The sequence below is a fragment of the Eublepharis macularius genome, chromosome 4 (genome assembly GCF_028583425.1).
Source record: "Eublepharis macularius isolate TG4126 chromosome 4, MPM_Emac_v1.0, whole genome shotgun sequence".
NCBI classification, from domain to species: Eukaryota; Metazoa; Chordata; class Lepidosauria; order Squamata; family Eublepharidae; genus Eublepharis; species Eublepharis macularius.
In genome coordinates, this window is record NC_072793.1 from 154,922,212 (window position 1) to 155,040,329 (window position 118,118).

Here is a 118,118-nt window from a genome sequence, read left to right on the forward strand (position 1 = left end):
GGACTATGGCCATCACTGGGGCTCAAGAGAAAAATGAGCCCCTGAAGGTGTCCCCACCCCCACCCCAAACTCCTGATTAAGCAGCTGGGGCTGACCAAATACTTTTGTTTGGGGTTGGACATAAGGTTCAGACTCAGGGAACAGGAAGTTTGGCACTGATGGAATTAGCACCTTGTTTGAAAACATGCAATCGTTTGGGACCGCACTTGTTGCAATAAATTAGAGGTGATCATAGCAAAATTAAATTGATCCCTGATACTATGTCCATGCTCATTCTATCTAAGTAGAATTGCTGTTCTTGGAAGTGGAAGTAACCTGCCAAATTTACTTGAAAGGAAGACAGAGGGAGAGAGTGTGTGTACTGTGTTTGAGTGGACAACCCCCCACTCTTCCCTCCCCGCTTGGCTATACTTCCTTGGTTCTGTCACCACCAAACTGATTTGTCAGGTTTTCCTTTCACGATCAGTTTGGACCTGGTGAGCCTCTGAGCACATGCAGAATACCAGCATGAATGTCTGGGCACCTGGGGGCAAACATTTGACACAGCCTCTTCTTTAATCAAAGAAGATTTTTATTGTATTAAACTAGAGTATATAATGCAGAGCACAAAAAATGCAAGGGAGGAAATATGACATAAAGGCTAGGCAGCTAATACAAAAGAGGGGAAAAGGAAAATATTGTAGCTAAATTAATTTGAGAGTCACTGATTTGTTTATTTCTTTTATTTGTCATTTATAGTCTGCCTCTCAGTACAATCAGTATCAAGGACATTTCCATACAGTATCTACAATATTTCTATACAGTATCAAGGACATTTTCATAAACAATGTCATCAGATTTTATAAAGACATAGCATTAGCAAAAATCCAATACAGAGTTGAAGAATGGCTGAAACAGAACATAATCAATTCTAGGACTGACAAGAGAACATGAATCACAGTTAGTATATAGGAGTACATATTCAAAGCAACAGATGATATGCAAGGCAACATGCCCATCTCTAGCTGTGACTCACAAAAGCTCATACCCTACCACTAATTTTGTTGGTCTTATAGATACTATTGGACTCTTGCTCTTTTCTACTGCTACAGACAAACACAGTTGCCCATCTTGATCTATCAAAATACAGAAGATTTGACTTCTCAATTAAAAATCCCTTAACACATACAGTTATGGTCACTATCTGAGAGCTGGAAAAATGCAGAAGAGAGTAATCAAGGTGATGAAAGGTTTGGAGCACCTTTCTTACAAGAAAGGGCTGAAGTAGTTGGGAGCTTTTTAGTTTAGAAAAAAGTTGGCTAAGTGGGGACATGTATAAGTTTACAAACTTATACATGTTTACAAACTTATACATGGGGTAGAGAAAGGGGATAATGAGAATTTTTCTTCCTCTCCCAAAGTACTAGAACTTGGGGGAATCCAATGAGGTTGATGAGCAACAGGTTCAGATTGGACAAAAAAAATTTCTGTATTTGATGAGTCATTAAATTGGCAGTTCATTGTCAGTGATGATGATGATGATGATGATGATGATGATGATGACTAGTCTGCCTTTCTCACAGTGATCCAAGGCAGATTACACAGCACAAGTGAAAATACAGTATAATCAACATCTAGGACATTCACTGAGCAAAGTGCAATAATGAACAACTGTTAGGACATGAAAGAGAGACAGTAGGGTAGGGTAGCAGACATTTTGAAAACAAGCTTAAAACCAAGCACAGAGATAAAATCTTTCTGAAAACAAAGCATAACTAATTTACACAGCATGTTTTGCAATATGGAAACTCCCTAGAAGTCTCATGTCTACATCAGCAGACTACCCAACAGAGTAGCGAATAGTCTCTTCCCTACCAAGGCATCCCTCTGAGCTTTCTTATAACACAGCCCTATGATCTGGGTAGAACGCCTCCTGAATAATTCAGTTTTGCATAGTTTGCAGAAAGCCAAGAGAGTGGGGGCTTTCCTGGCCTCCTCAGGCAGGCCATTCGTAAGGTGGTGGCTACCACAGAGAAAGCACACGTTTGAGCAGCTATTGATTTTGCCCAACTGCAGGACAGTATCTGCAGAAGGCCTTGTCCGAATGAGTGAAGCAGCCATGACAAAACATAGGGGAAGAGGTGGTCGCACAGATATGAAAGGTCAAGGCAATGAAGGGCTTTGAATGTGATAGTCATGCCCTTGAATTGAGCTCAGTTACTGATGGGAAGCCAATGGAGTGACTGCAGAACAGGGGTGATAGGGATGTCTGTCTAGCTTCTGAGAGTAAACGAGCTGCAGCATTCTGCACCAGCTGGAGTCTCCAAGTCAACTTTGAGGGGAGACCTATGTAGAGAGTCTAGTCTAGTCTTGATGTTACTGTGTCATGAGTCCAGGTGGCCAGATCAACTGTGTCAAGGTACAGGGCCATCTACCAGACTAATCTGAGTTGTGAGAAGGCTTTTTTTGCAGCTGCATTTTCTTTCTTCTCTAGCAGGTGTACTGGGTCTAGTATGGCTCTTAACTGAGTCAGCCAGGGTCAACAAACCATCAAAGGTCAGAAGCACAACATCCTTCAAGATCCCTTTTAGATAGGTCTACCTATAGTTACTAACCACGGAGCCTAAAGAGACACATGCAGAGCCAGTAAATCTCTAACACCCTATGCTAGGAGGCAATATCATGGGAAGACCTCGGCCTCTATGCCCCGTTTTCTTGGCCCTCTAAGGCAACTGGGTGCCCACTATGTTAAACAAGATGCTGGACTAGACAGACAGCTTGTATCATACAAGGGAACACTACTTACGTTCATGTGAGTGTACTGAGTTTATGCATGCAAGATCATCTTATATACTAAGTGGCCCTGTTCTGAAGATTGGAATCATGAATGGACAAGACAGATCTTCTAACACACCTAAAAAATGTCTCAGGTTTGCAGAAAAATATGAAATCTTAAAAAAAAACCATTGGCAGGTTAAAAAACCCAAATGATAAAAAGAGCACCTGTAACCAGATGATATTACTGGCTATTGCTGGCAACCATACCACTTCAGCCAATATTCCAGGTTTGGTTTCTGTCAGGAAAAGGCAAGGGGAGGGAGCAGAGGGCAAGGCCCTTTCCACAGTTGTTTGGGTCTTTGAGGGGGCTAGGCCAAGAAGCAACCACTGGATGACCTGACACTATATGACTTCCATGACTCAATTAGGCCTGGCTGCTTGCTACTGTTCAAAAGTGCCCCCCACACTACATCCAGAGGCCATTAAATGCTATAACATTATGAGTTATACAAAATTCAATCAATCTATTGCTAGTTCTATTAATTAAAGTATCCTTGGATAAGTGGGGTAAACATAACTGGAGGGGGAGAGATTCTTCATCTTCAAAGCCAAATGACGAGATCCACTTCTGGTTGTTGACTCCAATCCGAGCATTAAGGTCCCCAAAAATCATAAGCTGGGCTGTTTGGAACTGCCTTGTTAGAATGTACACATAGTCTGAAAGTTCCTTACAAAAAGCAAGTTGTTTAGTAACATCGATGCTTGGGGGTAAAGTACACATTGATCACAATTAGGATCAAAGCAGAAGCGGTTATCAACAGGGCCTGGGCTATTGAAGAACAGGCGTCCAAGGGTTGTATCTTTAATGGGAGATCGGCTTTCATCAAAATTGCTAGACCCGCCCTACAACGGCCTTTAGAATGAAGTTTAAAAGCTGACAAATTATACACTTTAAACATGTTTCGCTCTAGCCTATCTTCTATCCTATCTTCCAACCATGTTTCCTTAAGGAGAGCACGATCAAAAAGATTTAAAAATTTAATAAAATCTGGATCATACATTTTGCTCTTCCATCCAGCAATATTCCAAGAGATGAAGTGAATCATTCTCCTCTCCTCACTGGGCAATAGTCAGTCAATACTTAATATCATTTCCAGCATCTGACAGTCATCATTGAATACGCATCCATTCTGGCGCCTCAGGTTTGGGACAGATTCCTGTAGAGTTTTACCTGACTCCAACACCAACCCATCTTTATCTATTAAATACTCCAAATCAAAAGTTGTTGTTTTCTCAGAAAGCTGGCACCCACAGAAATGGTTGATTGGTAACTTTCCAGTTGAGCAAACCAAAAGTTTTAAATATTTGGGCATTACATTTAATTACAATCTTAGTTGGGTGTTACATCGTGAGAGGTCAATAAAGTTGGCTAAGTGCACAGCTTCCCAAATTGAACAATTTTATTTTTCTACAGCTTCCCAAATTGAACAATTTTATTTTTCTAGGGGTAACCAATGTGTCCCAGCAGCCATGAAAGTTTTCAAAGCAAAAATCTTAGCTCAAATGCTCTATGGTATACCAATATAGATTTTCACTTTTAACAGAAAGGTAGGGGATATTCAAGCAATATTTTTTAGGCAAATTTTGAGTGTCCCAAGTTGTGTTTATTTAGCTTTGTGTGCTGAATTGAGTCAATCTTTGATTGAGACAAGGGCATGGATTACTACCTTTAAATTTTGGCTCAAAATTTATTTTAGAGCTGAGCCTTCTAGCCTATTAACCTATTTGAAAAGGGACTGATATTCTTGGGCATGGCCAGTGGGCATACTGAGTAAACTTAAGCATATGAGACTGGCAGTGGATGACTTATTTATGTCTGATGAGGCCTATATCCTTAAGTGTGTTAAGCAGCTTTTACTAGATTGGGAGCAACAGAAGTTATTTCCAGCCCAACCTTTTGTTTGCTCCTCATCAGCTGCGTTAGGATTGACTATGTACATAGACAGAATTCCGCAGTACTTTTATGATCTTGAGATAGGGATGCCAAACCCCCAGTGGGGGCGGGGGATCCCCACTCCACCCCCACTTACCTGGCCAGTGGGGGGGGGGCACGCACCTTCCGTGCGTGGTCCCCTGCGGTGCTGTGCGTTCCTGCACGCAGCAGTCACCAGGATCGGGCCCGTTTTGGCCCGGATTGGGGCCACTGCGGAGCACAGGAGCACTCCTGCTCAAAACGGCCCAAACGGGTGTGGATTGGGCCCATTTTGGGCCACTGCAGAGCACAGCAGCGCTCCCGCACTCCACAGTGGCTCAAAATGGGCCCGATCCGCGCCAAAACGGGCCCGTTTCAGGTGCTGCGGAGTGCAGGAGCGCTCGTGCGCTCCGCAGCACCTCAAAATGAGCCTGATCTGTGGGTGCATTTTGGGCTGCTGTGGATGTCAGGAGCATTCTGCGTTCCACAGCGGCCCCCAACCCAAGCCCCTGCAGAGCATGGGTGCGCTCCCAGGGCTGCATGATGATGTCACTTCCTGGAAGTGATGTCATCACGCTTGCGAGAGCGCGCTTTGTGCGCGCATGCTCCACCCCTGCTCAAAGGTAAGAGCCAGGCCACAATCCCCCGCTGGGAGATTGAGGGGGCCTGGCAACCCTATCTTGAGACCCTGGGCTGTCGTAGGGCCTTTATGTTGGCCAGACTAAATGCCTTTCCCTCCAGTATCCTTCAGGGGAGATACCAGAGAGTCCCCTTTCCAGAAAGACACTGTTTGTGTGGAGCCAACCACCCAGATAACCATCCAGCATATAACGTTGGAATGCTGTTTATATGATAAGCTATGAAGAGTGTTGTTTGAGAGGTTGCCAATACATATTGAACACCAGAACAATTTATCCTTTTGTTGTTTTCTGTTGAAGGATAATGATACAGTGATTTCTAGAGTGGTTGCGGAGTTTTTAGTGGATGTGCTTAAGATTAATACAAGCTTTGTATAAATATATTGTCTTCTGATATTTTATGTAATTTTATAGTGTCTTGCTTGCTGTCTTAGATCTTTGTATGTCATTAAAGGTATTTGCTTGCTTGCTTGCTTGCTTGAAGTGCCCCCCAAGCCAGTGTAGTATAGTGGTTAGAGTTTCAGAATAGGATCTGGGAGACCCAGGTTTGAATCACCACTCTGCTGTGGAAGTGCACTGGGTGACTTTGGACCAGTCACAAACTCTCAGCATAACCTAACTCTCAGGGTTCTTGTGAGGATAATATGGACGCATGGAGAATGACAGATAAAGGTAGGTTAGCTAGTGGGTGGAAAGAAGGAAGCAGGAAGGCTGTGAGGGGAAAAAAGGGGGAAGATAAGAAAGACTGTGGATGCTTTAGGGAAGGAATAAGGAAATGGAGGGGAATGCCCCCAGCAAGTCTTTGCAGGTCCCCTCTGATCTTTCCTTATAAAAGGCAAGCAGTATTGGCAATGACTCAATTTTTATCCTGGTGCTCCTGTGCAGGAACACCAGGATAAAAACTGAGTCGTTACCAATACGGCCTCCGGAGGTCGCTGCCGTGGCAGGAAGGCCAGGCAAGTCAGCCCGTCCCTCCAAAGGGTGCGGCCACGGGAAGGCCAGGCAAGGCATCACGTCCCTCTGGAGGGCGACGCTGCCGCGGGAAGGCCAGCATTCCTGCGCTCCATTTTCTAGGCCCCTTTTTTAACCAACAGGCTCTGTTGCTAGTCTGGAATAATCCCCTTGTCACAAGGTGAACATATATTTTTATTTGGATTCTGCCAAGTGTTTCACAGAGCCAGTTTGGTGTAGCGGTTAAAAGCGCGGGACTCTAATCTGGAGGACTGGGTTTGATTCCCCACTCCTCCACTTGAAGCCACCTGGGTGACCTTGGGTCAGTCACAACTTCTAGGAGCTCTCTCAGCCCCACCCACCTCACATGGTGATTATTATTGTGGGGATAATCCTCTAACATAATTCAGTAAGCGGGTTTCTGATGACTCACATAGATTCCACAGTGCAGGCCGCTCTTGTGCGCCCCTAGAGGGGATGAGAGGTGAGTCTTGGCAACAGGACTTGCCGAGGAGGCAGGAGCAGGAGCGTGCCCCGCTGCCTGCTCCCCTCCCTCCCCGCACCTCCAGCCGAATGGCAAAGCGCCCGCCCACCTGTCAAGCCCCAGCCAGGCTGCAGGAAGGGCATGGTGCTTCTCGGCCGTTGCCCATTGGGATCGGCGGTAGTGAAGCGCCCTCCCACCTGTCAAGCCCTGGTCAGGCTGCAGGAAGGGCCGGGTACACTTCTCGGCCATTCCCCGCCAGGATCAGCAGCAGTGAAGCGCCCTCCCGCTTTGTCTCCTTGCCTGATTTTTTCCTTCTTCCACCTCCATTGCAAGCCTGGCACTTGCCAGCCTGCTCCTGCCTTAGTCTCCCTGCCTTATTTCTCCCTTCTCCCACCCCCTCCCCCATTTCCAGCCCAGTGCTTGCCAGCCTGCTCCTGACTCCTTGCCTGTCTTCTTCCCTCTCCCAGCCCCGCCAGGACCCCGCATCTGCCAGGCACCTGGTTCTGCCCCCAGAGGGTCTGAATCCAACAGCTAAAAGCCGCATCTGGCTCCAGCTTAGGGTTGCCAGCTTCCTGGTGGTGGCTGGAGATCTCCAGCAATTGGAAGAGATCTCCAGGCCACAGAGATTAGTTGCTCTGGAGAAAATGGCTATTCGGAAAGGTGGACTTTATGGCATTATAGCATGTTGAGGGGCCTACTCTCCCCAAACCCTGACTTCTCCAGACTCCACTCCCCCAAATCTCCAGGAATTTCACAACCTGGAATGGGCAATCCTATTCCAGCCGCCTGGTTCAACCCGAACGGGGCCAAACCGGGTAGCTGCCAGCTGCACGAGCACGCTAGGCTGCTCGCCTCCCCTCCCCCCCTCTCAGCAGTGCTTCTGTAGCTCCAGCCACCCAGTTTGGCCCCAATAGAGCTGAACCAGGTGGCTGCCAGAAGCAGGAGCACTCCAGGGCTCCTGTCCAGGGCACTGGGGAAGGGCAATGCCAGACCTGGCCGCCCTGCCCTCCCCCCGTCTCAGTTGGGGCGTTGAGGAGGGGGCAATGCCAGGCCTGGTTGCCCTGCCCTCCTCCATCTCAATTGGAGCATTGGAAAGGGGGCAATGCCTGGCCCGGCTGCCCTGCTATCCCCCCGCCCAATGGGGCAGAGCAGAGTCAGAAATGCCTGGCCCACCTGCCCTGCCCTTTCTGGAGCCCGTTGTATTGTTTCCCGACAACGGGCTTTGTTACTAGTAATAACATACTTTGTAAACCGCTCTAAGTGGGTGTTAAGTTGTCCCGAAGGGTGATATACAAATCAAATGTTGTTGTTGTTGTTGTTATCCAGATGGCCTCTCATGGCTCCCTGAAGCATTATGCATGCTCCATAATCCTATAACATTATGTCTTCCTTATTGCAGAGATCCACAGGGCCACAAGATGACATTTGGCAAGTCTTGCTGTTTTTGCCACAATGAGGTATCCAGCAATAATGACTAGGCAATATTTTAAATTCAAAAATAAATGTGTAGATTCAGAGGAATGAATGTGTCCATTCTTATACGTACCACTATAAAAATTTTAAAACTCCTTCCACACACAAAAAACATGACCAAAAGTAAATGGCACCTCCTTGAGGCTTGCCTTCAGAAATGCAGGAACAGCTAAGCCAAAAGCCTGCACATTACACCTTCAGTTGCAAAGGTGGTAGGTTGGTACTGTAAAGGTGTATGTGAGGACTCACCTCTATGAAAACAGGAAGGCAGAGAGGACATAGGCACAAAGGGGAAGGCAGAAATGACCGCTTGTCTATATAGTCATATGGTCCAGTTAGAGATACCCAAACATAAATCTGTGGGCAATGTCTCATCCAGTTTGGCCCTTAGATTGTTGCAAGAACATCACAGACAGACACTTCTGTGCTTAATGAGGAGCTATTTGTTTACAAACATGCCCCCCAATTCCTCTCTCTGGAAGATGCAGGCAAACCTTGCATAGAAAATAACAAATCTATCGGTAACAGGTACAGAACCTACCACCTTCCATCCTGCAAGCATCATCCTAACCCCAGCCAGCTGTGCCATGCAGGATGACACATTACACACCCAGCTAAGGAGTGCCACCATCCTCCATATGTTCCCTCAAACAACTTTCCAGAGGCTGAGCATGGGCATGAATGGCTAGATGACAGAGGTTTTCAGGAATCACACTGAGGCATATCAGCCAGCCAACAGAGTGGTGCAGTGGAAGCGTGCTGGGCCCATAACCCAGAGGTTGATGGATTGAAACCATCCTCTGCTTTTACATTTCTGCCCTTGGAATTTTCCCTCCCTGCCTTACCATCCCACACTCTTCCTAAGGCATGCAGGCATGCCAATAGATGAGTCACAGAGAACTGAAAAATGGTCATTTTTTCCTCACTGTCAATTATTTCTCCTGCCCACAACAGGACCAAACTCCACAGCCTGCTATGCTGTCCCAGTAGAAGCCAGTGTGCCATGCAAGACCCACCCCTGCATTCTGCTGGCAGAGAGGAATTTCCTGGACTCCTTCTCTCTGCTGCCTCCCTGGAGTAATATTTCCAAGGCTCATTCCAGAAAAAAAGGTATGTCAGTGTATGAAACCTTCGGTACCTGTGCCATGGGAGTAGAGGCATCATGACAGATTGCCAATCTTGCAACCTGGGTTCCAGTCCTGCTTTGCCTCTTTTGGTGCCTTTGCCAACTCAGGAGGTGTCAGTGAGACAAAGCCTCCTCCCTGGCCTATGGTAAAAAGGGCCAACAAGGGTGGGATTCAAACCCACATGAGCAGAGCACAATGGATTAGCAGGCCATCACCTTCACCACTCAGCCACCTCATCAAGGGTTTGGCCACTCCACAGATGTCCCTGGGTGGGCTTGAACCACCATCCTTCCAGTTAACAGCCAGATGCACTGACCGATTGTGCCATGAAGACCTGCCTGCTGGGATGGTGCAGCTGGGCTTTGCCAGGTTCCCAGGAGGCTGAGCATGGCTGAGAAACAAAGGAACACAGATGCTGTTCCAAAGTCTTTCTATTTCCAACCAGCAACAAATTACCCTGAAGGACGTGTGCTGGGCCAATCATGCAGAGGTCAATGGATTCTGTTTCCCTGTCTTAGGCTCAGACTTGTAGTAAGAGAACCACCAGCAAACTCTAGAAGACAGTGTCTATTAAGAGCAACCCACAGGCAAACCATAAAGACTGGGGGAAATGGCCATTCTCTCCTGCCAGCAATTTTTTTTAAAAAAATTGTACAGATCTTCTTTCTTTGCCTACAAGAAGATCAAAACCAACAGCCTCCTGTAAATCATAGCCCAGGTCAGGCCAGCTGTGCTACATAGGATAACAAACTACATAACCAGCTGAAGCTCTCCATGCTGTGTTCCCTTGCAGACAGAGACCTGTCTAGGAACTAGGCTATCCTCCTTTTCTCTATCTGCTGGCTTCCTGAAGACTGAAGTCATTTTCCAAGGCCCATTCCAGGAAGGAGGTGTTTTGGAATACGTAGAGAAATACCTTGCACCCTACAGGTCACATTTATATTTCAACTAGCAACAAAGCCCGTTGTGTTTTAAAATACAATGGGCCGTAGTAAGGCCTTGTGAGGGCATGTGCTGCCCCAGCAGCGGGCCAAAAGTGCAGAGTGCAGGAGCACTCCAGGGCCCATCGTGCCACCCTGGCAGCATTCCTAATCTCCGCACCGGACTGATTCAGTCTCAAATGGGTGGAAATCGTGCCAGTGCAGAGGGCAGGAGCGCTCTAGGGCCTGTTGCGTTGTCTCGGCAGAGTTCCTGTGCTCTGCACTATCCGGATTCAGCCTCAAGCGGGCAGAAATCGGGTCTTTGTGGAGCATAGCAGCACTCCACAGCCCGTTGTGACACCCTGGCCTGCTCGGGGCGTGCTGAGGGCCAGGCTGGTGTGGCAGGCCTCTCTGGCGCCTCAGCAGCTGCGATGGCACAACCTTCCAGAGACCCTGAGGAGGCTGCTGCAGTGGCATGCTGGACAGTAGCACTGGGTTGTGCCGGGTCTTCCTGTGGCCACTGCAGAGCCTTGGGAGGGGCGCGCCGGTTCTCCCTGGCCCTTCCTAAGCAAGCCATATTGGCAACGACTCTTTAACTTTGCACAAGCCAGAGTGCATCAACACGGGGATAAAAAGTGAGTCGTCACCAATACGGCTTGCCTTTTATATAGTAGGATAACTGGGTTTACACTGTATCCATGTTATGAGAGCCTTGATGCAAGCCAGCAGCTGGGGAAAGGGAAAGGTGCCCTGGGATGAGTAATCAGCTCCCAAACACAGAACACTTCAGTACTCAGAAATATAAATGGCTGTGGCCGAAATAAGACCAGTAAGACCATCTGACTCTTCAGCTAGATTCTCACACCTAAGGGACAGAGGCCTTGACCTGAATGGCCCAGGTTTCCCAAATCTTGTCAGAAGCTGGGCACGGTTGGCCCTGATTAGTACTTGGATGGGAGACTGAGAGGCAGGCAATGGCAAACCAGCTCTGTTTGTCTCTTGCCTTGAAAACCCCAGCAGAGGTTGCCATAAGTTGGCTGCGACTTGACAACAGTTTACATGCACAAGGAACAGAGAATGCAAAGCCAGAGGACTAGACTGTTTTTCTTCCTTTTGGGACAAAAAGATCAGGAATAACCCTAAAGGGTATGGAAGATTATAAATTTTCTAAACATAAGGAAGTTCTTATCTCTTACCTATGAGCTGTTGTCACAAACCATGAGGAAAAAAGTTTTCACAAGGGAACTCCATCCTGACCATGTGTTGAAGAACAATGGGGTGGAGTTCCAAACCTTGAGAACCAAGATAATGGAAGAGATTCTAGCCTATCCAAATTCATCATTGGTTAGGATAAGTATAGATTTAGCATGAAGAAGATTGCATGTTTTCAATGTTTCTTTTTATTGTTGTTCAGCCTGATGCTTATACAGACTGTGTGTATGATTTTTGTTCTTTTATTGACGTTTTTTGTGATTTGGATGCCAGGGCCTGATCTCTTTGTCCATGCTACACATAAACCATCTCACCTTCTGGAGAGCAGAGGAGAGGAGGGGCAGCAGTTCAGCTTGCTGTCCCTGAGGTGTGAAAGGGCAAAGGCGAGAACGTGTGCTAAAGCCTCCCAGCATTGGCTAGTATGAGCGAAGGAGACACAGCAGCTAGGCAGAGCCTTTAAATGGCAACTCAGTAAAGAGCTAGAGGTACAAATCCTTTTTAGCAGTAGATATTCTTCCAGATTGGTTGGTGGCAGCAGTTACTACCCAGAAATAAAATAAAACTCCAAGGAGTAAAAGAAAAGGGTGCCGTATAGGGTGGAGTCCTTGAATATCAATGGGACTATTTCAAGCTCCTAGATGCAGATGACTAGAGCTTTCAAGACACTTTTCTAACGGGAGGAAAATCCTCAGTACCATCAGTGCAAAGGCCCTTTCTGGGAAAATGGCACTTCAGGAGAAATAGCCTCTGGTAATAGGGGAAATTCAGACCCACATGCACGCCTTAGCAGTCCATCATCTTCACCCCTCGGCTGCCTTGTTGAGGGTGTGGCCAGCTTGCAGGTGTCTCCAGAAGGGCTCGGATGTCATCCTTCCAATTTACTGCAGATGACCACAATGGATGTGAGCTGGGCCCATAACACCAAAATCAATAGATTCAAATCATTCTCTGCTATTCAGCTGACCCTTTTCTTAGAATGTTTCCATCCTGTCTCCTAAAGGTCATGCAGGGAGTTGCAATTTAGAGCAGCTGTTATGTGAATAACAGATACAGGGAAAATTGACGTTTTTTTTTCTCACTAACTAGGGTAGAGAGTGATAGTCCTTCTGTGCTGCCTCCGTGAAGTTGTGTTTCTGAGGCCCTTTCTGGGAAAGAGAGGTGACAAGTACAGGATGACACGGGAAGCCAAATATGCTATGTACCAAGCACGTTCTGTCTGGGGCTGTAGAAAACACATTGCTTGTATGTTGACCAACCCCAGGCTTTTTTCAATTGTGGCTTTTTTCAGTATGTCTTCTGCGTGTGTTATGTGCTGTCAAGTTGCCTCTGCCCTATGGTAATCCTATGAAAGAAAGACCTCCAAAACATTCTGATATTAACATCCTTGCTCAGATCTTGCAAACTGGAAGATGTGGCTTCTTTTATTGAGTCCAGCCATCTCGTTTTAGGTCTTCCTCTTTTCCTACTTCCTCTATGTCATCTGCAGGTACTTAATATTTGATATGTGGCAGTGGACCCAAAATTAGCTTAAGAATATCTTGTGCAAGGGCTAGAATCAGGCCCAGACATCATAAGAGAACAGAGAGATCCCACAAGGGGCCCCCACAGAGGATGAACTGCAGTCCAGAGAAAGGACTGTGGGATGTAGGGCCATCAAAGCATGGGCAAGAAGAGAGATGTACAAATATCCCTTTTGGATTTGCGTTTATATTTTCAAAGATTGGCTGCCATTCTTTTCTTCTTCATCCCTGAAGGCCTAGGTATAGCTCAGTACCAGCTCCACCCAGCATCACATAGTATAATCAAATCTGCAGCACATTTTGCAGGACGTGAAAATAATTGGCCTTAACAGAAAGGCCTGAAACACCATTTTGCTTCCAAACTTATTATTGATTTGGAAAATACTGATGTTACCTGTCCAGAGGTAAACTCAAGGAAGCTCACAGAGTGAAATCCAAAGCCCAGCACCTCAAATGCACACCCAGCTATGACTCCAGTGCAGAATATTCTGATTAAAAGAGAGGCCAGAGGTAATCCAGGAAGCAACTGATTTTCTTTAGAGGAGTCTCACTCTCTTTTTGCTTCTGCTGCTTAGCAAGCGGAAAGCCAATGGTAGGGCATACGTCAGTGGGTCAATTTCATATGTACAAATGGGCCATAAAGAACAGCTGCCTTGGCTAGATACTGCTTTTCCATATAATATATGCTATAAAGATTTGTTTCCTAAATATTTCCACAATGTGTAATGCCCACATGCCTTCTTCCTATCCCGCCCTCAAAGAATTTGGTACATGAGTTATGCAACTTTCATATCACCATATTGATCATGTTTCATGTTTATCACCATATTGATCAGTAAGGTAGATACTTGGAGGTTAAGATCCAAGCCAGCAGTGGAATATAATGGTACATCTGTAGCCCTTGGGTAAGGAAAGAGACATCCTTACCCTGAAACTATCATCCCCTCTGTGATTTGGCAGCATCAGTGCATGCGTGACAGTCAATGACTGTATATTTTCCCAACATTGTTCCAAGATCAAGACAACCTTTCAATAAGGACAATCCTTCACAATGAGTGGCCTAGCCCTCAAAGATTCTGAAAATTCAACCTTGAGTCTCAGTGAGAAAGTGGGCTATAAATAATGTACGGTGTGAGAGGTGGAATGTTTCGTGTGTTCAGAATACAATGGGAGCCACTGTATTCCTCCTCCCCAAAGGTTCTTGCCAGATGATCTCTTCTTCCACACTCACAGTCCATGATTTTGCTGATAGGCAAGTAACTTGAGAAAGCCCCACTACAGGTTGGGTGAGAGAGAGGCCCGGACACAGGGCCAACCTAAGCAAAGCAGTGCGTGAATGGAGACACAGTGGCTTTGCTGCATATGTAGAAACATTCCCAGCTCTCTAAAAACCACTCCTGTTTGTTTTTAGGTAGGGTTGTCACACCAGCTTCAGGCTCTCCCAGGATTACAACTGCTCTCCAGAATACAGAGATCAGTTCCCCTGGAACAGAAATCAAAAAGAGTCCAGTAGCACCTTTAAGACTAACCAATTTTATTATAGCATAAGCTTTCGAGAATCAAGTTCTCTTCATCAGATGAACAGAAATGACTGCTTTGGAGGCTGGACTCTAGGGCATTATATTCTGCTGGGGTCCCTCCCCTCTTGAAACACCACCCTCCCCAGGCTCCACCCCCCCCACCCCCAAATCTCCAAGAATTTCCCAACCTACACTTGGTAACCCTACCTTTAGGGTATGGAGACTGCTTAAATTGGGGTGTGTGGGGGGTGGGGGTGGGGAGGATACCTGTTAGTTCCAACTATGATTGCCAGCCTCCAGGTGGTAACGGTAGATCTCCTGGAATTATAACTGATCTCCAGGCAATAGAGATCAGGTCCCCTGGAGAAAATGGCTGCTTTGTAGGGTGAGCTCTATGGCATTATACCCCACGGAGGCCCCTCCCCTCCCCAAACTGCACCCTTTCCAGGCTCCACCCCCCAAATCTCCAGGAATTTCCCAAGCTGGACCTGGCAACCCTAGTACCTCCAAAGGTGTGGCAGGGGAGGAAGGAGTGTGCAAATGGGCATACTGATGGTCCCTGGGGATGGAGAGGCTGAGCAGTAGTGTTCCTGCAAGATAGGGAGCTTGGAAGAAGAGTACTGTGACTCCCAGAAGGTTGCTATTGAGACTGAAGTCGCTCTGGAAGGAAAGGAGACAATCAGTGAATCAATACCACGTTCCCTGCCTTAGGAGCAAATCTTTACCTCTAGGGGTTGATATGTTCCATGCGCATTACAGAAGTGAAAGCTGGTGTTTTGACTCTTTTGCTGAGTTGCTGGGAAAGAGAATCTGGAAAAGGAAGGAGGAAATTGGAACAGTAAAGAGAGCGCAGGAGTTGCTCGATGCCACACTAAGCAAGTTGTGTATTGCAAAGCAGGCTTGCCTATGGATGGACAAGGGGAGACACTTTTATTCTCATGTCTCAATCTCTGGCATTGTGAACAAATTCCTGGACTGCAGCCAGGCCCAAACAAAGCCCTGGGAAGGGTTGCCAATGATTGAAGGAAAGATTGACGCAAAGTCAAAGCTGGCCTTTGTTAGTCTGGGACAGAAAGAATAAGTGGTTTGTCTCTATGAGTTTCTGGCAATAGTAGGATCTGAATGATCATCAAAATTGACGCCTTCTGACGTTAAGCTTCCTGCTTAAAGTTTCATACTTAGAACTTCCTTTGTTGCAGAATTTCAGATCGCCAGCAAAGGGTCCTAAAGAGTGTGCAGTGTTCTCTCGCTGGTTTCTGAATGACAGTGTTTCACGTCAGATTTGTGTCTGTTTTGCATAGCGACTGATAGGCTTGCACTATATGAAGGACTGCATATACTTTGCTGGAAAATACAAAGCAAAGGAGGCCCTGATGTATGTGCTAGGGCTCCCAGAGTGTCTCTGGGGGTAAAGCTGGCCTCTGGGTTTGTCGCCGAGTCTGGGCTTAGTTTAGGACGACTGTGTTATCATCTCCACTGCTCTGCTAGGCCACTGGAGTCTAATCCTCTTGGGGATCTTGCGCTACAAGCAGTGATTTGTGCTGCTGTAGATAAAACTTCCTTCTCAAAGTGGAATCCTTTAGTTTAAGTTGCACAATTACAGACAACATATTGTACTTGTTAGCGTAGCAAATAATTTTAGCTGAGGAATGTGAGAAGCAGATTATATAATAAAGCACTCGGATTACTTATGTGCTTAGAAAATTACAAAAAAGAACAGTGTGAACACATTTGGAGAAACTCATTAAAAGAAATCGACTGGCTGACTGGTATTAAATTATCAGAGGGCCCTAAGATCTGCCTGTTATGATTTTTGGATGATTATGTTAAATTTAAATATAGGCAATGGTTCAAGATATGCTGCTTACCAAAGGAAGGATGATAATAGCAAGTAACTGAAAGATCACAAAGTGGTTATGTATTAAAATTTGGATAGCTAGTGTATAGCAAGTAGCAAATTTGCTGAAATTAATGGAATTAGTTCAATTGAGAGATGGTTGTGTCAAGAAACCTTACATTGCAGATAGCTGGCAAAACATTTATTCATTTTGCCATAAGGAATCCCATCTTTCTGTAGATTTATTAAATTGTGCAATTCTTTATGAATAATGGTAGAAGCATATCTATGTTTAAATTGAAAATAAGTTTTTGAGGTATAAACAGATTAGCTTCATTAATGATGAGCTTCTGATGATTGTGGCAAATTAAGTCACATATGAATTAATATTATGCATAACAGCAATTTGGGAAGATTTGAAGACTCTCTATGATGTATTTTTATTGTCTGCGTATCTCACTGACTCTTGATGATATATTTATTTAGAGTTTGTATATCACATTATGTTACATGAGTAATCTTGTCTAATTTCTGAAGTCTTTTGAATCATATAGTAGTTAAAAAAATTAAAAGCCAGTGTTTTGTAGTCATTAGAGTGTAGGATTACAATTTAGGTGATTCAGATTCACATTGTCCCTGTGCCATGGCACAACTGCATAACTACCGTGATGATAAAATGCAACAGCACAGAGCCGTGTACACTGCCCTGTGTGCCTTGGAGGAAAGGTGGGATAAAAATGTACTATCATCAATAAATATAACTGTGTTTGCCCTTTCACATCTCTATGTCCACACAGTTCCAAGACAGTTTTATACAGAATATTTATAGAAATGCAGACACTACAGAAACATTTGTGAGCCAGTATGCTCACTTTCATTCATATTTGTTTCAAATTTCATAATACTATTAAAAAACAAAGCAATGAGAATGCCATGAATATGATGATAATCAAAACTGGAATTTTCTTCAACCAGTGCCCTGGAGAGATTAGGTTTCCTAGATTTGTACCTACACTGTAGCATTTACCCCAGAGGGAATGTTTTCAAGTTTGAGATAAGATCAAGAAGATACTGTGTTTTAAGAACTTGCTACATCTCCATGGGAAAGAAAGAAACTGTGGTAGCACCTTAGCAAACTACCACATTGAGGAGCATACACATGCCATTTATCTGAACATGGAGTGTATCAAACTCTTAATCATCAGCAAAGGGTATATTATGCACACACACACACACACACTCTATTACCTCAAAGCAACACTGAAGGAAAAAAATCTCTGCATTTAAGGTTGTCCAAAAGTTTTTCTTGTCTCATAGTTCAACTGGATTAATAAATTTGCCATGTGTTATTTTTTCTATGCAAGTGCTTTGCACTGTAAACACTAGCAGAGCAATCCTGTGTATGTCTCTATTCTCTCTACTCACAATATGAATCCTGATGCATCAGACCAGTGGTTCATCTAGTCCAGCATCCTGTTTCATACAGCAGCCAACCAGTTACCATGGGAGGCCAACAAAGATGACAGAGAGGCCGAGGTCTTCCCCTGACACTGCCTGCTGGCACGGGTATTCAGAGATTTACTGCCTCTGAATTGGAAGTTCCCTACAGTCACCAGCCCCACAATATTCAGTGGTGCTTACTCCTGAAGTCCCAAGTGCACATAGGATTCCACCCTAAATCCTAAACATATTGGCAATGCAATCCTGTGCAGAGTTATTTCGGGATCAAAACAGTAGGAACTAGTTTGGCATAGGACTGCACTAAGAATAACTCGAAACCATCCTTCAGATAAAGGCATATCAGCACTTCTGCCAATCCAATAAAATTACACCTGCAATGTTACATACAGGTGAAGATGTGAGCACAAATGTTTAGCATCAGGGTGTTATACTTTTGTGGCACAATATAACACAAATCACCTTTGACTTCTATAGTGCAATCCTATGTGGATTTGTTTCAGGCTGTGCTAATGATTTTTAATGGGATATGGAGTACCTCTGCATAAGATTGCACTACTAATAGCTCTGCTAACAGAAATACAAAAAAAAAAAACCATTGACTTTCACTATGGTTTAATACTACAATTAAAATAACAATACTGAGAAATAACAAAATTGCTGCCCTTTGTTACAGGATCTAACTTGCTACTTATACACCTCACACACACTTGCAAACAGGAGTAGTGGAATCCTCTCTTAAAATCTTCCATTGTTGTTATTACAATTACTTCCAAAATGTAACTGCCCTGCAGTTGATACTGTGGTAAATCTACAAAAAATGCCTTGTTCCTAAAATATACAAAAAACACTTCCCAAATTCAAAGAAAAACATTGTGCTTAAGTCAGCGGCTTATATACACAGTATATAAAGGTTAAAACTTTGTAGCAAGGTATTTGATGTGGAAAAGGTTAGTAAAAGTATACAAATAGGAAATTGCATAGGACACTGAGATGGCTCTGCAGTGGAAAAAAGTTCACTGCCTGCAAAATTCACTAGTAACATTTGGAAGAGGATAAGCAAACAAAGAGAAATCCAAAATGTACTTTGGCAATAGCTCTTTGATAAGCCCCCTTGGAGTGTTGCACAGATAGTAATGCAAAGTTTGAGGAGTCACTGGCTTGTACCACGATTGCCTTTCTGGGAAGCGTATGTACGAGGGTGCCTGCACCCGTTCCAGAACATAACTGGCATCCTCGTTCAGTCTTTCATAAGATCCAATGAAATCATATCTTATCGCACAGGGCTGGCACAAATTGTAGATTGGCATCCAGTGTTCATTCATTCTCTCCACCTCTTCATCTAAGAGGTACTGGAGAAATTCAGAGAAAGTGACATCATCTCCAGTGGTCTTCCCAGGGTTTTTCCTGTACCTTTTGACTATTTCGACACCATATTTCAGCTGATACTCTTTGATCTCTCCAAATTTATTTCTGTAAGCTGATAAAAGTCTCTCCATTGGGTCTCGGACAAAGATGAACTTGAAATAGTGCTTCAGTCGGTAACGGATCTCATCTGGTTTCATGTCACTTAGGAAAACCAAGTCCCTCTTGTGGTCCATTTTGAGTTTCACATCCACATTCTCCAGCACACCATCTAAAACTTTCAGGATCCGTTTCCAGTTGGAGCAGGCAACTTTGGGAACATAGCAATACAAAAAGCGGTGTTTGTCACTAACCAGGATGTGTTTGAGCGCTGTCCTCCTCTGGCTTGCAGAAAGGTCCCAGACACTGTGGGGCATGTTCTTTTGCCCACACATAGTACGGATCGTCCTGTTACGAGTATCTTGGAGCACCTGGTACCCTACATCCTCCTGCTCCGAAGCTACTCTGGCCCTGCCAGCGTTCCTCCAGGACAGCTCTCCACGGGAGGGATGGAGTGGCGGGGGCTTCACCTCAGCCAAAATGCCCTTCTCGATCATGAGCAGAAGGCCGCTGGAGGCCACAATCACACCAAACGTCAGCATGGAAGGCAACAGCACGGTGCCACCCCTGCCACGCGAGCGGGTCCGGGCAGAGACTGTGGCCCGCCGCACAGAACTGCCCCCCATCTCTGAGCCTCTGGCCACCACTGGGATGAGAGGCTGTGGGAACATGGCCCAGAGGGGGGCTGGAGAAGCAGCACGTCCCCCAAGCCCGAAGGGGACGAGGCCTCTGCCGTCGCTTTGGGTGGTGGGGCGCTGGGGCTGTCCCTCCTTAGTTCAACCGCGCCAGCTCTACATGCTTGCTCCGGGGAAGGGCCCCGGAGGCTCCCCGGCTCCTGCCTGCCATGCAGCGTTCAGCCCGAGCGGACTGCGCTCCGCGCTCCGCGCTCCTCTCCCACCGACAAGATCGCTGCTCCGCTTGGGCCTGCGCAGAAGGCCCCGTCCAGCCCAGGGCAGCTACAGGAGACGGGCCGGGCGCACAGTTCTCTCCCGGCGCCGCGACGACAAGGGCAGCCGCCCGGCAGTGACGGCCTGCTTGGGGAGGCGGGTCCCGGACAGTGGGAGGCTCCGGCAACTCCTCCTCCTCTTCTCTAGGGTGGCGGCTGCATCTTTCCCGGAAGCGGGGGGTTTCCTGCATTGCCGAGCTGCGGTTTGTGGGGGAGAGGAAGGCGAGGCTGTGCACGCGCACGCGCGCTCACGCCCCCCCTCGCTTTGGGAGCCGGAGCGGGACGGCTCGGAGCTCCGGCCGTGGGTGCGCTCGGGTGTCGGTTGGGAATGGACAGGATGCCCCCAACTTAGGAGACGTTTGCCTACTTTTATGGAAGTGCGCAGTAGAATTTCGGATCTGCTTCACTGTAGAGTTACAATGGATGTCACTTTAACTGTCAGCCGTAAATGTAAAGTTACAACTGATGCCCTGTAAAAGTCACGGTTATGCTCTGCGGCGCTGTTTTGGGGGCGCAATTGTAACCCAGGCTCCACTAGCGGGCTGCAGTTAGTCCATATTAGGTTAAAAGTACCGCAGGCTTCTTTCACTGATCCGAGGCCCTAAAGCAGCGGGCAGCTTGCCTCAGGAGGACTCCAGCTAGTCTCTAATATCATACATCCGTATTTTAGGACTGCAAGGAGCCCTTGGAAAGGGAGGAGACAGACAGTACACCAAGGCCGAGAGCATAGCTGCAGGGCTACTCGGCTCTGAGAGACTCGTTGGGCTCAACAGTCCTGAACTGTTTCATGTTAATTACGGTTCTATATATACTTTGCCATTTCAGTCTTATATTTGAAAACGTTCTCAAAGATTGCTCATTGTTATTTTCATCAATATAAGTATCACATGGGATCGCTTTGTCCAAAGATTTACACTCCCTCAATTCTTTATTTAAATAAAAATATATTGAACTCTTTCTGAATTTTGATTTAGCTAGAACACATGGATCTGAGGCATGGGCCTTCCTGTTATTTTTCCATGGGTTATGTGATATCTAGCATCAAATCACAGACCTCCTTTGTGTTCCCTGACTGCACCTTAAATATATATATATATATATATATATATATATATAGAGAGAGAGAGAGAGAGAGAGAGAGAGAGAGAGAGAGAGAGAGAGAGAGAGGAGCAACATATATATACATCAAATATATTTATTTATTTATTTATTTATTTATTTATTTGATGTTGCTCCTTGAACTAAACAGGTTTCATGGGGGTCCTCGTTTTTTTTAAGGTGCAGTCAGGGAACACAAAGGAGGTCTGTGATTTGATTATATATATATATATATATAAAATTTAATAATAAAAAATAAAAATTAACTGGGAGAGTTCGATCCCACCTTGTGGCACTTGCATTTATAAAAATAACAATGAACCAACTTGGGGTAAAAATCTTATTTGGAACAATAGTAAAGCATATACAACAACAATCATCTAACAAATCAGGCCGGTTTTACTCAAGGAGATGGGTCTCAGTCTTTCTGACTTGGGTCTAGCAGTCCCTTGAAATGCAACAACTTGTAGCTGTGTTCTGCGCTGGGATGTCTTCACAGGAGTCTAAAACATTAATAAAAAGTGATAATAGAAAAGGGTGCTTCTGAGGTAAGAGTGCTTCTTCCTGCAGTTTCAGGCCCTCCAGTCTCTCAGGGAAAATTATATTCATATAAGAGCCATTTCAAATATTCCCAACAATAATCAAAATACAAACTAATAGCCATTTAATATAAACACAATTCTTCCAGTAATTAGTACAAGAAATTCTCATACCTAAAACATTAATAAAGAGCAATCATAGAAAGGTGCTTCTGAGGTGAGAGTGCTTCTCCCTACAGTTTCAGGCCCTCAAGTCTCTCAGGGAAAATTGCGCCTTTTTTGCTTATAAGGAATACCCCAACTCTTTAACTCCCTCTAGTGGACCAAGGGTTACTCCGGCACTTCACAGTACCACAGTGATAAAAAAGCTTGTACTCAAGACACGGATCCTCATGATTTTTGCAAGACCCCCCCCCACAAACCCACTATCAGTTCTTGTAATAAGGACAAGAATAATGTATTGAGATCAGCATTCAGTGAGGAAGAAAAATATTTTGTTAGGTTTACTTTCTGCTCAACTTAATGGGAATGTTTTACAATGCTATGAAAAAAACTATAACATAACAATGTTAGCAATGCCAAATGACACAACAGCATGGAAGGCCACCATTCAAGACTAAGGAGAAATTCAGCTCAGTTCATTTGGAAAAATTGCTCTCCATCTGATAACAGAAAATTCAGAGAGGAAGTAGATAGCTCATTGATGCAATATGTTGAATTTCTGGAGAAATGATATGGTTTGAAAACTTCTGCTTTTAAACAAGTGTCAGTACTCTCACTTGACAATGATGTAAAATGTCAGTTCTTGAGCGCTTCGTTTTGAGATTGACACTGCTGAGCTGTATAATGACTTTTGTATTTAGAGCAACCAAAAGAAGAGATTGTCTTGAAGGAGATCTCCTTATCTATTTTCTCCTCCTTCGAGACAATCTCTTCTCTTGATTGCTGTCAGTACAATAGTTACAATACAATAGTTATCTCAGATGATCCACTAATGAGTTAGGAACCATAGACCTCACCACTATTTTGTATTGGAGTCCTACTAATGCTATATCTTTGTGAACTTGTATCTATTTATGGAAATGTTTATGGAAACGTACCTGATATTGACTGTACTAATCTCACACTGTGTAATCTGCCTTGAGTCTCAGTGAGAAAGGTGGACTATAAATGAAATAAATAAATAAAATATTTGGCTTTGCAGCATCAATCTCAGGGCAACTGAGATATGACTGTGGAGCAAGGGGGAAAACTTGGACAAAAGCCTTGTGAGCAATTGAACTTCAATATATCCTATGCAGACTTCCAAAGAATCCAGAGTTGCTTAGAGCACCAAAACACCAGCTGAAAAGGGGATTTAAAAAAGGAAGGCTGAAGGCATTATCATTTGGTAAGTGTCACATCCATCTATAAGGTAAAGATGTAATTCATTCACTATTAAATTTTAAGGGCGAAGTTCTGAATTTTAAAATGAATGCATTGTTGCAGAAATTTGGAAATAACCAGAAATCTGAAAAAAAGAACTGAAGAGAAACAAACAATACAAAAATTACACAGTAGGATTCTATTTACAGCAGCAGGCAACATGAGCTGTACATAGTAGTATAGACCACAGTCCTTAAACCTTTACCCACTTAGATTTTAAACCATTTTGTGTAGAAATGCCTTTTTAAATAATTCTATTTTGCATTGTTTGCAGAAAGCCAGGAGGGTGGGAGCCTTCGTGACCTCATCAGGCAGGCCAATCCATAAGGTGGAGGTCACAACAGAGAAAGCGTATTGTGTGGGCAGTTGTTTGGTTGGTGGCACCTGCAGAAGGCCCTGGTCAGATGAGTGAAGCTATCATGGCAGAGCATAGGGGGTGAGGTGGTCCCACACAGATATGAGGGCCAAGGCCTCCCAAAATTTTTGTGACTGGCCACAGCCTGCATGGTTGGGCTCCTGCTCATCCTTGGTAGCAGCCATTTTATGGTTGCATCCTGTACTTGTTCTCAAATTCCAAAAGTGATCAGAAGCTCAACAAGGCTGGGAACATCTCCCCCATCCCAGTCACTGTAAACATCTTAATTCTGGGAGTGGTGAAGACTAAATACAAGGCTTAGCTAGGGTTTCCTTGCTGTGAGCGTGTGTAGATCAACACGCTGCAATGACATAATAGCTCCTTATCCACTGGTTAAAAAAGATCTAAAAATTGAGAAATTCAACCACCTAATTAAAAGTCAAAAGTGGCAGTTGTATTTGTGGAGAGGGTTTCAGCTGGAGCCAGGTTCTAATCCAAATAATAAATTCTGGTGTGGTGTGGGCCACACATGGGGGCTTCTTACAATGGCTGCCCTGACCTAAGTATCTCATGTTAGACCAAGAAGCTAAGTAGGGTTAGCCCCAGTTAGTATTTGGATGGGAGACCTCCAAGGAAGTCCAGAATCACCATGCAGAGGCAGGTAGGCAATGGCAAACCACCTCTGTTTGTCTCTTGCCTTGAAAATCCTACAGGGTCACCCTAAGCCACAATTTGATGACCCTTTCTACCACCACATGAATGTTGGCCTTCTCCTAGGTTTGCTAGGTGCCTGCCAGTGGCAGGCAGTCTCCCAGAGTACCAGCAGATTGGCAGGAGAATGAAAGCTGAGGGAAATGGGTGTGCATGCACTTGAAGTCATTTCTGGAGGGCTGATTTTTTAACATTCAGCACATAACATTTTTGCTACAAGTCAGTACGTGCCGCAGAAGTTACCATTACATTTTGTCACTCAAGGTTTGCTTTTAGACATTCCACTTCTTCTCTGTTCTTTTAAACATACTATTCCCCATACTTAAAAAAAAACATATTTTTGGTGGTTAGAATGTCTAGCTGCCCTGATCTGGATAGTCCAAATGAGCCTGATCTCATCAGATCTCAGAAACTAAGCAGGGTTGGCCTCGGTTAGTGACTGGATGGGAGACCCCCAAAGAAGACCAGGGTTGCAGAGGCAGGCAATGGCAAACCACCTCTTATAGATCCCTTGCCAGGGGTCACCATAAGTCATCTCTGACTTGAGGGTACTCTCCACTACAGAATGTCTAACTAGAATCTGGCAGACCAGATTCAAGTCTCTTCCTCCAGAAAATCTTGCATATCAAACACTGCAATTCAAGATTCCTGCTCTTTTTAAAGATATGCTTATAATTTAAATTTACAAATCTGTCATATTCCTTAAGTGCTACTGAGAAGCATTTAACTGGAAAGGAGTTCAAACAATTGCTGGGGCTTAGCAACCAAACCAGCATTCACATGTGTTACCTTCTGGTGTCAACTGAAACAGAGATATACCCTAAGTCAGCTTTCATAGTCTTGGATAATGCACTTCAGCAATCATTTGCAACTGTGTTTACCTGCATGAAACAAGAAAATCCACTTGCAAATGATCACTAAAATGTATCAAAAGTGCATTATCCAACATGTGTGAAAGCAGCTTAAGACCACTGAGGTCAATAGGCTTAGAAGGATGCACCATTGCTCAGGATAGCACTTTAAATACAGAATGGAGGAAATTGTGTTACTGTTTTAATTTGTAGAAGTTCTCCATCTACGTGACCTTTGTATAAGAGTCTTGCTTATTAACTGTTACAGCATAAATCCCAAACAATCATCTTAACCTGCAGAAACGTTTTATTTTGCTGTTTGTAATTTTTTTTAAAGTACCATTAATAACTCATGTGCTGAACAATCAAATAATATCCAGATGATCACTGTTTACTTTAACAAAACAAATACACTGAAAAAGTGGGGAAAAAATGTGGCATTAATTGCTCATTACTATTGCAAACCAGAGAAATGTTCTAATCTGATGTAATAACAACTAAAATGTTTAGTGGAAACTTTACCTTCCTACATACATAGATGACTTTGTACTCACAAGAATCTTCAACTTTCCTGGGTGACCAGCTATGAATAAGTGCATTTAAGTCAAGTGCAGGAGAGGAGACTGAAAAGTACTTGAAGCTGCAAGTGTGAACTCAGTTTAGAAGAAACATGATCTTGAAAAATTATTCTGGACCTAAAGATCTCCAAATGTTGCACTCCATGAATATACATTCTCTCCTATAGATACAAGCAGGGCTTTTTTTCAGCAGGAACGCGGTGGGCCATCTTAACTCCCCTCTGTCTGGAGATCAGGGGGCGGGGCCACCAACCATGTGACCATTTTCTCCGAGGGCAACCCACTGAGTTCCACCACCTCTTTTCCCAGAAAAAAATGCCCTGGATACAAGTGCAAGCAAGCAAAGCTGGTGCTCCATAAGGAGCTGTTATACATTCATTGCAAGGCTATTTGCACAATCTATTTATGAAATTGCTGCAGTAGTGGTAAGATAGTGATAGTGGTAAATGTAGCAAAAACTGGAAAAAGGCCATTGCGATTATGTATAGAATCACTAAACTTTAACTATACAGGCCATCAAATATACCTATTATAGCACACAGGCAGCCCCACTAGAAATTCCTACTATTTAAGAACTCCTAATGGCTTAGTGGTCAGTAAAATAGATCATGCTTTTTACAGTCTACGCAGTCATATAAACTCCCTTATTGGACAAAGCTTTCACTCCAAACTCTACCAAAGGGCTTTTCTGCACATTCGACTTATTCCTGATTTTCTTAACAGTCATTCCATAAGCATTGGAATTAATTTGGATACAGTTCTTCTGCATGTCTGCCCTCCCTTTGCATCTTTACAGTGGTGAAGAAGGTTCATTTTCTTCCTCATATGCTTTAAATAATCAGGATTTTTCGAGCAAGGAAACTGTCATCAATGGCACCATCGGTGACATCACAGCACTTCCTTCTTTTTTATATTGATATAGTGATATAAGGGCTGGTTTAAAAAAAAAAGAATAAATGAACACACTGCCAGTTTTCCCGTGGGGAAGCCTAAAAGGGGAGCAGCTCCAGCACCCATACCTGTCTCCGCCTCCCACAGTTCAAACTGGAAAGCCCTGCCTGGGCTGGCACAGAGCCAGGAGGCGAAGGCTGGCCCTGGTAGGGCAAACTGACTTCTGTTGGAATGGAACCCAGAGCAACAGTGGCTGTGTGCTTTTCAAACTTCACTGCTTTTTCTGGTGCCAGAAATGGCCATCCTCCTCCCCCCGGGCCACCAGGCTTTTGATTATTTTTTTTTAATAATTGCAATTTCATATCAATATATCAAACTACTTTTGTAATAGGTGCAGCAAGTTCCCTGAATTTCCAGTATTTGTTTAAAAAAAACAATAAGTCTCCAGCCCCTTTCCTTGTGGAGATATAAGGACAAAAGCATGTATCTGCAAGGGAAGGGGCTAGGGACTTAAAATGAAAGCTGGCAATTCAGAGAACAGCTGCACCTATTACAATAATTGGTTGATATATTGATATGAAATAGACAATTTTTAAAAAAAAAAATATTGAAAATCAAACTAGGAAGGTGGGGAGAGAAGTGTTTCAACAATGATGAATGTCCAATCATTGAAAAGTGTGTTGGAGATGGGTGGGAGTGGGTGGGACATAACTGCAACTTACATTACATACGAGAAAAAAAATCACTCAAAATCAGCTTCTAGAAAAAGATGTGGTAAAAGTGGACTCAAAAGTACTGGGGAAAAAAAACAAAGAAGGGCAAATTAGAGACAAAAAATGCAAGCAGAAATTGGGATAAACTGAAGCAGCCTGGGAGCAGAACTGAGGAAAAAACTCTGTGTGGAAAACCACTTATGAAAACAGACAAAACTAAATAGGCTGTAGGTACTCAAAAAAGAATACTTTTTGGTTTAAGAGGGAACTTACAATTTATTTACGTGTTAACTCCTGCCTTTCTTCCCAATGGGGACACAATTAGGCATGCCAAACTTCAGGAGGAGAAAGATTGAGGTCTAGCAGCACCTTAAAGACCAACTAGATTTCCAGGGTAGGAGCTTTCAAGAGCCAAAGCTCCCTTGCTCTTCTACTACAGACCAATATGGCTACCCACCTGAAACAAACCTTGGAGTAAGTGTACAAGTAGTATCTATTGCTTTGTTTATGGGCAAGAATTCTACATGTGGCACAATAGCCACCATTCACTTACTGTTTTAGAATCAAGATGGGTAGCCGTGTTAGTCTGTCTATAGCATTAGAAAAGAGCAAGAGTCCAGTAGCACCTACAAGACTAACAAAATTTGTTGTAGGGTATGAGCTTTCGTGAGTCACAGCTCACTTCATCAGATACCAAATATTACGTGCTTTAAAATATAGTTGAATTAGGGACAGAGTCAAAAGTCCTTCCCATCTCATCTTCTAAGTTACTGAAACAAGATGTTCTTAGCTTTTGCTATCCATCTCTCTCTCTCTTTCAAACATCTCAACTGTTTTCTGGTTAAAACCATGTGTCTCTTCTCCAAACTGACGCTACTGCAGGTATATCCAGTCACAAGGGTGGAAAAAAAAGGATTATACAGAGTAAAGTGACATTTCATCCCCATGTTACAGGTACACCATCCAAATCACAGTCACTGCAGAAATACTGAAGGCAGCTGTACTGGCCACCAGGAAGCTTGGACTCTTGTTGCAAAGATCCCTGTGGCAGCAAAGGAATCTAAAACTGTCTGCGCTAAATTCCTCGGCAACTTCTTTTGTGGTGCATCGAGAGGACTTCCAGCAGCTGTATGTTCTCAAATGCACTGAAAGAAAGAAAAGAAAGCCCCACACTCCAAATTAAAAACTGAAAACCAAACAGCTTTGAACAAGGGTGGTTTCTGTATAAATTAGAATGGAAGGAGATTTCCCAAAGCCTACAGGTCAAAGAATGAGTCACCTATTGAACAACTCACATGATTTATTCCCCACTCTCCCTTTTCATGATTCCTAGGTCAGTTTCCTACAGTAAAGGAACACTACACAAGAATGGGGCAAAATCTAAATGCAAGGATGCGTATCATGTTATTGTTAGCATCTCCCTGCTGGCAGCTGCCCCCCAAACATGTTACAACAACCTCTCCAAGTTTGAACAGGCCAATGAGAGTGTTTCCAGCCAGAATGCTAACACGGACATATACTTTCCTTTTCCATCAGAATTTTACTCTTCCAATCACAGGCTTTTGTTTTTTAAACGACCCATTCGATCCAATTTACAATTTTGTAAAAGAGGCTGCTTTGCTTTGCTGTTAATGTGGTTTCACTGTGTTTGGAGTTTTGCAATCTGCTTTAAGATACAAGAGGATAAATATAAACAAATAATGATTGTTGTGGGTTTTCCGGGCTGTATTGCCGTGGTCTTGGCATTGTAGTTCCTGACGTTTCGCCAGCAGCTGTGGCTGGCATCTTCAGAGGTGTAGCACCAAAAGACAGAGATCTCTCAGTGTCACAGTGTGGAAAAGATGTAGGTCATTTGTATCTACTCAGGAGGGGTGGGGTTGAGCTGAGTCCAATCCATATGCAAAAGAACCTCCTCAGGATACAGTGAAGTCTCCTGCCATTAGCATTCCACACCCTGGGAAACTCTTACAGGATGACTCAGCTCAACCCCACCCCTCCTGAGTAGATACAAATGACCTACATCTTTTCCACACTGTGACACTGAGAGATGTCTGTCTTTTGGTGCTACACCTCTGAAGATGCCAGCCACAGCTGCTGGCGAAACGTCAGGAACTACAATGCCAAGACCACGGCAATACAGCCCGGAAAACCCACAACAACCATCGTTCTCCGGCCATGAAAGCCTTCGACAATACATAAACAAATAATCATTTTGCATAATACACATACCAAACCTGATCTGCAAGCAAACATCGTCTTCAGGTGTACAGGTGACATTGTTCCTGCACACTACAGGACTCTGTTCACAGGTGTAGCATCGGAGTGCATCACCTTAGAAATAAAGAATAGTTAAATGCTTACATTTCAAAATGCTTCTTATATATTATTTCAGTTATCCTTTCAATAGCCTGGTACTATTACCCACTGTCATGCTGCAGATAGGGAGGCTTCAGTTTGCAGAGGGGCTTCTGTAAAGCCACCGTGTGAGACTATTTTATTTATTTACAATAGCTATAGTTACCTCAGCTTTCTCCTTAACTGTCACCCAAAATGGCGTATGTTGTCCTCCTGTCCTGTATTTCATAATTAGGTTGAGAGTGTGTGACTGGCCCAAGGTCACCCAGGGCACTTCATGGCAGAGTGGGGATTTGAACCTGCATCTCCCAGATCCTAGTATGACACTGTAACCACTACACAACACTGGCTCTTGAGTTTGAGACTGTTTTGAGGTGGTGGTGACCTCATATTATACCACCTCACCAAAACCCAGACATAAAATTTGGTCAAGAGACAATGACAGCAAATTCACTCTGCAGTGGTGGCATTTATCAACTCCTAAAATAAGAGTGTAAACTTCTGTGTTGAAAATTCAAAGTATTTTCCTTAAAAAAAAACAACAACAGCCGTATTGGCATCTATCAATGTGTCATTAGTTATTCAGTGTGGTCTTAAGCTGTCAGAATAGATTCTGGGAGACCTAAGTTAAAAGCTCTGCTCTGCCATGGAAGCTCGCTGGGTGCCGTTGGCACAGTCACGCTCTCTCAGCCTAACCTGGCACACAGGGCTGTTGTGAGGATAAAATGGAGGGGACGAGAACAATGAGCCATTTTAAGTCCCCACCTTTATCCTTACTTTGAATATTTTAATTCAACTTGCAATGATATAAAAACAAAAGGAATGTCCCTTGCTGGTCAAAAGAATTAAGTGGGTCTTTCAGGAGTCTAATTCTGTGTAGGAATTGGGCTAGAATTAATTTGAAATTGTATGATCTTCGCTATTTAAAATTTCAAAGGATAGCCAGCCACTGTTAGTCAGTTTTCGCAAAGTATCAAGAAGCACCTTATAGACTAGCATACTTTATTCCAATCTACGGTTTCATGCGCTAGAGCTCACTTTGTCAGTTGCCTGGTGCCTACCCTTGGGCCTGCTTTCTTGTATAGTGGGGAGGGGGTAATGTAGCAAAGAGAGGCCTCTGTAAAGCAAGATCCAGTTGAAGGAGTAATGCATTCATACAGACTGCAGCAGCAAAGTAGAATACAGCCGCAAAGTAGACTAGGCAAGAAGCTTAAAGCAGGATAAAATGGGAAGAAATTAGCATCTGTAAGGGGTGGGGAAAACAAGATGTCAGCACCAATTGTGTTTACGCACAGTACTTTTAGTACACCTACCAGACTGGCAGAACACAACTATAGTAATGAAGACTGTGAACAGAATGCACTTCATTTTGTCCATGTCCTTTTCTGGAAACAGAAACACACGTTAAACCAGGGCCTGAACAGCCATTGCAGGCAATAGCAGAGGGAGGGATAGTCCTCAAGAATGGCCTTTCGCCTGAATTCTCTGCTGTAGCAAGTGAATATTGGAGCCAGTGCAGGCCACGGATAGGCCGGTTGATGGGTCAGGCCGCATGTGAAAAAAGGAGGGAATTGTGGGAATAAAATAAAGGTGAATTAAAATAAAGGTGAGAACTTAAAAGGGAATCCAGGTGATGATATGTATGAAAGTTCTTAATTAGAAGAGAAATGTGTGGGTCATGTTTTCACCATACCTTGACAAAGCAGCATATTCTTGGCTGCTGTGCTAAATAAACAGGGTCGGAAAACATAATCTTAGACCAATTCTTTAACCATTACATCAAGCTGACTCTCTTAAAATTTAGCTTTATTGTATTAAAAGTTTTAAAGATCTTGCATTTAGGCTTTTGTTCTTTTGTTTGCCTGACATGGTAGTCACAGTGACAGAGTAGATTTGGGAGACTCCAGATTCAAATCCCCACTTGGCCAAGGAAGCTCGCTGGGTGACCTTGGGCCAGTCACACACTCTCAGCTTAACCCACATCATGGGGCTGCCATGAAGATTATATGGAGGAGATGAAAATGATGTAAGCGGCTTTGGGTCCCCGTTGGGGAGAAATGCAGAGTACCAGGGAAGTAAAATAAATAAATGTACTAACAATTGTACTAAGAGTTGTGTACCCAGGATATCTGGATGACTGAGTTGGAATCCAGTTGGTTTCCCACAGTGGTAGAGATATAGTGCGTTAACAATCAGCTGTCCTTCAAAGGTATCCTTCAATCAGCCACCTGAGGCTAGGGTTGACAGGTTTTCACCCAGATAGTCCGGCCTTTTACTGTTCAGGTGAAATGGATTCAAAATACTAGGCACCTAAGAGAAGGAGGAGAAGAGGAGGAAGGGAAGAGAAAGGCAAGGAAGGGGAGGGAGTGGCATGGTGGAAGCTGGCCAACTTGCTGCCATGGAACGGGCGGGAGTGGACAACCCAGGGACCGGCACCACTTGCAGGCCAGGCCCACAGCACCCTCGCCTCTTCACTCCCTGTCAAGTGGTAAGCCCCTGGGAGGCCTGCCCTGTCCAGGCCGACTCCCGACCACAAGCCCCTGGCTGAGACACTCAGGGGCTGGAGCCTGATTTTAGGGAGAACACCTGGCACCCCTACCTGAGGCAGGTAGCCTCACCTTGCTTCAAGACGCATGTGCAGATTCTTCCTTGCCAACATACATTTAGTTCCTCCCCCAACCAAAGTAAAGAGTAACTTTATTTAGAACAAATGAATAAATAGGCTTCCCAGTTGTCTGCTGGTGGTGGGTAATCTCCCCAAGGGTTGCTCCATTGCCCACTGATCTCTGGCAATCCGCAGGAGGTGGCAAGCCCCCCCTTTCTGAAATACATCATTGCTCCCACACCTTTCCTGGGCCAATTTTGGCCCCAAACATGGCTGGGGTGATAATATCACTTCCTGGAAGCGACATCATCATGCAAGTGCTGGGAGCTTGCAAGAAAAAGCATACATGAGACATGAGGTAAGTGCCCAGTCTCCCACCCCGTCCCACTAGGAGGGCAGAGGGACCTGGAGACCCTGTGACTAAAGGAACACAAGGCCTCTCACAGTTCTTCATAAGTGTTTTTGTAGCCAGCTTTCCTAGAGACATGGGTAAAATATGGAGTGGAATTCTTCCAGATTAGAATGCCCTGGACCTAATATAAATCATGAAACAGACTTCTGAATATTACAGTTGAGATATCTCTCTCCTGCAAAGACCAGGAGGCAAACACTCCATGTGAGATTGCAGGATATACAACAGAATGTATTGTTTTGAAGAGTTAAAGGGGAATCGGGTTCAGCCCAAGGTGTTTGGGTTCCCTAGGCAAACTCTATGACTTTACTGCTCTGGCTCTACACTCTTAGAGGAACACTATTACAGCCCATATTATCATTGCACAGGATTTAGAGAAACATTTCAAACCTTTCCATGAGTGAAAGATACCCTCCACGTGCTGGAAGACATCTTTGGGTCCAACCCAGCAAATAGAAGTTTTTATACCTCATATTGAAACTTTTATCAAATGTAACAGATTATTTCCTTAGACAGTCCTTTCTGGGATCATTTTAGCTTCCCAATCTGTCCCTGGAGGCATGCAGCCAGCTCCCCCAAGAGAGTCTAGAAATCTCCAGCTGCCTAGCCACGCTACAGGGAAGCCACCCTCATTCAGGCCACTTGCTGCACCCTGCATGCAGGCACTGGACAGATGTCTGCTGCCAGTGTGTTGGCTGCCAGTCCTGGGGGGGGGGGCAAGCTGGGTGTATCAGTGGTGTTCCCTTCTGGCATCCCTTCTACACTGGCACGTCTCTGACGCTCTAGGTGATTGCTTAGATTCTCCAGCTCTGAAGGGAATCTAATTTGTTCCTAGATCAAGATGGGTAGCTGTGTTAGTCTATCTGTTGCAGCAGAAAAGAGCAAGAGTCCAGTATGAGCTGTGACTCGTGAAAGCTCACACCCTACTGCAAATGTTGTTAGTCTTATAGATGCTACTGGACTCTTGCTAATCTGCTCCTGTTAAAGGTAAAGGTGGTCCCCTGTGCAAGCACCGAGTCATTACTGACCCATGGGGGGATGTCGCATCACGACATTTTCTTGGCAGACTTTTTACGGGGTGGTTTGCCATTGCCTTCCCCAGTCATCTACACTTTACCCCCAGGAACCTGGGTACTCATTTTACCAACGTTGGAAGGATGGAAGGCTGAGTCAGCCTTGAGCCGGCTACCACAGAAGCGTTATATGCCTTGTACGAAGAAAGACTAGAAAGAATATGCTTATGCTGCAGCTTTAACCTCATAGGATGCCTTTTGCGTAGTTACCACTTTTACAGAGCCATTAATGCACCAGAGTGCTTTAGAAGACCACTATAAACATACGCACAGGTGCCAGCTGGCTGTCTTCATAATATTATTTTATAGTGGCTCTGCCCCTTCCTGCTCACCCTGCGGGTAATCCCCAAAGTGGTGCTTGGTCGTATTTATCTCCTGTAAATATTTTTTTAATATAGACGCTTCCTCTAGAGTTCTGTTCTAATGAGCATCGTCCTCAGGAAGGCCTCTTAATTGGCAAATTGACCAAATGTTTTGTAAAGAGGGGGGGAATACTCCACCTTCCTGGCTTCTTGTGTTGCGGACAGCAGAGGGATGATGGTCTGAAGCCAATCTTGGCCAGTACGTCCCAATTCCGTACTTTTTTGACACCGCAGCTCCCATCATATCACCTGCACTGGTGCTGAGCGAGTGGATCAAATGGGATGGTGAACAGCACCACATGCACCACCAAGCACCCCTCCCACCCAGAAGAAGGCAAGGAGACATCTCACCCCCTCCCCTCTTGCCCTGGTGTGCAGAAAAGCAAGTTTTGTCCAGGTCTTCTCATACCACAAAGACTTCAGAGGGCAAGAAAATTTAGCAAGGGAAATTCAGCAAAGGTGCAGCAGTAGCCCTGTCCTCCGAGGGGCAACATACACTGTTCTCCCTTCCTCACAACAACCCTGTGAGGTAGCTCAGGCTGAGATAAGAAGAGTGACTGGCCCAAGGTCACCCAGCGAGTTTCCATACCCCAGCGGGGATGCGAACCCAGGTCGCCCAGTTCCTAGTCCAAGCCCCTAACCACGCCAACGCATCCAAATTTACCAGACCCCCTCCCCATTGGTTAACTCACAATATCCCTTCCCCTCCCCGAAGGCCGGCTTCCTCCCCAGGCGGAGGCCGCTTCCATGCACCGAGTCCCCCAGCACGCCGAAGCCTGCACTGCGTTGCCTGCTTGCTTGGGTGGGATGGGAACAAGGAAGCAAGGCAGGTGGGCAGGCGGGCCCCCGCCGCATCCCGCGACCTACTTTGAAGCCAGGGCACTGCAGTGCAGAGCAGAGCGCTCGCAAAGCTTCGGCTCTTCTGCGCTCCTCCGGCAGCTCCGCCGCCTCGCCGCAGCCTCACTGCAGCAGAGCCCTGCCTCGCGCTCGCCCCGCGCCGCTCCTCGCCGGCCCCTGCCAGCTCGCGCGGCGCATCTGCGGCAAACCCGCAGCAGCCCAAGCGGCGGCGATTTGCAGTTTGCGGCCAAGGAGGAGGGCGAGCGGTTCTTGTCCCTTGATCTTTTTCAGTCTTCCCAGACATTCCCTTGCTTATCTAAGAGTGGCGGACCCCTAACAGAGAAGCTACTAGAGGACATTGCCGAACTTGAGCTCATTCTCAAACTCAAGACTCCCCAGGGCTGAATAGGAGATTCTTCTCTCAATACAGATGCGAATTTTCTGCAACCCGCCTCTGCACTAATCAAGCTGATTACAGTTTGCTTTGTACCTTTGCATCCTGACTCCCTTCTTTGCAACACCCCTCCCGCCTGGGCTATAAGGACTCAGGGATCGCCATTCCTGCTTGTATCTGATAAGGGAGCTTCACTGGAAATCTTGTTGGTTTTTAAGGGGCTACTGGGTGCGAATCTCGCTCTTTTACCTAAATATGTTTGCCCAATCAGGACCCTACATACACACCTGCAACTGTAGTCCCTCTCTTTCTTTTAAAGGCAGGCATGGAGGGCTTGCAAAGGTGTGTGTGTGTGTGTTGTTTTTTTGAGGCTGGGCTCTTCAGAACTCTAGAATGTTTTCAACAGCAAATCTGGCCTCCCTTTACAATAAAGCATCTCTGAACATGTACAAAATGTAACTTTTCACTGAATAAATATAGCTAAATAAATATAGTTAGCCTATTTATCCTCTTTCCCTCCCTCCCCCTCCCCATCTCTCTTCATGCACCTAAACCCAGCAGTTTTTCAAACAATTTTAAATGCCAGCCTTCTGAAATACATAAAACTATTCTGGCATGCCCCATAATCTTTCAATGGCATTTGATCAGGGGCACTGATTTAACCTGCGCTACTGATTGATTGCAATAAGTGGAAATTATAGGTGGTCAAGTAAAGTCATTTGATATTTTTTATTTTGTCCTCTACCCCCTTTTTTGAATGGTGAATAATTTGATATTGTTGGACACCCAGAGTGGAATTTTAAAGTGATTATTTCTGCCCCATCCCCTTGCAATTATTTTCTGCCTAGATGATAAATACCTGCCAACTGAGGCTAGACCACGCATCTGATGAAGCAAGCTCTAGTCCACCAAAGCTTGAGCCACAGGAAAGCTGTTAGCTGTTCAGAGGTGGTACATCTTTCCTTTTTGATTAACATAACTCCGGCTGTGTAGTTTTTCCTGAGTAGCTCTAAAGGGATACTCTCCTTTTAGCCTATGTGGATATTTTGCAAGTGAACAAGGAAAACCGAGTCCATCTCTACCACCCAGCGATCTGCTAAGGAAATTGGCAGACCAGCTCAAATGTCTTAAGCTGCATATAGTAGCCTGAGTCCCACAATATAACTTCCAAATCAGATGAAGACTCTAGGCAGTTTAGGGCCTATTTCAGAAAAAAGGTATTTTTCTTTCATGATTCATGATATTGTATGAATGGGATGGTACTGGGGAGGACATTAGAGCTGCCAACAACCTAAAAGAAAAAATGCCCTGTCCTTTTAACAGAGGCTTAATGGCATATTATTTACCTCCATGCCATGAAAAGTTTCAGCTGTCCATTTCCACACACCAAGCTCCTGTTAAAGGGATAGGATACTTTTCTCTTGACCTCTTGTCAGCCCTACTTCTGGCTTGGCTACCATGAGTGAGTGACAGCTTTGAGGTTCGGGGTGGGGTTTGGATGCAGAGTGGGATGAGAAAAAGCACACAGAAAGAAATAAGAGTAACACATGCCCCCTTGGTATCCAGATTGATTTGGGAAATCAGTCTTTGCCAGGTGGGTGAAGTCTTTGTCAGTTCGTGCTTCAGTTGCAATCTGGCACATTCTTTAGAGTTAAGTCCCTGTGGAATTTACTTTTGAGTAGACATGGTTTGGCTTTGGGCCATACAGTTTTCTCTTCATGGAGAGGAGGACTATGGCGTCACACAAGAAATTGGTGCTGAGGAAACATCTAATGACAGAGAGGCAGCACCATTTAAGTATTCCAGCTGGGAGTTCCAAGAAAAAGGGGCAGTGAGGGAAAATGGGCGGAGTTATGGCTCACTTGCCTAAGAAGTGAAGATTAGCCTCTATGCCTTGTTGTTGTTGCCCTTCAAAGTAACTGGTTGCCTATTGCGTGAGAGAGACTGCTGCACTAGATGGACTACTGGTCTGATATAGCAAGGCCCTTCTTTTGTCCTAAGACAGAGATATAAAACGGCAAGGCTGCAGAGGGCTGAAAAGGGAAAAGACTGCTTTGATGGATATTTGCAAAATGTTACTATGCTCGCACTCTATTTTCTGTAAACTGGCTGGATTCAGTCCCCTCAAATCTTTATTAGGTTTTTATTCTGCCCTTCTTCCAAGAGAATTCAGGACAACACACAAGATTCTTCCCCTCCCTCCATTTGATCCTCACAACCACCCAAGGCCATGTAGTGAATTTTACAGTGAGCAGGGATTTGGATCTTTTCAGGCCTACTCTAACACTCTGATTACTGTATCACACTGATGTTAAGCCTCCCAAGTCTCTTTATCCGTTTCACTCTCCTTTCCACCCTTTCCAGGTTGCCAATATAATCTATTATTCCAATCCAAATTGGCATTATCCCTTGGAAGAATTAGATTCCATCACTCCCTTGCAGTTTTGGAAAAAGTTTTAAAAACCTGTATATTGAAAAACATTTTGTACAACACATCCAGAGAACGAAATAACAATAAAGTCGATTACCCCTAATGCATTGGATTAATTATAATTTAATTGCATGCTAAAGCGCAGGGCTCTGTACATACTTCGGAACGTTATCTTCCAGGGATGTTTGAAACAAGGGGGCAGGGGGAACAAACCTCTCTGCTTCCTTATGAAGGTGGTGACATTTACCAGATGTCCTCTTCAGGGAACAAGATACAGCAGGCAACTCCATCCACATCTAGACCGTGACCATTTTGACGCAAACCAGAGATGGATGAGGAAAGCGCCCCGATATTTTTCCACGCAAACCAGAGATGGATGAGGAAAGCGCCCTGATATTTTTCCACGTACGTGCCTTTTCTACTGTTCCTCAGAGACATTTTTCAAGATAGTCTCTCACCTTTAATAGTCCAATGCTGAGAATAGCTCTGGATCCTCAGCCCTCCCGCTCTGAGCTGACACTCCTCCCATCTTCCCCTCTTCACTTCAGATCTCTTACATTTTTGGATATACTATGTTTTAGAGTGTCCAAAGCACTTCACACATATTTCCTTTTTATTATACTTACAACAGCAATGTAAAGAAAATGAATGTTCATATTCCCAGATTGTGGAGAGGCTGGCTGAATTTGAGAGGCTACAGTGAGCTTACGGCAGACATGAGATTTAAACCAGAAACTTGCTGATTCTTGCAGGAAGCAATTCTAAACAGATCTCCTCAGAAGTAAGTCCCATGTTATTCACTGAGGCTTATTCTCAGGAGACTTTTCTTAGGATTCTTAGGATTGTAACCTACACTGACCTCTACTATTTATGTTTAGAAGATAGTATAAATTAGGTTTCCTAATAGGCCAGGGGTGAAATGATAATGTGTCTTTTGATAATGTGTGGAAATGGGCCACTGAAGCTTTTCATGGAATGGAGGTAAATATAACCTAGTACTGCAGATAATGTTGGTATTAAATGGATACCTAGAGGGACCAGTTTAAAAGTTTATGTGGGATTAATGATGGGTGAACCTACTAGGGTGAACCATCATTAATCTCACATAACCTTTCCCATGCAAATGTCTAGAAAATCATTCCCCAAATCAAAATAATAGTAATGACTGGCATTTATATAATATTTTTACAGTGTTCAAAGCACTTCACATACATTGTTCTGTTATAATCCTTACAACAACCCTGTAAGGTAGGCCAATATTATTAACACCCCCCCCCCAATATTGCAGATGATGTGTGTGGCTTGCCTAAGGCAACCTAGTGAGTTCACAGCAGAGATGACATTTGAACCAGGGACTCTGTGATAGCTTTGCCTCTTAGCCATGATGTTAAAGTCACTTTAAATCACACAACCTCATCCCACACAATTTTCAAAAGTTCCCACTGAAAAAAAGAAAAAGAAAAAGAGAACATTTGAAATGTCTAGTCTTTGATGTTATTACAGAAAGATCACAATGCATGCTAGGAATCAGATGGACCAAGATCCTAAAAGGCCTTTAATGAGAACTTGCTTGTTTCTTAGGGTTGCATGAGACACTATAACAGATCAAGTGCTGGTGCTGAGGAATTTTAGAGTACCCTCAGGTCAGAGACATGTTGCCTTATGCCCAGAGGCGGAGACTACTGCTGCACACTTAAAACAGACTCCACAACAGTCAAAGCCCCATCATCTACCATCAGAAAAGCAGGCAAATAAGCATCTCCGTTTTTGCCCATTTTCAGTATGGCAAACCCTGTCGAGAGCAAATTCATGATATTTTAAAAAAATCTTGCAGGCTCCCACCAGCTGCAAAGAATAGCAGTACAGAGACCCAGAGCAGATCCAACAGGGAAATGTGTATAAGTTTATTCCTCCCCCTCCCGCAATAGAGAAGAGGGAGGATGTTAGTATCACAGCAGAGGTTGTTCTAAATAATGGAAAGTCACAGTCTCATTGTCTTTTTTCCTCCACCACAACTTTCAAGGGGTTGGGAACAACCAATCATAAATCATAAGGCTTCATCAAAGGTCAACAAGAGAATCTCATCATCTATAGCTTATAGGAAAACGCAGGAGCTGACATCTCTGAAGACATTTTAATGCTGGTAACAAAAATGGTACAGATAATTCAGGGAAGGTTCTAGGATCCAGTTACAAAATAGAAAGCAGGGAATCCAGAGAACAGAGGTTAACAAGAGCCAAAAGATATTTTAGAACTTGTCCCAGATAGCCTAGGCTAGCTCAGTCTTGTCAGATCTCAGAAGCTGAGTCAGCCCAGGCTAGTACTTGGCTTGGAAGTTTAAGGTTGCTGTTCAGGAACAAGCAATAGCAAACCGTCTCTTGCTTTGAAAACCCTACAGGGTTGCCGTAAGCTGGCTGTAACTTGGCTGCAAAATTTTTTTTAAAAATGGAAGCATCTCTAATCTCAGTCAAAGTATGAGGTGGTGGGATTCTTTGGAAGATGAGGGAAAGGCTTACTATTTGAGATAACTGGTTTTAGTTCTTGTAACAGTTGGAATTTGAGACAAGCTTCCAGTTCTGACAGAGAATTATTCTTTAGAATTACCCCATGTGGGTTTTCTGATGCCTAGTCAAATGTGAGTTCCGATTAAACCTCTTCCCACATTCGAGGCACACATAAGGTTTCTCTCCTGTGTGGATTCTCTGGTGCTTCTTAAGGCATGAACTCTGACTGAAGCATTTCCCACATTCAGAGCATTTGTAGGGCTTCTCTCCTGTATGGATTCGCTGATGTTGGATCAAATCGGAGATCCCACGGTAGTTCTTCCCACACTCTGAACACAGGTAAGGTTTTTCTCCAGTATGGATTCTCTTATGTACAACAAGGTGGGAGCTCTGAGTAAAGCATTCTCCACATTCTCGGCAAATATAAGGTTTCTCTGCTGTGTGGATTCTCAAGTGTCTGATAAGATGAGAGCTGACCAGAAAGCCTTTCAAACAGACAGGACAGCCAAAAGGCTTCTCTCCTGTGTGGATTCTTTGATGGGCAACAAGGTTGGAGCTCACACTGAAGCTCTTCCCGCAATCAGGGCACTTGTAAGGTTTCTCTCCGGTGTGTATTCTCTGATGTGCAATAAGGGTTGAGCTCTGAGAAAAGCTCTTCCCACACTCAGGGCATGTATACGGTTTCTCTCCTGCATGGATTCTTTGGTGTTTCACAAGGGCCGAGCTGTCGCTGAAACGTTTCAAGCACTCCCGGCATACGTAAGGTTTCTCCCCAGTGTGGGTTCTTCGGTGTCTGATCAGGGGTGAGCACCGTTTGAAAATTTTTCCACAATCGGGGCACTTGTAGATCCTTCCTCCCTTTGGGGCTTTATTCTGAACTGTGGTTTTGCTAGGTTCCATGGCTGTTCCTGCACGTGACACCGCTCTGCACTGTCTCTTCTTTGGGATGTAAACTTGCTGGCTTTCAGGAGTAGGTTCATCATCATAGGGCTCTTCGTCCCCCTGAATCTGTAAAACATTTATTTCATATTCTGCTGGCAGGGATTCTTCAGTTTGTTCAGGACCTTCCTCTGGGAGAGTCTTTGCTACTTCAACCAAATTTTCCTCTTCTTCCTCCCAGGAGATCCCCTCCTCTTTCACCAGGTTCTCTTCCTCTTTCACCATCTCTAACCTACAGGAACAGAGAGACATTAATAAGGTGAGTCACATTTTGGGCAACAGAAAAAAGAAGTGGGAAAACTGGGTGTAGAACTGGAAACAAGACACCATCGTCATTATTATTTACACAGTACCATCCATCTGTAATACAAAAAGTCAGTTCCTGCACTAAGGGATTTAACATTTGGTATCGGGGAGACAGCAAAAAGAAAGAAGGGGAAATAAACAGGGAAACAATATATGTTCATTCACTGCAGCCACAACTTGTTTAGGTTGCTTCCCCATGTAGACTAACCTTATCTCCTTTTTTTGATAGATTTATGACTTTGCTGGATCAGGGGAATGTCATGGACATAGTTAATCTTGATTTCAGTGAGGCTTTTGAAAAGGTTCTGTACAATATACTTGTTGTCTAGTTGGTAAAATATGGTTTGGATGTTACTACTGTTAGGTGGATTTGTAATTAGTTGAAAGATTCTACCCAAAGGGTGATTGTAAATGGTTCCTCGTCTTTTTGGAGAGAAATGGTAAGTGGAGTGCCTCAGGGATCTGTCCTGGGCCCTGTGATATTCAACATCTTTCTAAATGACTTGGATGAAGGAATAGAGGTGATGCTCATTAAATTTGCAGATGATACTAAATTGGGAGGGGTAGCTAATACAGCAAAAGACGGAATCAAGATTCAGGATGCTCTTGAAAGGCTGGAAAACTGGGCTAAAACTAACAACGTGAACTTCAACAGAGACAAATGCAAAGTTCTGCGTATAGGTAGAAAAAATCAACTGCATAATTATAGGAAGGTGAAGACTTGTCTTGGAAGTTGTACATATGAAAAAGATGTAGGAGGTATTAGTAGATCATACACTGACCACGAGTTCAGCAGTGTGATGCAACAGCTAAAAAGGCAAATGCAATTTTGGGCTGCATCAACAGAAATATTACTTTACTCTGCACAGGTTAGACCTCACTTGAGTACTGTGTTCAAGTTTTGGGCACCATAGTTTAAGAAGGATGTTAACAAGCTGGAATGTGCCTAAAAGAGATCAACAAAGATGGTGAGGGGTCTGAAGACCCAGTCCTATGAGGAAAGGTTAAAGGAGCTGGGTATGTTTAGCTTAGAGAGATGACTGAGAGGTGGTATGATAGTCATCTTCAAATATTTGAAGGACTGTCCCATAGAGGATGGTGAGTTGTTTTCTGTTGCCCCAGAGGGTCAGACCAGAACGTTATCTCAGTAATCTATACTACACAGCCCTGTATAGCAGGCAATGCCAATTGTTTGCAGATTGCAGATGAAAGAGACGGACAGATAAAAGTTTGCTGAAGTGCGGCCACAGCCAAGGGAAGCTATAAACAAGGGAGTCTCCCATCAGCTCACACTCTTAGCCAGTATTCTGAACTAGCTTTGGCAGATGAAAACAATCAGGAGATGGACTACAGAATGGTGCTAAGTATGCCTTTTTAGGGAACAGTGAGTGAGGCTTTTTAGCATTTCTCAAAAAACAAATGCTGGAAGGCTGCCTTCCCTTAAGACAGTGTATCAGCCGTGAATAGCAGACAGGAGCTACAGTGATAAGCATATTTTCCTCCCCTTTAGTTCTGGACATTAAGTCTGTAGAAAATCTCATGTGCCAATATCTGCTACTAGATTCTTGTAATTGGAGAAAGCAGAGACTGAACCTGATGCTCTCTGTATACAAGGCATGTGCTATGCCACTAACAGCTCTTCTCTTCTACTATCTGATTCTTAAAGGGCATTGACCCTTCCTGACATTTTATTTTTTTTTATTTTACCCCGTGGCGCAGAGAGTGGTAAGCTGCAGCCCAAGCTCTGCTCATGACCTGAGTTTGATTCTGGTGGAAGCCAGGTTCAGGTAGCCAGCTCAAGGTTGACTCAGCCTCCATCCTTCTGAGGTCAGTAAAATGAGTACCGTTTCCTGGGGATAAAGTGTAGATGACTGGGGAAGGCAATGGCAAACCACCCCCATAACAAAAAAAGTCTGCCAAGAAAATGTCATGATGCGACGTCCTTTATCTTTTACCTTACTTTTATTTTACTTTGTTTATACCCTTTCTCCCCAATGAGGACCCAAAGTGGCTTACATCATTCTCCTCTCCTCCATTTTAACTTAACAATAACCCTGTGAGGTAGGTTAGGCTAAGAGTGTGTGACAGGCCCAAGGTCCCCCAGCCAACTGCCATGGCAGAATGGGGAATCAAACCTGGGTCACCAAGGTTCTAATCTGGCACTCTAGTAACTAACCCAATATTTACAAAGCAAGTCCAAGAAACCACATAGATAATGCTAGTCATAGGTCATATCTACCTGGTTTCTTGGATTAGTTTTGTAGGAGCTTGGAGCAGCATACATGGCTTCCCCCCTCCCTTTATCCTCACAACCACCTACCTCACAACAGGTAGGTTGAGCTTCGAAAGGTGATAAGCTGAAAGTCACTCAGTGAGCTTTGTGGAAGAGTGGAGCCAAAACGCCCCAATCTGACACTCTACACATTGTACCATGTAGGCAACAGTCCAGCATGCTACAATAATGATAATACTACACTTTAGAGTATTCAAAACACTGAACACACTGTCTCAGGAATCCTTATAACAAACTTTCTAATGCCATCTAGTAAACCCAAAAGTGAGGTGGTATGAAATTTAGGTGCATCCTGGTTTACAGCTAGCTTGCTAGGTTTTACATAAATTGACTCAACTTATCAATTGGCAGAGGAATCTACAATAAATCACAATGGCTGATTATTATGAAATGGTGAGATGTTTTCCCAACAAATAAATGCATACCTTTCTAAATGAAGATTAACAAAATTTATTCCAGAATAAGAGGCTGTGAGTTTGAGCTCACTTCCTAACTTCCAAAAGATTCCCTTTTAACAGATAAAATACCAGATTTCTCATAGCAACAAAACTGTATCCAAGACTATCCTCCAAGATACCAGCCTTCGTACCCTCAGAAACGAATCCTGCCAAATGTAAACACTTTAAAGGTAAACTGTTGAAATTTCCTCTCTGCTTAATGCTCCTATTAAAATAGCAATTTTTCAAATAAAAAAAATGATGTGTATGATGCTTTAGAATGCCCTGAGTTTGGAAAATCAGTCATATAATATTTGGAAGCTGTATTTGGATGATTCGGTGAAAAAAACAGCTGTAGGGGTCATCTACATTTTTGCCATACTGTAAATTGCAGTTCCACTGCTTCCTTTTTTGAAAGTAAAACCACCCCCAGGTAAGGTTGCCAGCTCCAAGTTGGGAAATTCCTGAAGATTTGGGGGGAGAACCCTGGAGAAGGCAGGGTTTGGGGAGGGAAAGAACCTCGGCATGGTATAATTTCATAAGAGTCTACCTTCCAACGTAGCCATTTTCTCCATGATCTCTGTGGCCTGGAGATCAGTTGTAATTCTGGGAAATCTCCAGCCACCACCTGGAGGCTGGCAACCCAACTCCCAGGTTCTTGCTTTTTCTCTCCAAGTCGTCCCTACATTATTACCTGGAGTGTCCGGATGCTCAGTTTCTAATGACTGCAGCACTTAGAGCTGATTCCAGACTGCGGCTGCAGTTTTCACTTCGGTCGGGCTCAGAGAGTAAGCCGGAATCAATACCCACCCCACCGCTCCCCAGATCTTCAGTAGTTGCTCAGGTCCATATCGCTGGGAGGGGGGATGCGAAACCGCAACTTCTTCGACGGCGTATTTCTAAAGCAGAAGCCGCTCTCGACATAAATTAAAGAAACAAATGCTAGCCTCATGGAGCAGACGGTGCGCACTCTCCCCTCCTTTTGTTCTGCCTTTTCTCCACCCCGGATCTGCTCTTCTGTCCGAGCCACGCACACCCACTTGCTAGAGCTGGTCCAACCCCTTCCTGTACCTCCTTCATTTCCAGGCCGGGCTGCAACACTACCCAGGACTGGAGTTGCTTGTGAAGTCTCTTCAGGGCGTCTGGAGGCTGAGCCGCGCCGAGTAGCGCTCCGAACTCACAGCCCTGCGTTAGCCTCTGGGGAGGTCGCCTTTCTTCTTTCTGTAGCTTCGCACGTTATAAAATTCTTCCGTGGAAGTCAGCTGAACATGTGATACAAACCCCACTTTTGGCCAGGTGCTGGATCCTGGTTTCATTTGTAAAGCGAAGGATCATTGGCTCTTTATTTCAAAGAGAGGTACACAGAGGGTGCATGATTCCAGGCTGTAACGTGTGAACAGGGCTTGTTATACATTCCACACATGTGACCGTTTCTTAATGTGGTAGAAAGCAGGGGAATCAGTGGCCTTCTAGTTTATGTAAAACATTCCTATCCTTTTACTGAAGCATTTTTTTCTGTCTCAGATTTTTTTTTTAAAAATGCGCACACACCCTTGCAAAGAGTTCTGGCGCCTGAAAGCTTGCACCTTATTTTGTGTTGTTCTGGTAGATGTTCAAAGAAGATATTGCATGGCTTTCGTTGCACAAGACTTTCAACTGTATCATTTCTACTATATTGGCCTTGGCCTCTCCCCTATCCCCTTGTTGCTCTCCCTCCTCCTTTGTGGCACACAATCTGATCCACATCCACAATCTCTCCCACAAGCCTGCTCGGCTGTCAGGCAACTTTGCCCACTGTGGACATGGGCTACAGTGAGTGGAGAGGAGAGACACAGAGATTCAGTCAGGAAAACCAAATGATTTGTAATCTAAAGAGATATCAGGTTAGTTCATGCTCATATTTTCTTTTAAAATTGTGTGTTAAAAAGCACTGGATTTTGCTGAGTTAAAACTCTCTGGGCCCTGACCTGGATAGCCGGGGCGAGCCTGATCTCATCATATCTCAGAAGCTAATCAGGGTCAACCTTGGTTAATAATTAGATGGGAGACCTCCAATGAAGACCAAGGTTACAGAGGCAGGTAATGTCAAACCACCACTGTTGTCACTTTTGAAAACCCGAGCTATAAGTCAGCTATGACTCAATGGCACTTTCCACACAACCAAAACCCGCTTGGGGGGGCATAATAGATTATACTTTTGTCTTCTAATAAAAATCATACAGCAATTATTCAGTGGGTTGGGGAGGGGTATAGGATAGGTCTGCTATGCTTTAGGGGCTGGGAACTGGTGGCTGAGCTGGGGTTCCTTGGAGAGATCATGGCTGAAATGAGATTTGAAACACTGACTATAGGAGACTGCCTTGGTTGTACCATGTTGGGCCCTTTGCCCATCTATCATTGCCGTCTTCTCTGCTTACGGGTGGCTCTCAGGGATCTTAGGGGTGTTCTTTCTTGCCTCCTGCTGCTTAAGCTCCTTTGGCTGGAAATGCTGGGACCATCTACATGTAGGATCTCCGCTTTAACACTGAGCCACAGGCTCTTCCTCCCCTGCCATCCAAACCCACAGTATATTTACCAAACTACTTCTCTCCTTTGGCTCTCTTTTGCTTTCAATGCCTCTGTATGAAGAAAATCTTACCTGCCAATTTTGGGAAAGTTTTGGGTGCCTCTCCCCACTGTTGTTTGTCTCCTCTGCCATCAAGGTGTGAAGTTCTGATTTCTTCAGAGAACACTAAAATGCTTGCTCATCATCAGCATTCATTAATGTTGGGTGCAATAGGGAAACAGAATGAGATGTAAAGAAGAAGGCCTGTCTGGACCCAGCATTGTCCTTGGCATCAGAACAGATTCTCAAATAGTTCTATCAGGTCTCCAGCCATAAACAGCCCTATGTGATGCAGTCTTTTCTAAAGAGCAACAGGTATTTAGTTCGGGTTGTCATTTGTTTTATTTAGCACAGCATTTGTGAACAGTGTAGAAGTAAAGCCTGACCTCCTAAATTGTTCCTCTAGAAGTACCTGGTGCTGCTTGCTGTGAGTCTTTTCACACAAACATAGCTAACAGAGTTAGTAGAGTGGCTAAGCTATGAGTGGTTAAACTGCGAATCAACACTCTATTGGTTCGAATCCCACTACTGCCATGAGCTCAGTAGGAGGCCTTGGGTAAGTCACTCCTCTCAGCTGAAGCTCCCCAGCTGTATTGTGGGGATAATAACACTGACTTTGTTCACCACTCTGGGTGAGACACTAATCTGTGTAGGAGAGCAGTATATAAGCACAGTTGTGGTTGTTGTTATTTGTAGGGGTGGCTGAGCAATGGAAACATTCAGAATCCAGAATAATCATGAGTTGTTGAGTTTTGTTCATAGCTACTCATGTTGAGAGTGCCCAGCCCTTGTTTGTGGGATTGGTGATAGCCTTCAGGATGGGCGTGTGGAATGGGGGCCAGAGCTAACTTGACTATTTCTGGACCCAAGCTGGATTCTGGTATCCTCCAGAAATCTTTTGGCAAGAGCTGAATGCCAGAATTCACTAATGGAGACTTTCACTGCAGAATGCAAGCCACACGAGTGTGCGTGCTCTCTCATACCTAGCACTCTTTGCTTAAGGAAGGCAAGCACTCTTGCTTGGCCTTTGCCTCATTAGGCTAGCTTCTATGCACTAATTTTTTTATGCATGGAAAAGCATTCAAACATGCAATCTGCACCCTTGCGTTCTCACGTTTTACAGTCCTGAGAGGACTATACCATGTTCTCCTCCCCTGGCCACGTGAAGATTGAGTTTAAAACAGGATTTCCCCCCTCACACAAACCCTCTAATTAGATAATCCAGTTGTTCTCAAACGTTAGCCATCCTTGGACACCCAATTTTATTTACATTTTTGTGGACAAGCCCTCCCCTCTGCTACTGCAGATGCCTGCCATGCACCCTCTTCCAAAATGCATCCATTCTCTAGTGTCTTGAAGACAGTGCAGTAAGAGCCATATCAGTTGCTTTAAAAGTAAGCTGGTGTAAAAATGTTTGTATTACCTGTACATGGTTTACATGTTCAGGTTTTAGGTGGCAAATGTTTCCACAGGGCCACAAGTCCAAAAGCCCTGACCCAAGTTCTAAGCAATCTCACCCCTTGATTGGAAAGGACTTCATGCTGGAGACAGCAAAAGGATTCCTTATTGGTAAATAACTTACAACTTATAACAACTCCTCCCTTCCTTGAGAAATGCTGGATTAACTTGCACCATCCTGATTCTACAGTGCCAAAAACAAATCACCTAGTCGGAAACTGCAACAGAGATACCTGCACATGTGGAATAAGTTTAATTTTGGAAAAGAAAAATCCAGATGGTTCAAGAAATACATCAAATTATGCTAGAACATATTGGTTAAGAGCTAAGAAAAAGTGTCCCGTGATTAGACCACATGGAAAATTCTTTCTTGATGGATTGCTTTATCCCTTGCAGAGCTGTGTATCTATTGAGATGATCATCAGAAGTTCTCTGTGCGCCTGTGCACCTGCTTGGTGCCTACTAGAAACTTTTTTTGTGCTTGTATCCAATCTATAGATGACTTTCCACAGTGATCAGCCTGTTAGTTTAGGGGTTTTGTGTGTGTGCTTTGCTGCTAGCTGATATTTCTAACTTGGCACTTCCAGGTCTCCCCCTTCTATAGGGACTCTATATGCAATTCCATCTCAGTTCCATCTCAAGCTTTTCTGTTGTGCTCTGCTGACAAACAGCTTATGGTTTCTACCCCATGCAGATTACACAACAGCACAGTGTTTATGGTGACTGCTCACTCCCAAGCGAATTCTCTGTTTTGTTAATAGCACTGCTGGGCTCCAAGTGAAGGCTTTCACGTCCAGTGTTAGTATATGCTTGAGATTTATCTTCTGTGCTGCTGAATAGAGCAGATGATTTCTCACCTGCATGAATCTGCTGATGGTTGAGGAGGCCTGTTTTAATGCTAAAAACTTGTCCACAGTCAATGCATTTGTAGGGATTTTCACCTGTGTGGATTCTCTGATGTGTGATCAGATTTGATCTCTGGGAGAATCTTTTCCCACAGTTAGAGCATTTGTAGGCTTTCTCCCCAGTATGGATTTTTTGGTGCCTGCTCAGATTTGAGCTGTAACAGAAATTTTTACCACACTGACTGCACACGTAAGGTTTTTCCCCTGTATGAATTCTTTGATGTGCAATTAGCTGTGAACTTCTAATGAAGTTTTTCTGACACACAGTGCATGAGAAGGGCTTTTCTCCCATATGGCTTCTTCGATGTGCCAGGAGGTCTGAGTGTTTACTGAAACTTTTTGTACATTGACTGCATGGGTATGGCTTCTCCTTCATATGGGTTCTCTGGTGAACAATGAGCTCAGAGCTCCTCCTAAAGCTTTTCCTACATTCCACACATGCATAAGGCTTCTCAGTCATGTGGACACGTTTATGACTGCTAAGGTGAGAGCTCTGACTGAAGCTTTCTCCACAGTTAGGGCATGTATAGGGTTTCTCTCCTGTGTGAATTCTCTGATGTCTAAGCAGAACAGAGGCCCATCCAAAGCTTTTCTCACACACCAGACATACATAAGGTTTTTCTGATGTATGTACTCGCTGATGGCTTTGTAGGCCTGACTTAATACTGAAATGTTCTCCACATTCTGGGCATTTGAATGGTTTTTCTCCAGTGTGGATCCTCTGATGAGTAATCATGTGTGATTTCTGGGTGAAGCCTCTCCCACAACTTGGACATTCATAAGATCGCTCACCGGTGTGGATTCTCTGATGTCTGCTGAGGTCTGAGATGCTAGAAAAGCTTTTTCTGCACTCATCACAGACATAGGGTTTTTCTCCAGTGTGAATTCTCTGATGTCTGCTGAGTTCAGAGGCAGAATAGAAGCTCCTGCCACAATCGATACATAAACAGGGTTTTTCTCCAGTGTGAATTCTCTGGTGTGAAATTAGCTGAGAACTGCTACAGAAGCTTTTGCCGCACTCTGTACATCCATAGGGTTTCTCCCCCGTGTGGGTTCTTTGATGCACAGCAAGGTGTGAGCTCTTATTAAAGCTTTTCCCACACTTAGCACATGAATAGGGCCTTCTTACCACATGTTTTATTTGGTGGCTGATAAGGCAGGAACTTTGAGTAAAAGCTTTCCCGTTATCCGAATGCACAGGCTCTTTCTTCCTTTTGTGCATTCTTTGCTGAATTAATGATGTGTTCAATTTAGCAATCCTTTCGTGACCAGGAGTGGGTTTACACCACGTATCGTCTGAGGGATTCTCCTGCTGTGGCACTGCACCACTCTGATTCTCATGGCTGTTTCCCAGTGGGGGAACTTGGGACCTCCCCAATAGTGTCCCACGGGGTTCCACACAATCTGGACTCTCCTGTCGAGAACTCTCCTCCTGGTCCCCGCTTAGCAGCTCATCACCTGCTCAGACAAAGAAAGCATCCGGCTATGAACTGCTTCCTACAGCAAAGGCCAGGAGTCACGTTGCTTGCAGGAAATGGTACAATTTCATACTCCATAAGTATAAGAAATTAATACAACGTGCCTGACCATGCACAGAGTTGATCTAAAAGGAGGCAGGAAAAATGTATATAATTATTTTAAAAGTATTCTTTCGTGGGGAAAGAACTTGTTAAAAGTATGAATTTGTTAAAAATATCAAACACATTACTCTCACAAAGATGTTATATTGAACAATCATGGAGTAAATGCATTCAAATCTTCCCATGAAAGAAACCTTAAAGTCTAAGGTGGGCAACTCATTGAGATGAAAGTTGTTTCATTTGTCCATGGATCTGAAATGCACACAAAGATAGTGCTATATGAATCCAAGTTTAAACACCTATTTAAAAATGCAACCAAATGAAAAGAATTATAAAATATTTACCTCCTTTACCCAGGTCAAGGACGTTCAAACCGCATAAAGTGTGCAAAGCCACAGCAAGGACTAAACAAGCATCATACCCCCCTCCCCCATTGCCTATGTGTACTATAAAGCGGAAAGGGGAGCATGAGGCAATAGAAAACTAAGCCCCTTTACCCAGATCATGGACAGGTATCATCAGGGGACTCACCTGCCATGCCTGTTGCTTGCAGAGGCTTGTGAACAACTGTGAGAGGGGAGGAGGGGCTTCAGGATTCCCTTCCATGCTGTTTTCCCAATCAGAAAAGGTTCTCTCTGTGTGTGGGCTGTTTGCCCCTTTCTTAGGTTTCACGTGTCCTTAGGCACATGATCCCAGGACAGGTGGAGCCTGAGAAAAGGGCAAACATGGCCCTCCTGTGACTGTTTCCTCTTGGGAAAATAGCACACAAGGGAAGCCTGAAGCCCTTCCTCCTCTCTCATAGAGCTCATGAGTCTTTACAAGCAGTGGGCGAATCTGCTGGTGATTCTCTTATGTGTGACTGCAAGCTGGGTCATGGCACCCCCAATTCAAATCACATCATATATATCATTTGGCTAGACCTTTTGGGAATATCTTGCCAGCTGCATCACATCTGGCTGAGCTTCTGCCTCCTTCCTGTCTGTAGGTATGCCAAAGTCTGGATCCGGCCAGATGTCTGGGCCCTTGAACAACACCCAAAGGGCTCTTGGCTCAAAGCTCACAGTCTGGAACCTATGACAGCCAGTCCAGCAAATTAGGACCCAATCCAATGGGATTTTTTGTTTGTTTGTCTGTCTCATTTGTCTAAATGATACTGATTAATTTAATGTGCTTAAATAATTTCTGTAAGTTGCTTTGGGGGCAAAAGTGGCATAAAATATTTAAATAAAAGTTATAAGCATGTACTGTTCAGGCACCAACTCATAGTTTGGAACCCTGGTTTGTAGCAAGAGAAGGAATCTCAATTTGTCATTTTGTTCAATGTAGGTATCATGGGAAACTATTTATTTGCTTATTTAATTTATGTAAAATATTTCTATGCCACTTTCCCACCCAAATAGGGTCACGGAGGTGGTCAAATATCAAACATTAAAACATTTCAGCATTAAAAATATTTAAAATAAAGTATATATATAATAATTCAATAAAAACATATGAATGGACGTAAACATACTTTATTCCTACAACAATAACCCTGTGAGGTAGGTTAAGCTGAGAGAGAGGGAATGGCTGGCCCAAGATCAGCCAGTAATTTTTAGTGGCCAAGTGGGGATTTGAACTGTCCTAGTTTGACATTCTATCCACTACACTACATGGATTATGAAATCTGAATCCAAGATTCCCTCATCCTAATCCAACTGCTATACTATAACGAAATTAGAAGCCAGGCTATTGGCCCAGATATATCGAGTACAGTATCATATTATCAGCTCTGACAGGCAGGAGCTCAAGCAGGAGCTTTTGCCAGCCATGCTATCTAGGATTCTTTTAAGCAGATACCGGGGATAGAATATGGGATTTTATTCATGTGCATTTAGAACGTACTTCACTACAGAGCAATGGCCCATCTCTCCTTAAGTTATCAAAGACTGCGATCCTATGCGCCTATATTGGGGTGTAAGTTCCATTGACCAGTGGATCTCCTGAATAAATGGGCATAAGGATAGGCTGTATGCAAAGGCAGATATTTCCTGATAAAGAGGGACTGAGGACATTTCAGCAATCCCTTGTTTGGAAGGACTAAAGGTAGAAGACTCCTTACCTAGAGAGGCCACATTCTTGAGGATTTCCTGCATAATGTTCTTGCGGGTCACTTTTTGCCCTGGGTCCAGTAGAACTACCCCTTCCTCTCAGTGAAGTACACAGCTACTTCCAACAAAGGGACCAGCTCCTGGAAAGGGAAGACTAAAAATCATTGTGGTGTCACCCGTCCTGCGTGTGTGTGTTTTAAAAAAATCTTATTTAAAACATTTCTATGTCATTAGGGTCACTATGTCATCTTTACCCAAGCTAAAAGTTCTAGTGTGATTTAAAATATAGTAAGGCTTGTTTAAAAACAACTGAAAATAATCACTAATAAATAAAATACCAATATATTTTAAAAGCTACAGTGCCCCTGAGATAGAGCAGCAACTAAAACAATACGAATTGCTTTCTTGGGAGAGCCCGTTTGCTTTAAACCTATTCAGATTAATCAAGTTTAAAATCCTTATGGTAAGATTCCAGTAGCTCCTTGTTACACCTTAAAAGTAGCTGACGAAGGAAGCTATGGCTCTTAAAAGCTTATACCCTGAAAATCTTGTTGTTCTTCAAAGTGCTACTGGACCTTGCTGTCACACAACTACCCACCTGAAACCCCTATGGTAGTAAATGGTGTAAGAGGGATCAAGAATACAGTTCAGAGAGAACACAAATGAGACAAAAACCCACACAAAGGCTAGAATGGAATGTAATTCCACCTTTCTTCATAAGCTTGGCTCACACAAACAGAGATGAAGTGCAGGCTCACGTGGTCTCTCAGTTTGTCCCAGGAAAATGCTGAGAAGGCAGAGGGGTTTAACAGTTCTTAGCATTTTTAAGGAGAAGCATCCTTTAAAACACAATGTTTTCCTTTAAAATGCTAACAACAAAGCAGGAAGCTGTATTTCCAATAGTGAAACCAAGTGGAAGTTGAAGAGTTAAACACATGACCCAAGGCAAACCAAGGCTGCATGAACCTGCAGTTCGTATTTTATAGATGGAACTACATGTGTGGTCTTTCTCTTGTATATACTGAAAACTGCATCAGCATCATGATTGCCAAGTAGGATTGCCAACAACCTGGATAAAAAGTGTCCCATCCCTTTACCAGAGAATGTGCGGAAATGAGGAGGTGAAGCTTTTCATGGCATAGAGGTAATAACATTATCTGGTAAATAACATCCTATTAAGCCTGTATTAAAGGGGCAGGATTTTTTTCTCCAGGTTGTTTGAAACCCTAATGCAAAGAAAGGGTGACAAAAAAGGGGTTAAAAGGCATGCTTAGGGCCATATTACATCCAATCTACATTTCTCAAACAGCAAATGTGGGGAAGGGGAATTGCATTGCAGTTCTATGCCCCTCCCCATAAGCCATTTTCCAGATGTAAATCTCACAATTACTATTTGGCACAACAGAGAAAGCGTATAGGCCCAGACATCACTTGCCAAAAAATTGTCATTTGAAGGGCGTCTCCCTTTCTCTCCTTTCCTTCACTTTTATCCTCCCATCTATTCCTTTGGGGAAAAATAATATGCCTAAAGAAAACACAGAAAAAAGATTCCTCAAGAAAAATGTTCTTACTTGAATATTCTTTTTAACATTCTCTTTTTTAAAAAAGACTGTTTGGAGACAGCATTTATTTTTGTTAGAGCATAATAACTTAAGTAGTCCTTTGCTGGATCAGGCCCATCTAAGTAAGGAATCTTATTTCACACAGTGGCCAACCAGTTGCCCAACAGCCATGGCATAGAGGCCAAGGTTTTCCCTGACGTTGCTTCCTAACACTGCTATTCTGAGGTTGCTGCCTCTGAACATGGATGTCCCCTTTAGTTGCCATGGCTAGCAGCCATCAATGGACCTATTCTCCATGAATCTGTCCAGTCCCCTATCCTGGTGGCATCCTCTGGCAGTTAATTCTACAGTCTTTATTCATTCAAAGCAGAAGTTCTTTCTCACACAGTGAAAAAGTTATTAGTTTTAATTTCATGCAGCACTTTAAAGATCTATACATAATAATGTATCCTATCATCCTCCCTAGTCCTGCCATCCCTGCAGAGTAGGCTAATGTTGTTGCCTCTGCATTGGAGAGAAGTTTGGACAGGCTGCGATTGAAAGAATGTTGGCTTGCTGACAGGTTTGAACTGGCATAGCCACTTAAAATATATATATATACATTTACTTCTTTTATAGCCCACCTTTCTCCCAAGTGGGCAACTAAGGTGGCTTCTTTCTCTCCACTTTATTTTCACAACAACCCTGTGAGGTAGCTTAGGCTGAGAGTGTGAGACTGGCCCAAGGTCACCCACCAAACTTTCATGGCAGAGCAGGGATTTGGACCTGGTTCTTCCAGATCCTAGTCTGACTCTGACACTGGCTCTCATAAAGAGAGATGGATTAAAAATAAAAAAGAAAGAAAAGTATGTGCCTGGAAGGATAGGATAGATGAACAGATGATATTGTCTTCGGTTTGCAGGTGAAAACTTTTGCTTTGTTTGCCGTATCCTCAATAACTGTTATTGACCCTCCTCCCTGATTTTGATGTTGTGTGTATGTTTATATGTTTTTACTGAATTATTTTATATATTGTTTTAAATGCTATTTTAGTGTTCAAATGTTTTAAGGTTTTGATATTTGCCATCTTGGGGGCCCTATTTGGGTGGAGAGGTAGGATAGAAATGTTTTAAAGAAATAAATAATAAATGATAGAAAGTGACTGTCCCTCTCGTCCGCCATGGCAGCCTCTCTTGCGCATCTGAACAGGGTCTTCTGCAGATATCACCCTGCAAATTGGCAAAATCAGCTGCTGCCTTTACACGTGCCTTCTCTGTGGTGGCTTCCACCTTATGGAATGGCCTGCCTGCCTGATGAGATCAGGAAAGCTCCCACCCTCTATGCAAAACTGAAATATTTAGGAGGGTTTTTTTACACCGGTAAGAGGACTGTGTTATAGAGAAATGGTTGAGAGAGATTCTTTGGTAGAAAGGGACAGGGACTGTAGACTATATCAATGTGTACTGTCTGTTGCACTAAGATTGCGCCTACTGGGTCGTTCCCATGTCATTTAATATGTCACGTCAAACAGCTTATGTTTTTTAGAATTGTTTCAGCTCTGTATTCGTATTTCTGCTTGTTTTCAAATATCTACAACCCATTCCCTACTGCTTTGTTGATTGAATGTCCTAGCCGTTGATCGTATTGAGTTACATTTCGTAATCTGCCTTGAGGGGCAGTGAGAAAGGCAGACTATAAACAATAGAAACAAAATAAATAAAAATCGCAGATGGGAGTTAAAGGTGGCTGAAAAGGTCAAATCTAGTGGGCTTGTGCTGTGGGGAAATTGGAACCATTGAAGAATCCGCTGGTTTTTGTGGATGCAAATCAGTCTTGTCCCTTGATCTCCTCCCCAAATGTCTTGTCATACTTACGCCCTTAACCAACAGGCGGCCTTAAGGAAGCAGCAACAGAAATCGCCATCAGCAGCAACCAAAGGGCCCTACTGGGTCAGCCCGAGCGGGTCCATCTAGTTCAGCGGCCCCAGGAAGCCCCCAAGGGAGAGGCGACGGTCTCCGCTCGCCATTGCTCTCTAGCGGCAGGTATCCCTTCAGAGGCACGTCGCCTCTGGACACGGAGGCGCCCTCCACCCTCCACGGAAAGTCGCCATTCGTAGACCCCCCAGCCTCCTCCCCGCACCAAATCCCCTCCCGCGAAAAACCTCGCCAGCCGCTCCCTTTCAGAGACGAAAGAAACCGCAGCCTCTGGTGGGTCCCTCTACCCTTCAATTTTCCAGTATCCTTCGAGTGAATGTCTCCTCTGTCCTGGCACACCTCCTGAAGGCATTTTTATGCATGCATTTGGAAAAGCTACTTCAATACAAGCGGGGTCTCGTCAAAGACACTTCCCATAATGCTCCGCTTCACAAGAATCTGTTCCCCTGCTCGCCATAAGCTGAAGATTTGTCCTTACTTCGCCGTGGGGTTACAAAGCGCACCAGCGGACAGCCTTTGAACAACCCAGGAAGATCATCCCTTCCGCTGGTCGTTGAAAAGCCCTCTCCTCTAGCTGTCAGGAAACAAGCAGTGCCCTCTGTTGGAAGAAAGACTCAGAGCCAAGCTACAAGTGACGCCTGACATAGGTTGGACGCTTGTCAGCTTCCCTCAAGTTTTGATGGGAAATGTAGGCGTTCTTGTCTTGCAGCTTGGCTCTCCATTTAATTGAAGTTTACAGAGTGGCAGTCTATGGGAAGGAGAACATGCAGTCAGGAAGGGAGTGCAGGCGTTGGGCTCTCGCCGGGTGCCCCCCTTCCCCTCCGCTGGGTGTGTGGGGGGGTGGGGGTTCTGTAAACTTCAATTAAACGGAGAGCCAAGCTGTAAGACCAGGATGCCTACATTTCCCATCAAAACTTGAGGTAAGCTGACAAGTGTCCAACCTGTGTCAGGTGTTACTTGTAGCTTGGCTCTTAGTGGCTACCGGGAAAGGATAAAGATTGCAATGATTTGCCATGTTTGTTACAACCCTTCTTAAACCTTTGCGTTTGAACCTTTAGTTCAGCTCCTCCTTACTTACTTGTACCTCAAGTCTCAAGAAACCCTCTTTTTATTTCCACTCTCACAGAGCATCATGTGTTCTCTACTTTACCTAGGCTTTTACCTCCAGAACATCTTCCCTTTGTGGGATGTGTGAACTTTATATTGCTGCCTCCCTCAAAAGGTTTTCCCTGCTCCCAAAGGCTTTCACCTTACTCTTCAGCTTAACTAGTGATCTAGGAAGGCTTGTTACAGATGGTAGCTTGACAGAATGGTCAGCATGTAAGGGTACTTATGAGGTCAAAAAGTGGTTATTTTTTAAAAAGTGACTTGGATTTTGGATGTGAGTTATCACAAGCACATTTGAACACATGAAGCTGTCTTCTACTGAATCAAAGTAAGTCCACTCGTTCATCAAGGGCAGTAATGTCTACCCAGACTGGCAGCAGCTCTCCAGGGTATTTAACATCACACTTTACCTGATCCTTTTAACCGGAGATGCCGTGGATTGAACCTAGGACCTTCCACCTTCTAACCAGCTGCTCGGCCACTGAACAACAGCATCTGACAAGCTTCTGCTGGCTCTTGAATATTTGATGCTGGTAGGAAACATTTTTTCAACCCTAGGCAAAATAAATACAAATTTTCCAAGCACTTTGTCTTGAGAGGCAATTTGGTATAGAGCATCTGTTGAGCTATGATTGGTATGACCTGAGTTCTAAACCCCACTTGGCCATGATGGGCCCTAATCAACCTCATGGAATTGCAAGGATAAATTGGAGGGAGTGTGAATCATGTATGCTAACCAGAGCTCCTTGGAGGAAGGGTGGGATAAAAATGTGACAGATGGCTCTTAAACACTTGGTGCATTTTGTCTTGTCATGATGACCCACCCAGCGGTGCAGGCAGATGAAATACTTCCTGCAACCCAGAGGTCTGAAATGCAAAGGAATCAATTTTGTTTCCTAAACATGCAATTTTGCTTCTAAGAGAGGCTCCCAATCAGAGGACAGAACATTCTCCCACTCCACTTCTGGTGTCCTAGAAAACACACACTTCCCTGGGAATCCTGTTCAGGACAAAGATATTTTTATTAGGATACATTTTGCCAGTCCATGCTGGAGAGGGAATTAGGTGAAGGGGAAGGAAAAAAGGGCAGGATGCCACGTTTGGATCATCTTTCCATTCTTCCCTTCTCCACCTATGAGTACTGTCCATCACCATCCAAAGGTTACCTAAGATGACTATTCTGTCATCTACCCTGCTTGAACCATTTACTAGAATGCTACATTCTCCTGCTACAATGAATTTATCAGACGGTGTTTCTTGGTGGGTATTTGAGAAGATTACAGAGGAGTAAAAGATTGGAATCAGAATTCTAAAATGCAGCTTGCAGAACTTTTATAATAACCAATGGAAAGAAATAGAAGAGAACAACAAAAAAGGAAGAACCAGAGATGTGTTCTGCAAATGCAGGAAATCAAAGGGAAATTCACACTACAGCTAGGGTTGATGAAAGATCAACACGGAAATACCAGACCTGATTAGGACAAAATAAAGATAGAAACAATACACTGAAGAGCAATACAGAAGAGATGGAAGGATGACAGATTCCTTCAAAGAAGAATCTTTTTATAAAGAACCTACAATCTTAGAAAGTGAAGTGAAAGCTGCACTCAAAGAAATTGGGAGAAACAAATCACCAGGAGTTAATGGTATAGCAGCAGAGCTATTTCAAGCTCATCAAAATCTTAACAAGAATATGTCAACAAATATGGAAAACAAAACAATGGCCCACAGGCTGCAAATGCTCAATCTAAAGGAGATGCCAAACATTACAGCAGTAACTATCAGACCATTGCATTCATTTCCCATGCAAACAAAGTGATGCTCAAAATTCTACAACAAAGAATCTTACCATATATGGAACAAGATATGCCACATGTTCAAGCTGGATTCAGAAAAGGAAGAGGCATTAGAGATCATATTGCAAATTTGCAGCGGCTAGTGGAGCATACCAGAGAATTTCAGAATCCTTTTTTATAGATTACAGCAATGCTTTTGACTGTGTGGATCATGAAAAGCTATGGATGGTGTTAAAAGATATGGATGTGCCACAACATCCGATTGTTTGGATGCACAATTTGTACTCTGGACAAGGGGCTACTGTTAGGGCAGAATAGGGGGAAACAGAATGGTTTCCAATTGGCAAAGATGTCAGACAAGGATATATTATCTTCCTATCTCTTCAACCTATATGCAGAACATATCATAAGGGAAACTGGACTAGATTTAGAAGAAGGTAAAGTGAAAATTTGTGGAAGGAATATTAACAATTGGAGATATGCAGATGACACCACGTTACTTGCAGAAAATAGTGAAGACTTGAAATGACTACTAATGAAGGTTAAAGGAGAAAGTGCCAAAGCAGGATTACAGCTGGACATCAAGAAGAAAAAAGTAATGACTACTGAGGAATCATGCAATTTTAAGGTTCATAATGAAGAAACTGAAATGGTTAAAGATCTTCTGTTCCTTGGCTCAGTCATCAACCAAAAGGCAGACTGCAACCAAGATATCAGACGGACTTGGAAGGGCAGCCATGAAGGAGCTAGAAAAGATCTTTAAGGATAAGGATGTGTTACTTGGGACCAAGATCAAAATAATACACACTATGGCAATCCCCATTATTGTGTATGGATGTGAAAGCAGGACAGTGAAGAAAGCTGACAGGAAGAAAATTGATTCAGTTGAAATATGATGCTGTAGGAGAGTTTTGCGGATACCATGGATGGCCAAAAAGACAAGTAAGTGCGTTTTAGATCAAAACAATCCCAAATTCTCCCTAACAGATAAAACTGAGGCTATTGTATTTTGGTCACATAATGAGAAGACAGGACTCATGGAAAAGACAGTAATGCTAGGAAAAGTGGAAGGCAGTCGGAAAAGACTCAGTAAAAGAAGCCACGCCCTTCAGTTTGCAAGATCTGAGCAAGTCTGTTAATGACAGGACATTTTGGAAGCCTTTCATTCATAGGGTCGCCATAAGTCAGAAGTGACTTGACAGCATATAATACACACACAAAAGGCTGGTTCAGAAGGCAGTCTCAGGTGTGACAAAAACATACCAGCCCCATTCCTTAGGGCACCTCCATGTGTTTTTGCAGTTGGAATGATTCCCCCGCCCCTTTTATTTTGGAGGATTGTATTTGTAATGAAAACAGGTAAGCTTGACAGAGGGTATATAAAATGAGGTTAGGGGTGGAAAGGTAGTGACTGGGGTTTAAAGGAAAGGTGTGGCATGCCATCATGTGCAGGCAGCTGCCCACCTCTCAACCACTCACTCACAAACTGTGGAGAAAGGATGTGTTCATACCTAAACCCAGCATGTGGGGACACAAACATGACACACAAAAGGAGAGTGCAATCAGGACAGACATGGATATCATATATCTAATGGAAATTGCATATGTAGACACGAAACAGAATTTCTCAATAGCTCAGGTACATTCATTGCTATTTTTCTAGTGCATAGTTAGAAAGGTGAAAAACACCTAGACAGTTTCAATCCACATTCAGCACCTGTACCAGACTGTCTGGTCTGGGAACTATCAGGGAAGGGTCTAGTCCCACCAAAGTCAATAGCATCAGTGATCTGCCTGGGTTCTCACACTGCAGCATGGGTTGTGTGCGCTGATTTTTGTCTTCCACATCTGATAGTGGAACACCATGAGGGGCACAAGATCAGTGGAACTGGATCAAGGTGTTTCTACAGTTTGGGGCTTTTAAAAAACAAGTACAAATATTGGACTTTAGACTGCTGCTATTCTTCTCTCCATTCCATTGTGAACCGTTTTACTACCATGATTTCCTTCCCATGGTTTAACCTCAGGCTACTAACAGGCCTTTCCTTTGAGTAACTTTGGATTTGAATAGGCAGAAAAACCATGGTACAAGCCTAGGATGCTACTCTTCCTGTGAAGGAAGTGGCTAGGCTAAAACCTCTCTCCCTGAAACGCTAACTTTCCACATGCGTGTTTGTTTTTCTTGTTAACATGGGTGTGCCCTCAGTTACATGACCTGTCACCTGCCGTCTGAAGTGGCACAGTCCTGCAAAGACCACCTGGTGTCCTCACTCCTGCACATTTGAACTGGCTCTTAATCAAACTAGATCACCAAGGAGAGGCTTTTTCTACTGTTGAACATGTTTTATCATGGCTTTTCCTCTGTATGGATTTTCTGGTGTTTAAGGAGGCCAGCAGAATTGCAGAAACTTTTCCCGCATTCTGAACACTTATATTTTCCCTCTCCTGTGTGAATTTTCTCATGGGCAGTAATGTTTGATCGCTGACTGAATCTCTTCCCGCAGTCTAGGCACTCATATGGCTTTTCTCCTGTGTGTGTCCTCTCATGAATTATAAAACTCTCTCTCCGATTGAAGCTCTTCCCACAGTCTGAGCATTTATATGGCTTCTCTCCTGTGTGGATCCTTGCATGCTCTTTGAGAAGGGACCGGTAATTGAAGCTTTTCCCACAGATGGAGCATGCAAATGGCTTCTCTCCCGTGTGGGTTCTCTCATGCTCAATCAGGTGCGATCTCCGACTGAAGTTCTTCCCACACTCAGAGCAGGTGTGCGGTTTCTCTCCCGTGTGGATTCTGTGGTGTCTGGTAAGGTGTGACCTCCGACTGAAGCTCTGCCCACACTCCAAGCAGTTATATGGTTTCTCTCCTGTGTGGATTCTTTCATGAACCAGGTGGGCTGAGGCATGGTTGAAGATTTTCCCACAATAGGTGCATTTGTATGGCTTTTTCCCAGTCTGGGCATTCAAGTTTTTAAGTGGGTCAGCACTCTCATTGGAGCTTTTCCCATTGTCTATTCCTGCCCCCTTTCTCCTCCCTGTCTCAATCCCTTTTTGCAAAGTGCTTTCATTTAAACTTGTATCCCCTTCACAAAGAAAAGCTTTTCCCACTGCCTGTTCTGGGTGGTTTCCCTGATGCAGCTGATTTCCAGACCCCTCTTCCATTTCAGGAATCTCATAGTCTTCTGCTGCTTGCTTACTTCCAGACATCCCTTCTGTCTTGGGAAACAGGAAAACTTTCCCTTTGCCTTTTCCCAGTTTCATCCGATTGTGAACTATTTCCTCTGGTCTTTCCAACTGAATATTCTCTTCTTCATTCTCACTCATTTGGACATCACCTGCTGGAAGAATTAATTCATTTATTTTGATGTATTCATCTCCTAGTTTTCTCCCCAGCAGAACCCAAAGTGGCTTGCAAGAAAACCTCACAAAATATAATGAGGCAAACAAATAACCAAGAACAAAATGAAAATTCAGACCAATGCAAGAGCTGGCCTGGAGTCCCATTGGACCAACTCACTCAAGACTACAGGTTGTGAGCTAAGGGATAAGAGCTCTTTGGCTCTTGCCCTTCAGCTCGCTCCACAAGACCTGTGCAGGTTGGCCACAGTAAAGGAGGTGATGATCCTCCAAGTATCTGACCCCAAGCTATTTAGGGCCTTAAAAGTAAGAGCCAGCATTTTGAATTCTGGCTTTCAATCTAGCAATTAGCATCTGTGCGTGTGGGCTGGATCACGAAGAGCAGCAGAGCGCAATATCCCCTGCTGGAATGTTCAGCATTGTTTCATAACAATTCAAAGTGCTGGTGACTACCTTTAAGCAGCCTAGGGCCCCCATCCTTATCAAATTGCACCTCCCTGGTATTCTTCGGACAGCCTTCTTGCTGCAGTGAACTTTCTTAGGACTGTCTGTGGCAACAATCAGGTTACAGGTTTTTCTTGTGGCGGGGCTGGTCCTTTGGAAAGGCTTACTGGAGAGGGTATGGAGGGTGCCTTCACTTTTGCATTCAGGGAGGCTTGTCAAATGGTTTTATTTCACAGGTCATTTGGAAATGATTCGGAGTGTGTTTTTATCTTGTAAGCTGTTCTCATCATGGATTGACTGTCATATTGTTTTCACAGGTTTCTAACTTCTTGTTGCTTTTATAGCTACCTTGAGTCTTAAGGAGATAAGGTGAGATAAAACTATTTTAAATAAAGAGATGGAGGCCCTGGCAGATACCATGAACTACTGCGCTGTTCTGGATGCCCCAAAGTATGTTGGGTGGTGGTGGCTACCCACCATCTCCCCAGCACCTTTTCTATAGGGCCCAGCAAGGTTTATTCTTACTCCCCGAGAACTCCGTAACATGAATCAAGTGCGCAGTCCATCCTTACCCAGCAAACTGGCTATTCTTTCACCCTCTTGCATGGCCACCATGTACAGCTGCAGTTTCAAGGGGTTTGCCTTGGAGAAATTCACTGCCACCTTTGCAAATGGGCCTGGGACCTGAATCAGAAAGCAGGGACACGGGTTTAGGTAACAGCAACAGGGTTAAGAAGGAAAACGGCCACCCTCACATTTAACCAGGAGCAGCCCCTGATCCAGCTAAAAGCCCTACTACAGAATGGGACTGGGTTTCCAATCCAATCTAGTTAGTCTTCTAAGAATTATTCCAAATTTACAAATAGGGCCCAGGTCTACAATCCCACAGCTGTGCCGATTTTGCTACTTGGCTAGCCAGAATTCTCACTATAAGTCACACTCACCTGCTGGTCCCATCTCTCATTTTCTTGCAGTTTCAAGGCAAAAATCTCCGCCAGGGTCACGGCCTGGACGCAGGTCTCTGGGTCTTGCTTCCTGACCCAGAGCTGCATTTCCTGCGGCAATATGGCCAGGAACTGCTCTAAGATCAGGAACTCTAAGATTCGCTCTTTTGTGTGTTTCTCTGGCTGCAGCCATCGATAGCAAAGGTCCTGGAGCTGGCTGCAAACTTCTTGGGGGCCCTCAGCCTCCAGGTAGCAGAACTGCCTGAACTGCTGGCGCCGTAGTTCCAGACTGACAGCATCCCCCTCCAAGGGCTCATCCTTCGCTTGCCTGGAGGAGCCTAGGCTGTCACAAGCTTCCATAGTTTTTCCGTTGAGATCTGTTGGAGTTTGAGTTGCCCTGTCTTCTTCAGACCAGTGGATGGCATCAGCTATTCTCTGGAAAGAGGTTGGAAACGTTTTAGTATTATCCCAACGGGTAGGCACTAGTGGTTTCCTCCGGGATTTGGCTGCCTTCTGGAAGTCCTGCTGCTGGATCTCTTGGTGCTGCTGCCCCCTTTCCTCTGGTGCCTGACTAGCCTCTCGCAAGACCACCTCATCAGGTACCCGCTGAGCTTTTTGTGGAGGCTCTCCAGTGGTTGTCTGCTTAGTGTCTAGCAAAGCCACCTCATCTGGCGCCCTTTCAGTTTCCTGTGTGTCTGTTTCAGCTGGAACATCTTCAGCTTCCCTGGCATGGATGATGGGAGGATCTGCCTCCAGTGTCTCTTTTGCTTTGGGTCTTGTCAGGTCCTGCTCCTCCATTTCTTTTTATTCCTCTCCGGACTCTTGGAACTGCAAATGGAATTCAATTTTTACTAAGTGCAAGAATGTACAAAAATAGTTTCCAACCAAGATTTTGGTAGAACCACATTCACAAGAAAACCGCTGTCGCACTGGCAATCTGATGCTTAAGAAAGGTGTAGACTACACTATGAGCTCACATGAAAGGTATTGCACTCAGGTGTGAAGTTCTGTGTTTAGTTTTAGCCACCCCAAAAAGGATTCCAACAGAATGAAGGGCAACAGAAACAATTTGAGCTTCAAAATGCCATCCACAAAAGATGGAGGCTGCCAGAAGTGTAGTATGATGAACTGTGAAAAGTCTAACCAATTTTACTGTAGCATAAGCTTTCGAGAATCAGTTCCCTTCGTCAGATACATCTGATGAAGAGAACTGTGATTCTTGAAAGCTTATGCTACAGTAAAATTGGTTAGTCTTAAAGGTGCGACTGGACTCTTTTCTATTTTGCTACTACAGACTAACACAGCTAACTCCTCTGGATCTGTGAAAAGTCTGCCATTTTACAGAATGCCTGAACTAGATAGTGGCATCCAGGGAAACAGGCACCGTGGTGTGATGACTTCCAGACACCAGGATTCACATTTGCTGTGAAGCTTACTGGGTAGCCTGCAGCAATTTATCATCTCTTGGCCTGACCTACCATGCAGGGATGTTGTGAAAATTGGTTTTCACAACCACTTTTCCACAACCCCATCCAAGCCCACCATTCTACACATTACAACACATGGAATCACTAATGAAAATGCTACTTCAGCTCTTTTTGCACATCTTGGAGCAGGTGGTTGGATAGGTAAGATGCTGAATACCTTCCATATTACTGTATGATGTGGACAGTTAATAGAGAGCATGAAAGATGGTGAAGATGATATCAGAGAAACAGAAATTATAGGGGACGGGGAAAAACACACAGATGTGGTAAGGAGAGACAGAATGACAAGGATATAGGATTGAATGAATAGGAAAAGGGGATGCATTAGTGTGCGCGCCACCCAGTGGGGAAACAGAAGCTTGAGAGGAGACTCCCTTTAAGCAGCAGGCCCATTTATCTAGAACCAAGAATGCTGCTGTTCTTTCCAGCATTTCTCAGAGTATATGCCTCCATCCTAATTCAGGACTGAGATTTTAAACCTGATGTCTTCCTCTCAAGACTTATAACTAGAAAATACAACTTAGTCCTCCCATTTCAGTGACATCCCTACTTTTGTCCCTAACTATGGCAGAGCTGCTCCAAGGCTCCCCATGGACTTACTGACTCCTGCTAGACCCACCACCCCTATTCTGTTCTCACAGGCACTAAAGGATGGGTCTTCACTGAGAGGGAGAGTCCATTATTATTTTTAAAATGAATTTGCTTCCAATGATTTGTGTGTGTAAAAAAAATCTAGCTTCAAACTCTGGTTACAATGATTTGTGCAGAAGAGTCAAAAGGCCTTGGAATGCTGCCACCATTCTCAGCGCTGGTGGACAATGGTCTGATTCAGTGAAAGGCAGCATCCTATCACTTAAAGTGGCACAGAATACCAGCGTTCAGCTCCCTGACTGCCACTGCTGCCCTGATTGCAGTCCACGGGGATTGCATCTGCTTTGCATGCCCGAGGTTGCAAGCCCCATGCTTGACGTCTCCAGTTAAAAGATCTCAGAGCTGGGGACAGTCTCTACTAGAGATCCAGGGGAAGCATTGTTAGAGGGAGAAGGCAATTCTGGACTAGAGGGTCCAACGCGTTGACTTAGTGTAAAGCAACTTCATATAACGGAGTGCTAAAGAACAACCAAACAGGAGCTCTGAGCTGACCTCCCTCCTCGTCCTGCTTTCTTACCTCGCTCTGTACGGGATCCTAATGATAGGAAAGGGTGACCTGCACACAGGTGAGTACACTCCCGGCTCAGCTCTTAAGAGGGGAACCGTCACGATGAGCTCCTCCTTCCAACCCTCCTCCTGCTTCTTATCTGCTCCCAGAGCAACCGGGATCTCTGGATCTTGGGACAATCGCCAGGACCTTAAAGCCACCGACCGGTCCTGTTGCAAGCAGCAGCTTTCTTAGCCAAGGCTGCAAGCTGATACTTCTCGCCGGAAGAAAGCGGAGGGGAACGGGCGGAGGAAGGACAGGAAGGTGCCCTTCGCCACTTTCCGTATCCCTCTAGGACCAGCCGCTCTGTTGATTTAACCCATGGACCATCTTCAGCGGAGCACGCCAGGGAAAAGGGCACGGAGAGGCGGCGTGCAGCGGCGCAGGCTCCGGGATAAGGCCATCCTCGCTCGCCACTATATAGAAGGGTTGAAAGCTGCCTCTGCAGGGATCTTGCCAAGTACTCATCAGTTTATTTTCTGTGACAATTAAAAGCTGCCATTCCGCTAGTTCTAAGCCAGGCGAAATTTCATTCGTGTGGTTTTTCGCGTACATTTTCTAGGTTGGGTAAGGGAAGAGCTTTCTCTGGCTTGAGAGTCCGTCAGACTAATGATGGCCCAGTGGGTATGGTATAAGGACGCTTCATGTGTTCAAACACCCTTGATTTTGTGGGTTTTTTAAAAACGTACCTCACCTCTATTTCTGGCCAGGTGTCTGGCATGGCCAGGTGCCCAGTTAGTGAGAAACCTCTAAACCAGGGCTTGGATTTCATCATTTTTATTTGTAAGGATCTCACGCTCTTTGTGTTTAATTTTTGGTGGGTGAGAAGCCTTATTTTATTTGCGTGTTCAAATATTTATACCCCATTATTATCCCGTTGAGGACCCAAAACACTCTCCTAACCATTTTATCCAGTGAGTTGGGTTAGGTTGCAAGAGAGTGAATGGCCCAGAATCATGCAGTGTGCTTCCTTGGCACAATGGGGAATAGAACCCTGATCTCTCAGATCCTAGTCTGACACTTTATCTACTAGACCACACTGGCTTATGGAAAGAAACGATCTCAGAGGTACCTTGCCTCTCTCTATTCTGCAGAGTACTTGTGTGTGTGCATGCATGCATGGGGGTACGTTCCATCCTGTTCAAAGGCTCTGTGTTTTTGCTTGCCCCAGAAATTGTGCTTCACCCAACAATAACACTTTATGTATTGCCGAAGGCTTTCACGGCCGGAGAACGATGGTTGTTGTGGGTTTTCCGGGCTGTATTGCCGTGGTCTTGGCATTGTAGTTCCTGACGTTTTGCCAGCAGCTGTGGCTGGCATCTTCAGAGGTGTAGCACCAAAAGACAGTGTCAATGAGAGATCTCTGTCTTTTGGTGCTACACCTCTGAAGATGCCAGCCACAGCTGCTGGCGAAACGTCAGGAACTACAATGCCAAGACCACGGCAATACAGCCCGGAAAACCCACAACAACCAATGACACTTTAATTTAGCCCAAGCTCCTTGTGCCGCAGTTGTGGCTTACTGCTGTGTCCAGCTTTATTTGAAAATGTCTCATGCCTTTGGACACATGAAAACTGCCTTATGCCGAACCAGGCCAATGGTTAATCAAGGTCATATTGTCTGCTCAGATTGATGGCAGCTCTCCAGTGTCTAGGGTAGGCCTTTCACGTCACCTCCTACCTGACCCTTTTAACTGGAGATATCAGGAATTGAACCTATGAATCTGGGACCTTCTACATACTGAGCAACACCGCTTTCCAGGCTTTTCTTTCTTGATGCAGTGGGTAGAATATCAGACTAGGATCTGGGGTCAAATCCTGACTCTGCCATGGAAACTTGTTGGGTGGCCTTGGGCCAGTCACATCATATCAGCCTAATCTATCTCACAGGGTTCTTCTGAGGATAAAATGGAGGTGATGAGAACAATGTTGAAAGGTGCTTTGGGTCCTCGTAGAGGAGAAAGGGCATAAATAAATTAATAGTGAAGACTTTGCAAACAAAGGCTGTCTGTTTTTCAGAATATTTCTACAACCATAGACTGTAGAATTTGCCTTAGTATGATTTTAAGTGAATTCCATAAGCAAAGTAGTAAAGAGTCCAGTAGCACCTTTAAGACTAACCAACTTTATCGTAGCATAAGCTTTCGAGAACCACAGTTATCTTTGTCAGATGCATAGAGGGTATGAAGAAACTGGCCAGAGATATATAGGTGGGGAGGGGAGGGGGGAGTAGATGCAAATCAGTTGCAAAAGTCATGAAAGAGGTGGAGTGCACAATTCAGGCTGGGTGTGACCCCTCTGATGAAGAGAGCTGTGGTTCTCGAAAGCTTATGCTACAATAAAGTTGGTTAGTCTTAAGGGTGCTACTGGACTCTTTACTATTTTGTGACTACAGACTAACACGGCTACCTCCTCTGGATCCATAAGCAAAGCTATCTCACAAGGTAGACAAGCCCTGGTCATGAACACAAGCAGAGAAATAGTAATGAACATATGAGCCAGTGAGGTGTAGCTGTTAAAGAGCTGGGTTCTAACTGCAGAGACCTGGGTTCAAATCCTCTCTAAGCCCTAGTTTTAGGTCAGTAGTCGTGTTGGTCTCCAGTAGAACAGCAGGATTTGAGGCCAGTGGCACCTTAGAGACCAACAAGATTTTCAGGGTATAAACTTTTGAGACTGAAGAGGGGAGCTCTTTGAAAGCTTACACCCTGAAAATTTTATTAGTCTCTAAGGGGCCACTGGGCTTAAATCCTGCTCTCTAAGCCATAAAACTCATTGCCGGACCTTCGGTCAGTTTCTCTTGCTCAGTCTAACCTGTCTGACATGGTTCTTGTGAGGATGGAGTAGAGGTGGGAGAGAAATGTGTATGCCACCCTGCACTCCGTTGAGGAATGCTCTCTGCCAGTAAGGGGTTTGTAGTCTCCTCTGGTGTTAAGGGAGTTAAGAATGGCTGGGCTTTGCATTGACAATGGAGAGAAACCGGCGACGTCCTCTTGTTCCGAGAAAGGAGGGTACAAGTTCACACCAGCACTCTTTTCAAGCTGCAAGCCTGCTCAGTATTTAATATGCAATGCTGGCTTGGACTGGACTTAAGCTCATGATAATGAACAACCCTTTTCTTTTAAGGAAAATTTGGATAAAACTATAGGAAGTCCAAGCCGTGCCCCCCCCTCCCAAATCAAAAGAATACCAGCCTCTGATGTTGGTGCAGGACAATCACTCCACACTTGGGATTTGTTTCAATGACTGGTTATGATGGTGTCCTGTTACCTTGGGATCATTGAATTAAGCTGATTTGCAGCACATTCAGGGCAAACTAAAGACAACATTTGTTTGCACAGCACATAATGAACTAGGGAATTCCCTACTACAGAAAATGGCTTTTTAGAATAGCAGTGGTGAGATGGGTTTTAAAACAAGTCACATCAGTTTGTGGTTTCTAGTTTGCCTTTGCTACTGATATTTACATTTTGACCCATGCTTTTAATCTGGAGTCTGTTTAAAATTTGTAGTTGGGAGTTTGCTTGGAGGTTATAGGAAAAAGCAGGATATAAATATTTAAGAATGCACAAATAAACAGACAATCTTTTTAGCTAAACAGAACCTTCTTGGGCTCATCTCTCTCCCTGCCAGCTGCTCAGGGACAGGCAACAAGAGATCTCCCTAGTACATTTTTATCCTTCTCTTTCTCCAAGGAGCAGTTGATCCTTTCCTCCATTTTATCTTCACAACAACCCTGTGAGGCTGAGGCCAAGGTCACCCAGCAAGTTTCATGGCAGAGTGGAGATTTGAACGGGAATCTACAAGATCCTAATCAGATACTCTAACCACTATGGTACAAGCTACATTGACCCTCTCAGCCTCATTTCAAAGGGGCTCACTTGTCCATTTAACTTACAGGGAAGATTCCTGATGGGACACTGTCCTGGAGGGCAACTAGCAGCTGGGCACAAGCAGAGCCAAGCTCCAGCACCTTGGCAATCACTTGGCATGGATTCCTTTGTGGCAATGATTGGTGCCAGTTCACCCATTGTCTCCTCCTGCATCATCACCAGCTTACAGGAGCAGGGACTGAGTGCACCAATGCACACTTTTGGTGCCATTGGGCTGGGCAGCACCACAGAGACAGTGCTCCATTTGGGTTGCTCCTGGGCCATTTCAACTTCCTAGTATGCCAAAGCAGACCTTCTGTGTTCTGCTTCCCCTTCTGTCCCGCCCTCCAGGCACATATTTTTATTCATGCCCCAAGTTTTCAATTGAAGAATGTAACCAATAATGGTTTGTGTAAAATAGGCATGTTTGCATGCAGCTTGTTGCTCAAAGAAGGCAGAACGGTATTTTTCAATGCACCGCCCATTCCATTCACAGAATTTGAATGTACCTGTTATGAATTCTGAACAGAATTGACAGTTTTGGCATTGTTGCACTGCCAGAGATCACTTACGTCATGGAAGGGTTCTTTCACACTTTATGGGGCAACTGTACTTGCCATGGCTCCCTTTTGTAAAGAGGCTGCCAGAACATGTCCCCATATGTTTGGACGACTTGGTGTGTTTGCTACAAGAAATACAGATGTAGCCACAGCAAATACAATATGATTAAGTTAAGCTAATGTTAAGCTTAGTTAACATAGTTAAGCTGATGATGAAAAATACAATATGACTGACAACGTCATACTTTTATTGTCATATGACAGGCACCAAACATTCCTAGCATGAAATCCACAACATTTCCCATTAAGCTGCCTTATATTGAGTCAGACCCTTGGTATCTGTCTGCCCCCTCCCTCTTTATAATATGCTTTGCTTCTGATCCAAAGGAATAGATCAGGACCAGCAGCTGTACCTTAAATCCCAGAAAGGACGTCTGGGAATTCTGAAAGCAGTTCAGAAGTGCCGTGGTTCTTTTTCCTGGAAGGCAAAAGCGCAAGTGCTTCTTCATTAGGTAGAAGAATTATTGGGTTCTACTGGAAGATTAAAGGCTTCCCCTGAGCCAAAAAGTTTCGGTGGGGGGGGGAGGGGAGGGGTCGAACACTGGCTATGATTTCCCCACATGTCCTTGGAGCAACAAAAGATTCCTCTGAAGAGTGAGATTGTCTTGTAAGACCATAATGAGCAGACAGGAAAGCTTTACTTAAATTCACAACATCCAGGTTACAAGGATTCTCTGATGTGAACTGAGCAAACCAGCAGCAATCACTCCCGCATGAAGGACTCTGAGGGGTGATCAAGCTGAAGCTTTCGGTGAATCTTCAGTATGAGCAGTAAATGGTATTTGGAGCTCAGTGAGGAGCAGGTGAGTATGAACCACTGCAAGGAAAGAGGAGCATTCCTACGCACAACTGAAGCAAGGCAAGGAAAGACACCTGCTGCAAGGCTCATAAAAGGCCGCCAGGTTCTCAGACAGGCAATAGTATCCACATAGAAATGTGAAGAACTATTGGATCTGAAGGACTCTAATGGAGCCATCAAGAAGGCTACCTCCATGGTGGAGCTTTCGATGAGTGATGACATTTGAGCTCTGGCTGAAAGTTTTTCCGCAGTCAGGACATATGTAGGGCTTTTCACCAGTGTGAATTCTCCGGTGCTTAGTGAGAGATGAGTTGACATTGAAGCTCTTTCCGCAGTCAGAGCAGACATAGGGCTTCTCCCCCGTGTGGACTCTTAGGTGTGTTGTCAAGTGGGCCCGCTGGCTGTAGCTCCTTCCACAGTCCAGGCACTTATAGGGCTTCTCACCTGTGTGGATCCTCTGGTGTCTGGCAAGGTTGGAGATGACTGTGAAGCTTTTCCCACAGTCACCACAAATGTAGGGGGTCTCCCCAGTGTGGGTACGCTGGTGGGTGATGAGATAGGAGCTGGTGGTAAAACTCTTCCCACAGTCAGCACATTTGAAGCGTTTCTCCCGGCGGTAGGGGCTCTGCTGGTGCCTGGCCAGGTGGGGCCGTTCAACAAGGCTCTTCTCATAGTCTGTGCAATCAAATGGTTTCTCAGCCATGTGGATTCGTTGGTGTGCAATCAGCTTGGAGCTGATAGGGAAGCTTTTGCCACACTCAGGGCAGACGTAGGGTTTCTCACCAGTATGAAGCCTCTGATGTGTGATGAGGTTGGAGCTGCCACTGAAGCACTTCCCACAGTAGAGGCATTCATAGGGCTTTTCTCCCGTGTGGATTCTTCTATGCTTGATCAGGTCAGAGCTAACGTTGAAGCTCTTCCCACACTCCAGGCACTGGTAAGGCCTCTCCCCAGTGTGGAGGCGCTGGTGAGTGATCAGGTGAGACCTTTGGCTGCAGCAGCGCCCGCAGTCGGGGCACTGGTAAGGCTTCTCTCCCGTGTGACTTCGCTGATGGCGCAGGAGATTAGACACCACATTGAAGCTTTTCCCGCACTCATTGCATTCGTACGGCTTTTCCCCAGTGTGGATACGTCGATGAGTGATAAGGGCTGAGCTGTGGCCAAACCCTTTCCCGCAATCAGGACATTTGTGGGGTTTGTCTCCAAAGTGGGTCCTCTGGTGGCGGATGAGGTTTGAGAAGACACCAAAACCTCTTCCGCAGTCAGCGCAGCGGTGGAACTTCTTGCTTCTGTGAAGTCTCTGGTGGTTAATGAGGTTGGAGGGTCTTGCCTTAAAGATTTTCCTGTGCTCTTTGTTATAGTTACTGGGTCCCTGGTGGATCACACGGTTTTGAGCCCCCCCAAGGATTTCTATGTAAGTAGGGGGGCTAGCCCATCTCTTTCCAAAATAGTGATTCCCCTTCTTCTCACGCAGTTCCCCTTCCTTAACATCTGAGGACGTGCTCCTTCTGCAACCTGTTGACAAAAGCCCTCGAGACTCCACAACCTCAGGATTCTGCCCTTCATTCTCGCTCCCTGAAAAGAAATCCACAAGCAGATGAGTCTTTCACAGACATGCACTGAGATGCTAGGGATAAACACTTGTGATTAATTAGTAAAAAGCCAAACATGACCTTTTCCACAACCAAAGGCCTGAAATGCACCCTGAAAGCCCTGATCCCCTGTGCATTTGCAATGGACATCTTCACTGGCATAATGCTTGTTTGCACTGGGCTGTGCTGGGCTACAAGATGCTACTGGGCTTATGTTTTTATTCTGATGTGCATCTTTTTGTGTGTTCATTTTGCACCAGTGAGGGGGGTCTGGGTTCTTGCTACAAAACTGAACTTAATGTCACCACGATGCTTCTCTCCTCCCACTGATGACTTGTGTGATCTTACATGTACCAGTGCAGCTGCAGCATCCTAAGCTGATGCACTGTTGTACCCCAACCCACAACATTGCACTTCTTATTTGATCCAGAACATGGAGATTCACGAAAACAACATTTGCTTTTCTGGCATGGAAGAAAGTTGGGAAGCACCACACTGTAACTTTTGTGCATGAAAATTTGTGTTCCAGTACTTCCATTCTCTAGCACTGTTTTAAAATATTTGCTCTACAGATATTTTGCTTTGACATGGCGCTCCCAGTGGGCTCTCACCTGGGCCCCAAGCAGATCCACATCTCTAGTCTCAGCAATACTACAAAATCAGGTGTCCCCAGACCACTCTCTAGGCACAACAGTCCTTAGGATTCTGAATTCTGAAAAAAGCATTTGGTATCAATAGCATTTCATGAGGCAGTGTGGAAGAATGGTGAGGGTGTCACACTAGGAGAGAGGAGACCCTGTCTTAAGACCCCACTGTGCCATGAAGCTCTTCTTGACTGTAAAGGTGGGAAGTCAACAGGGTGGTGGTGTAGAACCCGCTCCTGGTCCCCTCTGAACATTTTAAAAGGAAGGAATAGGGAGGATGGAAGGCTCTTGGCACTTGCTAGGCGAGCTCCTGACCTGGGTAAGAGAAGGCTGAGCAAGGGGAGCTCACAAAGACTTCCTGGGAGTCCCAGCTGTTGTCATCATCTGGATTGTTGCTGGTTCTTGGGGTCTCCACTTCCTCTGTGCAGTGGAGATAGAGACCCCAGGATGCTTCTTCCCCTTCTGGTTGGGGCATCCCTGTAGAACTTGGGGATCCTATGCATTTTTTAAAAAAACAGAGTCGTGTGTCAGACATAAAAACTTAAGACAGACAGCTGGGGGCATTCCTATTAGGTTGCTAGAAGTGAAATTCTTGAACCAACTCAAGTAGGGCCACAGTAAAAGTATGTGTTGAGTATTTTTCATTAATTAAAATCAGAGGCAGCCAGGTATTGTGGTCCTTCCAACCATATCATGATTCCAGTCGGACAGCCATATTCCTATGACTGGCTGGAAAACCAAAGGCTTTGTATCTGATGAAGGGAGCTTGACTCCTGAAAACTCATATCCTGGAGATCTTGTTGGTCTTTAAGTTGCTGCTGGACTTGAATCTTGCTCTTCTACTGTAGACCAACATGGCTACCCACCTGAAACAAAATCTTTGGGTTTGGGGTGTAAGAAGGACCAGAAAGCTGAAACAAAGGAGCTGATGGAAGGGCATCTCCAGGAGAGGAGCCTGTGGCTTAATTTGACTCAACATAGGAAACTTCATCCTGAACATGAAAAAGGGAGGACAAGACTGTGGTAGAACACCAGGCTTTGCAAACAGAAGATCCTAGGTTCAATCCCCAGCATCTCCAGTTAAAAGGCTAAGGTAATAAGTGATGGGAAAGATCCTGAAACCCTGGAGATCTGCTGCCAGTCAGAGTAGACAATATTGACCTTGAAAGACCACAGGCATGACTGGTATAAGGCAGCTTCATATGCTCAAAGAACTGGCAGAGAGATACGTCTTTCTCAATTCGATGAGTGCAGTTGCCTTGGTTAGTTCTAATAATGCAAGAGACCTTGGCCTAATAGCTACATAGTTGTACAACCCGGATCTCTGTCTGGCCTTCTCTTTTCCCCATCGTTTTGTGCTTCATCTCCTGTCTTGACTTTCTTTATATTGTAAACCTATGGATACGGTTATTTTTAACATATTTATTTCACAGTGCCTAGTGTAATAATGCACAGTGCATAATAATGATTATTAATAAAGAATAATTTATTTATTTTAATTATTTCTAACCCATTATCTCCATCAAAGATGGTGAGGCAGTTTATGGACAACTATTAAAAGAAAAACAGTATAAAAGAATTGCACATTAAAGCAGCAACAGCCAAACAAATAATGATGTTCACTGAAAAGAGCAGCAATGATAGTACAGTTCTTATGTACCTCAAAACAAGAGCAGCAATAAAATAAAATAATAATAATAAATATAAGAAATTAAAACTGACTGGCGCAAAAAGAAAAAAAATGAGCAGCAGTTTTGTGAATTCTTGTGAACCACCTACCATACAAATACTTTTTTGCCGTGAACACTACTTGCAACACTATTCTTGCAAGGTAGACTTTGCTTTGGTTAATTCCCTTATAGGCTGGGAGTGGTGTCCCTCCCCTCCTAAGCTTTGGGAAATGCTGAGGGACTGGTGGCAGATTTGCAGGGCATTTGTAGGACTTTCCTTCACTTGCCAGTTTTGTAATTTTGTGTAAACCGGTCTATAGGCCACTGCCAGCTCTTCCCCTCAGCTGGGTTGAGGTGCCAAGGGCCTGTAGTCGTGACATGGATAACCAAATATATCTTTAGCTGGAACTAGAAATTTAGCACCATCAATGCAAGCCCTATATATCTGAGGAGGCTGTTCAATATGAGAGGTATCACCCCAGAGGAAGCAGTTGCTAAGAAATTCTACGTGTCATTGTTAGCTGTCCAGGGGCTATGCAGAAACCAAAATGTAGATGGAATCTTTACCTGGGGATGCTGCAAAGTCCTTTTCATCATCACTTGTGCAGGACGTTTGCCCGGGATCATGCAAACCCAATGTTTTCTCCTTTTCTTTGTTGTCCTCCTCAGATGTGTCCAGCTTCTGAAACAACAATGGTCCCACAATGGCAACAATGGCAACAATCCTACCAGGCTGACTGCAGGCTGTAGAATAAACATCTGGGCACCCTGTGCCTCAGACCACAGTACTCCACGCTAAAAAGAATCCATGTAGGACACCAAGAACCACTTGACCCTATTTGCACAATTTCCTCAGGGACGGCATCATTTATGTAATCATTTTCATTGTTTTTTCCCAGTTTTGCTAGTCAAGGAGGTAGCCAGGTGCGGCTGCACAAGCCTGTAATCCCGGCTGCTGGGGAGACTGAGTCTGGCAGATCGCTTTTGCTCAGGAGTTCTGGACTGCAGCAGGCTATGCAGATCAGGTGTCCAATCCAAGTTTGGCATCAGTATGGTTAGTTGTGGGGAACCGAGGTTGCTAAAGGGAGGGTGGCCTGGGTTGGAGAGGGAGCAGGTCAAGCATGCTAGTCAAGGGTGCTGCAAAGAGCCATGCAAGGCAGTAAAATCTCTACCTCAAACCCTGGAAACCTTATTCAGCCACTTCCCTGGTTTCTGAGATGTCAGTGGATATCAGTTACACCTTTCAAAGAACAAACTCACAGAAATAAGAACTAGAAACTAACCTCTTTATTTTGATCTGAAAGTCCAGGTTTTCTGAAGTGGATTTCTGTCACCCATACCAAATAGCTAATTGGTACGTACATACAGCCTGCCTAAGCCCCAGGACATTTTACCAAGCTACCTTTCAAGGGCATCAATGAAGTCCTCAGAAAGAAGGCATGAAGTAGCCAGGTACATTCATCTAAAAGGAACAAATTTAATTGGATTTTACTGTCAGTGCCATAGCTTTTCAATTTCTGTGTGCTGCACTGGGAGCCATTTTTTGGTTGAAAAGCAGAATGAATGAATGAATGAATGAATGAATGAATGAATGAATGAATGAATGAATGAATGAATGAATGAATGATAGTGCTGTCCAGGATGTGATCTCAGAGCTGGAAAGGACATCTCTCATTCTGTGGTCATAGATCCAGAGGAGTTAGCCGTGTTAGTCTGTAGTAGCAAAATCAAAAAGAGTCCAGTAGCACCTTTAAGACTAACCAACTTTATTGTAGCATAAGCTTTCGAGAATCACAGTTCTCTTCGTCAGATGCATCTGACGAAGAGAACTGTGATTCTCGAAAGCTTATGCTACAATAAAGTTGGTTAGTCTTAAAGGTGCTACTGGACTCTTTTTGATCTCTCATTCTGTGCCTCTGATCCCAGTTACCACTGCTGTAAACAAACATCTTTTTAAGAATTTACTGATTTATCATACTTGCATAATTCCTTCTGCTTTAATGGACTGGGAAGTGAATCTAGTTAGTCATAGATATAATGCCTGCCTGGGCACTAAAGCTGAATTGCAGGTAAAGCTGCCAAATCTGAATTCGGAGAGCCTGCCAAGGAATTTTAAGGAGGCTGTGCCTCCTGCCCAGTTCTTCCAACAATCCCTCTTCCCCCATGTAGAAGCAAATAAGACCTCCCCCACCATGCAAATAAAATTTGGAAGATCTCCTACCTACCTGAGCCGGCTCTGCTGTAGCCATTCCCTTACTCTAAGCAGGATGCTGGGGCTTGGGGAACTGATGTCAGGCAGCCTATTTCAAAAGGAAAAGCAACAGGGAAATGGCTTTCAAAGGGAGTCCAACCCACCATATGACTTCCCTTAGAAGCAGAACTGCTATGCAGGTTTCCTTTTTAGGAACTCTTTAAAACTTAATTATTTATACTCTGCTTTTCTCTGCAATGAGAACTCTGAAGCAACTTTCATCATTCTACCCGCCTTCATTTTATTCTCACAACAACAACCCTGTGAAGTAGGCTAAGCTGAGATAGTGGCTGGCCTGAGGTCACCCAGTGATCTTCCATGGCAGGGTAGGGCTTGAACGTGGTTCTTCCAGATCTTCATCTGACACTCTAACCACTACATTATACTGGCTCAAAACATCTCTCTCAAATTATTGACATGGTGTTGTAGTGGTTAGATTGGTGGACTTGGACTGGGGAGACCTGGGTTCAAATTTCTGCCTGTGCCATTGAATTGAATGGGTGATCTTGGGCTAGTTATTCCTTCTCAGTCTAACCTTTTCCACAGCTTTGTTCTAAGCCAGAATGTCTATTCCATATAAGCGCCTTTGTTGAAGGGGAGGTTATAATTGTGGGGAAATGAATGAATGAGTCCTAGGAACACGGGCCAGTGGCTTTGTATGTAGAAATTCCCAGGTTTAATCCCTGACATCTTAGATGGGAATTAGATGGGAGATTTTTCTTTGTGCAAGGCCCTAGAGGACTGCTGCCAATCAGACTAGACAATAGACGGACCAGTTATACGAGTCAGTATAAAGCAGCATCATATATATGTAGGCTGGTAATCCAAGTCTCCAAATACCAGAAAATAACACTGTCAGGGATTGCCCCCAAAGCAGTTTTCAGCACAGCAGATTTACAAACAGAAGGTAAGTGGCTTTTCCTGTCTCTAACTAATAGGTTATGCAATGCAATTACAAATAAACAGCCCTTGCGTTTTTCACAGAATGCTTTGTTGAATAGAAAAATGATGAAGAGTTTTATGAAGGCTGGCATATTTCACAATTCTATAGCAGTCCAAAAACACATGTCTCATCCCATCTATTTTATACACTTCCTAGACCAACACAGCAGACACTCTCTGCTAAGCAAAGGTAAACTATTCAGACAAAACCAAACTACACCTCATTTCACCACGTGTCTTATATTTTTGTGTAGGAATCAATTTAGAAACCTGCGCCGAGATTGTCGTCTGTGGTTATAGCCCATGCAGACTTCCCTCCTCTATATGCACACAAACCCACGTGTGCATTCTTCCGATACAAAGGCAACCTGCTAATGCATGCACAGAAGGGTTTTCATACTGTAGCATGAAGTTGCCCGTACAGTTAACGTCTTCTAAGCGGCGAACCCCCCAGATCCCTCCGGCTTGTTACCTGATCTAGCATCCTCAGACAATGGAGAAGTAGGGAAAGAGCTGAAAGAACAGCAGTCTGCGCAAAGGAGCTTCCTCGCCCAGCCCCACAATTACCTGGAGCCTCTGGCTGCTCAGAGGGGATTAATAACTGCGACTCTCCGGGGCCACCGGGTGGGGGGCTGTGTCCAGTGACACGCAGCCTCCGCTCCTGTCGTGCATGGGAGATTCCCCTCTCCCCATCCGTGGCAGAGATCGGTTTTGGAAGCAGCTGTGCCACTGGCTGCCCAGTCCGGGCTGCAAGATCACAAAGAGGCTTTCCTTGCCAACAACTCAAAAGTCAGGAGCCTCGCGATTTCCGATCTGTTGGCTCTTGGTGATCCCTCCTTCCTGCCGCCCTCCCCACCGTTACATCCAGCCTCGAATCGCTCTCAGTTTCCCCAGCCCCTTCCTGTGCCAGCAGAAAAGCAAACCCCGCTACAACACTCGCCACGGCGAAGAGAAACCCGAATAGGAGGCGATACAAAAACCCTCCGAAGAATCCAGCCGGGTAGCACCTTACTCTCAGCACATTTCAATCGTCGCTATCTGAGGGAGGCGTTTTCCATTTTCATACACGCAGTTCAACGTCGGGATGGTTACACAGCAACAGTGTAGAGTCTCTCTAGTCTCTGTCCGGTGTTGGTCAAGTGTAGGGAGATGCAATGTTAGCCTGAAGCTTAGTTTTAAAAGACGGAGCTGGCAGAGAGAGATCCTCAGAGGGTTTGTTAATTTCATCTTCCCCTCCCGGAAGGCTCTGTCAATTTCTTCTCTCCAGTCTAAAATTGTGTAGGGATCACAACCAGAGGGCAGCGAGGAATGGAAATGGGCTCAGAGCTGCCTAGAACCGGGCATGGACCTGGAGAGGTTATAATGGGCTGAAGCTTCCCTTCTGGCATTTCACAGCCCCTTTACACAGCACCAGTGTTTAGCACAGCCTTTGTTCTGTCGCCTGCTGTGTCTTTTTAAACTATCCTTCCCAGCAAACGTTGCTTCTCCTGACAGGTGTTCTTCACTTGTCAGACGTCTGGTTCAGACTCTCATAAGGTTCTTGTGGCACCTTAAAATGTGTAAGTTGTCTTGAACCTACTTTGTCACATGCCTTATACATCTGAAGTGGGCTAATGATATCTTATTTAATAAAAAATTCTAGTACTTAGGTGCAATAAGATGGTGATTGTTGTTATTGAGAAAAGGGTCCTCACTGCCCGGGCACATGAGGGCTAAATCATGCATGACATTTTCCTATTTAGAATACACTTTTATAGAAGAAAATCTCATTCCCCCCATTGGCACATGTGATGCAGTTGGCTGTGTACATCCTGTTACGCATAATGCATGGATAAGTGCATGAAAATGAACAATCACACATGACAATTGACCTGCAAGTTGTACATTAATTCCTCACTTGAATGTACTTGCCATGAGAAAAAATGTGGCTTCAAAAAGAAGAAAGAAATCATACTTATGATATATCTTTTGTTAGATATTATAGCCCTGGAAAAAGTGCAGAAAAGGGCAACTAGAATGATTAAAGGGATGGAACACTTCCCCTATGAAGAAAGGTTAAAGCGCTTGGGGCTCTTTAGCTTGGAGAAATGACGACAGAGGGGGTGACATGATAGAGGTTTACAAGATTATGCATGGGGTAGAGAAGGTAGAGAAAGAAGTATTTTTCTCCCTTTCTCACAATACTAGAACTCGTGGGCACTCAATAAAATTGCTGAGCAGTCGAGTTAGAACGGATAAAAGGAAGTAGTTCTTCACCCAAAGAGTGATTAACACATGGAATTCACTGCCAGAGTAGGTGGTGGCAGCTTCAAGCATAGACAGCTTCAAGAGGGGATTGGATAAACATATGGAGCAGAGGTATAAGCCACAAGGTATAGATGGAACTCTCTGTCTAGGACAGTGATGCTCTGTATTCTTGGTGTGTGTGTGTGTGTGGGGGGGAAATCAGTGGGAGGGCTTCTAGTGTCCCTTCCCCACTGGCAGACCTCCTGATGACACCTGGGTTTTTTGGCCACTGTGTGACACAGTGTGTTGGACTGGATGGGCCATTGGCCTGATCCATCACGGCTTCTCTTATGTTCTTAGATGTAGAAAAAGGTGCAAAGAAGGGCACACAAAATTATTTCCCTATGAGAAAATACTTCGAGAGTTTTCAGCTCTGGGAAAAAACAGCTAAAGGGTAATTAGATAAAGATCTGTAAGATTATACATGGGGTGGAAACAGTTGGGTAGAGAGAAATTTTTCTCCATCTTCCATAATACTAGAATATGCAGGTGCCTAGCTATGTTGAAGGGCAATAGATTCAGGCCAGGGAGTGGGATGGAGAAGTTATTTAAGGCCACGAAAATCAGGAGGAAAAAAATGCCCTGTCCCTTTAACAGTGGCTTAATAGCATATTATTTAGCAGGTGACATTTATTTCCTCCATACCATGAAAAACTTCACCTGCCCAGTTCTACACATTAAGCCTTTATTAAAGGGGCAAGACATCTTTTCTCCTGGTTGTTGGCAATCCTATTCTTCACTCACGGAGTGATGAACTTCTGAAATTTAGGTAGTGGCCATGATTCAGTGGTACAGCATCTGCTTGGAATGCAGACGATCCCATGTTCAGTCCCTGGCATCTTTAGTTAAAAGGATCAGGGGATGATATAAAGGATTCTACCTAAGAACTATCACTGGTCATACTAAACAGTACTGACCTTGATGGATTGATAGTCTGATTCAGTATAAGGCAGCTTCATGTGAGTTCATGCATTCACTTAGGGTTTCCAACAACCTCTTTGGGTCTCCATTGAGGAAAAACATGGGATATAAAATAAGTAGATAAACAAACAGCATGGAGAGAAAATGTCTTTCCCTTTTAATAGAGGCTTGCTGGGTGACCTTTGGCCTGTGACTGTCTCAGCCTAGTGTTGTTGTGAGGATAAGAATTGAGGAAAGGGAGAATGATGTTGTAAGCTACTTTGGGTCCCAATGGGGGAGAAAAAAAATAGAGCATCGATACATAATTTGTATATTTTATAATTTGTATATAAATATAAGATCTGACAGTGCTCTGGAAGAACTGAAAGATAGGCACTTTCCAACTTGAAACAGGTCATCAGACATCAGCTTGCTCCTCATTGCTAGCAGAAAAAGCTCCTCTTGCTCTTTTCATGGGAATGAAGATCCTAGCTGCTATTTCTACTTAGAGGCTCCCAAACTGGCCTACCTGCTGGGAAGCTCCCTAGAGAGTAATGCAAGGATCATGACTCTAGTAGACCTCCAATGGTAAGTGTTGGTGGGCAATGCTGTATGGAGGCTGTGATCATTTCCTTTCTTGGGAGGGGGATTGGATAACAATAAATTCTGTTGATGGAAACATGAGAATTGAAGACATATTAGTCACACGGAGGAGAATTGAAGACATATTAGTCACATGGTCCCCCTTCCCCCAGTTTTTATTTGATGATTTATAAATCTGTCGACCAGAATGGGTTGTTCGGTGCAGTTTTGAACTTGTTTCTATACAAGACCAACATTTTCTCTTCTCAGCCTTACTTTGCACTTGTATACAGTGAACAATTTGCCAGGATCTAGATTAATGAAATGCATATGATGAATTGAATCTCTAATAGTAATCAACAAAGGGATGGCAGCTATCATAAAGGGAATCTCTTTGAGGCAAAGATAATTGTTTCACTATCAAAGGCAATGCACTCAAGGTGCCTTTTCGCACAACTCTATTAAACGCACACCACAAATTGGCAAGTTGCTACTGAATCCTGTATGTTATGTCTCTCATATACTGAAAGACAATCCAGTGCCAATCACACTATCCTAGTATAACTGACATTTTACCACAAGGGAGGTGATAAATGAGAATCTGCTCTGAGACCAGTAAGTGTTGTTTCACACATTCATAATAATCTGGAGTGAGGAAAATTTGCCAATGATGCCAAGTTATTCAGGATGAAAACATTCCATAAAGATCCAAAATAATCTCTCCAGACTGACAACAGAATGGTAGATGAGCTTCAGAGCAAGGGAGAACAATACAGAAATATTCCTAAATTTGAATACCGGTGTGTGTGTCCTAAACTGGCTGTATCGCTGAAGAGAGAGATGTTGGAAATCTTGTCCTCCAGCAATCAACTTTCAGAAAGTCACTGCCTCTGAACATGGAGATTTCATTTAATTATCATGGGTGGTAACTGTCAATGGAATTCTGCTTCATAAATCTAGATCCGGAGGAGTTAGCCGTGTTAGTCTGTAGTCGCAAGATAGCGAAGAGTCCAGTAGCACCTTTAAGGCTAACCAACTTTATTGTTGTATATGCTTTTGAGAACGACAGATGTGTCTGATGAAGAGAAATGTGGTTCTTGAAAGCTTATGCCACAATAAAGTTGGTTAGTCTTAAAGGTGCTACTGGGCTCTTCACTATTTTGCTTCATGGATAAATCTAATCACCTTTTTGAATCTAACTGTATTAGTGGCTACCACTGCATCCTGTGACAGTGAATTTTACATGTTAATCCCTCTTTCACTAAAGAAATCCATTTGACCATTTTGAATCTCTTTCCCCTCAACTTCATTGGATGCCTGTGAGTTTATGAGGCTCTATCATGCCCTACTCCTGTTGTCCTTTTTGTAAAAAGAAAAAAAACACAACCTCCCTAAACTTTCCTCCCAGAAAAGATGCTACAACTACCTCGTCATTATAGTTGCTTTTTCTCTGTTGTTTTCCAGATCGAAAATGAGATTTGTCTGAAGTTGGATTTGCAACCACATCATCAATGAGAGACCAGATCACCACTTGGCCATTCTGGTCTTCCAGTGACCCCTTGTTCATTCCAACCTGTTGATAGTTTGGGGGCTCTTTTTTGCACCTTTTCCAGTGCTGCAATATTCTTTCTGAGATATGGCAACCAGAACTATACACAATATTCCAAATGTAGCTACAGCATAGAACTATACAAGGCTATTGTGATACTGGCTGTCTTGCTTTCAGTCTCTTTCCCAATAATCTCTAGTATAGAATTTGTCTGTTTCCGCACTGTATTCTAAAAACCTGTTTACAGAACTGTTTAAAGTTCTGGATAGGGCAGCTAAAAGATAAGTTAGGCTTGGAACTAAGTTAAGTTAGTTGGAACTATGTATAAGATAAGTTAGTTGGAACTTTTGTAGCTATCCCCTTAATAGCAGTTTGCTGTATAGCAATTAGCAGGTGTACAGGTTTAACTCCATGCCATGAAAAGCTTTATCTGTTGATTTCTGTAGAGCCAGTTTCTGTTAAAGGCACAGCAGCAGACCTAGACAGGGTTTCTTTTTCCAGGCCAATTTGTTCTCCGAACTACTGGACTTAGTGAAGGTCCCTAAGATGGCTCAAAAACATCACTGGGCAACTTCATGAAGAATGGGTCTCTTTATCAAGAGCTACCCTTAATGTTCAGAGATAATTCCAGATGGGTGGTAGTGTTAGTAACAGCAAAATGAAATGGGAGCTTATGGAACTCACTATCACTAGATGCGGTGGTGACAACCACTGGCTTTAAAAAGAGATTTGACAGATTTATGGCGGAGAGATCTATCGTTGATTACTAGTAGGATAGCAGAGGGAACTTCGGGTTTTGATGAAGAATGCCTCTGGTTGTTAGATGACGGGGGGAAGCTGTCAGCGGCAGGCATGAGCTGTTGTCCGTAGCTTTTCCTTAGTAGCTTCCCTGTGGCACCTGACTGGGAATTGGGTTTGCTTCATGGTGGCTCCATCTTGGAGCGCTGGTCTGATCTAGTGAGAACACTCTCATGTTCTTATTGCACCCTTATGAGTCCACGCATCTTCCTTTGGATTCAGACAATATTTTAAATGACACGTAAAACCCACTCAATGAGGTTCACTCCGAGGCAAATGTACGCAGGGGGTGCAGTCGTTCTGTTTTACTCATAAGTAAGGCCCAAGTTTGGTGAAGCGGACTCTCTGTTAAGAGGGCTAACTTCAGATTTTGGGAGGGAGTCAGGCCCACTGGTCTTACTCCCAAGTAAACCTGTCCCGAGCCCGCCTATCCGTTTGGAATAAGAACCTAGAACACCGTGGAGGTTCTTTTACAGCCAGAGCCAAGCCTTGAGATTTCCAAGGAATTGCAGTTAGGGGAAACGGTCTCGCTTCAAAAGCAGGCCGCCCTTTCTCAAGAGTTCTTTTTAAATGTTCCCCCTCAGCGCCGGTTGGCTTTTACGGGTTAAAAGGGGAGGGGAAGGCGCGGCCCCCGCTGCTCCGGCGGCCGCCTTCATAAGCCGGCCCGCGCCCGCTAGAGGGCCCCTCTTCCTGCGAAAACAAGGAAGGGCGCTCCTTTCCCGGCCGCCCCGATCAGCTAGGCGGAGTTTCCTGAGTCAGCCGCCGCTGCACATCCGGATTAAGCTTAAGTGGCTGCTGCTCCCCGCAATAGCGGCGACCCCCTGCGCGAAAACTTGCTGGAGCCCCGCGGCGGCCCGCTCGCTTGCAGGGGCTCGAAGGCGAGTCTGCGGGAAAGAGGGCGGGGCGGCGGCCCGGAGGCACGCGTTGGCCTGGCTCTCCCCTCCTTTTTTTTGTTGCTGCTGTGAATGGGAGGGGGACATCTCGGGGCAGAGGGGAGAAGGGGAGGGGTCCTCTGCTGCGGGAGGGGCCGAGGCCTTGTCCGAAGGGGGAGGGTGCAGCGGGCGGGGAGGGGGCCTTTTTTGCGACCCCAGTTGCTCGTGCAAACGAGTAGCGTTTTTTAATCTCTGCACCGGTAACGTTAGGGGCGAAGGAGCCTCCCGACTCTCGAAGTAAACAATTTACGGTGGTCATCCCTTAATTGCAGAGAGACGGATGCAGTTGTCTGGAGACGCGGGCTCGTTCTCTTCTTGTGGTTTGCTCGATCGGGAATAGAAAAATTCGGGTCCGGTAACACTTTACGCCCGGCTAGATTCCCAGGGTATGAGCTTTCGAGAGTCAAAGCTCTGCTTCTAAATGTAACTGAAGAAGGGAGTTTTGACTCTTGAAAGCTCATCCCCTGGGAATCTAGTTGGTCTTTAAGGGGCTGCTGGACCCGAATTTTGCTCCTCGACTGCAGACCAACACGGCTACCCACCTGAAACTCTCTGGAACGGGAACCAAGCTGTAGTAGTTAGCCAGGTCCTCTTTTGTTCCATTCTGCTTCCTGCCTGGCTGTCTAATCGTTATAGTTCCTTTCCCCCAAATTAGGAGCGATGTGGGGTTATTTTTCACCTGAAATACTGGTGGATTTGTGCCATGGTACATATGCACAACTCAGTAAACTAAGCACGCTGTGCCAAACAAATGCGGATGAGAAGTCTTGCAAGGTAGCTAAAATAAATGAGAAGAAACTAGTAAGGTATTGGTGGTGCATGGAGGCAAGAATATGAATTTCTTTTGAAAAGTGTAGAGTAAGGAAGGAAGTTTTGGAAGCTGATCGAGTAGGAAAGGGAACTGGTTCTCTTGTAGGTGATGGTAGATTTCAAGCACAGTTTAAGGAATAATAAAACACTATAGTTTTATTGTTCCAGAGGAACAACTCTGTGTTGCTCACTGGCAACAAAGCAGAGCCAGTGTGGTGTAGTGGTTAGAGAGTCAGATCAGGGAGACCGCTTCCATGGAAGTTTGCTGGGTGACCTTGGGCTGGTCATATCTTTTCAGTCTAGCCTACCTCATAGGGTTGTTGTGAGGCTAAAATGGAGGAAAGAATGATGTGAAATGCTTTGGGTCCTCGTTGGAGAGAAAAGTGGAGTATAAATGAAATAAATAAAACCAGGAATTGGGTGGGACCTTAGAGACCAACTGTGATACCTTCTGACTTACATTTTTGTGGGCCTTCCCACTTCCAGTGTTTGGTGAAATGGGCTCTAGTCCGCAGGTGCTGTAGAAAATATGTTAGCTTCCAACATGTCACAGACACCTTGGTTGTATTTTAAATTATATTTTTTACAGTATAGAGTAGCATCACCATTTAGATTCTTCTGGTGCAGTTGCTGAAATGCCCTGGAGAAGAGAGGACTGCATGAGGCACTTGATCGGTTGCAGAAAGGTGAGGACATAAGACTAGCCATGCTGGATCCATGCTGGTTGATTGAGTCCTGCCTTCCCACAATGGCCAGCCTGGTACCATGGAAGGATGTTGGCGAACTAGAGGGCATGCAGATTGTGGTAACCAGGATGGTGAATGATCTGGGGAGCTAGCCTGCTGAGGAAGGGTTGTAGGCAGGGCTTTTTTTCAGCAGGAACGCAGTGGAACAGAGTTCTGGAACCTTTTGAAAATGGTCACATGGCTGGTGGCCCCGCCCCCTGATCTCCAGACAGAGGGGAGTTTAGATTGCCGTCCGCGCTGCTCAGCGGCGCAGAGAGCAATCTAAATTCCCCTCTTTCTGGAGATCAGGGGCGGGGCCACCAGCCATGTGACCATTTTCTCCGAGGGCAACCCACTGGGTTCCACCACCTCTTTTCCCAGAAAAAAAGCCCTGGTTGTAGGAGCAGGGCATGTTTAGCCTGGAGAAGGAAAAGAGTAAAGCGAGACGTGATCAAACGCTTGAAGGGCTGTCATATGTAAGAAGTTCACTCTTGCTCTGGACTAGAATGAATAGGTAGAAATTACAAGAAATTCAGATTTGGGCTAAATATTAGGAGGAACTTACTGCTACTAAGAGCTGTTTGACAGTGGAACAGGCCAGGCATCCTTTGGGCATGGTAGTCCCTCCTTCACTGGAGGACTCCAAATCAGTGTGTATACCTGCACTGAGCAGGGGGTTGAACTAAATGATTTCCAAGGTACTTTCTATCTATAATTCTGTGGTTTTTATAAGCAGGGGCACAGAGTCCAAAATGCACTCCCCAACTGCTGCTGGGTGAATAATAATAAGTAAGCCCTTCTGTTTTTTTTTTTTAGGGAGTTGGGTTGTTATTAAAAGCACAAGCTTGGAAAGAGAGAGAGAAACATTGCCCACTCAGTGGCAAAGTGATCCTCTGTTTTCAGTGCCCTGAGGGCTGACTGAAGTTATTTTGGTGCCCTAATCAGGAATTGCTGCCTCACATGGGAGTAAGCTGGCAGGGCCTTGGCCCAGGCTGGACCAGGGTGGTGGCAGTCCAGGACTGGGAGAGGACAGGGTTTGAGCACCGCCACTCATACCAGCAGTGGCTGGCAGGAAGATGAAGCTTATAATTTCATCTAGAACTCCCCTTGTACCCTGGCAGCAGTGGCATGGATCTGAGAAGAGATTATGGATGCAAGCCTGCCTTTTGCTACCTCCTGTGTCTATGCTCTCTTCTAAGTGAGGCTCCCTAGGCAGCTGCTCGGGCTGCCTTAGTGGTGAACCAGACCTGTGACTCATTGCTTGTCCATCAGGAGAGATTGTATAAGGAACCGATGCTCGGAGTAGGAATTATCACTGGAAGGGCTGGGTTAGGTGGTAGGAGATAGGTATTCACCCGTTTAACCCCTCTAGTTTTGGAAATTGCATTGTTCTTCTTTTGTATCCCTTACATCAAAAGCAGTATGATAGTAGTATGCAATTAGTTTTGTGGGATTAAGCCCATTGAAGGCTGGAATCAATCCATTATACACAGCAGTGAACAAGTCGCTGAGGCCAGTCTAGTTGAATTAAGCTCTGCGTTTGGACTCGAGAAATTCAGGCACGAAGCCCTGAAGCTCGCAGGAAGGGTCCAGTTAGGCAATTTTAGACTCTGGACTTAATGGTCCTTTGCACATAACCCCCCCTCCCCCCAGTTTAAATGCTAAGAGCTGAAAGAACATTTAGCAAGCTTGTTCCATCCCACCCTGCTGTCTCCACAGATAAATACAGGTAAGGTGTAACCTGATCCTATGCATATTTACTCAGAAGTAAGTCCCACTGTGTTCGATAGGGGTTATTCTAAAGCAAGTGTGCATAGGATTAAAAGCAGCCAAGAAACTGCAAAGAGAGATGGGGTCTCAGAGACTGGGGTGAAACCCGCTTTGGCTGTGACCAGTGGTAGAAGCTGCTGCTCTCCTTTGCTTGTGCTCCGCAGTATACATACAGCTCATACATAAACCTCTTGCTCTCTTTGACTATGGCTGGAAAGAAAATGCTGGACTAGATGGGTCGTTGGTCTCTTCCAGCACTGCTGCCCTCCCACCCCAGGAAACTAGGGTTGGATTGTATTCTATGTGTCAGCGGCAACAGAGTGGAGAGATGCACTTGCCAGAGTCTGGAATCGCTTTCTTGCACTTCTTCCTTCAAAATCTTTTCCTTTTAAAAGGAACACAAGGTTCTAGTCTAACAGTGTTCCTGTATTCAGAGGAGTTAGCCGTGTTAGTCTGTAGTAGCAAAATAGAAAAGAGTCCAGTAGCTCCTTTAAGACTAACCAGCTTTACTGTAGCATAAGCTTTCGAGAACCACAGTTCTCTTCTTCAGATGCATGTGTTCCTGTAGTGGCTGCTCTCTTCGCCAGATGCATGTGTTCCTGTAGTGGCTGCTATAATGAAGTTTCTGGAGAGTCTAGGGCTGAGACTTCAATGTTGCGTGTGTTCCCCTGTCCTGCTCTATTGTCCGAAGGCTTGTACCTCTCTGTCTTTGTGGGTTGAATAAAACTCAACAATTAAATCGTATTTTAAACTTTGTACAGGATTTTTTTAAAAAATGTAACATTGGTTGAATCCTGTTGGCAATCTTCATATGAAACGATCATCTTTTCAAAAGTAATTGTCTCAGAAAGTTGATATGAAAATCTGCAATGTAGAGACAAGGAAATACCAGGCTGTCTGTCAGCCGTAGTAGCGATTGGCATAAATTGCTTGCTAAACTATTTTCCTATTTACCTTCCTGTAATGAACATGTGAAGTTGCCTTACCCAAAGCCAAATCTCTCGAACCCAGTGTTGCCTTCTCTGAGTGGTAGCAGCTCTCAAAGGCTTTGGGTCAAAGTCTCTCAGCTTGGCTACTGGAATCTCTTAACCAGTGATGCTGAGTGCTCTGCAGATTAAAACTGTTCTAAATGTCTGAAGAAGATGCCACCGATCTAAGTTGGTGCCCTCAGCATTTATAAAGAGGTAGTTTTGGTGTCTGCTTTCTTCCCCCGAGCTGGCACTGCCAAGCCGAGTTCCCAGGTGGTAGCGGTGGGAAGTTCCTGTCAGCTTCATTCTGTTGCGCATCTCGGTTGATTTATTCTCCGCTGGAGCTCCCAGCGCTTCTAGTGAACCTGAAAGCGACCCCAACCAAGATGGAGGTGATGCCAGTATTAGGAAAGCTAATGTTCTAGGGGAGATTGTGCCACCAACTTTAGAATTCCCATCTAACAGTGCATCTTTCCTTGTTGATCCTATAAAGAGTTTAGGTTGCTTCCTGATCCAATATTGATGGAGAAGCTGGTGGCTAAGAGTTTTTTTTTCTAAAAAATGGTATTTGCTGTTGTTAGTATCAAACCAGAAGAGACAGTACATCCAGAGCCTTCAAGCATTTTTTGTTAAATAATAGGTATATGCTTCTACCCCCCTCCAGTTTATTGCAAGATGGTGTGTGGGAAGGTTAACCACCACACACCATTTCCCAACAGCTCTGTGAAGCTGCTATTTGCCGTGTTTGGGGGAACCTATAGGAGATCTCTGTGTTTGCCCCACAATCGTAATTTTGCTGAGCCATTTCAGGTCAGAGAAACAGTACAATGGAAAAAGGCTTCCACTCCAGTTGTGTGTGGATTTGAACTCGAGCTGTGCCTTGGTTCTTCAAAAACAGGCTTCTTGGGATCTTTGGACAGAACTGCCAGGGGTTGCATGTAGTCCAACTGTTTAGATATAAACAATGTCCCATTTTCACACTTTTTGGGTAGCACTCTGACTACTTGTTTCACAAATATCCAGTGTCTGTCTGTCACGAAGTCTCTTAACTATTTGGTAATTGTATGAACCAGTTAGAACATGACCTTCCGTATGCCAAATTGTCTGTGGTGTGCTGAACCACCCTTATGAGGACAGGGAACCTATTTAAACGTCTGGCGTACTGCAGAGGTTGCAAAACTGTTTTTGCTAAATCCTTTGCAGAGGCCTTGAATCGAATTCTCTGCTTGCACATTTAATCTGCTCCTGCTTAGTAGCTTTCTGAAAATGATTGGGGGAAAAAATCTTTCTCGAGCTCGTGGATTTTGACAAGCCTGAAGCTTCTAAGGGAGGCCACTGTTGTCTTCACTTTCCATGTGTTTCAGTTCATGCCATTGGAAGAAACTGGATGAATTTTTGCAGCATTTGGCTGGCAGATTATTTGGAGGGAGAGGTCTGGTATAGAACAGAATTTCTTTTTGCAAGGCCAAGGACGCCAAGAATACGGAGAAGAAAACACATTGGAGCTTGCTGTTGGATGTTGGATCCGCCTTGAGTCTCAGAAAGGCGGACTATAAATGACGTAAATAAATAATGTTCATTTTTGGCTCGCAACCATGAGGTCCAGAAAGTTGTGTGTGTGTGTGTGTGGGGGTATTGTTTCTGGGTGGAATGCTAGGTTTCTCAGAATTTTTATAGCCTGTTTCTCAATAAGAGTTTTGGAGTGTTTGTGGCCCCCTATAGAGGACCACTTCTTAGCTATGAGTTGTGTGAGCGGTCCACATGTAATTTGCCCTTTGGATGGTCCAGTGCAATCCCATATATTGAGTGTGATTACTTTGCTATTTCCTAGGTGTTGGTGGGCTTCTGAGGAAACTGTTGTCCAGCCATGGAGCCATGGGTATATCTGGACCCACGCCAGAGGGCCCTGTATCGCGATGTCATGCAGGAGAGCTACGAGACGCTGATGTCTCTTGGTATGCATTTCCATCTTCTTTCCACTTTGTGCTTTGCTCCTTTTGCACGGTTTCTCCTTGTTGGGCCTAAGACAGGTGAACGAATCTTCTTCCCCCGAATAAACACTAAAGTCATAAGACCTAAGAGGCAGGAGCTCTCTGTTTGTACTTGCCTCTGGAGAAGCAGAATGAATCTGCCAGGGAGAAGTGGCAAGAGGGACTTCTGCAGCTTCTCTCCTTCTCAGACGCTGTCCCCTGTACACGGTGGAGGATTTTGGAGAGTGGATGGCCTACCATCACTTGCCATGGGCCTTGTGGAAATGATGTGGGGGGGGGGGGGCTGTGTGGCTTCTGCAAAGTCAGTGGGAAGACTGACCATCCCCGTTGGGTCAATTTTTCTGCAATTCATGGTGGGATTCAGGACTGGTACTTGCAGCTAGGGGAGGGAGCTTTTTCCACTGGTGTTGTAGCAAGTGGATTTGTGGAGCCCTGGGAATATTAAAAGTCTCACTGATTTTTAGTAACGGTCCTCATGTACTGAAAATTTACTTTAAAAAAACCCTTTATTGCATGGATTAATGGTGTTGTCATATACGTTGTGGGAGGGGTGAGCTGAAAGGTAGCCGCTCTCCTAAGCCTACTTAGTGAATTTATGGGAGGTGAAATTTGAATTGGCAGTTTCCAAGGTTATCGCTCGTACTTTCTCCCTACACAACGCTACATTTGCTCTTAGTGTTAATGTTCAGTTTTGCAGGTACCACAGTAGTTGAGAGCCTGGATGGAAATAATGAGCAGGATCAAGATTTGGAGAAGAATTTTAGGTACTTCTGTGCCACCACACAGGTGTTTTTCTCCACCGTGGCTGCTTTACAGCAATGCTGTTTTAGGGAGAATATGTTTGATGTCTTCCTCTAATTTCATCCTTCTATGTTTCTCCCCACTTTGTCACAATCTTTGCCAAACCTGGTATGGTACGAGCTTTTTGGAACTATTGGATGCTGTGTAAATGGGAAAATGTGCATTTTTACAGGTCCTGCCCTCATGGTTGCCATTTTCCCCTGTGCCAGTGGTGTGTTTTTCCAGGTAGTTTAAAAAATAATCCACATATCACTGAAGCATTATGTAACAATTTATTGTTGCAAAGTACTGGCTGTTACTTTTTTAAAGAAGTCTGTACTTTGTAGCCTTTTTTTGTTCAGTTGATAAGAAAAGTACAGGCTGCATATTTCCTCTTATAACTCTTCTACAAAAAGGGAGAGAAATGTGATTTTTCTTTAAAAAGCTGGGAATCAATAGATAGTACTATGGAAAATAGCACTATAGAAATTTAACAATTCTTGATTTTTTTTTTGGTAAAATCTGGTACCCTTGTTGCCCTGGTGTATGGGGGAAGTGGTGATCATGGGGAAATGAGGCAAGAAAAGTGCAGGGAAATGTGTGTTATGTGGATGCTCTGTGAATGCCTCTGCATTTAGAAAAACAACAAGAACTACACACAGTCTCTGTATGGAAGCAGCCTCTGTCTGGAATTTTCCTGGTTTGGTTTCTGATATTGACCACAGTCTGAAGAACCTGTCATTCATGCGGAAGGCACTTTATGCAACATTCCACCCTAGGATACACATTCTAAAGAAGCTGCTATCCAAGCAGCGGCAAAACCTGTTGAGCAGATCACACAAATCCACATTTGCACATTTCCTCTGCCTAATAATATAAGCTTGTCTTGCGGCAAAGCACATAGGAATCTGCCGCAATTGTTCCCGCTACATCGGTGTTGTGTACTCCTATGGTTTTCAGTTCATGGATCTGATCCTTGGGTGGGTACTGGAATCCCATCCGCTGCTGGGTTGCAAACCCTTATAGAGCTGCCAGTTTTTTTGGTGCTGTGTTTTGTAGGGACTTAACGCTCTAGTGTGCGTACATAAAGAGTGAGGGTGGCATACGCCCTGCCTCACCTTGCACGGGATGGCAAGGTAATTAAAGTGGTGGGAGAGGATTCCATTAGTGCAGGCTGGTTTTGATTACCCCTCCCCCCCACACTCTGCCTTCTCTTTGTTCTGTTGAACGCAGCCTGGCTAAGTCTCACTATTTAGCCCTCTCAGTGCACATGCTTGTGGCATGGGATCTCTGCAGAAAGTTGACCTTTTGGAGGGAAAAGGGTGTTCTGCGTGGCAAGTATAAGAGAGGAGCGTTAGGTGTCTGGTGGAAAGTATCCAGGCTGTAAGGCAAGCAAGAACTTCTGCAGCTGCCTCTCTCTGTGTAATTTGCCTGTGCTTGCATGCTGCTCACTACAGTATGTTTCCTGTTTCTGGACCTCTTGGTTGGCTGTCCATGGTTGTGTCCTTGACACCAGTCAAGTTATAACTCTGGTTCCTCCTCTTCCTGTCATGGAGCTTTGCTGTCATGGCCTTGTATCTCAGAGGGTCCAAAGCAGCTAACTGGAAGAGTAAAGGCATATCCTGTGAAAAGGCATGTCCTGGGTCTAGAGAGGGTGAAGACTGCAGGTCTGCAGTCCAGTGTAGTGCTAGGTTTTAATTTAGTAATTTTTAATGCTTTGGGTTTTTTGATGGTTTCATTTTGTGAGCTGCCTCAGTTAGGTTCCCTGGAAAGGCAGCATAAAACTTGGCTTAATAAGTAGGTACTGTAACTGTCAGCAATCTTGTAGGATCACAGGCAGATGATGATCTTTCCTGACTTCTCCTGTGTGGGAACCTCTAACTGGAGGTGCTGGTGTGTTAAAAACTGAGGCCTGTGTCACTGGGCCAAAGCATACAATGAGATGTCTTGAGGCCTTAATATAGTGCCCATATTTCCTTCTCCTGATTAATGGGATGGGAGGTAATTCCACTTCTCTTCTCCTTGGGTATGTTGCCCCCCAGTGGCAGAATGGGAAACACTGATCATCCGATGGCATGAGGAAGGTGCCACACTGCACCTCAGGGAGAAACATTAAAACAATGTTATTTATTTAATGTATGTCATTTATAGTCTGCCTTTCTCACTGAGACTCAAGGTGGATTACACAGTGTGAGCTGCTGGGTGAGATCAGTGAATTCATCAAGTCCAATATCCTGTTTCATGCAGTGGCCCAACAGGGCATACAGAACGAGGCCTTCCCTTGAAGATGCCTCCTGACACTGGAATTCAGAGGTTCTGTCATGATACTTTGAGGCCAAACCCTTTCTGTAGCTTCTGTGAACCTCCTGAGGCATCTGGTTGCCCCCTTCTGGGAGACAAACTACTGAGCTAGGCAGCTAAGGACCTTCTTGAAGTGTTCTGTGAGAGAAATAGTTCCAGAGGTCAGTTGCAGAAAGTGAATGTACCACTGGCATTCTGTTTTCTACGAAAGGTGAAGTTGGTTAGAGTGTTGGACTAGAGTAGAATCTGGAGGACCCAGGTTTTAGTCTACCTTGGGACACTTGCTGGGTGACCTTGGGTGACTGGTCAGGCACTCTCAGCCTAACCCTACCTCGTGTGGTTGAGAATAAAATGGAGACGAGGAGGAGAATGATGTACGCCACTCTGGGTCCCTGTTGGGCAGAAAATGGGTTTTTAAAGAAATAAATAAAAGCCCCATTCCTGCTTCCTTTGATTGGAAATGTTCCTCGAGTTGTGTGTGAAATCTCCCCACTGCCCATGCTTGAGGCAGTAGAAAAATGGAAGAGTCCAGTAGCGTTTATAAGACTAACAATTTGTGGTAGGGTATGAGCTTTCATGAGTTACAGCTCACTTCTTCAGATACCCATATACCCGTATCTGAAGAAGTGAGCTGTGACTCATGAAAGCTCATACGCTACCACAAATTTTGTTAGTCTTATAGGTGCTACTGGACTCTTGATCTTTTCTACTACTACGGACAGACTAACACAGCTACAGACTAACACATCTTGATCCACACTTGAGGGTTTTTCTTCTTTTACACTTCCACAATCAAAGGGGACTGCCCTGCAGGGTCCCTGTCTTGTTCTGGGCTCTGTTCACACCAGGGCAGATCTCCAACGGTATGAACTAGTGTGCCTTTGAAAACATCATGGTGTCCTTCAAGCTGCAGCCATTTCTTCAGAGGACTGTCATATATAGTCAGTATTTAGCCCTTTTGAATCCGCTGCTTGAGCTCAACTTTGTTTGGAATGTGCCAGTCTGTATTTCTCATTAACAAATTGATAGACTCATACAAATAATGAAAGCCATTAATTCTTGACACAAACTGGTGTTACATGGCAGCAATGAAACTTGGCATTATTTGCTTTTCCTGCTCAGTCTTTTACCGCATTACCTTTGTGTCACCATTACAACAGCCTTGTCAGGTAGGCTAGAACTAGCCCCACATTGCAGGTGGGGCAGGAGGTTTGAAGCACAGCCTATGGTCACTTAGCAAGCTTGTGGTATAGGCAGGATTATACTGAGGGGCCCTCCTGGTTCACTGCTGGCTCCGTTGCTATTGATTATTTATACCTTGCTTTTCTTCCCAATGGGGCCAAAAGTGGTTTACAACATCATTCTCCCCTCCTCTGCTCTTATTCTCATGACAGCCATATGAAGTAGGTTTGGATCAGAGTGACTGGCATAAGGTCACCTGTGAGCTTCTATGTCTGAGTATGGATTTGAACTTGGATCTCTTGGGTCCTAGTCTAGCATTCCAATCACTATACCATACTGGGTTTTCAGCTCTCAGCATCAAATATTCAAGCCATTGGCCACTTAGGAATAGTAATCTAGTTCATGAAAATTTAAGGAATTTTTTTAAAAAGAAGCTACTGCAATCTACCCCTTTCAGAAAGCAGTTTAAATCTATATTGAAAACCTATATTTTGTATTATGGCTAACATTCTAAAAGAAGCCAATTAATTAACTTTATACTCCAGCTTTTCTCCCCAATGAGTACCCAAAGCAGCTTACAACATTTTCCTCCCTTTTATCCTCGTAACAACCCTGTGAGGCTGAGACAGTGTGATTGGTCCAAGGTCGTCCAGCAAGTTTCCATGACAGTGTGAAGATTTGAACCTGGGTTTCCCAGTTCCTAGTCCAGCCCTTTAACCACTACACCACACTGTCAATATGTAAAAAGACAAATTCTAAGGAAGCAAAACGTGGATCACTTAAAACTCCACAGGACACTGTTGCTTACAAACTTAGTGAATGCCTTCTGTAACAGAAGGTGGTAACTACTGTGTAATTTGTTATGGCCAAATGAAATCTGCTGCACCAAAGAAATTCCTCTCTGTTAGACAACAGACACACTTTAAACGCAACTATTGACTTATGCAAAACCAGACCTTGGCTCTAGGCAAGTCTGCTTTGTACAAAGAGCTCATTTGACTATCTTCAAAGCGTTCAAGAACTTTGTGAACTTTCCAGAAGGTCACACAGCGCTTGAGGCCACTTAGTTTGGCTTCCTGTTACTGTAGGAGTCAGGGCTGCTCTATGCACCTTGTAAGTTCCAGACTTTTGTAGCTTCCTTTTCCCAGGAAGAATTTGACACCTGGGTTCTGAGATTAGCCCTTGAGGGCAAAGCTGTATATAAGCATTTGAGCCCTCATTTTCCTCCTTGAAAGAAGAGCTGTATTTTTCTTGCATGCATGTAGTGAGGAGCTCTTAAGAAAAAAAGTTGGAAGCTCTTGGCTACTGCCTTATCAGAATTTTTTGATTTCCCACTTAGTCCCAGATAGAGATGGGCACGAAGTAGAAAAACACTGAACCATGTGGTTTGTCAAATTTCACAAACCACAAACTTTCACGAACCTGCCCCTGGTTTGCGAACTGGTTCATTTGGTTCATGAAAACATCACATCCAGGGCAGAAAATCATCACTTCTGGGTCAGCAGAAGGTCACTTCTGGACCAGCAGAAGTTCACTTCCTGGTCAGCAGAAGGTCTGCAGGAAGTACGTCCCCTGTTGCCTAGGAGACTGATTGATTGGCACCAGGCTGTCTGCAGCGATGAACCAAAAAACAAACCAAATGAACCAGCCTAAAGTTCATGGTGGTTCGTCAGAAATGGGATCTAACGAACCGCTGGTTCGTGAACCACGAGCCAGCCTGGTTTGTGCTTAATTTTGGTTCGTATTTTGGTTTGTGCTCATTTCTAGTCCCAGAGAGACCATTGGGCTTTCAAAGAGGATCTTCTTAGGCTTAGGAGAAGGCAACCTGCACTTTCCACGGGTTCTATTTTGTTGTCTAAAACTTTTATTTGATTAAAAGGAAATTGTTTTCTGTTAAAACCCAGTTCGCTTTTGAGTCCAGTAGCACCTTAACATGGCTACCCGCCTGAAACCAGTAGGCTTGGTTTTCTTTAAATTTAATGAAACATTTTAAATACTTCCTGCCTTCTGCTGTGCCTTGAGGGGGGTACTCTTTCAAAGTCGCACCCACCAATCTGGTAGCCATTTCCTGCCAACAAATGGTCCTTATCGTTCACTTTTTGTCTCTGGCAAGCAGAGGAGGGTGGGGAAAGGCAGAGCAGAGTTGTATGATGGCAGAGGCAAAGGCAAGGAGCAGAGCTTCTGCCTGCAGCCTCTACAACCCCCCCCCCCCCGAGGTCCGTGTGGAAAGAAGAGGATGTGATGGCAGGATGTGTGTGTGCACGCTTTGGATGTTGGAAGGTAGGCTCTTCTTTCCTGTAACTGCATTACTTCCTTGAAGATGGCCTTCCCCCTCTTCAGTCACTTTAGGCCCACCTTATCTACAATCTTATTTCTCCTTCTCTGTCCCAGTGAGGGTCACTTCTACTTGCCATTTACCTTTCCATCCCCTCCACGGCATTTCTTTCCCTCTGCCTTCCCCACCCTATCAGAAAACCTACCCCACTCTTTCTTCCTATGTTTTAGTCTGACCTCTGTTTGCTCCCCTTAATTTACTTTTTAAAAAATCACAATTTCTTGTAGGGATTGAAAATGGGCAACTTGTTTACTCTTTGGGAGGCTGCCTAGCTCAGTATTGTCTGTTCCGTCTAGCAGTGGCTCTTCAAGGGGGCTGAGCCTGAAACTTTCTGAGGTGAAAGTCATGTTCTCTACCATGCAGCAGGTTCTCTCCAAAGTTCTGTGGCATGAATTGAACTCTAGGATCTCTTGCACCCAAAAAGAGAATATAGCCTCTAGATTGATAAGCCTGATGTTTTGGTTAGGTTAAGATGGGGTGCAGTGTTGACCATCAGTACTTTGGGGTGGGGGTGCTGATCTGCATAGGAATGTAAGAGGAGCCATGTTGGATCAAACAAATGCTCTGTTTAGTCCATCATAGCATCTGGTTTCCAGCAGGGGGGCAGTCAGATGCTACGGGGAGCCCCCAAGCAGGGCCCACAGACAACAGCTGGCACTTTAAGAGGCATTTTTCTATATTGGCTGTTAAAGCCAATGATAGACTTATCCTGGCATTAATCTGTCCAGCCCTTTTTAAAAAAAACAATCTAATGAAGTGGTCAGTGACACATTGCATAGCAGCAAATCCATCATAGGCCATGGGAATTCTTGCCTTAAGCTTGCTCTTTCCCCCCTCTTTTAGCCATCCCGTTCTACTTCTCCTGGCTTCTTTTTTATTAATGGTCTTAAAATAACGTGATGTTGCCAAAAAGACACGCCCCCCCCCCCAAGCAAAACAAGCCCTGTATTTTTAGTTACATCGTTTATACCTTCCTTTCTCCATAATGGATACCCAAAGCAGCTTACGTCATTCTTCTCTCCTCAATTTTATCCTCACCACAGCCCTGTGAGGTAGGCTAGGTTGAGAACTTGTGTCAGGCCCAAGGTCATTCAGCAGGCTTCCATGGTAGATTAGGTAATCGAACCCGAGTCACCTAAATCCTAGTCTTATCACTCTAGCCACTGCACCATGCTGGCTCACATGCAGGTTGCAATTTTAGAGAGGGTGGGTCCCTTTTTTGTATCTTAAGTTGGTAACCTTTTTTCCCCCTTTCTCAGCTGCAGACAAATTGCTGAACAGCAGTAATAATGATGAAGAGGAGGAGGAAGAGGAGGAAGATGAAGAGGAGGACGAAGGTCCTGAGGAGTTGCGACCAGGCACATCTCAAAGCACCCCCAAGCAAGTCAAACCTTTAGCAAGTCGGGCCAGTCCGAAGCAACAGAAAATACCCGCTGTGGTTAAGAAGCAGGACAAGGCCACCCAGCGGGGCCACGCACTGAAGAAAAGCCTCGAGAGTCGATGCTCAGACTGTACCAAGAGCCTGAACCCCCCCACTGGCAGGGGCCGGCAGAAAAGTGAGGCCAATGCTGCTCGAGAGAAGCCTTTCCAGTGTACAGACTGTGGGAAAAGCTTCATCTGGAGCTCACACCTGGAGCGCCACCGGAGAATGCATACTGGGGAGAAACCCTTCAAATGCCTCAACTGTGGGGAAGCCTATAGCCAGAACTTCCACCTCTTGCAACACCGGTGCTCCCAACTGATTGAGAAGCCCTTCAAGTGCCAGGACTGTGGCAAACGATTTGCCCAAAGCTCTGCCTTGGAGAACCATCGCAAGGGCCACACGGCGGAGAAGCCCCACAAATGTACCGACTGTGGGAAGTGTTTCATCTGGGCCTCCCACCTGGAGAGACACCGCCGAGTGCATACTGGAGAGCGGCCTTTCAAATGTCCCGAGTGTGGGGAGACTTACAGTCAGAGTGCGCATCTGGCCAAGCACCGGCGCAACCACATGGGGGAGCGGCCTTATAACTGCCCGGCCTGTTGGAGGAGCTATGCGCAGATCTCAGAACTGGAGGAACACAAGAAAACCCACTTGGGCTGTGAGGACTGTGGGAAGGTCTTCCGCAGCAGACAGACCTTGATGCGGCACCAGCGAGGGCACCGTCGTGAGCGCACTCACCTTTGCGAAGAGTGTGGGAAAGGGTTTGTGTGGGCCTCCCACCTGGAGCGCCACCGTAGGGTGCATACCGGGGAGCGCCCTTTCCCTTGCCCCACCTGCGGGGAGAAGTTTGCCCAGAAAGTTCATCTCCTTCAGCACAACAAGACGCACTCACATGCGCGTCCCTATAAGTGCGGGGACTGTGACAAGCGCTTTGGGGACAGTTCGGCTTTTCTGGCCCATCAGCGAGGTCATGCCATGGAGAAGAACCACAAGTGCCAGTACTGTGGGAAAAGTTTTGCTTGGAGCTCTCACCTCGAGAGGCATCAAAGAATCCACACAGGGGAGAAGCCCTTCAAATGTCCTGATTGCCCTGAGCACTTCAGCCAGACCTCCCAGCTCTTCAAACATCAGCGCATCCATCTGGGCAAGAGGCCCTATAAGTGCAGTGAGTGTGGCCGTAGCTTTGGCACCACTCTGGAACTCCTCATTCACCAGCGGACCCACATGGGTGGCAAGCCCTACAGGTGCTCTAGCTGTGGGAAGGGGTTCACCCGCCGGGCCAACCTCTTGAAGCATCAACGGTGTCATGTAAAGGAGTCCCCATAGGAGGTATCCAGCCTGGCCTAGGGAATGAATTATCCCATAGTAATAATCTAAAAACCACACAATCAAAGTCCCTTTTTTTTGGTATGTTCTGTTTATGGGGAAGCTCCCATACTTACCCACCTCTCGCAACAGCACTGGATAAAACCTGCACGTGGTTGAGGATTCTTTGCGGAAACACCCTATACAGATGAGGAGGTCTTCTAAATGCCTTGATGGTTAGATGTGGCTGACACATCACATTTTTGAAAAGCTATCTAGGTGACAGTGACCCTGTGCATTGGGAACTGATTCCGATTTAGTGTCTAGAGAATCCATATGGATGACTTATTCACATTTTTTTTCTTTGACACTGTACATATATACCCTCATTTTGGGAAAAAGCTTTACTGATCATCCCTTTATTACACATTGGGAGAACCTGCCTGGATTAGACCAACTCCTTCCTCCTTTTCCTTCATCGTTTTTAACCCTCGATATTAAAGCTTTAACAAACGCCGAGGACTGACCTCCAGACCTTAAATGCCTGACTGAGGTGGACTCGAACTTTACTAGATGGTTAAGGAATCCACATTGGGGGGGGGGGGAATGAAACCATGTAGGCCTCTTGAATGTGGAGAGAAGAAAGCTTTACTGACTTATTCACCTCAAAGAATCTGAACGTTGGAGGTCCTGTGCAAATCCCCTGAGCAGGGATGCTGAATTGCATTGAGAGAGTCTCACAGGGTGGTGCGGCGCCGAAGCTGCAGCAATAGCTAGCCACACTCTGTGCTTCATCTAGCAACGCCGTAGATGAATGGGGAATTTCGGTTGGTTTCTTGTGGCTCTGGGAGTCTCAGCTGCTCGGTACAGTTTGCAAGGTGATTTGGAGAGTAGGAGTTCCTATGTCTTTTTCTTGAACTGGAAGAGCTGGAGACACTGTGCCCATCTAAGCCTCTGCTGTATAGACTGGGAGGTTGGGCCCGTAAGCCCCTCTTCAGCTGGGCAGCGCGCTTGGTGCTCTTATCCCTTGACTGGGGTTTTTCATTTGGTCAGAGGCGTGGGTGTGTAATGGGACGATCTGATTACCAAGGAAATGGAGATGCCGATGTGAAGAAAGCCACCTGGGTTTGGGGCAGAGGATACCAAGGGTGCCATGTAGTTAGGGATAGAAAACGGGAGAGGCTCAAGGAGGGATTGAGCTTTTGGAATGGGGAAGCAGTTAGTCTGTGCTTCCGGGGGAGGAGGAGGGCAGCACAGGGTTGGAAGGTCAGATCTGGAACATGAAGAATGTTAAGCTCCTAGTCCCCATGTTTCGTGTGTGTAGTGGCAGCACTGGGTTTCAAAACCAGCCCTGCACTAGCCTTTGTGTTTAAAAACAAAAATCAGTTTCTGAGTGACGGCATCATCTGTATTGGTGCCTAAACAACCAGGCATTTGGGATTTTGGGGGTGTGTGGCTTTAAAGAATCGAGGAAAGGAAGAGTTTTTTTTTAAAAGGGGAGATCTGCCTTTGCTGTGCTTTCCTTTTTCATTTTTTTGGGATGGAGGGTGACTGGAGTATGAGGGTTAAAGAAACAGATCGCAAGTCTTACCTAGAGAAAGGCAGACTAGTGATGCAACTGAAGGCAGCTAAAATCTTTCATTTGCTGGGATTGGAAATAGGGACTCCTGTTTTGCAGCGTAGGGCTAACCTATGGGATTCACTGCTGTAATCCCGGGGTGGGGGGTGGGCAGTAGCGGCTGGCTGACAGCTTGACTCAGCTCTGCAGGGTGGTGCAGACAGTGCTGGGGTGGGAAGGGGGGCAGGTGAGTGATGACTACTGACCATGATTGCTCGGTGCGTGAGGGAGAGGAGCAGAACTTGGGTTACCAGCAAAGAAACCTCCCCTTTAAGTTCTTGATGGGCTGCAATAAGGGTCCGGGAGAAGGATCTCTGACCGCTACGACTGTTGAACTGACTGATCTGGCTACTGTGCCCTCCCCACCCCTCCCTTCCCCTCCTAACACCTACCTCAGAATCCTGCTTCCAGGATGCCGGACTGAAAGAGGCAATCCCTCCCTTCCCCCGGGCTTCCCTGGCTTGCAGGAAGAACCCTCCTCCTCCTCCTCCTCCTCCTCCTCTTTCACCTGCTGCTGCACCCACAGGCTTCAGATCCACCCTGCCCTCTTGCCCCACAGCAAGTCAGTCGGCAGCTGCCTGTTAGGGAAGCCTTGCTCTCTGGCCTCCTCTGGCGTTGGGTGCTCCGCTTCTGTCGCTGTGTCTGCCTCTGTGTTTCACAACCAGCCCCTCTGCCTGTTCCACCCGTTCTTTAGCAGAGGCGTATTTTACTTTATCGCTTTTTGAGAGTACCTGTTTTGAAACAACATGTTTCGCTTTTGTTTTTTCTCCTTTTTATCCAAAGCGAGTATTGTGGTTTGTTTTTTTTCCTGTTTAGGGTTCTCTTTCTTCCCGCCCTTTCCCTGAAATGACCTATAGAGAGAAAGTTTCTAAGCTTTGATTTCTTTGTTGTTGGTTAGGAGTAATAAAGTTAAATAAAGAAAACCTTGTAGTGTGTGCACATCTGGTTTACTTGCTGTGTATGGAAATGGAAGTATATGTGTTACGATCTCTGGGCCAGATTACATCCTATGGTTTTTGCACACAGGAGGCACGGGGTAGCCTCTGTCCAAAGTGTGTACAAGTGGGATTACAGCATTGGGGTCAACAAAGCTTCAGCCTGCCCCCTTTTCTGTACCATTTGCCTGACCCAGAACAGTGCCAGGGGCCGCATGTGTAGCTCATTCATACACTCCTCAGGGCTGTCAAGCATGAGGAAATTGCACTGGCTAAAGGGCTAATGCCACAGTTGCTTTGGAAATGAATTCCCATGCACCTGCTCTGTGACTGTCCAAGGCAGGGTGGGGTATTCCATGTTAAAAGAAATGAGTGATTTGGCCCTTATGTCTGTGCCTGTTGGCCTTCTGAATCTTACGTGGTTCTCACAGGCTGGGTAGAAAAGAGAAAGCAGGGGCTATGGGAATGCCTCCTCTGTTCCTCCCCCTTACTCTTTACCTCTAGAGAGTGTAGATGGCAGTGTTGATGGCTTGGTTTTGACCATAGAAAGGCCAGTAATGTTTTTGGTGAAAATGTGCCACTCTGTTGCAGATCTTCATGTATATCCTGCCTTTCCCCATATGGCTCAAGACAATTTACAGTTCCAACGATGAAGCATATCCCCAAACAGTAACCCCCCCTTTGTCCCTGCTGAAGCAAATGTCTGCAGCTTAAACCCCATGCAAAGCCCTTGCAAATAAAATAACTTGCAGTGCCTCTCTCACTTTCTCAGGCATCTCATTCCTCGGTGCTATAGAGAAGGAACAATGCCGGTCTTTAGTGGGGAAAGAGGTAGAAGAATGCAGAGTTGGTTTACAGGGACATGAGAGCAGCTGCAGTGACTGTCGGAATTGTTCTACATCAGTCCTTTCAGCCCCTGCTCATGCCACATACAGATGGGCGTAAAGGGGAGTGGGAGTGTGTGAGCCTCATGCGACACGGTCCTCTAATTAGGCTGCCTCATTTCCCCCCTCTACTGTTAACACATTATACTGATACCGTGTCATTGGGCGTTGAATAATGAAAGAGCCCTATGAAAACCAGTTGCCATCCAAGTCAGGAATCTCATTTGGTCATGATCTGATGAGGCATCACGGAGAAAAGTTTCTGTGTAAAGAAGAGGCATTGTGGATGAAATCTGCCTAAAAGTCGCTCTAAAAAAAAAACTTCCAAAAGGTTTAGAACAAGGTCCCACCTTTCGTTTACAAAGATCTTGAGAGGTGGCTGGCAAGTCCAGGGTGGCTTACTTGAACAACTGCAAAAGGGGCGTTCCACCTCTTTTTTGGACCGGAGGTTGAAGTTGGTTCCCAGTTCCATATCTGCATTTCCTATTTGCAAAGCCAACCATAAATATTGAGGATAAAGTCCAAGTGGGCTCTTATTGTTTCCTGGTCCAAAGCCCAGTTCTTATGCTAGCAGCTCCAAAGTGGGATGCCCCCTCAGGAAACAAGACATGCCGAAGCTGGGAGAAAGCTGTACTGCAAAACAATATTTGGGTCACCCCAAATCATACATTCCCACATCTAGAGGGCAGAGTTCCCCAAATGTGGGAATATATGACATGTGGTGGTCCAGTCTTTATTTTGGGGTGCTGTTATAGTTCCTGATTCAAATTTCCCCCCCTCCTATACAAATTTTACTTTCAGGGGGGCCTTTGATAGAAGTTCTAAGGATATTTATTTAAAAATGATTGAGTGGGTCAATTCTTACGACCATATTTGTCGGTGGAAAAGCCCTGCCATAATGACTGCATCCCCTGCAGGGCGGTGATCTTGTTCAGCTTCCTAAATGGGCCTCATGTCACCCTCCTGTCAGCTTGAAAGAACAGGAGGATTAAACACCAGGATTCAGTGCAACTTGATGCTAATGCCAGAATTGTCTATTTCTGTTCATTATAGAACGTGTGCTTTAAAATAAAGAAGGTACTTTGAAAAGGGAGAAATTTCTGTGCCTTTTGAAAGGCATTCTGTTGCTTAAACAAATGCTGAAGCCTGTCGGAAGAGGCACTCTGAAATTTTAGGCTTAAATTAGGAAGGTGGTTTGAAAGCAAGATATGAGGATTCCCTGGAAAGTGTTGGCACAGCCAAGTTACGGTTTCCCTGACATTTGCTGAGTTTTTAAGCAATTTCCAGGACGTATTGAAAGGATAAAATTGGGGGAAGGGGGGAGAACGATGTAAATCACTACCCACTGGGGAGAAAGGTGGGAGTATAAATGAAATAAAATTTTGCTACACAGGAGCACTTTCAGTTCCCCCCACCCTGGTTGTGGCATGAGTTTTTCACCCATAAACTAGTGTGGGAGTGACAGCTTATTTGGGAAGGGGTAGATGGGACTGATGCACGGGGGTGGGGGTGGGGGGGCTACAGGCAAGAGAGCAAAGAAAGAGGAGAATGTTTAAGAGAGTCTTCTTGATGTGACCTTGGGCTAATCACACATTCAGCCTAATCTACCTGACAAGGTTGTTGTGAGGATAAAATGGATAAGAGAACTCTGTAAGCTCCTTTGAGTCCCCATTGAGGAGAAAGGTGGTGTATGAATGAAGTAAGTCAATAAATCCTGAAAATGGTCCATTGACCCACATCTGTCATTAAGCCTCCTGCATCCAGTGCCCCTTTGATCACAACAAACCATGCAAATCCAGCACATGTACAAGCATACGGATTTATTTTGCATCCAAGGTCCAGATTTTTCAATGGATTTCGGTAAGGAGAATAGCAATAAGGAGGGGAGGGAAAGGAAAGCACAGATCTGGGGAAATGGAGAAATTAAATAAGAAGGATGTATGTGTCACTGAAAAGTTACTATCAGATGAGAGGTATACTCGACGGCAACCAGAGAAGCACTTTTTGTACCCAGCTAACTCAGCTCCCGGGCCAAGAAGAGCTGCATTCTGTAACCTCTACAACAACGCAAATTTACAGTTGTTCCTTCTGCAATATACATATGAATGAAGTTGCCTTTGACAATCGGCCAATGTAGCTCAGTCTCTACAGGAAGAGTAAGGGAGGAACAGTTTTTTCCACCTGCTGCTTGACAGCATTTAACTGGGGACTGAACCTGTACCCTGATCCCTGGAAGTTTTTTGGTGCCCACATCAGTGTTAACTCTGGACAGCAAGGGCTGCCATTCTACTTTTCTCCCCTTAACAAAAACAGTGTTTCTTAGGATATCAGATTTTGCACATGCACAGAAACGAACACAGTTCTGGTTATAATGATTGGTAAAGTAGAATAATGCACCCCACCCTGCAAACTTGTATACTATTGTAAGGCGCAACTCTGAGCCCTCCATTCCTGCATTTCCCCCAAATTTCTTTGCAACCAAAAAGGCTAGAAAATTGGGGCCATTATTCTCGGGTGCCCAGTTTCATAGCAAACCCAGTTCTATAGGCATGCAGCACTGATCTGGGTTGCTCTTATCCATTTACAGAGAAGATTTGCGCATATATCCACTTGAGGGAGTTTGAAAGTTGAAAGCAAACAATTAAAAGACCCCCCCCCCCCAAACATTCACATATTCTGATTCTAGATCCAGGTGGCAAAGAGATTTTCAGAAGGACATTCTAGGTCCAAGGTGGCAGCTGCCTCTGGGTACCTGGACATGAAACAGGAGGCTGCCTATTTATCATGGCTTATGAAGCCATAGGAAGCCTGCACTGGACAGACCAGAGGTCCCCAACGTGGTGCCCACTGCATCCCCCAACGCCTTTCCTGGTGCCCACTAAATGTTTTTAGAAAGTGGGTGTAGCCAGGTGGGGCTTTTGCCAAGCATGGCTTCTGACTGGAGATTAGATTGGCTGTTTAGATTTTAAAAGCATTGCTTTGGAACAAACTGCTTCCACAACACCAGGATCTTCACGGTGTGACTGAAGGCAAGCTGTAACAACCATTTTGTGAAAACTATTTTGTTGCTGCACCCACCACACAGTGTCAGAGCTCCAAATGTGCCTGCAGGCTCAAAAAGGTTGGGGACGCCTGGGATAGATTGTGAGTGACTTCAGTGATGCTGTCTTTTAAAATAAAAAAATCACTCCTCTCTATTCATAGCCTGCTCCTACAGACATGTTATCCAAAGAATTGTCCTGGCAGAACTTTCCTGGCTGGCCTGCCTCGGTGGTTCTTCTGTGCAATGGAAATACATAACAATCCCTCTTGCTTTAAGACCTCATTTCTGCAGGCTGCTTAGGGCTTCCTCTGTCAGGGCTGCCTGGAAGATGGCTCAGACAATTTCCTCGTCCCTTCCTAACCTGGAATTTTACAGCACAGTTCTGGTTCAGGGTTACTCCATTCACAATCAGGGCCCTGTACAATCCTCTCCCACCCGCAATACCCTCAATACCGTTTCTTCGATCTCTTTGTTTCCCCCCTCCCTTCCAGTTCATAGTCCATAAACACAGTGCTTCTCGACCACCATCTGGCTTCCTCACCCCATCCACAGCTTCCACACCTCTACCCACCCTGACCTCAGCACTTAATCATACATTATTGTGCTGGGACTCAATATGTCCCCATGCATAGTGCTTTGTTTCTCTTTATAGGGGGGGAAAAATCAGTGGCTGGGATCCTATTGGTCCTTGCATGGAACACAGAGTTTTCCCATTCATTTCCATTCATACAGTCCATTCAGACCTCCAAAAAGATCATTCCCAGGTTCACAAGACTTATGCAGACAAATAGCCATGTGGGTAGGGGTGAGAGCACTGGCTTGGTTGGCAGAACATCTACTTGGCATGCAGAAGGTCCCAGGTTCAATCCCCAGCATTTCCAGTGAAAAAGGATCAGGTGGGAGGTGATGTGAAAGACCTCAGCTGGAGACTCCAAAGAGCCACTGCTTGTCTGAGTAGATGATACTGACCTTGATGAACCAATGCTCTGATTCAATATAAGGCAGCCTCATGTACGTCGGGGGGGGGGAGGGGGCTAAAGTGAAGAAGGACAAGGAGGTGAATTAATCCTTCCATACTCTTTGACAAACATAGGAGAGGGATCAACTTCATCCCCCTGTTTCTCACCAACTTGCACAGCTGGTACTCCACACGGATGCTGTGACCCCAGAAATGATTTGCTTGGCAATCAGAAAGGGCTGTAGAAACAAATGAAAAAAAATCACACACTTCCACACTAGTTGGATACATGCCACCGTTTTTTTTTTTTACCCCAGTGCATGATGAGAATATCTCTACCATTTTTAACAAGGGAAGCAGAACCTGGATAACAATCAGGATGTTTTGGGAGGTACAGAAAGTAGGAACTCGCCCTTTATTTTTGCCCCAGTGTGGGTCTACTAGCTCATCGCACAGGGGCATTTCTGTGGGACAAGCATTTCTGAAAAGGCCGCTTAACAAAGGAATGGGATTTGCAAAAGTGTGAGTCAAGGGAGGCTAGAAGGGGAAACAGGAGGAGGTGGCGGAGTCCACCTTTCTGCAGCACGAGTCAAATTCTCTGCCTCCTGCCCAAGGTCACTTCCCCCCATTGTTCTCCATGCATCTCCAGGAGACTTGGCTGTCCATTGGAAAGGAACGGCTGGATCCATTGTGACAGGCCAAGCTTCCTCCTGCTCCAGCGGAGGTCTCCTTTCTCCTCCCCCCTCCCACCAGTTGGCCACAGATGCCATAGGTAAAGTTTCCTCTAGGTTTTCCTGTGGCTGGTCTTGGCCTTCAGAGATGGCATGGGAGCGCTGGTGCCGGTTGCGATGGGAGCTGCGTCCAAAACGTCTCCCACAGAAGACACAAGGGAAAGGCTTCTCTCCAGTATGTGAGAGCTGGTGGCGGTCAAAGTGCGAGTTCCAGGCAAATTCTTTGCCACAGACATTGCACTGATAGGGTTTCTCACCACGATGCAGCCGGCGGTGACGTTCCAGCACAGCCGCAGCACTGAATCCTTTACCACATTCAGGGCATTGATGGGGCTTGGCCTCAGCGTCATGGCGGTACCGATGGGTGGCCAGTGTGGCCCCTAAAGCAAACGTCTTGCCACACTCCCTGCAGTCATGGGGACGGGCCCCGGTGTGGATTTGCTGGTGCCTCTCCAAGTGGGATCCCATGGTAAACCCACGGCCACAGTCCCCACACTCATAGGGCTTTTCTCCCGTGTGGATGCGTCGGTGTCTTTCCAGGTGGGAGCTCCATCCAAAACTTTTATCACAGTCAGGACACTGGTGAGGCTTCCCGCCAGCGTGACTGAGCTGGTGCTTGGCCAGGGAGGCAAGGTCCCTGAAACCTCGGGCACATTTGGGACAGGCGTAAGGCCGGTCCTTGCTGTGGGTGCGCTGGTGCTTGAGGAGGGCGGAACACCAGCTAAAGCGCCGCCCACATTCCGAGCACTGATAAGGCTTCTCTCCTGTGTGGACTCGTTGGTGTTTGAGCAAGTTGGAACTTTGGCTGAAGCACTTCCCACACAGCGTGCACCGATGAGGCCGCTCCTTCTCCATCACTTTCTCCTTTGCCACCTCCACATCCTCATGCTCCAAAGGAGTCTGAGTGCCCTTGTGCCTGAAACGATGAGGGTGCGTGATGTGGTTGACTCGCTTGCCACAATCTGCACATTTTGAAGGTGGCGCCTCCTCAGGCAGAGCCGACACAGCATGGATGCGCATGTGACGGTCCAAGTGGGAGCTCCAAGCAAATGCTCGGCCACATTCAGGGCATTTGTAAGGTTTTTCACCTGTATGGATTCGCCGGTGCCTCTCCAGGTGGGAGCTCCAGGCGAAGCTTTTTCCACAATCACCACACTCATGGGGTTTCTCTCCAGTGTGGCTTTTGCGATGCCGCTCCAGTGCTACTGGATCACTAAAGCACTTTCCACACTCAGGGCAGCGGTTAGGTTTCTCTCCTCCTGGTGCATGGATCTGCTGATGGGTCAGCAGAGTGGAGCTGACACTGAAGCTCTTCCCACAGTCAGGGCACCGATACGGCCTCTCCCCTGTGTGAGTTCTCTGGTGGATAATCAGGTCTGATCGCTGAATGAAGCTCTTCCCACATTCCTCACACTCATAAGGTTTTTCGCCAGTGTGGATCTTCTGGTGTTTCACCAAGGCAGATTTGTGGCTGAAGGCTTTGCCACATTCCTGGCAGATATTGGGATTTGAAGGTGGTAGAGGTGATGAAGGCGGGGGGAGGGGGGAGTGCTCTGCCCAGTCCTTGATGTTCGGCTGTCCAACCTCGGGATCCTTGGAGGGTTCCTCTGCAAATTCCACTTTTTTGGAATCTTCCTGTGCTGGATGATTCTCTTCCTCCACATTCTCACTGGCGGCTGCAATAACCAATGAGAGGAAGAAACAACCCAAATTAAACAAACAGAATAAATACCGGAGTGCTGATGACATTCTCACCCTGACAGGAATTGCCAATTCACAGGTAAGAAAAGAATACTTCATATCCTTCTGAAAAGGACGTTCAAGATCTTTAGCAACAGCTAAGCAGAGCATCATTACAACAGCACCTCCTTCCACACAAAATCCACAGAGAGAAACGGGGGTGAATTATGCTTTTGACACTGCACATGAGTTTGAATGAGGTTTGCAGAAGGGTCATGGCTCAGAGGTAGAAAAATCTGCTTTGAGTGAACAACATCTCAGGTAGTAGATGGTGGGAAAGACTTCTGCCTGAGACCCCGAAGAGCTGCTGCCAGTCAGAGTTGACAATACTGACCTTGAGAGAGCAAGATTCTGACTCAGTATAAGATCGTTTCCTATGCATAAGGGATGTTTCTGGTAGATTGTGCTGAAAATTATTTAGGATTCCAGTCACTGTGCTGCTCCAGTGCTTTTTTAGTCTTTAATTTAAACCTTTTCCATAAAAAGTTCTCTTCCCATCACCCACACTAAGGTCATGTCCCCACAAACAACAGATAAAGTGCTAAGAATGTATCTGGACTGTACTATTTCAGACTGCAGGGGGAAGGCCTCATGATTAAATGCCCTGCAATACAAAACAAAAAAACATCTCCCACACACTTAAAGAAATTGGCACTTCACAGAAAGGGGTGGTGGTGGTAGACAGGGCCCTCAAGTGATAGCTGACTTATGGCAACCCCTGGTGGGGTTTTTATGGTAAGAGACTAACAGAGGCGTTTGCTATTGCCTGGCTCTGCAACCCTGGTCTTCATTGGAGGTTTCCCATCCAACTACTAACCAAGGTTGGCCCTGCTTAGCTTCTGAGATCTGACAAGATCAGGCTCACCTGGGCCATCCAGGTCAGGCTAACAGACAGTACCAGGCTAGAAACTTTCTCCTTGATAATCTGATTTCTATGTTCAGGAAATATTTTTCTGTAGAGGAACGTTCAGTTGTGTGAGCTCCCACCTCCAGTCTGAAATGGTATACCCACACAAAATTGGGTTGGTATGTCCAGAAATAGGTTTACAACCTCATTTATGAGAATCAAGTCTAAAATAAAGCCCTATTGTGAGTATCTCTAAAGGTTACACATTTCACCGCAACATAGCAGAATTTAGGACTTTTCAGAAATTCAATCTATGCATACAGAATCCTGTATTGCAAAAAATGAGACATTTATACTAGATTTGGGGTGGGCGGGCAGAATTATAACATGCTGATAAAATGTATGCAGTGAAAGATTCACAGGCAGAATGTATTCCAGATGCACAAGCTGGGCTTCCTGGTGGCAGAACTTCGACATTGTTTTAGCAGAGAAATCTAGACATCTGGATTGAACCCACAACTCACCTGGAGGAATGACTCCCTGCTCCTGCCAGTCAAGGGCTGTTGCTTTATTGCTTTGTTCCAGTCGGGACAGCGAGTCAGGCTTGGACAGTGGAAATTCTTCTCTCCGTGAAACGAATGGAGAAGAGTAAGAACAGTTTTGTTCAGATGGCAAAGTACAAGAAGATCATCTACAACTGTCCATTTTGGCTTCATTTTTAATGGAGGAAAAACAGATACCTCAAAGAGAAGCCAAGGCTCATTGTCTGATCTGGTGGCCTTTCAGATAAATACATGAAACTGCCTTATATTAAGACAGAGCATTAGTCTTTTAGGCCAGCATTGTCTAGGCTTGTGGGCTGCAGCTCTCCAGGGTGTCAGGTGCAGCAAGGTCTTTCCAACTGGGCTGCCAACTTTCAGGTGGTGGCTGGAGATCTCGAATTACAACTGATCTCCTGGGCACAGAGATCAGTTCCCTGGAGAAAACAGCTGCTTTGGACAGAGAACTCTATGGAATTACACCCTTCTAAGGTTCCTCCCCTCCCCAAACTCTGCCTTCCCCAGGCTCCATCCCCCAAATCTCCAGGAATATCCCAACCTGGAGTTGGAAACCATATTTCCAATCCAGGCTACCTAGGGTTCCCTAGACAAGATGTGGGAGATCCAAAATTATGTCTCTGATAGCTTCAGTTTTCTCAATTTGGATCAGGGTCGTGGTGTGAATGTGTGGGGGAGGTGCCATCCCAAGAAAAATTGAACACCCCCCCCCCACCCCAAGAACTACACCAAAGGACAGACATATTTCTTTAACACTAGGGAGTATCTGGGATAAAATCCCCACTGAGCCATGAAGCTTGCAGGGCAACGTTCACTCAGGGTCTGTTTGGCAGCCACTGTTGTTGTGGGGATGAAATAGGGGACACAGTAGGCGTGGATGCTTGCTTGAGCTCTTGGGAGGAAGGACAGGAAATGAAATTCATCTCTCCCACTTAGGAATGGACACTGGGACGTTCTCAGGGGTTCTCTGTTCCAAAATGTGTGTGTGTGGAGGGGGCGGGGGGGGGAGGAACAAGAGATGAATCCAATATGGGTTTCCTGGGCCTTCTAGCCCCCCAAAGGAAATGATGCCTACCCAGTGCCATCAGAGTCTCATAGCTCTCCTGCATGACATCCCGGTACAAGGCCCTCTGCCGCGGGTCGAGGAGCACATATTGTTCCATTGCAACCACCACCACCAGCAGCTGCTGTTCTGTAGATCACAGCCTCTGGAACAACAAGGAACAATCCCATTGGCCAAATTCCAGGTACAGACCTGACGCACTGCCAACAGTCACCCAATGGTTATTGTAGGGATTGGCCATATTTTACTGTTAGGCACCTAAGAAGCCTTAGCTGAGAGGAGAGCTATACACCTGGGAGAAAATGATGAAACACCTGAGCAAACATACCCATGTTTTTTTTCCAAGGTGTCCTTCATTCTGGCTTCATGATACACACATCTGCACCTGTTGGGTTCTTCATCATCATTAGGACTGCCGTCCTCCCCCAGCAGATATCTTGTGCATTGAACAGCTATGCGGCAGACAGAAATTCAACAGGGAAAGATTTTTTTCTGGGTAAAAGATACAACGGGGGAGAAACACAAACCTGTTGAATTTTTGCTTGTCATGCAGCTGTCAAAAAGCACAAAGCCTCTGTCAGAAAACAAGGCACTGCCCCTCTTGGAAATAAACTCAATGTACTTATTTATATCTTTCATCCTTTTGACTTGTTGAACTTGGTGATGTTTCGACATCTAAACACTTGAACAGGGCAACTGCTTTTCCTGGTGGTGCTTAGCCTATTAAAGCTATAATAAACAGCCATTCCCCCCCTTGTGTGGGTACTGGTAAGAGCAAACTCTACAGGAAACTAGTACTAGCAAGTGGGTTAATCTCCATGGAGTCACTACAGATAACCAAGTTCAACAAGTCAAAAGGATGAATGATATAAATAACAGTTATAGTTTTTCATAAGCAGGAGCTTTTTTGCACCTTAAAACTTAACAGCATTTTAGTCCATTCCACGTTATTAACAGCTTTCGTGGAGTAGAACTCTGAAGAAAGCTTATACTGGAATCAAATTGATCAAGACGGGTAGACGTGTTAGTTTGTCTGTAGGAGCAGAAAAGAGCAAGAGTCCAGTAGCATCTTATAAGACTAACAAAATTTGTGGTAGGGTATCAGCTTTCGGGAGTCACAGCTCACTTCTTCAGATATCATCATGTGTGACTCACGAAAGCTCATACCCTACCACAAATTTTGTTAGTCTTATAAGATGCTACTGGACTCTTGCTCTTTTCCACTGGAATCAAATAGTCTTTCAAGTGCCGCTAGATTTTCTGCTTATTTTTGCTGCAACAGACTAACACAGTTTCCCCTCTGATTTTTAAATCTCCCGGGGCCTAATTCAAACGTATATGTCAATTCCGAGAGCCCTTGTTCTCGGAATCCCCGACAGTGAGAACAACAATCTTTCTGAGCGCCCCCCCCCCCCCGCCCCCAAGGCACACTGGCTTGGAAGGAAGGCTAAAATGGAGTCATTTCCAAGACCCACAACCCAGGCTTGGTTTGTTCTTGAATTACCTGGAAAGTGTCTGGCTGTTGCAGGGTTAACTTAAAAGCTGTAGAGCCCTCGGCTACCCCAAGAAGCGGAGATCAGGCAGAAGCAATTCAGCAAAACGCTCTTCTAGGCTCAGACGTCAACAGCAGGAGCAGCCGCTGCTCCCAAAGCATTGCAGACCCCCGCCCCCGGGCAAAGAGCCCGGGTGACCTAGGAAGCTCAGCCCCCTGATATCCTGGGTGGGAAGAAGAGTTTCAGAGGGGAAAGGATCCCTTAGCAATAGCCGGCGCCCTCTGGTGATCATAGCCAAAGACGCCTCTTCTACGCATTCAGGTGCAACTTGAGTAAAAAAACCCAGATGTAGTTTCCTAAGGGGGTGGTTTTCACAATGTCTACTTCGGGATCACATCCTTTGCGCCGTGATCTGTTTGCCAGAAGATTCTGGGACACGTGCAAAGGCCTGTTTACACACACGGCAATGTTTCTGATCTGTAGCGCTTCAGTCTGCAGATTGACCCGTCGCTCTCTCCCTCCCACACATACACACTCTGCACTTAGAAAACTAGCAGATCTAGATTACAGTCCTTCTCCTAGAAATCCAGCTTTTCATATGAAATCTAGCAGATCTAGGTTAGAGCCCTTCTCCTAGAAATCTAGCTTTTGGAGCATTCAATGAGGTGAAACCCTTCCCGCCCAACAGGCAATCTGAATAGTCCAGACAAGTTTTTATCTCTTCATCTGCTACTGGGCGGACTAAATGAATTCACGCAGGGAACTTATTTATTTAGGAAATTTTAATGCTCCCTCTCTAAAGTCCTGCTTAAGGTAGTTTACCAATGTTTGTAAATACTCGTTACACTTTATGGCTTTTACTCATGTGAACTGGGACAATATACCCATGTCCCCTTGCATCCCTACACTGATAGGGATGGTCAAGTTGTCTTTCATGGGAGTTTATTCACCACTACTAACCTCATCGAGAAAGCCCTGCTAAGGTTTCTAGGGAACCTTAGATTTCCCTATGGGTACAAATGGAAAAATACAGAACTAATTCCCCAAAGCTGTTTTTGATCCTTATAAATATCTCTGTTAGTCTCTTGCCATGAAACCCCCACTATGGGTCGCTGTAAGTCAGCTATGACTTGAGGGCACTCTTCACCACTACAGTCTGGAGATGCACGAAGGTGACTTATGCTGACTCAGACCCTTGGACAATCAAGGTCAGTATGGTCTACTCAGACTGGTTTTGGCTCTCCAGAGTCTCAGACATATGACTTTCTCAGATGTCATTAACTAAAGATGCTGGAGATTGAACCTGGGAACTTTCTGCATGGCAAGCAGATGCTCTACCACCAGGGTTTTTTTTGAGCAGGAACGCCCCAGAACGGCATTCCGGCACCTCTTTAATAGTCACGTGGCTATTTTTAAAATGGCCTGTTTGGGCCATTTTGGGCCTGTTCGGGCCCAGATAGGGCCTGGATCGGGCCACTGCCAGGTGGAGGAACACTCCCCCACCCAGCAGCGGCCTGATCCTAGCCATTTTGGGCCAAAAATTGCGCAGTCCCAGGAGCGCACACGCACATGTAGTGAGAGGTGTGCTGCTTCCTCCAGGGAGCTGCCCCAGGTAAGAGTTCCCCCACCTCTTTCCTCAGAAAAAAAGTCTACCACCAAGCCTTCTGCTAGATAAAATTCTATGAAAGGCAGCTGTGTAGACAGTTTCGACTATTTAAATGGACCGTAAGAGATTACAAAGGCCTAGTTGGCTTGCTAATGCCCTAGAGAAATACTAGTCCCGTCCCTTTAATAGAGGTTTAATGGGATGCCATTTACCAGTCTTAATGATGCCACTTGATTTCTGTTTTATTTTGGGACTAGGAGACATTCCTGCCACAAGATAGGCAACTGGACTGGTTCAGCAGGTGATGAGAAGGAAATTCTCAACAAACCCCGGAGTCCAATGGGATGGATAAGGAGACTGCCAGATCCAACAGCGCCAAGACCTGCAAAGAAATAGAGGTGTGAGCATGGCACATGAGAGAAGGGAAAAGGCCCTGTGCCATCAGCCAGGGTGAGCAGGGCCGGTGCCAGAGGTTCTGGCGCCCGAGGCGGCGTGCGCATGCTCTGTGCGCGCGCGTGCACGCGCACGCGCACACGCCACGGACTGTGTGATGACATCATCGCAGATGTCATCACGCGCCGCCGGGGGGCTGGGCAGCTCGCGGAGCCCCAAGCACAGAAGCTTCAAGCTGCTGCTGGGGCGGTGCACAGAGGCTGCTCCGTGTGCCCCCCAGCAACAACTCACAGCTTCTGCGCCTGGCTGGGGCAGAGGAGCGCGCAGCGGAGCTGGCGTGGCTGGCTGCAGCAGCAGCAGCAGCAGCCAGCCAGCCAGCCAGCCAGCCAGCCAG

General features: G+C 45.1%; 7 protein-coding genes across 10 annotated transcripts in view; 2 read left to right on the top strand and 5 right to left on the bottom strand.

The window, feature by feature from the left end:
• Positions 1-229, top strand: part of LOC129328788 (zinc finger protein 483-like) — an 8,878-nt gene extending 8,649 nt beyond the window's left edge. For both annotated transcript variants that reach the window (XM_054978059.1, XM_054978060.1), the window contains exon 3: positions 1-229. This exon is cut by the window's left edge. In XM_054978059.1, the coding sequence (XP_054834034.1) occupies positions 1-45 (45 nt within the window). In that variant the 3' untranslated portion in view covers positions 46-229.
• Positions 230-17,005: 16,776 nt separating this feature from the next.
• CHST14 (carbohydrate sulfotransferase 14) lies at positions 17,006-20,361 on the bottom strand. The gene has a single exon (XM_054978084.1). It carries the CDS (start codon positions 20,002-20,004, stop codon positions 18,886-18,888), a length of 1,119 nt encoding a protein of 372 aa, XP_054834059.1. The 5' UTR covers positions 20,005-20,361; the 3' UTR covers positions 17,006-18,885.
• Positions 20,362-28,388: 8,027 nt separating this feature from the next.
• LOC129328807 (CD59 glycoprotein-like) lies at positions 28,389-31,972 on the bottom strand. Its single transcript, XM_054978094.1, has 4 exons — positions 31,916-31,972; positions 31,109-31,180; positions 29,670-29,771; positions 28,389-28,585 (listed from the first exon to the last, which is right to left on the bottom strand). Exons 2-4 carry the CDS (start codon positions 31,170-31,172, stop codon positions 28,389-28,391), a joined length of 363 nt encoding a protein of 120 aa, XP_054834069.1. The 5' UTR covers positions 31,173-31,180; positions 31,916-31,972.
• A 7,827-nt stretch (positions 31,973-39,799) lies between these two features.
• On the bottom strand, positions 39,800-80,040 carry LOC129327678 (zinc finger protein 208-like). Its single transcript, XM_054976431.1, has 13 exons — positions 79,787-80,040; positions 78,252-78,326; positions 76,594-76,708; positions 74,672-74,851; positions 72,267-73,695; positions 66,235-66,296; positions 64,148-64,947; positions 63,776-63,887; positions 61,759-62,740; positions 60,884-60,915; positions 49,309-50,814; positions 44,377-44,380; positions 39,800-41,584 (listed from the first exon to the last, which is right to left on the bottom strand). The coding sequence occupies exons 2-13, from the start codon at positions 78,273-78,275 to the stop codon at positions 40,510-40,512; spliced, it is 6,321 nt and encodes a 2,106-aa protein (XP_054832406.1). The 5' UTR covers positions 78,276-78,326; positions 79,787-80,040; the 3' UTR covers positions 39,800-40,509.
• Positions 48,688-57,081, bottom strand: LOC129328791 (gastrula zinc finger protein XlCGF57.1-like). Of its 2 annotated transcripts, none has more exons than XM_054978066.1 (3): positions 56,980-57,081; positions 53,038-53,166; positions 48,688-50,814 (listed from the first exon to the last, which is right to left on the bottom strand). In XM_054978066.1, the coding sequence occupies exons 2-3, from the start codon at positions 53,069-53,071 to the stop codon at positions 49,166-49,168; spliced, it is 1,683 nt and encodes a 560-aa protein (XP_054834041.1). In that variant the 5' UTR covers positions 53,072-53,166; positions 56,980-57,081; the 3' UTR covers positions 48,688-49,165. The 2 variants fall into 2 exon arrangements, with proteins under 2 accessions (XP_054834041.1, XP_054834042.1); XM_054978067.1 differs by lacking the exon at positions 56,980-57,081 and adding an exon at positions 56,442-56,632.
• An 11,974-nt stretch (positions 80,041-92,014) lies between the features above and the next one.
• Positions 92,015-104,413, top strand: LOC129328793 (zinc finger protein CKR1-like). Its single transcript, XM_054978069.1, has 3 exons — positions 92,015-92,100; positions 92,371-92,494; positions 100,388-104,413. The coding sequence occupies exons 2-3, from the start codon at positions 92,407-92,409 to the stop codon at positions 101,875-101,877; spliced, it is 1,578 nt and encodes a 525-aa protein (XP_054834044.1). The 5' UTR covers positions 92,015-92,100; positions 92,371-92,406; the 3' UTR covers positions 101,878-104,413.
• Positions 104,414-107,098: 2,685 nt separating this feature from the next.
• Positions 107,099-115,866, bottom strand: LOC129328789 (zinc finger protein 883-like). Of its 2 annotated transcripts, XM_054978061.1 has the most exons (5): positions 115,737-115,866; positions 114,561-114,724; positions 114,245-114,377; positions 113,137-113,232; positions 107,099-111,701 (listed from the first exon to the last, which is right to left on the bottom strand). In XM_054978061.1, exons 3-5 carry the CDS (start codon positions 114,330-114,332, stop codon positions 109,822-109,824), a joined length of 2,064 nt encoding a protein of 687 aa, XP_054834036.1. In that variant the 5' UTR covers positions 114,333-114,377; positions 114,561-114,724; positions 115,737-115,866; the 3' UTR covers positions 107,099-109,821. The 2 variants fall into 2 exon arrangements, with proteins under 2 accessions (XP_054834036.1, XP_054834038.1); XM_054978063.1 differs by lacking the exon at positions 114,245-114,377.
• Between the last annotated feature and the right edge of the window lie 2,252 nt (positions 115,867-118,118).

What these genes read in the sequence shown, in the direction of transcription:
- LOC129328807 (XM_054978094.1), bottom strand. Translation starts at nt 31,172, where the DNA reads ATGGACAAAATGAAGTGCATTCTGTTCACAGTCTTCATTACTATAGTT. An exon ending in AGTTGTGTTCTGCCAGTCTG is followed by an intron (nt 29,772 to 31,108) that starts GTAGGTGTACTA and finishes TTTATTTCTAAG; the next exon opens with GTGATGCACTCCGATGCTAC. An exon ending in TTGCTTGCAGATCAGGTTTG is followed by an intron (nt 28,586 to 29,669) that starts GTATGTGTATTA and finishes TCTTTCTTTCAG; the next exon opens with TGCATTTGAGAACATACAGC.
- LOC129328793 (XM_054978069.1), top strand. Translation starts at nt 92,407, where the DNA reads ATGGAGCCATGGGTATATCTGGACCCACGCCAGAGGGCCCTGTATCGC. An exon ending in CGAGACGCTGATGTCTCTTG is followed by an intron (nt 92,495 to 100,387) that starts GTATGCATTTCC and finishes CCCCTTTCTCAG; the next exon opens with CTGCAGACAAATTGCTGAAC.
- LOC129328789 (XM_054978061.1), bottom strand. Translation starts at nt 114,332, where the DNA reads ATGGAACAATATGTGCTCCTCGACCCGCGGCAGAGGGCCTTGTACCGG. An exon ending in TGAGACTCTGATGGCACTGG is followed by an intron (nt 113,233 to 114,244) that starts GTAGGCATCATT and finishes CACGGAGAGAAG; the next exon opens with AATTTCCACTGTCCAAGCCT. An exon ending in GCAGGGAGTCATTCCTCCAG is followed by an intron (nt 111,702 to 113,136) that starts GTGAGTTGTGGG and finishes TGGTTATTGCAG; the next exon opens with CCGCCAGTGAGAATGTGGAG.
- CHST14 (XM_054978084.1), bottom strand. Translation starts at nt 20,004, where the DNA reads ATGTTCCCACAGCCTCTCATCCCAGTGGTGGCCAGAGGCTCAGAGATG.
- LOC129328791 (XM_054978066.1), bottom strand. Translation starts at nt 53,071, where the DNA reads ATGCAGGAAATCCTCAAGAATGTGGCCTCTCTAG. An exon ending in CAAGAATGTGGCCTCTCTAG is followed by an intron (nt 50,815 to 53,037) that starts GTAAGGAGTCTT and finishes TTGTCTGAGCAG; the next exon opens with GTGATGAGCTGCTAAGCGGG.
- LOC129327678 (XM_054976431.1), bottom strand. Translation starts at nt 78,275, where the DNA reads ATGGCTACAGCAGAGCCGGCTCAG. An exon ending in CTACAGCAGAGCCGGCTCAG is followed by an intron (nt 76,709 to 78,251) that starts GTAGGTAGGAGA and finishes TTGTTGTTTCAG; the next exon opens with AAGCTGGACACATCTGAGGA. An exon ending in ATGAGAGATGGGACCAGCAG is followed by an intron (nt 63,888 to 64,147) that starts GTGAGTGTGACT and finishes TTTCTGATTCAG; the next exon opens with GTCCCAGGCCCATTTGCAAA.